At 43.3% G+C, this 143,226-nt stretch overlaps 7 protein-coding genes across 15 annotated transcripts; 1 reads left to right on the top strand and 6 right to left on the bottom strand.

The window, feature by feature from the left end:
- Positions 1-10,415: 10,415 nt before the first annotated feature.
- Positions 10,416-15,193, bottom strand: LOC115159405 (transmembrane protein 119). Its single transcript, XM_029709073.1, has 2 exons — positions 14,995-15,193; positions 10,416-12,782 (listed from the first exon to the last, which is right to left on the bottom strand). Exon 2 carries the CDS (start codon positions 12,768-12,770, stop codon positions 11,859-11,861), a length of 912 nt encoding a protein of 303 aa, XP_029564933.1. The 5' UTR covers positions 12,771-12,782; positions 14,995-15,193; the 3' UTR covers positions 10,416-11,858.
- A 21,906-nt stretch (positions 15,194-37,099) lies between these two features.
- LOC115159391 (coronin-1C-A) lies at positions 37,100-56,252 on the bottom strand. 2 transcript variants are annotated; one of them, XM_029709049.1, is made up of 11 exons: positions 53,181-56,252; positions 46,788-46,987; positions 42,700-42,822; positions 40,273-40,402; positions 39,901-40,082; positions 39,632-39,751; positions 39,395-39,499; positions 39,031-39,176; positions 38,815-38,872; positions 38,386-38,631; positions 37,100-38,187 (listed from the first exon to the last, which is right to left on the bottom strand). In XM_029709049.1, the coding sequence occupies exons 1-11, from the start codon at positions 56,107-56,109 to the stop codon at positions 38,068-38,070; spliced, it is 4,359 nt and encodes a 1,452-aa protein (XP_029564909.1). In that variant the 5' UTR covers positions 56,110-56,252; the 3' UTR covers positions 37,100-38,067. The 2 variants fall into 2 exon arrangements, with proteins under 2 accessions (XP_029564909.1, XP_029564910.1); XM_029709050.1 differs by lacking the exon at positions 53,181-56,252 and adding an exon at positions 51,517-51,680.
- Positions 56,253-62,926: 6,674 nt separating this feature from the next.
- Positions 62,927-86,949, bottom strand: LOC115159395 (protein phosphatase Slingshot homolog 1). 2 transcript variants are annotated; one of them, XM_029709057.1, is made up of 16 exons: positions 86,631-86,949; positions 86,401-86,511; positions 84,742-84,779; positions 78,269-78,369; positions 77,294-77,358; positions 77,080-77,201; positions 76,917-76,985; positions 76,277-76,342; positions 75,604-75,798; positions 75,321-75,414; positions 74,954-75,082; positions 71,961-72,007; positions 71,601-71,747; positions 71,160-71,360; positions 68,320-68,956; positions 62,927-68,053 (listed from the first exon to the last, which is right to left on the bottom strand). In XM_029709057.1, exons 2-16 carry the CDS (start codon positions 86,479-86,481, stop codon positions 66,920-66,922), a joined length of 3,126 nt encoding a protein of 1,041 aa, XP_029564917.1. In that variant the 5' UTR covers positions 86,482-86,511; positions 86,631-86,949; the 3' UTR covers positions 62,927-66,919. The 2 variants fall into 2 exon arrangements, with proteins under 2 accessions (XP_029564917.1, XP_029564918.1); XM_029709058.1 differs by lacking the exons at positions 84,742-84,779; positions 86,401-86,511; positions 86,631-86,949 and adding an exon at positions 80,229-81,039.
- An 8,851-nt stretch (positions 86,950-95,800) lies between these two features.
- On the bottom strand, positions 95,801-106,468 carry LOC115159397 (synaptic vesicle 2-related protein). 2 transcript variants are annotated; one of them, XM_029709062.1, is made up of 16 exons: positions 106,297-106,468; positions 101,936-102,075; positions 101,309-101,394; positions 101,090-101,188; positions 100,764-100,835; positions 99,231-99,355; positions 98,424-98,487; positions 98,167-98,292; positions 97,898-98,026; positions 97,699-97,775; positions 97,486-97,562; positions 97,205-97,312; positions 96,960-97,071; positions 96,702-96,783; positions 96,519-96,608; positions 95,801-96,404 (listed from the first exon to the last, which is right to left on the bottom strand). In XM_029709062.1, exons 1-16 carry the CDS (start codon positions 106,356-106,358, stop codon positions 96,180-96,182), a joined length of 1,674 nt encoding a protein of 557 aa, XP_029564922.1. In that variant the 5' UTR covers positions 106,359-106,468; the 3' UTR covers positions 95,801-96,179. The 2 variants fall into 2 exon arrangements, with proteins under 2 accessions (XP_029564922.1, XP_029564924.1); XM_029709064.1 differs by having other exon boundaries at positions 97,699-97,772.
- Positions 106,469-107,197: 729 nt separating this feature from the next.
- LOC115159398 (forkhead box protein N4) lies at positions 107,198-113,740 on the bottom strand. The gene is made up of 10 exons (XM_029709065.1): positions 113,539-113,740; positions 113,039-113,129; positions 109,922-110,085; positions 109,735-109,847; positions 109,537-109,647; positions 109,242-109,393; positions 109,006-109,102; positions 108,660-108,876; positions 108,194-108,541; positions 107,198-108,044 (listed from the first exon to the last, which is right to left on the bottom strand). Exons 1-10 carry the CDS (start codon positions 113,615-113,617, stop codon positions 107,827-107,829), a joined length of 1,590 nt encoding a protein of 529 aa, XP_029564925.1. The 5' UTR covers positions 113,618-113,740; the 3' UTR covers positions 107,198-107,826.
- A 1,370-nt stretch (positions 113,741-115,110) lies between these two features.
- On the top strand, positions 115,111-133,416 carry myo1hb (myosin IHb). Of its 4 annotated transcripts, none has more exons than XM_029709052.1 (32): positions 115,111-115,219; positions 122,858-123,019; positions 123,319-123,434; positions 123,571-123,769; positions 123,873-123,953; positions 124,046-124,234; positions 127,104-127,202; positions 127,329-127,442; positions 127,626-127,697; positions 127,812-127,931; positions 128,088-128,155; positions 128,281-128,386; positions 128,483-128,563; positions 128,679-128,770; positions 128,938-129,032; positions 129,273-129,319; positions 129,576-129,656; positions 129,785-129,890; positions 130,105-130,222; positions 130,376-130,489; positions 130,583-130,659; positions 130,817-130,885; positions 130,995-131,079; positions 131,192-131,354; positions 131,474-131,557; positions 131,677-131,770; positions 131,888-131,943; positions 132,030-132,165; positions 132,310-132,380; positions 132,517-132,614; positions 132,714-132,813; positions 132,933-133,416. In XM_029709052.1, the coding sequence occupies exons 1-32, from the start codon at positions 115,202-115,204 to the stop codon at positions 132,972-132,974; spliced, it is 3,153 nt and encodes a 1,050-aa protein (XP_029564912.1). In that variant the 5' UTR covers positions 115,111-115,201; the 3' UTR covers positions 132,975-133,416. The 4 variants fall into 4 exon arrangements, with proteins under 4 accessions (XP_029564912.1, XP_029564913.1, XP_029564916.1 ...); XM_029709053.1 differs by having other exon boundaries at positions 115,113-115,219; positions 124,046-124,225; XM_029709056.1 differs by lacking the exon at positions 115,111-115,219 and adding an exon at positions 121,709-121,793.
- On the bottom strand, positions 133,409-142,301 carry LOC115159403 (BTB/POZ domain-containing adapter for CUL3-mediated RhoA degradation protein 3). Of its 3 annotated transcripts, none has more exons than XM_029709071.1 (7): positions 142,221-142,301; positions 140,863-141,076; positions 139,938-140,107; positions 139,538-139,621; positions 139,363-139,415; positions 134,931-135,126; positions 133,409-134,780 (listed from the first exon to the last, which is right to left on the bottom strand). In XM_029709071.1, exons 1-7 carry the CDS (start codon positions 142,221-142,223, stop codon positions 134,562-134,564), a joined length of 939 nt encoding a protein of 312 aa, XP_029564931.1. In that variant the 5' UTR covers positions 142,224-142,301; the 3' UTR covers positions 133,409-134,561. The 3 variants fall into 3 exon arrangements, with proteins under 3 accessions (XP_029564931.1, XP_029564932.1, XP_029564930.1); XM_029709072.1 differs by lacking the exon at positions 142,221-142,301 and adding an exon at positions 141,841-142,171; XM_029709070.1 differs by lacking the exon at positions 142,221-142,301 and having other exon boundaries at positions 140,863-141,829.
- Between the last annotated feature and the right edge of the window lie 925 nt (positions 142,302-143,226).

Genomic DNA, 143,226 nt, shown 5'->3' with positions numbered 1-143,226 from the left:
TTTGTCGTGTCTTTGGGGTACCATTAAACTGAAGACATGTTTATCAATTAACTCCCTGTAATTATTATCACGCGATTAAACTGATTAATTGTAATTAACTAGGAGATCGGGGCACCAAGAAAAATATTCAGATTACAAAGTTATAATTTTCCTAATAACTTAACCTATATAATATAGGCCGATTTATCTTCTGGTTTAAATGGTGTATTTTACCTCGAGTCCAGTCTCATTCCAAACGTCGTAAATTGTTGTATCTGCACGAACCCAGTCTTTACTAAAATCATCCATACATCAATTGTCTTAAAATCATTTATTTACTACACTAAGTAATTAACAGAAAACATACAAACAGTAATTATCGTCACAAAGGATTGGTAGCGTAATGTGCCCTAATGGGCTAACAGGCAGGTCGGCCTGTTGAACAATGGATCATAAAAGTCAGCTGAGGATGCACACCTACAGAGTTCATTAATATTACAATTGACAATTGAACGCTCACTCATTCGGGAACAATTGCAATCAATATATATTTACGCTCAGTGTCGTTGGGATCCTTGTTGAAGAGTTCTGTTCTGATGGAGAGTTCTCTCTGTCTGTCTGTCTGTCTGTTAGGATGGATCTTTCAAAGCGACATTCATTAATGTCGTTATAGAATGGATGTTTCGTTGGTCTTCGCGTTCGATGATATAATTTACTTAGCTGCAGACTAATAATTAATATCAAAGACTTGTTCTTATTCTGTCTATCAATAGTCTAAAAGTTAACCACGTGGTATGGTTCACTTTCAGTAGAGTACTTGGATGGTAAAACCTACTGGCCATGAAGTGCAGGCCTGATCTTAACTTCTTGGGGCTATGTGGGACGTTAGCGTGCCACCCGTGGCGCACCCTATCAACAGCAGGTGCATTTCAAGAGCGGCAAATTTGAAACCAAATAAATGTCAAAATTCAAATTTCTCAAACATACAACTAACTTACAGCCTTTGAAAGATAAACATCTTCTTAATCTAACCACGTTTACCGATTTCAAAAAGGTTTTACGGGGAAAGCATAAAGTTAGGTTATGTTAGGAGAGTACATTTGACAATAGCTGTGTGTAGTGTATTGTCGATTCAAAGACAGGCGTCACCAAAACCATAAAATCAGCTAAAATTATGCACTAACCTTTTACAATCTCCATCAGATGACACTCCTAGGACATTATGTTAGACAATGCATGCATTTTTAGTTCTATCAAGTTCATATTTATATCTAAAAACAGCGTTTTACTATGGCGTTGATGTTCAGGAAATCGTTTCCCTCCAATACCGGCAGTCAAGTCATGACAACAAAATAATTAATTAATATTAGAAAACATTGGTAAAATATTATATTGTCATTCAAAGAATTATAGATTTACATCTCTTGAACGCAATGGACTTGCCAGATTTAAAATTAACCTTACTGGGAAATCACACTTTGCAATAATCTGAGCACTGCGCCAGAAAAATACGCATTGCGATACAGACTAACCGCCATGTTGGAGAGATCTAAAATCGAAAATACTATGTAAATAATCCATTACCTTTGATTCTCTTCATCAGATGTCACTTCCAAAGAATCCCAGGTCCATAACGAATGTAGTTTTGTTCAAAAAAGCTCATCATTTATGTCCAAAAACCTCCGTGTTGTAGCACATGATCTAAGCCAGCCGGACTTGACTTCACTTCAAGAACGGAAAAAATATATTTTCGTTCGTTCAAACATGTCAAACGTTGTATCGCATAAATCATTAGGGCCTTTTTTAACCAGAACATGAATAAAATTCAAGGCGGACCATTGGGTTCTCTTTTAAAACGTTTCGGAATGAGAGTACCCACCATCAAATCGCGCGCCAGGTGTCTAATGGGCCATTGCCGTTCCAACGCTCTTCTTCAGTCAGATCTCACTGCAGAAGACTCAAAACACTTTGTAAAGGCTGGGGACATCTTGTGGAAGCAATAGGAAGTGCCAAAATATTCCTCCTTCCCTTTGTTTTTCAATGGTATAGGCTTAAAGTCAATTCAACACATCAGGTATCCACTTCCTGTCAGAATCTGTCTCAGGGTTTTGCCTGCCAAATGAGTTCTGTTATACTCAGACACCATTCAAACAGTTTTTGAAACTTTAGGGTGTTTTCTATCCAAACCTGAACAATAATATGCATATTCTAGCTTCTGAGTTGGTGTAATAGGCAGTTAAAAATGGGCACATATTTTTTCAAAAATTCTCAATACTGCCCCCTATACCCTAACAGGTTAAGAAAGTAAATCAGGGTGGGGGTTTTTATAGTGACCCTTGAACAGGCTTGTCAAATGACGCCTGGTCCTGTCTGTGTCCCTTGGGGGGCGTGCCGATGGCTGAGTGAAGCTTGGTACAGAAATCCAATTCTATCACATTAACATCAGTACATAGCATCTCAATGTATTACAAATAGCTTTATCCTTATTAATACATGTTATACAACCATTATGATGCAAGTCTCATCGCTGAGGCTATTATATAAACAGTTTTATGGTAATATGGCTATATTGTCTCTTCTGAGTATCACAAAATTGTACCAAGCGGACCAGTTCGTAGCTGGATTCTTCACCAATCTTCCAATCTTCTCCAGAACACACATGTCGCTCGGTTCTCCAATTCTATGAGTTGGAAGAATTTCCTTTGTCTCTCTATGAAACCTGTGGTAGGAGATTCTCCTCTTAGAGTTTTTACGACCCTTTCACACAGGGCCTGGGTTGGGGGGAAGGTATGTTGGGGGATGGTACAAAGGGGAGGGGGTCAACTGATAGCCCTGTACCCAAAGAGGCCAACGTCATGACAATTTGCTCAACATCTTCTTAATATTTGTCATAATTAGTTAAAGCAATGAATTTGTATCTGCTCTCGTTGTACTTTTGCTGCACATTTTCTGCCATTTCTTTAAATCTGAAAACACTGAAGCCACGCCCATTTCCTGAAGAATTGCTTTATAGGCCCTCAAGTACGGAAATAATGTCCTCTGCGTGTGTACTTCATATTTTTGGTGAATTTGGTATGACATCTGGGAACTTTTGGCATACTATGACCAAATAAGCATACTATATACTCAATTCATGTCACAAATAGTACTGTTAGTATGAGTATTCGAACACGGCTCAGGTTGGGGAAAACAGTGTATCGTAACTATATTTTGCATTTGTGAAATGAAAGTAGAGGGCTTTGTTTTTAGAACCGATACTGCAGTAGACAATTTATTCACGTTTTGGCTTTGAGCCAACTCACTCAACTTTTTAAGCAGAACATATAAGGAGTAACGTTAGGCTCCTTTAGTCCAATGTTGGGCTAACAATATCCATGTAGCTACTACACTGAAGAGTGCATAATCCATGAGAATAAAATCTATTTTGTGGAATTGTCCATATTTTTTTTTTTTTTAGACTTGCATTTCATCACTCATTCTGAACATACTGTATAAATAGCTTATAGACAGTGTACTGGAATGTTTACAAAGCCTGTTTTGGCCAAAAGGAACATAAGCTCAGTCATTTCCGGCTGCTCCCACATGTGACGAGATTTGGGCTAGGCCCAATCAAAACCCCTATACATATCTACCTCTCATTCCAGTATCTCTGTACATTGTAAATATGGTACTGGAACTGACTGACCCTGCATATAGTATGCTTGCTTACTTTCTCATGTTCTACCTGATGTTGTTTTTAGTAGAGGTCGACCGATTTTAATTAGGGCCGATTCAAGTTTTCATAACAATCAGTATTTTTGGCCGCCGATTTTATAATTTTTTTGGTATTTTTTTTACACCTTTTATTTAACTAGGCAAGTCAGATTAAGAACACATTCTTATTTTCAATGACGGACTAGGAACGGGGGTTAACGGCCTTATTCGGGGATTCGTTTTTGTAACCTTCCGGTTACTAATCCAATCCAATGCACGAGGAGCCTGCATGGCAGGCTGACTACCTGTTACGTGAGGGCAGCAAGAAGCCAAGGTAAGTTGCTAGCTAGCATTAAACTTATCTTATCTAACAAAACTATCAATCTTAACATAATCACTCGTTAACTACACATGGTTGACGATATTAGTAGTTTATCTAATGTGTCCTGCGTTGCATATAATCGATGCGGTGCCTGTTAATTTCTCATTGAATCATAGCCTATTTCGCCAAACGGGTGTTGATTTAACAAGCGCATTTGCGAAAAAAGCACTGTCGTTGCACCAATGTACCTAACCATAAACATCAATGCCTTTCTTTAAAATCAATAAACAAGTATATATTTTTAAACCTGCATATTTAGTTAATATTGCCAGCTAACATGAAATTGTGTCACATCTCTAGCGTTCATTGCACGCAGAGTCAGGGTATATGTAACAGTTTGGGCCGCCTGGCTTGTTGCGAACTAATTTGCCAGAATTTAAGTAATTATGACGTAACATTGACATAACATAACTCATAAGCATTCATTCAGACAGCACTTTTGTGCGTTTTGCCAGCAGCTCTTCGCTGTGTTTCAAGCTGTTTGACTTCAAACCGGGTGAGTATAATTTGTGCAACGTTCCAACAGGAATCTATTCCAAAAACTTCGTAAATAACAAGGTTGTCAAAAATAACGCATACAAAGTTGTATAGCGGCAGAATAAGATACCGGGTAGTGAGTAGTCTTTCATTGCGTTTTTCACTCATCACGTTTATTCCGAAAAATGTCTGTCCTCACCCTGGTTGCCTATGGACAAACATTAAGAATAAGCTACGTGGTGAGTTGATGCCTATTCGGCAGCTAGTTAGCTAGGTTTGTATGCGTTGTTGGTTGGCAACCTTACTTTACGTTTTTTGGAACAGATTCCTGTTGGAACATTCCACAAATTATACCCACCCCTTCAAGCCTATCAACTCCCGAGATTAGGCGGTGTAACCGATGTGAAATGGCTAGCTAGTTAGCGGGTGCTCGCTAATAGCGTTTCAAACGTCACTCACTCTGAGACTTGGAGTAGTTGTTTCCCTTCCTCTGCATGAGTAACGCTGCTTCGAGGGTGGCTGTTGTCGATGTGTTCCTGGTTCAAGCCCAGGTAGGAGCGAGGAGAGGGACGGAAGCTATACTGTTACACTGGCAATACTAAAGTGCCTATAAGAACATCCAATAGTCAAAGGTATATGAAATACAAATCGTATAGAGAGAAATAGTCCTATAATAACTACAACCTAAAACTTCTTACCTGGGAATATTGAAAACTCATGTTAAAAGGAACCACCAGCTTTCATATGTTCCCATGTTCTGAGCAAGGAACTTAAACCTTAGCTTTTTTACATGGCACATATTGCACTTTTACTTTCTTCTCCAACACTTTGTTTTGCATTATGAGGCTAAATTGATTTTATTGATGTATTATATTAAGTTAAAATAAGTGTTCATTCAGTGTTGTAATTATCATTATTATGAATAAACCCCCCAAATCGGCCGATATAATCGGTGTCGGCTTTCTTTGGTCCTCCAATAATCGGTGTCGGCTTTCTTTGGTCCTCCAATAATCGGTGTCGGCTTTCTTTGGTCCTCCAATAATCGGTGTCGGCTTTCTTTGGTCCTCCAATAATCGGTGTCGGCTTTCATCGGTCCTCCAATAATCGGTGTCGGCTTTCATCGGTCCTCCAATAATCGGTGTCGGCTTTCATCGGTCCTCCAATAATCGGTGTCGGCTTTCATCGGTCCTCCAATAATCGGTGTCGGCTTTCATCGGTCCTCCAATAATCGGTGTCGGCTTTCATCGGTCCTCCAATAATCGGTGTCGGCTTTCATCGGTCCTCCAATAATCGGTGTCGGCTTTCATCGGTCCTCCAATAATCGGTGTCGGCTTTCTTCGGTCCTCCAATAATCGGTATCGGCGTTGGAAAAAATCATAATCGGTCGACCTTTAGTTTTTAGTATTACACTGTTATTGATTACTGCATTGTTGGGTTTAGAGTTTGCAAGAAAGGCATTTCACTGTACTAGTGCACGTGACATTTAACTTAACAGTTGAATAATTAAACTCATCAGTACCAACTGGCCCCTAGCAAACTCACCAGGGCCTCATTTACAACGCAACTGGGTAACTTAAGCGTTACGATGATCATACCAGATAATCATGCATCGTTATTTACCAGCCAACTAAGTGTTTCCCAAATAAGCAAGTAGTGAGAAAGTTCGCTAATTGCGTTTAGACCATGCGTCGATACTGATGGGCTCAAAAGAAAAGGAGTGCTGCTCTCTGATCAGCTTTCTTCATTCAATTCCTACCAGAGTTATTCCACAATACTGACGACAGACTCCTAGAGAAACTCAGCAAAAAAATAAATGTCCTCTCACTGTCAACTACGTTTATTTTCAGCATGACAAGATTCAACAACTGAGAGACAAACTGAACAAGTTCCACAGACATGTGACTAACATAAATAGAATGTGTCCCTGACCAAAGGGGGGGTCAAAATCAAAAGTAACAATCAGTATCTGGTGTGGTCACCAGCTGCATTAAGTACTGCAGTGCATCTCCTCCTCGTGGACTGCACCAGATTTGCCAGTTCTTGCTGTGAGATGTAACCCCACTCTTCCACCAAGGCACCTGCAAGTTCCCGGAAATTTCTGGGAGGAATGGCCCTAGCCCTCACCCTCCGATCCAACAGGTCTCAGACATGCTCAATGGGACTGAGATCCGGGCTCTTCACTGGCCATGGCAGAACACTGAAATCACACACAGAACAAGCAGCATGGCTGGTGACATTGTCATGTCAGGATGAGCCTGCAGGAAGGGTATCACATGAGGGAGGAGGATGTCTTCCCTGTAACGCACAGCGTTGATTGCCTGCAATGACAACAAGCTCAGTCCGACGCTGCTGTGACACACCGCCCCAGACCATGACGGACCCTCCACCTCCAAATCGATCCCGCTCCAGAGTACAGGCCTCGGTGTAATGCTCATTCCTTCGATGATAAACGCAAAACCGCAACTCGTCAGTGAAGAGCACTTTTTGCCAGTCCTGTCTGGTCCAGTGATGGTGGTTTTGTGCCCATAGGTGACGTTGTTGCCGGTGATGTCTGGTGAGGACCTGCCTTAGAACAGGCCTACAAGCCCTCAGTCCAGCCTCTCTCAGCCTATTGCGGACAGTCTGAGCACTGATGGAGGGATTATGCGTTCCTGGTGTAACTTCGGCCGTTGTTGTTGCCATCCTGTACCTGTCCCGCAGGTGTGATGTACCGATCCTGTGCAGGTATTGTTACACGTGGTCTGCCACTGCGAGGACGATCAGCTGTCCTTCCTGTCTCCCTGTAGCGCTGTCTTAGGCGTCTCACAGTACGGACATTGCAATTTATTGCACTGGCTACATCTGCAGTCCTCATGCCTCCTTGCAGCATGCCTAAGGCACGGTCAAGCAGATGAGCAGGGACACTGGGCATCTTTTTTGGTGTTTTTCAGAGTCGGTAGAAAGGCCTCTTTAGTGTCCTAAGATTTCATAACTGTGACCTTAATTGCCTACTGTCTGTAAGCTGTTAGTGTCTAACGACCGTTCCACAGGTGCATGTTCATTAATTGTTTATGGTTCATTGAACAAGCATGGGAAACAGTGTTTAAACCCTTTACAATGAAGATCTGTGAAGTTAGTTATTTGGAGTTTTACAAATTGTCTTTGAAAGACAGGGTCCTGAAAAGGGGACGTTTCTTTTTTGTTTATTACCACCTATGGCTCCAAATTGAGGTGGCTCATTCTAAACATTTACCCTATAATGATCAATTTGCGCACGTGTTGCACATGAAATAAATTGAAGCAAAATTTGACAGCCTAGAATTGGAAAAATATAAATAAATTGAATGAACATAGGCCTGTATTTTTCAAATAAATGTTATGTTTGTCTTTCAGCCATGGTTTATTTGAAGCATCGTCTTATTCTTCGCTTATTTGTTACAATTGCAAAGACACTGGCAACTTTGTATTTGTAGTCAACTTCATTCTGAAGTTATCGGCAGTTCCAGAGTCTTGAGTCTTTGTTTAGCGGAGCTATTCTGTGTATAAAGTGACGGAATGGCAAAAACAAGCATCTAACGACGCACTTAGCTATTCTATGAGTGGTCTGAGGTAAATAAGTGTTTTCAAGTGCAACTTTAACTATGGTTTTGAGAAACCGCTCGGTTTCTAAAGATGCATCAGAACCATCTTATAACAATGATCTTAATGCTACTCAGGCTCTGGGAAACGAGGCCCTGACATTTTAGGATTTTCAGACAGTCCTCATAATGATCTCGTCAAAAGCTTTGTTCCCAGCATTGTTTAATAGTGTAGAGAATGACTCCACATCATGGCTATTACATCTGGGGGGAGGGAGGTTGCAACAGGAATTACTGTCCTAATCTGTTTATTTTAATATGCCTTACGTAACGTCAACTTGTTACATAACGGCAATGCAAGAGGCCTCTCAGCCTTGAGCCTGCTTTTTTGGGAGACGGTTGGAAATGTGATTACGGATGCTGTTATGTGAATGTTTAACTGCAGCAGGGCATGTAATCATAATCGTGAATTAAGTGGAATCAACAATATGTTGACTAACCATGACATTTCCTCTTTTCTTTCTCCAATTTTTAGGTAGTGGACCACTATGAGAACCCAAGGAACGTTGGCTCCCTGGACAAGACCTCCAAGAATGTGGGTACAGGCTTGGTGGGTGCCCCAGCTTGTGGAGATGTGATGAAACTGCAGGTATGTTGGTCTCCTGTCCTGATTTGTGTTTTATCAAGTCCACCTCACAGGAACCTCCGATGGCCTGGGGTTTTGAATGAAGTTACTGTATTCCAAAGAAGTGTCAACACAGGATTTAAGGAGAAGCGCCATGCTCTATTTAGTTACCAAGCATATTTGTTTAGTAACGTGACTACATTGTTTATGAATTCATTTATGTGAACAAAAGTCACCATTGCATAAAGTGACTCCTTTCCTTTCTGCAGATTGAGGTAGACGATCATGGGAAGATTGTGGACGCCAGGTTCAAGACGTTTGGCTGCGGCTCAGCCATCGCCTCCAGCTCCCTGGTAACAGAGTGGGTGAAGGGCAAATCTGTGAGTGAATGTTCTGCACCCGTGACACTTCCTGTTTCACTGTTCTGTCTTAATGTTGCATTTCTCAATTCAAGTCTTTTCCGCCACGCTGCTTGTTTGTTCCTTTTGTTACATATCATGTTTGGATGGAGTTTTTCTTGGTTGATGGAATGTTGCTCTCTTGGCTTTCAGATTGATGAAGCACTGACCATACAGAACACGGATATTGCCAAAGAGCTCTGTCTTCCACCGGTCAAACTTCACTGCTCTAGTAAGCTCATATTTCAGTCTAATATCTAAGACTGTTCTTTCCCAACTGTCTAACAAGTTGGGAAATTCTAAACCATCTATTTTTTTTAACCTAATTTTAAAACCATTTGAAATTCCTGACTGTGCCCTTTTCTCCAGTGCTGGCTGAGGATGCCATCAAAGCTGCCCTCCATGACTACCGTCTCAAACAGGATGGCAAGATTGAGGCGGTCAAAGCCAGCAACTGAGGGCTTTGCCAATGTTATCCTGAACACCAGTGTCCTGCACCCTACTACCAAGGGGACACTCAAAGTATAGTCCTGAATCCCCACTCCACCATCCTTCTATATATGGGGCATCTTAAATTAGTTCATGTTATGTCCACCAATACAACGTACATGGATGGCACAGTGTAAACACCAAGCCCCTGTGGCATCATGTTTTTCTGATCTTTACTCCAGCCTGTCACGTTAACGCACATTTTAAGGGCACTGATCGGGGGATTGGTACAAAGTAAGCCTTATTTTCAGGAGTGAAAAATGTGAAGTGTGTCGAGTGTACGGGAGTTTGCTTGTTTTTTTTTTGCGCTTGAGTATTGTCATGGAATGGGTGTGTTCCATTGGGAACTGATTCTGGATGCAGTGGTGGAAGTATTGAATAAAACCTCTAAGCCTGTCTTAGTATTCCATCAACACTCCTGTGCTTTGAAGGCAATGATGAAGTGCAATGCGGAAGATGTAAAATGGAAGCAAACTATCAAGGTATCTATTTTGATTGTTTAGCGTGACATTTCAGACACAGTTCCTGGTTTTAATGGAAAGTAATAAAGTAATACGTAAGTAGTATGGCATGTCTGTCTTTGTTTTAGTCATTTAAAGTCTAACCAGCTTTTCAGTATTACCTGGTATTTGTCAGATGGTGTGTATACTACCAGATAAATTGAAGTGTTGTATTTCTCCACTAGATGGCAGCACTGGCATACATTATCCAGAGCCATGTTAAATGTTTGACTTCATACATTCAGATAAATGGTTCTGCTTTTATCGTTACCTACCCAAATACTCAACACATTTTAGAATGCTGCTGTTTCTTACTGTCTTCATAAAATCTACTTTATTCAACCAAAGTACAATATGGAAATTAAGAAAGCTGCACACTATTTTTATACAGTTTACTCTCCATTAGTCGGTACCTCTACAAACATTTTGGAGTGTGCATGTTTTCAACCACACTGGAATAACCAGCCTGTATTGTAACAGTACAAGTAGAACAGACATTTGTGTTAGGTGCTTTCCCAAGTTCTGACCCAGGACCTGTGTCTGCAGCTGAGCAACTGGCCCTTTAAGGGCTTCATATTTTTTGGACTGTTAAAATACTTTTGTAGGCATTGATTCTTGAAGAATGTAACTTAAATGCTTCATAAGTTTGTTCTACTTCAATGTTTGTAAATAAAGTTGGTGTAAACAAACACTATAGCTTCAAAACATGGTTCACTATCAGTTTGATCTCATGGATGCTCAGTCCTTGCATCCATAGCTCTATGAATTTGAGAGTTGTTATATTAAGCCCCATCCCTCAGCTGTTTACCGAAACAAGTGGCTGGGTGCCTGCTTTGTTATTGTTGGGACTCGGGATTGACCCTTTAATGGAAATGTTTAAATTGAAGCGATAAACATTTGACGAACCAAACGATAAACAGGTTTTATAATGCAAAAATACCTCCCTTAATGTAGGAAACATACTAAGTTCAAGTTGTTGCAGATGCTGCACCATGATGTGCTCATGGTGAACTTACCTTCTACTTATCCATATTTGTTCTTCAAGGGGCGGCAGGTAGCCTAGTGGTTAGAGCGTTGGGCCAGTAACTGAAAGGTTGGTAGGTCGAATCCCCGAGTTAAGGTAGAAATCTGTTCTCCCCCTGAACAAGGCAGTTAACCCACTGTTCCTAGGCTGTCATTGTAAATAAGAATTTGTTCTTAACTGACTTGCCTAGTTAAATAAAAAGGGAAAGCAATCTCATGTTGCCCTAAAAAAGGACCTCTACCAATGAATGGAAGAGGGAAACAAAAGGCAGTACCATTACTTTGGCCACTAATAGATATAAAAACAACACTAAGACTACAGCATCCACCTGGGTGTATGCTCAGGTTACATAATATACCCTTTAGGGAGTGACATGGAAAGATGGCTACTGGGAAACAAAAGCGTATATGATTACATACAACTGAATAGACATAATTTGGTAAATCCAAAGAGTGGTATATAAAGCTGACCGCTTTGCTTAAAGATGTCACTCATGCAAAAGCGTCCAAACCATTGAGCTCAAACATATTGTCCAATGCAGTGGAGGCTGGTGGGAGGAGCTATAGGAGGACAGGCTCATTGTAACGGCTGGAATGGAATAAATGGAACGAGATCAAACATGGAAACCACATATTTGACTCTGTTCCATTGAGTCCATTCCAGCCATAACAATGAGCCTGTCCTGCTATAGCTTCTCCTTCCACTAGCCTCCACTGGTCCACTGTCCAACAAAGTTAAAATGCTGTTTTCTCCCCAGTGATCAACGGAATAGACTGCGTGACAGTGGAGTTCTCCTGCCTATCCCCCTCCTGCTTGGCCTGTGAGTGCCCTGGGCCAGATGGAAGCTCAGCTCTTGTGAGTGACTCATCCTCTTCTGTTAGGCCTATCTGTCCTGGAAGGATCTCTGGCTGCTTGGGGCAGCTGTGGTGTTGGGCCTCACTGTCTGAGAGCTGGCATACTTCCTCCTCGCTCTGCTCAGGTGCATTTGATGGCTCGTTGTCTTTCTCTATGATTTCTCCCTCAGCCTGAACATTCACATCAGGACTTTTCTCTGCAGCTGCTGCTATCTGTGTGGGGTTGTTTCCCTCTCGCTCGCCCAGGGGAGGTTTGGAGGGAGTGCGGAGGTTCTTGGCTGCCCTCATAATGTCTTGCTGGAGCTGCTTGCTGGAGTCAACTGGTTCAGCCTGCTGCCCGTTGGAGGGTTTCTCTGGCACCTCATTGAAGAGCTTCGTACATCCGGTCTTGTCCCTCTGGTCCACGTACATCTTAGAGGGGAAGGACGAGGGGTAGTAGGCATTGACCTTCCGCTTGCGGCTCATGATGCAAGCACAGCAGAGGATGAGGAAGATGGTGATGAAGAGGATGGAGGCAACAAGGATGAGGAGCATGTTCTCCTGCAGGAAGTGAACGATCTGGCTGAGCAGGAAGTGCTCTATGTGAGTGGAGCCATCTGAGGTGGTTGGGGACTCTGAGGCGGGGTCACTGGTGGTAGGTGAGGAAGGGGTGGGGATGAGGCTGCCCAGCTCCTCCTCCTCTGCACTGCCCTCAAAGGAAATGGTGAAAGGGAGGGGTGTGGCCAGACTGGGACTGCTGGACCACAGCATCACAGAAAGACTAATCAGATGAAGTGCCATGAGGAACGTCATCTCCTGTAGGACCTGCAGAAAACAACAAGAACAGTGTCAGTGCTGCAGTAACTGTTGTCACTTTGCATTTCCACTTATTGAATTGCACAGATTTTGATCAACAGATGTGTTTGCAATTAATGTTGCTGTTCTTGCGTCTAACAGTGACAGCTAACATCTACTGCTTTGTGTGTGTTTCACAAAACATTGTAAAGGCCTCACCCATCTACAATGAATGAAAATATCTTCTGAGTAATTTCTATTCTTGATAGAATGTCTATAGCTGTAGAGCCCTAAATGTAATTTTAAGACCAAGACAGCAGCTGAGAACTGATGAGAGGCAGGCAGGATTTAAAGCCTGGATTCAAATCATAGCATGTCACATGCAGACACACACACAATGACAACGCACACAGACAGATACAGTAGATGCACACACATGCCTAGATTCAATCAGATTGGCCTTAACCCACAATAACTGAAAGCTGCACAGCAGATCATTGTTAAGTCGATGTCGGAGGTGTAAGTTAACTGAGCTGGAACTGTCAAATTGGTGAGCGGCTGCTCTTGTGGTCATTGTCCCGAAGCCACACACGTCCAACCCGCGTTCGAAGTTCAGAATGAAAAAGTGTAGAAATAATGACACATCATTAGACTAAATAATACAAATTCATATTAGCCTAATCGAGTTGTAGATTACAACACACATTCCAATGTTTAAACTTGTAACAAGGCTGCATGGGATTTCTACTAATGAGACTTGGTGGAAATGTCTGCGACGGGTATAACGCCGGGAGTCGCTTGCTGATATGACAGCTCCAATGCAGTTACACCTCCGTGGGTTAAAGTGGAACTGGTTGAATCTAGGCCAAACTCCTGACCAGTCACTGATATTTGGTTACATGACTAAAACGTTAATCCCATTTTGTCAATCTGCTTTTGGTCAATGTGAGAGTCACATCATCTGATGTTAATGTCATTGCTTCCTGTCCCGATCTTTTAATAACTATTTTGGATATTTATTTAAACAGCTCCTTTTCATGCTGCTTCACAGAAATAAATCATGAACCTCTCATTTCCCTGAAATTGAATTTGGCTTAAAACAATTTTCTACAGTAACGTGGGGTAACTAGCTCCCTCGGGTAATTCTCACAAAAACCACTGTCACCTATTTGCCCTGGCTGCCGCTAAAAATGTTACCCCGGTATTTGGGAAAAATGCCCCTTTACAACAACAAAAATGATTAAATAACTAAAAAAGTGTAAACTATAGCCACTTATTTCCCTTCATAGTTTGTTTGCCTAGCATGACCATCATCCACATACCACATTTTTACCAAACTTTGCATTATTGTGTCAGCAGTTGGACATTGTTCTTAGAGGGGGCTGGTTACCCTACGTTACCCTAGCAATAACAAGAACTAACTCTTACTTTCACAATGACTGAGAAAAAACAACTGATCATTGCCGATAGAAATGTAATGAATAGAGTTGTCATGAGTCCTTACTCAACATGTCAGAGGCATGTATTTTCTACACAATATATTTCAATCTGAATGTTCCAAAGTTGTGCTCTGCTGAATGTAGCCCTGGACTAGAATGCTGGCCTGGTCCATATAAACCAACCAACCCCCTCCTTCACCCCCTTTTCCCACTCCATCTGTGTGCAAGCTGGGCCACATGAGGCATTGCACTTATCAGGGAAGGGGGGATGGGAGTGCATCTACAACTTATCGCCCATTCCCCCTCAATGTATACTTTCACACACCTACACATAAAGGACACAGATGTATTAGTCTCTATTGAAGTGTTCAAGATACCATTAGATGGAGACGATCAGACATTTTTCAACAGTCATACATTTAGCACTGCCTTTGTGTGGGAAATAATGACATACGAACATTTTAATACGGTTGAATAATTCAAAAAAAATAAAAGCTCTATTCACCGCACATTTATCTGCACAATGTCTCATGCAAATATGGGAAACCCATTGGTCTCAGAGAACATCCTGTTGGGGAACTCTATTGAACTAGCCTGATTCCCTACTGGCGGGCTGCTTGCCTGGAGACATGTCATGATGCTGTCACTGTAGCTTAACTGCACTGCAATGGTCATGTGAGGTCATACCTGTCCACTAAAGTTAACTCATATTTGATAAGAATGTTATCAGCTAGTATTTCATCTGCTTCCCTATGTGGTAAAATGTACAGTAAAAGTAAATGAATAGAAGTGGCTCTACTCACCTCCTACAGAAGTGGTCACACAGAAAAGGCTCCTCTGGAACGGTGGATGCTTGAGAGAGGAAAATGGACTGAGAGAACAAGAGGGAAACGTGCCTGCCTCACCTCCTCCAGTAACTTCTACAGTTTCAGATTTTAGACTGGAGGTTTCTCTGACCGGCACAGAAGGAAAAAAAGTTTTTTGCCATTAGGACACATCCCTCCTTCCCCCTTTCTTCTCCTTTCCTCCCCTCCTCCCTCTCTTCTCCTTTCCTCCCCTCCTCCCTCTCTTCTCCTTTCCTCCCCTCCTCCCCCTCTGGCTGCCTTGCTTCCCAGAAAATGACTGGGCTCATGGGCTCTACACAGATTGTTCTTGTTAGGCAGTAGTCTAATGTGATGTGGGGGCAGGGGGCTTGGCTCTCCTGTCCCAGATCTAGATGCTCAAGGCCAGAGTCAACAACACTGCAGCAAACTGGCTGGAGCTCAGAGTGAGTGGGGGGAAAAAAGCGTTCAGGGTTTTAACTGGGGAATAGACAGAGACTCAACTAACTGCAGACATTTTATTGGATGAATTGTTTGTCGCTTGGCTTACTCCCTCTGTCTTCTTACATGCACTTAGCAATCTTAAAACATTTTGGGCCTCCTAAACAACAACTATCAAGGCCTTTTGGATTGCTGAATTCCCTTGCACTTACCCTCTCACTTACTTTCCTCACTCTGCCAGATACACACATCTCCCACACTAGCTAGAGTGAAAATCTCAAGAGGTTATAGTTATGGCTAAAGGGTTTTTTGGCCCCACACTGTCCCTCTGACACCCTAGTGACTTACAGCAGACCAGCCACGTTAACAGACATGCAGCTCCACAATTTGATCGTCTCTCACAGGAAAGGGTTCATGTTTCTTGTGTGGACAACCTGGTCTCATAGACTAGACGTAACATAGTATGTAAATCCAGGACACTGAAATTAGTATGATACTTTTGTACATATAATGTATGTGGACACCCCTTCAAATTAGTGGATTCAGCTATTTAAGCTACACCCTTTGCTGACAGGTGTGTAAAATCGAGCACACCGCCATGCAATCTCCATAGACAAACATTCGCAGTAGAATGACCTTACTGAAGAGCTCAGTGACTCAACGTGGCACCGTCATTGGATGCCACCTATCCAACAAGTCAGTTCGTCAGCCCTGATAGAGCTGTCCTGGTCAACTGTAAGTGCTGTTATTGTGAAGTGGAAATGTCTAGGAGCAACAACGGCTCAGCCGCGAAGTGGGAGGTCACACAAGCTCACAGAACGGGACCATAGAGTAATGAAGCGCGTAGCACGTAAAAATGGTAATGTAAAGTTAGATGGAGGAGGACTGTAAAGTTAGGTGGAGGAGGAATAATGGTCTGGGGCTGTTCATGGTTTGGGTGAGGCCCCTTAGTTCCAGTGAAGTGAAATCTAGTGCATGTTACGTTTGGTATGGTTAATTAAGACAGAAGGTTGCTTAACTTTTTGCGGATTAGTGGGACACTACCGTCCCAATTTAAACATTTCCGGTGAAAATGCAGAGCGCCAAATTCAAATTAAATTACTATAAATATTAAACTTTCATGAAATCACAAGTGCAATACATCAAAATAAAGCTTAACTTGTTGTTAATCCAGCCAAGGTGTCAGATTTCAAAAAGGCTTTACGGCGAAAGCAAACCATGCGATTATCTGAGGACAGCGCCCAGCACACAAATGCATAACAAATCATTTTCAACCAGGGAGTTGCGACACAAAAGTCAGAAATAGCGATATAATAACCGCCTTTGAAGATCTTCTTCTGTTGGCACTACAAAAGGTCTCAGTTACATTACAAATGGTCCTTTTGTTCGATAATGTCCTTCTTTATATCCATAAAAACTCAGTTTAGCTGTCGCACTTCAGTCAATAATCCACTCGGTTTCCCTCCTTCAAAATACATACAAAATGAATCCCAAACGTTACCAATAAACTTATCCAAACAAGTCAATCAACATTTATAATCAATCCTTAGGTACCCTAATACGCAAATAAACGATACAATTTAAGACGGAGAATCGTTGTCTTTACCGGAGAAAAATACCAAAGAACGCGCTCTCAGTCACGCGCTTGGCCACACTACAGCCAAAATGGGAGCCACCATTTCAGTTCTGTTATACTCACAGACATTATGTTAACAGTTTTAGAAACTTTAGAGTGTTTGCTATCCAAATCTACCAATTCTATGCATATCCTAGCTTCTGGGCCTGAGTAGCAGGCAGTTTACTTTTGGTACGCTTTTCATCCGCATGTCAAAATACCGCCCCCTATCCCGAAGAAGTTAAGGCAAAAACGAGGGTGGTTGGTCGGGGTGGATGGGTGGGCGTATAACACAAACGTCTTTGCAACTACTTAGCATGTTAGCTAACCCTTCCCTTAACCTTAACCCTTAATCTTAACCCTAACCTTAACCCAGCCACCTAGCTAACATTAGTATTAGCCACAACAAATTGGAATTCGTAACATATTGTAAAAATTTGCAATTTGTATGATTTGCAATTTGTAACATACCATATGAAATGGATGATGGACATCGACAAATTAATACATACCATACTAATTGGAGTGTCCCGGATTTATTTCTTAGTATGTTACGTCTGCCAATGAGTCCAGGTTGGTGTGGATATAAGTAAGGGGTTGGGTCGTGTGCTGAGGGCCTTGCCAGAAACAATGAGCAGGGTGTTCTATGGAGTATAGTTAAAGATGCACAATGTGTAGCCACAATTAAGAGAGAAAATGAACCAGCAAGCCAGAATGTGTGTGTGTGCATGCACAGAGATATGAATGTGTATAGAGTAAACACAGTTATAGGTCAGAATGTGTGTATGTTTAGCCGGCCAGCTGGTTGACTATGTTTGAGATTCATCCAGACTGGCCAACCTTTATTTGGTCATCATGACAGTGAGGTGGTTACAGAGTGCATGCCCTAATAGTGTCTAGTCTATGATTCAATTTGTCTTATAAGCTCTGTCTACATCCCTCAGCGTCAGCTTTCCCTGGCATGGAAATTCAGACTTTGATTCCGGTTTCATAATATAGTGTTGATGCGTATGAAGCATGTGGACTGAGATGTCAATCTCAGTCCACAAGAAAGAACTTTGATATTGATGCCAGAAAGGGGCCTTGAATGCATATGAAAAATAAATGCTTGTTTTACCTATGAGTACGTAGTACAACAAAAGGAAGTATCAGTGCATATTACAAACCACAGGGCATAGTTTTATAGTGACAAGTCTAGAGGGTCCATATTTGGAAAACTGAAGTAACACAGCTTTAATCACCACAGACACAGTCATTAGCCATCTGCCCTTTGTTTAATATCACTTTGTCATTTATTTACAGTTTTGTTATGATTTATTCATCTGTTCCAGTCCTTTGTGATCACTTCCCAGTGGGCACACCACGTCATTTCAACTTGGAAATTTGGGTATTATTTGGTTGAGACGTTGATCAATGAGATTATCCTTTATTCACCCACTCAAAAAGACAGCCAGAAGTTTATTGAATTCCCAATGTGTTATCACTATGCTTTCCACATTCCAATGGAAAAACAATGTCTGATTTTTTTGGTTAGTTAACATCTAAATGTGTTATCACTGCGCTTTCTACCATTTTAAAGCACAACAAAGTTCAAATGGGGATACACTAGTCAGATATTTTGGATTAATACAATAAATAACTTAATGTTATCTAATATCACAACCAATTGACCTGGATTGCAGTTGAGATTACATTAAAAGTACATAGTGCAAGTGATCAATGCTGTTCAAGATTATTACAGGAATTGTTAAGTTCTCCACTGACCTGTGACCTTTGCTATCTTGAACATACATGCTTTCTATGATTACATCAGACGTTTATAGTTACAGTAGGCTAACCTCAAAATGTGGCCAAGGATGTGTTATCATTTTAAGGTTGAACAACTACTAATTACATTAGTTTGTAACTTTAGGCTATTTGTTGTATTACAAAAAGTTTATTGAATTGTGTTTGGTTGACAACGCAACCAAATATTAATATGTAAATAATTTAACGCTTGAATAATTTCATCTGAGCCACTGGCTTAATCCTATTCTTTAACTTTTATTTTTGGAATGGTTAGAGACGTGAATCCAGCATAGATTATTGTTAACTTGTCGACAAGTTAATGGGCTATTACTGTATCGCAAAAGTGATATTGAATTGTGTTTGGGTGTCAAACTGGTTACCATGGTGACATAATCCTGTGGTTGAAATTTCAATCTCAAAACAACAGTTGATTACTTTTTGCAAATCCAATGCATTTTAAAACAGATTCCACATCACAATACGTTGACAAATTACATTGAAACAATGTTGATTGAATCAGTTTGTGCCCGGTGGATTTCCTATACACTGAATTTGACTGGACTCAGAGACAAACAGACATGTGGCGTCTCTAGGAAAGCTGTCCTTTCTTTCACATGGAGGGAAAGGATATTTTTTTAAGCATTTAATAATGGTCAAACATCTGAGGGCTTGAGAGGTTTAAAGGGGGTTAGGTTTAGCAATGAGATCTTTGTATTATGAGTTTTTATGGAAATACAAGGACACAAGAAACATACGCCGAACGTCTGGGACATTCTACACAGACACTATACAGAAGGAAACAGACTTACAGTGCATTCGGAAAGTATTCAGACCCCTTGACTTTTTCCACATTTTCTTACGTTACAGCCTTATTCTAAATTGATTAAATCGTTTTTTCCCCCCTCATCAATCTACACACAATACCACCTAATAACAAAGCAAAAACAGGTTTTATAAATTTGTGCAGATTTACATAAAAACTAAATGAAAATATCACATTTACATAAGTATTCAACCCTTTACTCAGTACTTTGTTGAAGCACCTTTGGCAGCGATTACAGCCTCAAGACTTCTTAGGTATGATGCTACAAGCTTGGCATACCTGTATTTGGGGAGTTTCTCCCATTCTTCTCTGCAGATCCTCTCAAGCTCTGTCAGGTTGGATTGGGAGCGTTGCTGCACAGCTATTTTCAGGTCTCTTCAGGGATGTTCGATCGGTTTCAAGTCCGGGCTCTGGCTGGGCCACTTAAAGACATTCTGAGACATGTCCCGAAGCCACTCCTGCATTGTCTTGGCTGTGTGCTTAGGGTTGTTGTCCTGTTGGAAGGTGAACCTTCACCGGAGTCTGAGGTCCTGAGCACTCTGGAGCAGCTTTTCATCAAAGATCTCTCTGTCCTTTGCTCCGGTCATCTTTCCCTCAATCCTGACTAGTCTCCCAGTCCCTGCCGCTGAAAAACATCCACACAGCATGATGCTGTCACCACCATGCTTCCCCGTAGGGATGGTGCCAGGTTTCCTCCAGGCGTGACACTTGGCATTCAGGATAAAGAGTTCAATCTTGGTTTCATCAGACTATACAATCTTGTTTCTTATGGTCTGAGAGTCCTTTAGGTGCCTTTTGGCAAACTAAGCGGGCTGTCATGTGCCTTTTTCTGAGGAGTGGCTTCCGTCTGGCCACCCTACCATAAAGGCCTGATTGGTGGAGTGCTGCAGAGATGGTTGTCCTTCTCTCCACGGAGAGACTCTAGAGCTCTGTCAAAGTGACTATCGGGTTCTTGGTCAGCTCCCTTACCAAGGCCCTTCTCCTCTAGTTTGGCTGGGCTGCCAGCTCTAGGAAGAGTTTTGGTGGTCCCAAACTTCTTCCATTTAAGAATGATGGAGGCCACTGTGTTCTTGGGGACCTTCAATGCTGCAGAAATGTTTTGGTACCCTTCCCCAGATCTGTACCTCGACACAATCAACACAATTCCTTCGACATGGCTTGGTTTTTGCCCTGACATGCACGGTCAACTGTGGGACCTTATATAGACAGGTGTGTGCCTTTCCAAATCATGTCCAATCAATTTCATTTACCACAGCTGGACTCCAATCATGTTGTAGAAACATCTCATGATCAATGGAAACAGGATGCCCCTGAGCTCAATTTCGAGTCTCATAGTAAAGGGTTTGAATTCTTATGTAATTAAGGTATTACTATTTTTAATTTTTTTATACATTTGCAAAAAATTCTTAAAACCTGTTTTCGCTTTGTCGTGATGGGGTATTTTATTTAATCCATTTTAGAATAAGGCTGTAACGTGCCAAAATTTGGAAAAAGTTAAGGGGTCTGAATCCTTTCCGAATGCATTGTATCTAACACCTTCTAAAGGACATTTCATCACATATATTTCCTTGGATTCTCCTGACACTGACTAAATTTGCTGTAGTCAGATATTCTTCATACAGTTGAGTCACTGTACATCAAGGTAGATTGTTTGTTTAGTTATCAAGACCTCAGAAGATCAAGCTTTTCGGCTGACAACAAATAAATAAATACTATTGAAGGCTGTAACATTCTAACCACATAAACCCAAAACAGCCCAAAACGAACATTCGTCATAAGCCGCCATAATTCAAGTCCAGGTTTTCTTCTAGCTCTGGAAGTGTGTATGTGCGGGAATGATTCTCCTAAAAAATAACTCTAGAAATCCATTGTAGATCTTAAATCTCTCCAGTAAACTGTCCATGTAAAATGAAGAACCCTTGTGAAAACATGCCTCTCTGTCTCCTGTTGTTAAGTGAAATACCATCAGGGCTTGGTTCAGGAAGGTTTCCAAAGACAAGCAAACCCTTTTTACATCACTCATCCTGTTTTATGAGAACTTCACTATCAACTGTCTTACAGATTCATGTTTGTGTACAACGGTGCACTTTTTTGTACGCAATCTCACTCATAACTGCTCAGAGGCTGCATTGGGTTGCATTACGTTTGAGAATGATTGACCACCTGACTTCTCCAAACTTGGTCACTGTTTGTGGTATACATGTCACGATAAAGTAACATATCATTGGTTCTCCATTTGTGGTTTCTGTGTCTCTTCCTCTACTGCAGTGATTCCCAAACTCGGTCCTGGGGACCCCAAGGGTTTCACATTTAGGTTTTTTCCCTAACACTACACAGCTGATTCAAATGACCACAGCTTGATGATTAGTTGATTATTTGAGTCAGCTGTGTAGTGCTAGGGCAAAAAATAAAACGTGCACCCCTTGGGTGCTGAGGACTGAGTCTACTAGCTGTGTGAGACAGATGTGCAGCGAGGCCCAACCAACAACTTTTAAGAGGAAGCTGGAATCTATTCTAAGAGCAACAGTTTACATATTCACAGCAGTCGACCAGTCAGATGTGCAGTTCAAAGTCTAATCAAATGAAAAAAGTCCTCCTCTAACCCAGAGTAAGGAGTAAAACAACAAAGGTTTTATTCACTCCCATAGTCTCTGATTTTAATCCTTTCCCTTAATAAACTTTATGACAGCTGGGATGAACTGAACAAGACCATCAGCCATCAGGCTTGGAGGAGTTGTGTACCTTGTGTAATTGGACCATATAGCACCTCACACAGTGTAGTACAGTCAGACGCCGTCACCGCATTCGACGTGCTGTATAGGGCCATAAGCAAACAAAGAAAATGCTTGTCTTAGGTGGCGCTCCTGGTGGCCGGGGATTTTAATGCAGGAAAACTGAAATCCGTTTAACCTGATTTCTACCAGCATGTCACCTGCGCAACTGGAGGGAAAATAACTCTAGATCACCTTCACTCCACACAAAGACACGCTTACAAAGCTCTCCCTCGCCTGACCACAACCCTATCCTCCTGATTCCTGCTTACAAGCAAAAACTCAAACAGGAAGTACCAGTGACATGCTCAGTATGGAAGTAGTCTGATGAAGCAGATGCTAAGCTACAGGACTCTTTCGCTAGCACAGACTGGAATATGTTACGTGATTCATCTGATGGCATTGAGAAAATTTACCACATTAGTCACCGGCTTCATTAATAAGTGCATCAATGACGTCGTTCCCACAGTGACCGTACGTACATATCCCAGTGACCGTACGTACATATCCCAGTGACCGTACATATATATCCCAACCAGAAGCCATGGATTGCAGGCAACATCCGCACTGAGCTAAAGGCTAGAGCTGCCCCTTTCAAGGAGTGGGACACTAATCTGAACGCTTATAAAAAATCCTGATATCCTTTCCGACGAACCATCAAACAGGCAAAGCGTCTACAGGACTAAGATTGAATCATACTACACCGGCTCTGACACTTATCGGATGTGGCAGTGCTTGCAAACTGTCACTGATTACAATGGGAAACCCAGCCGAGAGCTGCCCACTGACACGAGCTTACCAGACAAGCTAAATGCCTTAGTATGCCTTTGATGCTCTCTTTGTGGCAAGCAACACTGAACCATATGTGAGAGCACCAGCAGTTCTGGATGACTGTATGATCACACTCTCCGTAGCCGATGTGCGTAAGACCTTCGATCAGGTTAACATTCACAGACGGATTACCAGGACGCATACTCAGAGCATTGTGTCTCAGAGCAAGTGTCTTCAATGACATTTTCAACCTCTCCCTGAACCAGTCTGCAATACCTACAAGTTTCAAGCAAACAACCATATTCCCTGTGCCCAAGAACGCCAACAATAACCTGTCTAAATGACTACTGCCCCGTAGTGCTCACATCTGTAGCCTTGAAATGCTTTGAAAGGCTTGTCATGTCTCACATCAACACCATCATCCCAGAAACCCTAGACCCACTCCAATTTGCATACCGCCCCAACAGATCCACAGATTACACAATCTCTATTGCACTCCACACTGCCCTTTCCCACCTGGACAAAAGGAACATCTATGTGAGAATGCTGTTCATTGAATATAGCTTAGCGTTCAACACCATAGTGCCCTCCAAGCTTATCACTAAGCTAAGGTGCCTGGGACTGAACACTTCCCTCTGCAACTGGATCCTGGAATTCCTGATGGGCTGCCCCCAGGTGGTGAGGGTAGGCAACAACACATCCGCCACGCTGACACTCAACGCCGTATTTCTCCTGTCTTATCCGGTGTCCTGTGTGAATTTAAGTATGCTCCCTCTAATTCTCTCTCTCTCTCTTTCTCTCTCTCTCTCTCTCTCTCTCTCTCTCTCAGAGTACCTGAGCCCTAGGACCATACCTCAGCACTACTTGGCCTGATGACTCCTTGCTGTCCCCAGTCCACCTGGTCGTGCCGCTGCTCCAGTTTCAACTGTTCTGCCTGCGGCTATGGAACCCTGACCTGTTCACTGGACGTGCTACCTTGTCCCGGACCTGCTGTTTTCAACTCTCTCTCTCTACTGCACCTGCTGTCTCTAACTCTGAATAATCGGCTATGAAAAGCCAACTGGTATTTACTCCTGAGGTGCTGACCTGTTGCCCCCTCTACAACCACTGTGATTATTATTATTTGACCTTGCTGGTCATCTATGAACGTTTGAACATTTTGGCCATGTTCTGTTATAATCTCTACCCGGCACAACCAGAAGAGGACTGGCCACCCCTCTGAGCCTGGTTCCTCTCTAGGTTTCTTCCTAGGTTCCGGCCTTTCTAGGGAGTTTATCCTAGGCACCGTGCTTCTACATCTGCATTGCTTGCTGTTTGGGGTTTTAGGCTGGGTTTCTGTATAGCACTTTGTGACATCGGCTGATGTAAAAAGGGCTTTATAAATATATTTGATTGATTGATTCAGTAAAGACGTAAAGGTCGAGACCCAGTCTGCGTCTCTCACATGGATAGGAAGACCATTCCATAAAAATGTTGCTCTATAACAGAAAGCCTTGCTTCCAGCTGTTTGCTTAGAAATTCTAGGGACAATAGGAGGCCTGCGTCTTGTGACCGTAGAGTACGTGTAGGTATGTACGACGCGACCAAATCGGAGAGATAGGTAGGAGCAAGTCCATGTAATGCTTTGTAGGTTAGCAGTACAACCTCGAAATCAGCCCTAGCCTTGACAGGAAGCCAGTGTAGAGAGGCTAGCACTGGAGTAATATGATTTTTTTGGTTGGTTCTAGTCAAGATTCTAGCAGCCATATTTAGTACTTTATCCAGGTAGCCAGAGAGTAGAGCATTGCGGTAGTCTAATCTAGAAGTGGCAAAAACATGGATAATCTTTTCTGCAAAGTTTCTGGAAAAAAGGTTTCAGATTTTTTGCAATGTTATCAAGATGGAAAAAAGCTTCCCTTGAAATACTCTTGATATGTTTGTCAAAAGAGAGATCAGTGTCCAGAGTAACGCTGAGATCCTTCACAGTTTTATTTGAGATGACTGTACAACCATCAAGATTAATTGTCAGATCCACCAGCAGATCTCTTTGTTTCTTGGGACCTAGAACAAGCATCTGTTTTTTCTGAGTTTAAAAGTGTCACGAGAATTTTCAATCCCAATGATGATAACTAACAATTATTTAAGCTTTGACCAATCCCCGAGGTTTGTAAGACCCTGGGTTTAATAAGAAGACTCAGTTTATGCAAAAGGTCCGTACAGTTTATTCAGAGAACGTTCTGAAGTCCATAATACAAAAACATGCCATTTTATAACTCACTCCCTCCCTACCTAATACACGCACATACATACACACAAACAGTAGGTGGGATGTATCTTTCCTCATAGTTCTCACCACTCGTTTATCACTTCCAAGCTGGCAGTTCCCTCCTCCCGAGATTAGATGAACCTTGACAGGACTCTAACCAGGTCTAACCAGGTCAGGTCATACACAGTTTAATTGTTCTCTGTATTTTCTTAGTCACACACACACACACACATTTCTACTTGTCTCGACCAAACCATATTGGACTGAAGTTCAAATTATTCATTATATATGTTATAACTAACAATTATGCTTCAGGGTGGAATTCTTTAGTCATTACCTTAAACATATAAATTCCCTTATCAAAAAGTAAAACATTTGTCGCCATCCACTTCCTTATGTCTGAAACACAGGCTTCCAGGGTAAGCCTTTTTGGGGCTTCACCATGTTTCATTGAAATACACCAGCTTCAAATAGCTGAAAATACAATATTTTGGGTTATGGAAAAGATATTGCACAGCGGTTTAAATGGTTCAATGATTCTCTACACAATGACTGCTTGTTTCGTTACATAAACTGAAATTAGGCAAACTATTGGAATTTCAACAACCAAGTAATGGCGCAGCAATTCTGTATTTTGCACCTTTAAGCGTTGTTGTGGACTTAGAACATCCAATTTTGTTGTTTTCATATTTAAAAAGTTTGACTTAGAGAGCGAAAACCTGAAAGAATCTAAAACCTGTGAATTTCTGACTCAGTTGACAGACTCATCTGTTTCAATAGTAGGCCTACTATAGTCCTACTTGTACAGTACAGCTTCGGTTGGCCTGACTGTGGAAGACCAATATGGGATTTATCATTTTAGGTCATTCAGAGTATGCCACTGTTTCTCATAGAAAGGTAAATGGGATTAGAGTATACCCACTTCTCCAGGCACCACTATGCCACCATGGGTAACACAGAAACATAAAATGTTTGAGGAGTAATATTTAGGTGGAATGGTGGTGCCTAAGGTGACCGCATTTAAAATATCCAAATGCGTGACAAAGGGATGATTTTGCGGGACAGTGCATACATTTGTCTGGTTGCAGGACAAAAGGCCAAAATGCGGGACACGTGGTTACCCTCAGATATTTCCCTCTATGGTAGATGCTAGTTGTCTGGGGTCTGATGATGGAGAGTGTCTGGTGCTCAGGAGAGATACAGTATAAACTACAGACCTCCTGTAACCAGGCTCATTGCTGTGTAGTGAGAGAATGGAAATGTGGCAGCAAGTATTGAAACCTGCCTCTTTGGAAACCACCCCTTCCTGTTCTTGTGAGTCATTGATGAACCAGCTCCTCTCAGTGCTCATATGTTGCTCTGGGCACTCTTTCTATCACCCTTCACAGAGGTAGTTGTCTCAGAGCTAATATATTCATCATAACCACTAGTTTTGTTGCAGGCTGACACCTTTTCTTGGCGTAGACTTACTTCATCAAACTACACACAATACATAATGCGTAAAGCGAAACGTTCTTTTCTGCAGGAAGTTTGAGCACTATATTGACTAAATTGGCAGACAGACATAACAAACATGACATTTGACCCATTCAAAACAACAACAAATTATATTTCCCCTAAAGGACCTAAACTGTTAAAAATGTTACTTGGCAAAGACTGCGTGGGAACTTCAAAATACTGACATCAGAATGTTAACACATGAAGTAGCCACACACATAGCTAGAAAAGAGGACATCATTACCACGTACTGACCTTCAAACTGGCTGTTTTCCCAGCAAAGGATTTTAAGAGGTGGGTGGTCAAGAAGCGAGTGCCTCGGATTCAGGATGATGGGGAAGGGAACAAGAATGAGAACAGGAGTGAAATGTCTCCTAGGTAGCCTTTTAGTAATCATCCAATAATTAATCTAAGTGCTATACCAGCAGGACATGAAACTAAAGTAGCTTACAACATGCACTAGATGACCAAAAGTATGATGACCATTAATCATGGGCATTAATATGGAATTGATCCCCCCCTTTGCTGCTATAACAGCCTCGACTCATCTGGGAAGGCTTTCCACTAGATGTTGGGACATTGCTGCCATGACTTGCTTCCATTCAGACACAAGAGCATTAGTGAGGTCGGGCACTGATGTTGGGCGATTAGGCCTGGCTCGCAGTTGGTGTTCCAATTCATCCCAAAGGTGTTCAATGGGGTTGAGGTCAAGGCTTTCTGCAGGACAGTCAAGTTCTTCCACACAATCTCAACAAACCATTTATGTATGGACCTCACATTGTGCATGGGGGCATTGTCATGTTAAAACAGGAAAGGGCTTTCCCCAAACTGTTGCCACAAAGTTGGAAACACAGAATCATCTAGAATGTTATTGTATGCTGTAATGTTAAGATTTCCCTTCCCTGGAACTAAGGGGCCTAGCCCGAACCATGAAAACATCCCCAGACCATTATTCCTCCTCCACCAAACTTTACAGTTGGCACTATTGTGAGTGAACAATTATGCATTTACCTGATTTGTTGAATATTAATAGTTAACAATTATATGCTTAACAATAGTAAGACATTTCTATTCTACTAATGTTGTGTTTCTGTAAAGGGATGGTTCCACTCTAGCTCCCTGCAGCTGCTTTAGACGTATAGTCAAGGACATGGGGCGGCTTGGGGCAGAGATAAACTTGAGGAACAAAATAGACCTACCTGTATTGTTACAAAATCATCTTCGGTCTCAGAGTAACTTGGTCACACGGCACATGAGACAAAGAGCCTCTGAGAGTGACCACAGTTCTTCGGTCCATCCTGTTCTTTTCATAATCTTTCAAGGGCACAGCTGTGGAAATATGAGGTGAACAGAGTCTGGCTTGAGCACTGTTAACAATTCTCTCAGCAGAAAGGAACTAACGTTATCACTTGTTTGTGCGCTATGACCCGATACACACAGCCACAAGAAGAAGACAAGGTAACTTATGATGCCCTGATCTGCCCGGGGAGGAGTGGAACCAGCCATGACTAAGCATTGTTAGTGTCAGCTATATAATACCCATGATTCCTCATTGGGCTCTCAACGAATCACCTACAGGTGGCTCATTGACCAGCTCCATTATTGCAATCCTTAATCGATAATAAAGATTGATCGTTTGAAGAAATTACAAAGTCTCTCTCACTTGATTAGAATTTTCCACGACATTCATGGCGACGAGGATGGGATCCTTGTCTCTGTCTGCTGACCATTCCTGAGGACCAGGGTCAACCATGCATGGGAATCACTCTAGGTTTGATTCAAGCCAACCCGCACTTCACTAAGGGAGCAGAAAGGGACCCTGCCCAGGGTCCTTCAGAGGGGGCTGGCGAATGGATACAGGATCTTTAACAAAGACAAATCGAATAGGGTGAGACTAGCATTTCTTGGAAACAATTCATAAAAAAAACAAGTTTTGAATGTACTGTTGTTTTAGAGATTATGAGATCCTGATGCTATCGTCATAATAAAGACAGAGTCGTGACCGTACTGTCATAGAGTAAAAGACAGTCGTGACCGTACTGCCATAGAGTAAAAGACAGTCGTGACCGTACTGTCATAGAGTAAAAGACAGTCGTGACCGTACTGCCATAGAGTAAAAGACAGTCGTGACTGTACTGCCATAGAGTAAAAGACAGAGTTGTGACCGTACTGCTGTTCTTCAGATTCTAAGATTTTGAAGCAATCGTCATAATAGAAAGAAAGTTCTGATGATACTGTCCTAAGAGGAGAAAACAGAGTCGTGAACGTACTGCCGTTGTAAGGAGAGGTGTGAAATGCATTATAATGCCCTGGGTTAGTATAGCAAGATGCAAATGTACAAATTATGTAATTCCAGGAAGTAGTCCTGAACTAGAAACGCGTAGAAGTAAGAAAATATTCCTGCAGGTTATAAAAATATGGATTAAGTATGTTTGGGAACGGTACTGTGTGAATGTGGTATGAGAGTTGTGTGAGGGTGAAAATAAGTGTTAAGCTGGAGTTTGGGTATTAAGTGATGGAATTTGTGATCATTTAAAATTTGGATAATAAGATATATACATTTGTACAATAAGTTGATTGAAATTTAGATAAGTTTCGATTTATAATGTGATTTTGTGAAGATATGAAAACATGAAAAATTGTATGTGGGTATAACCGATTACTAGAGATTTGATAAAGTAACAATGGGAAAAATTCTAATAATATAGAACTTCACATCCATACTTAGACCTACGTAAGGGATGTGAAAGTATTCTGAAAGGTTTAGTGTGGTCCCTTTATGGATCATTCGATAAAAATAAGGTTTTGTATTGTATGACTGTCTAAACAGGTCTGGGAAATATGCTCAGAAAAAGATTGGAGTATATCCACTTTTGGTAAAGGTACGGGACTAGACTTACCCCTAACCAATAAAATTATAAACGCTTATGGGATTTTGTCTGTCCTGGTAATAAATAAAACAAATAGAAAACTGTCCACGAAGCCTGAAAATTATATTTTGTCCCGCAGCAAGAGAGGAGTTGCTATGTTTATCGAATAAACCCTTTTTCCGTAAAGTTAGAGCCAATTACCATGGAATATAGACGTAAATTGGAACGACGTAAGAAGCCAAATGAGGTTTTCCATCGAAATAATAATAACTGCGGAGCAAATGTGATGTAATAAAGGAATTTCATTATGTCCAAAGAGAAAAGATAATCTGCTTTTATTAAACCCGCCAGATCTGTTCCAAATCAATGAATGCCGATTCAACTCGTTGACTGCTAAATCCCCTTTGAGCATGTGAAATCTTTGCAAAGAGACACTTGGACGAACTTTAAGGCTATTTTCTGGTAATTGTGTCGTTATTATGTGCCAGATGTTAATACGACAAACCATTATAATTGGGTTATTTGTGGGATTTACTTGTCATTTCAATAGCATTGGTTATATGTTACTGACTAAAATCTGGGTTTCTGATTGTAATTCAACTATTGCCATGGTTTTCTTAGCTAGATACAGCAGCCAGTATGTGTTTTAAGATGTAAACTGAATGATTTAGCAGGGTGATTTTGAGGTAATAACTTTTTGTGTTGCCCAATGGTCTGCTGGAGTAACCTACTGTGAATGGGGTGTCACGACTTCCGCCGAAGTCGGTCCCTCTCCTTGTTCGGGTGTCGTTCGGTGGTCGACGTCACCGGTCTTCTAGCCATCGCCGCTCCACCTTTCATTTTCCATTTGTTTTGTCTTGTTTTCCCGCACACCTGGTTCACATTCCCTCATCAGACTAAATGTATATTACCCTCTGTTTCCCCCATGTCTGTGTGTGCAATTGTTCTTTGTGTAGGGTGTTACGCTACAGGCTGGCTTGCGCTAGGTTTGTTTCAAACCTATGTTTGTTTGTTTTGTTTAATCCAGTTCATGTTACCATGGTTGTGCTTTGTGCTGCCTCGCCTGTGCCTTTGGGCCAGGGTGTATATTAAAGTTATCCTGTTATCATCCATCTCTGCTTTCCTGCACCTGACTTCCCGGCAACCAGTCACTCACCCCGTTACATGGGGTCGTAATTTAAATCACTGAATCAAATATTAATCATATGAATATGAACTGAATATATGCTTGTCAACAACAGAAAATGTTTGTATTATGACCTGTAGTCTAATCAGAAGGGACAGTTACTTAAATGTAATGCATTCTAATAATAGCTGATCGGCAATTGCAATAGAGCTGTGACCATGATCATAATTGATAACTAAACATGGGTTTTAATTATGGCATGATTAAACAAGGTTACAACAGCAATGAACTGAAGTTTTGGGAAGTAAGAGGCTCTACTGAGACTGACAAATAGATAAGCCGCAGGTGAAAGCGTATGGTGCACGCTGGGCTAGAGCAGGCTGTAAGAGACGTTTTTTGACAATGTTCAATTATTATTATTTAATTTTATAGTTTGAGGTAAACACTAATGATTAGGAAAAAGTTTATAATTTAGCATTAGTCCTATGTGTGATTCGGACCATCACAAGGACAGCTACCCTTTACTGATGAAGACAGTGATGTTTGACCTGTTCCATACTTAGAAATGCGTTTGTTGTAGACAGAGGTTTGCTTTCACAAGGTCGGCTCAGCGGGAGTGGAATATTGGCTGAACGCCCAGACTTTGTGATTGCCAGGTGTTCTCTCCTAAACTGGGAGCATGCGCTTTGCTGAGAAAGGATCCACTTGGCTATCTTTGACACTGGCAGGTTAGAACTGTATATGGTATGTGTATAAGGTTAAAGGTTTTAAACTCAGTGGCACAACAGAAGCCATTTACAAAGATAATGTACTAGTGTAAGAAAGCACTCTCCCACGTTTCATATTTTACTTGGTTGAAATTCTACATAGATTATGACATAATTGGCTTATATTATGAACTATTGCTTACATGCGCTGCTTTATGCATTAAATATTTGCTTGTTGATGTCTATGAAGAGATAGCATTCAATCGTAGGGACTGTATGCATCCTTAGTTCGTGCAGGTGACTGGTGGTCATGACCTCCTCCTTCTCAGACCAATTGGCAAAACGCCCAGAATATGTTTTGGAGGAGACAGTGCTCAGCTTCTTGGGAGGCTGAGTGTCCGCGATGACGACCAGTCACGTGTAGGAACCGATCCAATGAATTATTGCCTTTATGTTTTATGAAGAATGTAGGAAATATGTGAATTGAGATGTAATGTGTGGGGTCTTTTCATTTGGTTTTAGTGGGGGTTTCACGGGTTAGAGAGGATGTACCTTAAGGGGCACACAAATTACATTTTTGGAAGTTTTTATTTTCTGAGTTTTAATTAAACACGTGAATTATTTTGATAACAAATGTACTGAAAAAAACAAACAATGTAGACCTCGTATACAAAATGTATGAAATGTTTGAACTGTTTTTGAATACTTAGTCTGAGGTACAGGGAAAGGAAAGGGAAACAAATACTCATTTAAAGAGGTTGAATGACCTCTGTCCTGACTTTCTAGTGTGGTTTGATCACCCTCACTGGAAAGACGAGAGACATCGGGTGATGATTTGAAGGTCATATGTAATACTGATTTAAAGGTAATATGTAGAGCGCTGCCCTTGAGTGAGGGAAGGCTGTCTCTGTTCTATTTTACTATTACCTTATGGCATACAATTATTTATTTATGAAGTTATTAAGGGCAGTGCTTCTATTACAATTTGTTATTTTTAGGATTTTTATTTAACCAGCAGTGTTGTTGTTGTTTTTTACACATTTATCACAATGTGAGTCATGTGTCAGAGGCTTTTTGGTTAAATATGCAAATTGATTTGTTCATATGCCTACCTGTAAAAGGAAGCAGTGTATCAAAGGATATATGCAGAAGTTTGTTTGTTTTGTTTGTTCTGCTTTAATATAAATCTCTCCCTAAGAATTAGCCGTCTAACTCGTTGACCCTGTAACTCTGCGGTGAGGTCATCGACATGATGGGGGAGTATAAGCCAATAAATTTTTTTTTTTAATTATTTCAACTATGTGTTGTTATTCTCTTTGACATGTGGAGGGAGCATGGAGACAGACCCGTTCCAAACTTCTCTCATGTTGCTGGTATAATGGTTGGGAAATGGACAAGACATAATGGACTGTAAAGGACAGTGGCGGCTCAGGTGAAAGACATTATCCTCCACTTTGAACATGTGTCATTGGGAAGACAAAATGTAAAGCTATCTGAAGAAGAAAATGAAGGGACGCCAGAAGATTGAGTGCCCGGGGAGGGAGGGGGTTGGTGAACTGTGCCCGTATTGGGGTATCAAGTTGATTGTATAGGTCTACACACTGTGAAATGTATAGTAATTTAGACTAAGAATGCATTGAGATACTGATCTGTAATTACCACCGTTATAAGAAAGTTAATGCTCGAATTATGGATAACTATACTGTAAGCTAAGGTAAAGGTACATTCTGCTAGTGTCGATGTGTGCTAAGTTGAGGGTTTAACTTTGAGTTATACAACCAACGTGATTCACTGAGCAATGTCATTCTAAATTCGGGTTTGATAATTAATTGGGTTTAATTATGATTTGGAAACTAAATGATTTCCCTGACCAATTCCCTATTCCTGACTACATCTCTGATGATGAGGATGCCAATTCTGAGCATAAGGACCCAGATGTAGAGCTCATGTTCCACACTGTGTGTACAAAGTGCCCAAAGAGGGGTCTCTGTCACTGGTGTGGGAAGGGTTCTAAAAGAGATGGACATTTCCACCACACTGAGCCCTACCACTGTGCTCGTTGTCAGTGGGATGATTGTCCCATTTGCTGTAATGAAGCTTGTGTGTGATGTTAATTTTATGGTTTTTATTATTTTACAGATTGACTGTGTTTTGATAAAGAAGGTATTAAACTAAGCAACCCAAAAGAAGATTGTTTACCATGGATGAAATATCAGTCACCAGAAGGATGTATTTTCTTTATTTAAATACATGCTTCACAATAATTATGTAGTGCTTGTACCCTTACATTTTTATAGAAGAAACTGAGTTTCTTGAGAGGGGAATGTGAGAGAAAAATGACGTATTTACCTGATTTGTTGAATATTAACAGTTAACAATTATATGCTTAACAATAGTAAGACATTTCTATTCTACTAATGTTGTGTTTCTGTAAAGGGATGGTTCCACTCTAGCTCCCTGCAGCTGCTTTAGACGTATAGCCAAGGACATGGGGCGGCTGGGGGCAGAGATAAACTTGAGGAACAAAATAGACCTACCTGTATTGTTACAAAATCATCTTCGGTCTCTGAGTAACTTGGTCACACGGCACATGAGACAAAGAGCCTCTGAGAGTGACCACAGTTCTTCAGTCCATCCTGTTCTTTTCATAATCTTTCAAGGGCACAGCTGTGGAAATATGAGGTGAACAGAGTCTGGCTTGAGCACTGTTAACAATTCTCTCAGCAGAAAGGAACTAACGTTATCACTTGTTTGTGCGCTATGACCCGATACACACAGCCACAAGAAGAAGACAAGGTAACTTATGATGCCCTGATCTGCCCGGGGAGGGGTGGAACCAGCCATGACTAAGCATTGTTAGTGTCAGCTATATAATACCCATGATTCCTCATTGGGCTCTCAACGAATCACCTACAGGTGGCTCATTGACCAGCTCCATTATTGCAATCCTTAATCGGTAATAAAGATTGATTGTTTGAAGAAATTACAAAGTCTCTCTCACTTGATTAGAATTTTCTACAACACTATGCATTGGGGCAGGTAGCATTCTCCTGGCATCCAGATGGTGAAGCGTGATTCATCACTCCAGAAAATGTGTTTCCACTGCTTCAGAGTCCAATGGCGAGCTTTACACCACTCCAGCAGACATTTGGCATTATGCATGGTGATCTTAGGCTTGTGTGCAGCTGACTCATTTCATGAAGCTCCCAACGAACAGTTCTTGTGCTGATGTTGCTCCCAGAGGCAGTTTGGAACTCGGTAGTGAGTGTTGCATTCGAGGACAGACGATTTTTACTCGTTACGCACTTCAGCACGTCCCGTTCTGTGAGCTTGTGTGGCCTACCAATTTGCGGCTGAGCCGTTCTTGCTCCTAGATGTTTCCACTTCACAATAACAGCACTTAAAGTTGACTGGAGCAGCTCTAGCAGGGCAGAAACGTTACAAACTGACTTGTTGGAAAGGTGGCATCATATGACAGTGCCACGTTGAAAGTCACTGAGCTCTTGAGTAAGGTCATTCTACTGCCAATGTTTGTCTATGGCAGTGGTGTAAAGTAAGTACTCTAAGTACTTTAATGTACTACATAAGTTGTTTTTTGTGGTATCTGGACTTTACTTTACTATTCATATTTTTGACAACTTTTACTTCTACTTCACTACATTCCTAAAGAAAATAATGTACTTTTTACTCCATACATTTTCCCTGACACCCAAAAGTACTCTTTACATTTTGAATGCTTAAAATGGTCCAATTCACACACTAACAAAAAAACATCATTGGTCATCTCTATTGCCTCTGATCTGCTTCCTTTGTAAATTATGTCTGAGTGTTTGAGTGTGCCCCTGGCTATACATACATTAAACAAGAAAATGGTGCTATCTGGTTTGTTTTATATAAAGAATTTGAAATGATTTATGCTTTTACTTTTACTTTGATACTTAAGTATATTTTAGCAATGTCATTTACTATTAATAATTAAGTACATTTTAAACCAAATACTTTTAGACATTTAGTATTTTACTGGGTGACTTTCACTTTTACTGGAGTCATTTTCTATTAAGGTATCTTTACTTTTACTCAAGTATGACAATTGGGTACTTTTTCCACAACTGGTCAGTGGAGATTGCAAGACCGTGTGCTCAATTTTATACACCTGTCAGCAACAGGTTTGGCTAAAATAGCTGAATCCACTACTTTGAAGGGGCGTCCACATACTTTTGTATATATAGTATACAAAAGTATGTGGTAGGTAACATGTCCCCAAAAAAACAAGTTCCCATCAGACTACCCAAATCCACTTCGTCCTCCTTGAGCTCTCATCCTTCCACTTTTATCCTTTCATCTCACTCCATCTAATCTACAAAGTCCCCTTAGTCCACCTTCATCCCCTCATCCACCCACTGGTTCCCTGTGTCTGTCTGGCCCCCATCCCTTCCCATTCTGTCTGATGAGAACAGTCCCAACCAGAACCACAGGAGATGCAGCCTCTGTCTGGACAGGAAGCCAGGAGCAGAAAATGTCCTTTTTATGGGCCCACCATGGTAATGAAAACCTCTACTCTATGCTTTTGATGTCCCCCCCTCCTAAACAATGATACTGAATGTCTCTGTTGTCGGAACAAAATATCTTATGATTTCACTGAGACTAGTTATTAGTTGTCTTGTTTAATGACAATTTCAGATTCTGTGGTATTATCCAACAAATGTTTGATAATACCATTGTATCATTTTAGTGCCCTCTGTAATTTTGGCTCTGTACTCCAGCACTTTGGATTGAAATGACACAATGAATATGTTAAAGTGCTGACCGTCACCTTTAATTTGAGGGTATTTTCATCCACATTGGGTGAATTGTTTAGAAATTACAGCACTTTTTGTACATGGTCCCCCCCACTTTAGGGGACCAAAAGTATTGAGACAAATTCACTTAAGTGTATCAAAGTAGGCAAACGTTTTGTATTTGGTCCCATATTCCTAACACAATGATTACATCAAGTTTGTGACTTTACACGTTAGATGCATTTGCTGTTTGTTTTGGTTGTTTTAGATCATTCTGTGTCCAATTGAAATGAATGGTAAATAATACATTGTGTGATTTTGAAGTCACTTTTATTGTAAGAATAGAATATGTTTCTCAACACTTCTACATTAATGTAGATGCTACCATGATTACAGATAGCCCTGAAAGAATCGGCTATAAGTGAGAAAGTTAAACGGACAAATATATCTCCCCCCCAAAAATGCTAACCTCCCGTTATTGAAATGGGGAGAGGTTAGCATGTCTTGGAGGTATGATATTAACATAATGGTTTCTAAAATCCCACTTGATCTGTCTTGCATCAGACTCTGCGCTGCTCTGCCTGTTTCAGTGTGTGGATCATTTCATTCAGGCCAGGAAAACAAACCGAGGAGAAAGGACAGAAAGAGAAGTTAGTGCAAAGAAAGAATTTAAGGGATTTATTGTGGAGAAGACATGTGCATGAGTAAAATCTTTATTGCATGCACAGAACTATATGTCAAAGGTTTGAGTGAAACAAGTGCTGAGAGTGGTCCTTTCCAAATGCACCGGAGAGGGGACCTCAGATTGACCCCTAATACCAGCCACAGAGTGACAGAGGCACCACTACACTTACACAACATTTACACCAGCGAGAGCTGCAGTTTACCCCACTGCCTCCAGACACCGCCACAGTTCAAATCTATACCCAGAAGAGCAGAAGCTAAAAGTATGATCAGAAGCACTTCCTTCACATTCAGTGACCTGATGCTTAATACAAGCAGTTGGCTTGCAAAAAAAAAAAAAAGCAGATTTATTTTGTCTTTCTTTTGCAACAGTAACAGCTATAGTTGGTTTGAAAATAATTATTATCTTTGACTAAATTATTCTATGATATTATAGTCTGTAACTGGAATGCACAACAGGAGAGAAGACACAAAAATCTAAAATGTAAAAGTGGTGCATGAACCACACACACCATTTAAATTTGGCAGCACAAAAATCAAGGGAATATGGCAATACTGGTGGTTACATACAACTGTTGAGAGTATGGCAGTAAGTAAAAACTTCACATAAATGTTCTTGACCACAATTTAAAACAATAACAAAAACGGTAAGACTTTCCATTCAACAAAAAAATTGCAGATATTTAAATGCGTTTCAGCCCCAGTAAAAAGTGGACTATGAATTGCAACAGTTTTTTTCTCTAAGTGTTTTAGAGGAAAGTGAGGGTAGGCATGATGAGAAAAAAAAAAAAAGTTCATCTTGGAATGCGTGCTTGGGATCGTCGCTGGGAAGATGCCAAGCGGAATTGATGAAGCCGAATTCTACAATTTTGCCAGTGGCTGGACCCGCACACTTGATTCTCTCCCAACCAATGAATGGTCCTGAGCGGGGGTCGAGTCTTAGATGGCAACCTTGGAGATCTGGTCCTCCAGTTTGGCAATTCGGCGGTCCTGTAGGGTGACAAGGTCTCTGAGCGACTTGACCTCTCGCAGTAGCTCCTCCAGTTTCCCTTCATTTTGCTGTGAATCAGAGAAAGAACTTCAAGTTAAAAACAATGACAAGAGACAGTCACAAACCATCTAAATGGCTAAAATGACAGATCCAAATCTAGTCACTGATTTATTTAGTTTACCTTAATACATCTTGACTGTTGCCAGTGTTACAGTACAGTTTTATTCACTATGTTGTTGCTACGGTAACTGTCCAGTCCTACTCACTGTACAGGGATGTGGAGAGGCCTTGCTCTGGGCAGGTGAGGTGTTCTCTGCTTTCTTGGCTGGCTTGCCCTCCAGGACGTTGGACTTCTTGACCACCTTGAGGTCGCGGTTCTTTCCGGGGACATAGCCGTTTTTCAGGGAGATCAGGATAGGCTCACCGTTCTTCCCATCAAACCAGTCCTCCGCCTCGATGGCACAGTCTGGTCCCGCTGTGTCCGGGTAGAGGTCGTCCTGGAACAGGTCCGACTGTACGTGTGTGTGGGATGGCGAGAGAGACGTAATGGTATCAGGATTGTACTCTAGTCAGTGGTGGACCGTTGTCCATTCTTAATATTGCCCCCATCTGAACGACAAATGCACTCTTTTTTACAGCATCAATATCTTCAATGTTAAAAATAATTAGTCAAAGAGTAAAAGAAAGAGACAAACCTTTCGGGGGACTGTCATGATGATTGGCTCACACTTTCTCTCATGCAGTTTATAAAACCTGCACGGGAAATAGACAACATACAATGAGGATGTACAGCCGTGGGAATCAAAGGCATTGGGACTGTTCTCTCAAATAGCGCAACACGCCCTCCCTCTAGTGGACGAAAGGAGAAGGTCTCAAAGCCGTCAAACCCTTTCTAAGTGTTTGGTTGTTACCTGGCAATCTCGCACTTATTGACGTCCAGTCCACGTTTAGGCATGTACCCCATTCCCCTCTGGGGCTCCTTGCTGGAGAAGGTGTTGAGGTAGTGCACGAACGGAGCCTCGTCTGTGATCTCAAAGTACCGGATGCTACTGTCACCCTGAACAGAGATGAGAGCTTACTGAGAAAACCCGTGCGAGACTCTGCCGCTGCACTTTAACAGTGTCAGGTTAATAGAAAACGTCAAATCCTCCCAGAAAGACGGACGTCACACTAATCCGCCATCCAGATGGGAAACTATTGGTGCTACTGGGTTCGGGGGATAAGACAGGGATTTAGGAAAGACATGACATCTCTAAACAAGCATATCATCCTCACCTTCCCACACAGGTACACCACGTTGGTGTCTGCGTCGTAGAAAGGCAGCAACACTCCATTACTGGTGTCCAGCTCGTGGACTGATATTGGTTCCTCCATGCTTTTCTGTTAACACAATAAATACATTTCATGTGCTAAGATAGATATGTGGCTAGATAAGGATATGTGCATCTATAAGCGCATGAATGTCTATGTGTGTGTGTGCGTGTGCGTGTGTCTGGTTGGGAGGTGACGTACAGGGTTCCAGAGGGCTAGCTGCCGCTCGCTCATGCGGCTGAAGCCGGTGGTGAAGATGTTTCCGTCAGCCAGGAAGATGGCTCTCATAGGCCGTGCTCCATCGTGGGCCTTGTCCTTCTCCTGAAAAGACACAGCACGTCTGTCAGAGAGGATCGTATGTTTGAGCACCAATAACACGTCTCGGTAGGAGGGTGTGTAGGTGTTTGTGAATGAGTATGAAAGAGAAGAGTGCATATCAAGCCAACCCCCAGAGTCCCCAGCCCACACACCGCCACAATCTTCTCCTTGCGGGGATCGATTACGCGGATCTTCTTGTCCTTGCAGGCGGTGCAGATGAGGGCTCCGTTGCGGCTCCAGCAGGCGCTGAAGATGACGTCAGGGTGCATGTCCTCCAGCTGGATCATGCCCTCGCCTGTCCCCACGTTCCAGATGATGATCAGGTTGTCACAGCCTGGAAGGACAGACACAAACAAACTACAGTAAGAATCCACATGCCTCTGTCTCATAGCAGAGTGCAGTCCCGCAGTAGAGTGGAAAATATAGAAGATGCCTTGTATTCTCAGATCTGATGTGACAAATGCACTCCATGCTGAACGTGCCACACTCCTTGTGCGAGAGCAGAGGGTCAAAGCTGTCTCTACCTGCACTCATGAGGACGTTCCGGGCCGTGGGGTGCCAGGTGACGATGCCCACCCTCTTGGAGTGTCCCTCCAACACCACCACAGGCTCAGCCAGCGGGGTGACCAGCCCATTCTCTGGGATCTGCCACACCTGGAGACACAGAGAGATTAAGTTAGTCATGATGCCATTAGCTTCTACTTGTCTTTAGCGATTTTCTCATTTTTAACTATGGAGACAAACAGACTAAAAGGTACACTACACAGCCAAAAGTACGTGGACACCCCTTCAAATTAGTGGATTCGGCTATTTCAGCCACACCCGTTGCTGACCGGTATATAAAATCGAGCACACAGCCATGCAATCAATCTCCATAAACAAACATTGGCAGTAGAATGGCCCGTACTGAAGAGCTCAGTGACTTTCAACGTGGAATCGTCATAGGATGCCACTTTTCCAAAAGGTTAGTTCATCAAATTTCTGCCCTGGCCAACTGTAAGTGCTGTTATTGTGAAGTGGAAACTTCTAGGAGCAACAACGGCTCAGGCGCGATGTGGTAGGCCACACAAGCTCACAGAACGGGACTGGCGAGTGCTGTCTGTCCTCGGTTGCAACACTCACTACAGAATTGCGAACTACTTCTGGAAGCAATGTCAGCACAAGAACTGTTCGTTTGGAGCTTCATGAAATGGGTTTCCATGGCCAAGCAGCCACACACAAGCCTAAGATCACCATGCGCAATGCCAAGCATCAGCCGGAGTGGTGTAAAACTCACCTCCATTGGACTCTGGAGCAGTGGAAACGCGTTCTCTAGAGTGATTAATCATGCTTCACCATCTGGCAGTCCGACGGACAAATCTGGGTTTGGCAGATGCCAGGAGATGCTACCTGCCCGAATGCACTGTGCCAACTGTAAAGTTTGGTGGAGGAGGAAGAATGGCCTGGGGCTGTTCATGGTTTGGGCTAGGCCCCTTAATTCCAATGAAGGGAAATCTTAACTCTACAGCACACAATGACATTTAACATGACAACACCCCGGGGCACAAAGTGAGGTCCATATAGAAATGGTTTGTTGAGATAGGTGTGGATGAATTTGACTGGCCAGCACATAGACCTGACCTCAACCCCATCAAACACCTTTGGAACACCGACTGCGAGCCAGGCCTAATCACCCAACATCAGTGCCCGACCTCACTAATGCTCTTGTGGCTGAATAGAAGCAAGTCCCTGCATCAATGTTCCAATATTTAGTGGAAAGCCTTCCCAGAAGAGTGGAGCCTGTTATGGCAGCAAAGGGGGACCAACTCGCACCCCTCCTTTCAGCCATGACATTGTGATCAGTGATTTTCTTTTTTAACCAACTTTTTTCTCCCCAATTTCGATCTTGTCTCATTGCTGCAACTCCCCAATGAGGCGAAGGTCGAGTCAAGTGTCTTCAACCCACCAAACCGTGCTTCTTAACACCCACTCGCCTAACCCGGGAAGCCAGCCGCACTAACGTGTTGGAGGAAACACCATTCACCTGACGACCGAGGTCAGCCTGCAGGCGCCCGGCCCACCACAAGGAGTTGCTAGAGCGCAAATGAGCCAAGAAAAGGCCCAACCCGCCCAAACCCTCCCCTAACCCGGAAGACGCTGGGCCAATTGTGCGCCGCTCTATGGGACTCCCAATCACGCCCAGTTGGGATCCATCCCGGGATCGAACACGGGTCTGTAGTGACGCCCCTAGCACTGCGATACAGTGCCTCAGAGCACTGCGCCACTCGGGAGGCTCTGATCAGCGATTTCTATTGGAGAAGCAGTTTCTAGGCATCTTCATACAATCTTTGATGTGCTTGTCTAATGTTACCAGGATGCGCTAACAGTGTTTAGTCTAAAGGTGGCAGCAGAGAGCTGATGGGGACAACACACCCTTTGTTCAGAAACAAGGAAGGGAGAGGAATAAGGTCTGCATAACACTTCATGTTTCAAAGAGAAGACCTTCCTACAATGTTTTTGTATTCCATCTTTTAGGTCTATCGCATCATATAAAATACATTAAATTAGATCAAATATTGTATGGACCACTCAGTGGACTTATCAGTCTCTCGCTACAGGCGAGACCAAATAAGGACGCGAGACATACTGACAGGATGACCTCACCGCCCCACCATTTCCATATGGCTGGGGTTCTGATTACGCTATGACACATGCTTTGTGTATAGAGCACACCACGGAGGTTAATGTTGCAGCACTGACAGACAGGGTTATTGATCACATGTGAATCTCAGGTCTTTCTCAGAGATGTCACCGAGTTCACTGCAAAATAATCTATAGGGGTTGACAAGCTTGACTTCACAAGATGCACACAAGGCGCCCAAGCGTGTAGCAGGTAGGTAGGACAGCATATTGAACAGTGTCACCGCGACACCATTTTGACCATGTAAGCAGTGAGAACTAGACGTACGTACCATGACCGTGCAGTCCTCGGAGCCGCTGGCGATGACATGGTCATTGTGAGGGCACCAGTCGATGTCCAGGACAGGTCCCGTATGACCACATACTGTTGGGTAGGCCTTGTCTATGCGACCCGTCTGGAGAGAGAAAAGAGGTTTGGTATGATCGCTGGAGATCAGTAACAAAGGACGGGAGAAACTGAACTGTGAGCCCCCAATCCTACTGGCAAAGACCAAGGGTTGAGTTGTGAAGGAGAAAAGAATAAAATAAAGCGTTACGGTAAAGGACATACTACTCTCCCTGTGACACAGACACTTTATTGTTGTTACTGTATGTCTGGCATTTCTAAACTATTACTTTCTTTCAGCGCCATTCATCATCTTTACTATCATCAAATCCCCAAGGCATGATGAGACGTGGTCGTTTAAACTCCGCAGGCTAACGTTCCTAAAAAAAATACCATTAATCCAATCAGAGGGCCTCTAGATGACATGAGCAACCTGGGGGTCGGCGTGTGACCTCTGCCGTCAACTGGATCAATGAGTGATGAGGAGAGGAGGACCCACTTATTTCGCTCAGCTCCTCTGTCTTTGGGTTAATCCAGGTTGACACTGACTCTGTGCCTGGCAGGACTGAGGCCTCAGTGACGTCACGAAAGGGCTGTGTGAGAAACCGGTTCTCCTTTTACAACTAGCTTAGTCCCCGACTACGGCTGTTACTGACCTCAGCATTTTTTTAATACCACACTGATAAAGAAATGTGTCCCCGCCAAGAGTAATCGCGATGGCAAGGTATAGGGCTAGAGAGGTATGCATTCTCGTTAATGTTTCATTAAGTCTGCAGCTATGTTGATATTTTTTTCAGTGTTTCTCTCAATCAGCCATTAATACTAAATAGAAATATCAGGCTCTCAAAACTCCTAATTATGAGATGCTGGAATTGAGAAGCAATCTAATCACCGGTCTGACCCCCTGGGGCGTAACCGGCACTCCCTGTCTGCCATTACTGCTGTTGTCACGGTAACAACTTGCCAGGAGGAGCGGGAACAGCAGCCAGTAAGTTCATATTCACAACATGGCCTATCATACAGATCAAGGAGGGAGGGATAGTTTGGGTTTGTTGACTGAGTATCTTCACTAATTAGACTCCCCATACACAGGCCTCCCTCTCAGGGGGAATGCAGATCTGTTCTAGAACAAGACATTGGTAACAGTCACGTTTCCAGTCGGGCTGGGAATTTCCAGGGGCATCACGATACGATATGTATTGCGATTCTATATGTATTTTAATTCAATACGGCAATTTTATTGCAATTTGACGCTCCAAAGATATTGCTCACCACACGGACATAAAATGGCTGAAAACATGTTGGCTCACCACTTAAAAAGAAGTATAACAAACTAGAGAAGTAATACCAGAGTTTTGGCGCAGGAACAGCCGACTAGGGCTAGCTAACCTTAGCGTTTTTTGTTCGAGAATTGATACTACCGAAGCCATTGAATCGATATATCGTTGCTATACTTTACTGTGTACGTTTTTCCCCAATCACTAATTTCCAGTGTAGGTTGACATCTGACCATTATATAGGCTACTGCTACGAGTGGACAGACAGACTGGAGGTAAGTGACTTCAACAGATGTTACAGCAGATGTTGGAGAACACACTCACGCAAAAAGGGAGATATATTTTCATTTACAAGACACAGCCAGGAAGTTACACATTCACTCAAACAATCATCTCTGTTCCATGGATAATACAGTCTAATTGTTGTGAATAATGGTGTTTGGAGACGTGTTGCTGAACTCGTGAATCTGACTTTGGGTACGTCGAAAAACGGCTTAAATGCCAGAATCTCGTAGTGCCCCTTTAAGCAATGTAGCAGTTACCAGTCTCTTTAAGGGGGATGAAGGAAATATGATCATGTAAACTAATTAACCAAGTGGACTAGAATAATTGCATCCCATCCAGTACCCTAGGGTCAGTGAGGCAAGTGTAACAAGAGGGCGTGAATGCATGTAATACAAATGCCTTTACAACAACCATACTGATTAAAATAGATATGTGATTGATTGCTTGTCTATGGTGTTTGTTACTATAAGTGGCTGGCACGGTTTCCAAATGCTAACGTTTTAGCATTTGTGGCACAAATCCCATTCAAGTCATGGGACCGATATTAGCATTTTTAGCCAATCATGTTTAAATCATCCATAAGGCTGCATTACACAGGCAGCCGAATTCTGGTCTTTTGATCAATCAGATCAGCTCTGAGGTGATCGGTCAAAAGACTAATTAGTGGGGGAAAATATCCAAATTGGGCTGCTTGTGTATATGCAGCGCAAGTGAGACTTTGGTGAGCTTCACAATCAATGAGATACTTTTGGATTTTTTGGACATGATGCGTGAAAAATGTGAATATCGGTCCCATGACTTGAATGGGATTTGTGCCACAAATGCTAAAACCAGGGGTAAAAAAAAATCCCATGACTGAAACTTAAGTCAATCTCAGATCAATTGTCTGGGGCCAAGTTAACTTTCTTACATTAAAGGGGAGGTTATGACCATCATGCATTTTGGGGAAGAGGATCATTTTGTACTTGTATTAAACTGGGAGTTGACCAATTCCAGTATCCTTGCTCAGGGGGTCCGGGGTGCTCCCGGGGATCATATTTATGTAGAAGGACTGAGTTCTGGTGAAGGTCAGTTCTGGTGACTTTTTAAAAAGGACATTCTACTCCAAAATGTAGGAAAATAAAATGATGCCAGACATCATCTAAAATATAATTTCCACCTCCAGAAATGAGCCCAATAACATCTCGGTAAAAATTGTGTTTGAATGATTTAAACATATTACCAGATGTCGCATAGAACACAAAACAACAAGTCGACTAGGTAAACAATTCTATGAGGTCGTCTGATTTAGTTTTAATAACATTACATGGCAAAAATAGAAGCACTGGAAAGTTACATCCTGAGTGATTAAGTATAGGCTTTGAATTACACACCGCTGTTTGAGTTGTGCGCTGCGGTAGTGCGCATGTTAAACTATTTCATTCCCTTTATCTGAACATCGGAATGTCATCAACAATCGTGCAGTTCAGTTCAGTGCACCCCCCCCCCCCCCCCCCCCCCCGAGACGTTTTATTGCTGTCATACCTTGTCTATAGACCGGCTTACACAGGGTAAGGAAACTAATGTCACTTTGTAATTTGGGTGAACTATCCCTTTAAACTCAAACGTTTCCTGAACAAATAATGCAAATTGATATTTGATTACAACATCAATATGACACTCATCAATATAAGTGATTCTGCTTAATATATTTGAATGTAGAGTTCACCACAACATTTTTAACACCCATGTCCCAGAATCCACTAGCCAACACACATTTCCATCAGCCAATCGGGAGACAGACAGGAAATGGTCCTGTAGGCAGCCTGACATGCAAAGTGCTGGACTGCCATATATGGTCAAATCTGCTGACAGCAGCAGCAAGCTCTTGGTTACTGAATAGAGGAGGGGAGAGAGGAGACACAGACAATTGCTGTTGGCTGTTCACATAACTCCCCTACACATATGCACACACACTGGTTCGCTAGTCACGCTGATCAATCCCGGGCATAGGAAGCTTCTTTCAAATTAAATTTTCTTTCACCAAATTTAAACCACCTAGACATTTGACCTAAAATCCATTCAGCGTGTAGCACTACTGTCCAGAAGTTGTTGGTCTTCCATAAGGTCAGAAAACCTGAAAGAGGTGGGCAAGCCCTTTGCAGTAAGATACGACAGCGCACCCTCACGTTCTGCATACATTGTTGGGCCAACAAAATTCGATTGGCATATACCCGGCAGAGTAAAATATCATTGTAATCTAATTTAGTTGAAGTCATAGGAATGAGCCATTTCAAGAAAGACCTCTGCAAATACTCTCAGTAACCAAATCCTTAGGAAATAACAAATAATCAAAATCATACTGGAACAGAATGGAGCGATTGAATGTAACTAATACTGAGATCTAGGTCAACAGTGAGAGGAAGTGTTCCAAGATTGATGAGACAGGGAGGAGCCACGATGCTGCCTGGTTGGCCGACAGCGACACACTCACCTTAAGCAGAGGGAGGACGAGGAAGGCTCCGCCCCCACTGGCCTCGATGATGATGGCAACAAATTTGGGGTTGACGGCACAGAAGGAGCTGTCCCATGTGACCCGAGAGACGCGGATGTCGTCATAGCACTGGTCGTTCTTCACCGCCTGGCCAAAGACATGACGGAACTTACTCGCTCGCACCACTCGCCTGAACATATCTGTCATCAGGAGGAGAGACAGGGAGAGAGAGAGAGATGTCAGACAGATGCTATAACAGGGTTACTAATCTCTTATGGACAGACGCACGTTACATAAATGGTATCATAGCGTCTGTCAGACTGTGGGATGCCATGACTAACAATGAACTTTGGGCCGGATGGGAAATTTGGCCCATAGACATGATTGAAATTTGGCTTCAGATTTAGGGGGGGGGGGGGGGGGGGGGGGTGGAGACTTTGCTAGTCTCGTTAGTATCTTTCCTCATACATCTCCCCCCAGAACTTAATCAAGATACTTTTGTATATATAGTGAAAGTGCTGAAGCGCATAGCACGTAAAAAATCATCTGTTCTCGGTTGCAACACTCACTACTGAGTTCCAAACTGCCTCTGGAAGCAACGTTGGCACATGAACTGTTTGTCGGGAGCTTCATGAAATGGGGTTCCATGTACGAGCAGCCGCACACATGCCGCACACAATGCCAAGCTTCGGCTGGAGTGGTGTAAAGCTCGCCGCCATCGGACTCTGGAGCAGTGGAAACGCGTTCTCTGGAGTGATGAATCACGCTTCACCATCTGGCAGTCCAATGAATGAATCTGAGTTTGGCGGATGCCAGGAGAACGCTACCTTTCCGAAATACATAGTGCCAACTTTAAAGTTTGGTGAAAGAGGAATAATGGTCTGGGGCTGTTTTTCATGGTTTGGGCTAAACCCCTTAGTTCCAGTGAAGGGAAATCTTAACACTACAGCATACAATGACATTCTAGACGATTCTGTGCTTCCAACTTTGCGGTAACAGTTTGGGGAAGGCCCTTCCTGTTTCAGCATGACAATGCCCCCATGCACAAAGCGAGGTCCATACAGAAATGGTTTGTCGAGATCGGTGTGGAAGAACTTGACTAGCTTGCACAGAGCCCTGACCTCAACCCCATCGAACACCTTTGAGATGAATTGGAACGCTGACTGCGAGCCAGGCCTAATCGCCCAGCATCAGTGCCCAACCTCACTAATGCTTTTGTTGCTGAATGGAAGCAAGTCCCCGCATCAATGTTCCAATATCTAGTGGAAAGCCTTCCCAGAAGAGTGGAGGCTGTTATAGTAGCAAAGGGGGGACCAACTCCATATTAATGACCATGATTTTGGAATGTGATGTTCGACGAGCAGGTGTCCACATACTTTTGGTCATGTAGTGTATATACAAATATCAAACTTCACATTCTCTTTAGACATGTTCTACACTGAAAACAAATACTGGTGTGGCCACTGCCCAAACTAAGGCTCAGTTGATATGAAGCCACTCACATTGAAAACTTTATAGGATAGGGTCAAGTTAGTTATCCCCATCTCTGCCTGAAATGGTAGATCACAGCTTATCTAAACTGGATCAAGCCTAACAGCAGAGCTGGCTCCAAATCAGAATAGAGGCAGACTTTTAGATGTCTACTTTTCTGTGCATCTGATCAAATGAGGTGATGGCTGAGTTTGTGTGTATGAACTATGAACCCAGAAAGCATTAGCCTAATATGTATTTTGAGAAAACTTTGCATCTCATCCACTGCCCTTCTTATTAGCCTACTTAGGCAGCCTTTATTCACATTGCCCAATGTTCACTTTGGCAAGCTGCATGTTGGTGTAAGCTGGCCACAAACAAAGTCCCACGAGAGCTCTGTCTAGCTAGCGTATAGCTCTGTTTCCATAACAACAATGATAGATTCCCATCACGCCTCACAGGGAGCAGGCTCCCATCAGAAGAGCTGACCCTGCTGCAGGAAGAGCTTAATCAATTACGGGTTAGCATCAAAGGCTTCCTTGTGTCTCCCATAGCCACCAACAGAATGCGGTGCATACCCACAGTACAGTACTGTGAAATCAGCCAGGGCTGAGCCAGGACAGGCAGTAATAGAACTGATGCTTATGGGCTATGTTCCACTCAGGCCCGTTAGCTCAGACTCCCTGAGACCTTTCACTTAATCAAGAATCACAAGCATAGTGCACTAAAACTTTGTACTTGACACCCCCTTGACCTGGTGGATAATCTTGAGGAGATACTGTGTGCAGTTGTCATTTTGCCAACATGCCACCCATGCCGAAACTCACTATTGCTGGCAATTGGCATTCAATGAATTTTGATCCTCCCACCATCCTTCATATGGGATGTTGTTTTTGATGACAGATGGTTTCCTTCACAGGAAGTGGATGCAGAAGTTGTATCTTTCCTTTAGCCCATATAGTGGTCACAATGTGCATGGCAGACAGTGATAATAGACCAGGCTATAAGAATAGGCATGCCAGTCAGTCATTCTATGTACTTGTACCATTAACCCACATTCTGCTACCTTCGACGTCTATTCAGAATGTTCACCGATGACCTCGCAATCTCGCAAGGACTGCCAGAATGTAGTAAATAGCCTATCAATTGACCTGACGTAAGCACCGGGCATAATCTCATAGATTGTTGTTAGGAGCTCTGAGCTCGTGTTTTGAATGGTAGGATAGACAGAAACAACAGTCCTGATCTGAATAACACAGAAGCTGTCCCTGTGGTGAAAGACGGCCTTTCAGTCAAGGTCATTTTCATTATACAAGGAGCTGGTACATGTGTCGCTGGGCCGTCCGCTCTCTCACACACACACGTGTGAATGACAGCTAGAGCTACGGCGTTTACATTCTTCTTCTGACTGAGATCAACCAAGCCCGTCTCAGGTCAATGGGTTTGCATCTTTTTGATGAAATGGGGCCAGTGACAGAAACATCAGCATATATAGCAACACCATATTTCCTATAAATCATATTAGCGTACACATAGGCTATCCTTAATTTGTCCAGAATGGACTCTCCTAGTCACACATCGATCTCTTTTGAAGCGGGAACAGGCATTAGCACAGCAAGGCCATCTCTCCTGGGTCAAATACTCTCCTGGGTCGAAGCCTTGGGTACAGGACATAGGCTATGATGCTGTGGTTATATGACCACAGCCTGCATAACTACAACCGCACGATGCAGCCAGAGAAGGACCTGCAGGGTTTGACAAACAGAACATTTCGTTCCATTACTAGTTTCAGCCCTAATGATTCATTCTGGATAGGCTCTCCTCTCACACACATGAACCATTCACCAAGATGTGCTCCATGCCTCGCACGCCTAATTTCTCTCAACACGATGACCTACTTTACAGAGAGCAGCATGGCACAAAAAGGACCGAGTCTGGGGTAGCACCACTGCAACTTAAAGATCACACCCATATGAACCTTGGGTCTACGTTCTCCTTTTACTGAGTGTATGGCATCTTTCACTGTAGTTCAATTAGAGATATGGAATCACCCTTCTATTCTTCTTACAGAGTTAGTTGCAGCTGTAACTGGAATGGACATACCCAAATCCTTACTATACACAACATACAGCATTGACAGTTATGTCAGCAACTTTGAGACTAACATACTCTGCTGCTAAACAGAAGTCAATCATGTATATCGGTCCTGTGTGGCTCAGTTGGTAGAGCATGGTTGCCATGGATCACCCTTACAAAAAAAATGCATGCATGACTAAATCGCTTTTTATAAAAGCATCTGATACGTGGCATATACTATGTAATATCTTCTCACCCCTGATAGATGAATGTCCAACTTCACCATAACTTCTCCTCCACTACAGCAAGCAAAAGTACATGACCAATAATGCAAACCATTTGCTATAGTAGGTGCTAGGTATTGTGAGGTCGACTTAAGGACACATTGTAACCAAATTATTGCATTTGTGTTCAAAATGATTAAAATGTTGGTCAGACTAAGGTAGGCCATATGCCTACTTTCCTGGTAAGAACAGTATGGGTGCAGTAGACAGACTGATAACTATAGTCTTGGATTGAACTGTGACAACCCCACCAGTGGCATCTATAATACGTTTATGGCCTAGCTAGCTATCAGACTGGGCATCATTGATGCATATCATTGGACACATCATTGTCTGCCACAGAGCATGTAGCTAGGTAGCTAAGCAATGTAGCTAGCTATTAGCTAGATGGCTGGGTCCTGTAGGCTGCCGTCATCTCCATGCATGTTTCTGATTCATACAGGTTATTGATGATTGATCAGACATGTAAGTACAGTGTATTAATAAACCAACACATTTGACCATAGTCAGAACATAGCAGGCTACTCTTCATTCCACAATCTAAAGGTGGACAATCGCCATGCATTGTGTGGCAAGCAAAAATGCTAGCTACTTCCTTATGTGCAATTCATTAGCAAAAATTTCCAAAGGCAGCTCCCCACCCAGGAGGAAAAATGTGCGGTTAATAATGACTTGCTACAGCGGTGTCTAATAAATGGATGACAAAGATGTTTAGGAATTTACATGAAGATGCTACCGTCTAGAATTCGGAGCATAGACCACCGTCAGTGAGCTATTATGACGCAAGTGCAGATTTTATTCATGGATCTGGCTGTTCCCATTCAAAACGGTGCACAGCCGGGTAGGATAGCTAGCAGCAAGATGTTTACTGCAAATACAGGACAGTCCATTTTCCTTACCTCCTAAATCTATGCGAAATTTTCCGTGAACACGAGGTAATCAATCTGAAAACATGAATATGGTAGTTTAGCCCTCGTCCGTTAAGATTTTCCCTTGTCACACTCGTTCAGCCGTTCGAGTATTCTTTCCCTCCAGACTGCAATTCTATGAACCGGAAGCAACGCCCTGTTTCATCCCCGCCTCTTCCATATGAGGCATTATAGGAATCCCATATCGGAGAGATACCAATTGTCTCATTTATATGATAAAGATACTCTTTTAATAAAAAATGTTTTTTTTTCTCCACTGAAAATTATTAATGGGTCTATGAAAGCATCACCAACACTGTTACAAGTAGGCCTATAATAAAAAGACAACTAGGCCTAGATCATGGTCGTTTTGGAGGAACAATGCCAATGGTCTCAGAAATGATTGAGTATTTGCTGTAGACAACCTGTACATGCAACCAGCATGAAATGTCACACACTCAGCCTAATTTACTTTTTAATTGACACACCCATGCAACTGCATAGCCCTGCTAGATTGGACATAGCCTACAGTTAAACTTCAAGGCACATTCAAAACCAACAGCAAAAGAATGTGTACAATAATGTGCCAATACTCAGCTTTCTTATGTTTAGTGCGCCTGCATGTGGTGATTCTGAGAACTGCAGGGCAGGCAGTTCCAAATGTCTCCATTCACGCTATCCTGCTTACCACATTTCTCAGATGTTTGCTCCAAGTCAACCTGTACCTTATTTATTTTCATTGTAAGAGTCAGCAATTTATCAGGCACTATTGCCAACCCTCAAACTTCCCACATACATGTGGTTCTATGTACAGTACGGCTGAACCCAACGACTAACACATTCTAACATGTACATAACATAGTTTCAAAGGGCTAGTGTGTGTCATTGACTCAAAGGCAGACTGCAATCTGACAAAAATGACTTCTTTACAACTCAGGTTCCTCACGTGTGCGTGTGTGTGGCTGTGTGTGTGTGTGGGTGAGAGAGAGAGAGACACACACCAACTAGAGTGAGCGAGCAAGAGGGAGGGAGGGAGGGAGAGAGAGTACATCACTGGGGCCGAGCTCCCTGCCATCCAGGACTTCTATACCAGGACGTGTCAGAGGAAGGCCCTAAAAATGGTCAAAGACTCCAGCCATCCAAGTCATAGAAGCAGTACCGATGCATCAAGTCTGGATCCAACAGGACCCTGAACAGCTTTTACCCCCAAGTATTAAATAGCTAACCAATAGCTATAGCATTGTCCCTTTTGACTCATCACATACACTAACACTGCTACTACTGTTTATCTATCCTGTTTCCTAGTCACTTTATCCCTACCTACTGTGTACGTACATACATCTTAGTACTTCCGGCGCCGACAGTTCCTAGGAAACTATGCATACTGAATCTACCTCGATTACCTGGAACCCTTGCACATCGACTCGGTACTGGGACCCCGTGCATATAGCCAAGTTATCATTACTCATTGTGTATTTATTCCTTGTGTTTTTCTATTTATTCTCTTTTTTTCTCTCTGCATTTTTGGGAAGGGTCCGCAATTAAGAGTTTCACTGTTAGTCTATACCTGTTGTTTACAAAGCATGTTACAAATTACATTTGATATGAGGGAGACATATAGACAGAGAGAACATTGATCCAAAGCACCTTCTTACCTTTTTTGGGTTCAGGCTCTGGTGGTTTTTCAGCAGGCTTCTTAGTGACATCAAAGGCCTTCTTCATCTGTGATACTTTCAGGCTCTGGCCCTGGTCCACAGCCCTGGCAATGGACATGGCCGTGAGCGGTTTTGCCCGGTCTGCATGTCTGATCATGGACTTGGCCGCAAGGGGTTTTGTCCAGTCTGCATGCCTGATTCTCTGGTGCATCCGGTTAGTCTCCTTTATAAGCTCAGCCACAGGCCTGTATGTCTCAGTTTCATGCTCAGCCACAGGCCTGTATGTCTCAGTTTCATGCTCAGACACAGTATCACGATAACGCTGCTCAACAAGACCACTATGGATTCCACGGTCACTGTGGTCAAAGTTCTTCCAACGGACATCTGTGCTGACAGTGTCAGCATGGGGTTCAGGGTCATCATCATCATCACATTCCATTCTCTCACACAATGCCTGCTCTAGTTCTCGTATCTCCTCGTCATATGAAGGACAAGTTATGTCTTCTGAGATTGCAACCGTTTCTAATAGAACAAATGGCTTTTGGGGCTTTTTTGGTACAGGAGGCGGTGGACCTTTGCATTTAGCCTGCTTTTCCAAAACAGGTTGTCCGTGCAACATGTCAAGTTGTTTTGGTTCTTCCTCTTCTGCAGCACGTTTGACCATTTGTGCCCAAGCATCAAAATCTATGATATTTCTATACTTTTCCTCTCTAGTTGGTGTCCTTTGTCGTTGTGAAAAATCAAAATTATCTGGCGTGTACATGTTGGATGGTACAGTGTAAGCAGCACCTGTGTTGTCCCATAACACACACATGTCCTGAGGAGCTGTGTCACAAGCATTTTCTTTGTTGACTTGATGTGAATGTCTCCTCCTCTTCTTCTTCTTCTCCTCCTCCTTGTGGTAATAATCATCACATATCTTCTGCTCATCCAAGCAGCATGTTTTTGCAGCTGGAATCTTAACGAAGGGATTTGGGGGCTTTTTTGGGACAGGTGGAGGAGGCCCCTTTGGTTTAAGCCTCTTCCCTGCAACATAAGGATCTATAGAGGCACCTGAGGTCGCTTTGTCCTCTGTCTGGGTGAAATCCATACTGTTGTTTTGTTGTGTTGGCAATGTGCTCTCCATTTTCCTCTCAGGCAGACTATGAATGAGGGGTGGTGGGGTGATGACAGCAATGTAACAGACAGGCTGGCTCTCCATCTGCATGCTAACAACCTGCCTCTGCCCATCACTGTCCTCTAAAGTTGGCACAGACAGAGGAGGTAAGGGAATCACATTGCATTGTTCTAATGAGCATGAGGACGAGGCAGTTATGAGTTGTGGCATCTTGGGGACAGAGCAGGAGAGGACATTAACTTTGACCTGTTTTTTTGACATAGAGGCAGCTGATTGGATGTTTGTTTTTCTACCAGCCGTTAAATTAACATTCTCATCAGAAAAGGATGTTTTGGCATTCTCAGTAACACTCAGAATCTGAATTGGTGAGGGAGATATGACTGCATTCTGAAGTACTCTACCTTTCTCTACCTTCACAGAAGAACAACTACCAGCAAGTTCTTCCTTAGCATCATGTAAAACAGCCTCAATCTTACTCTGAGACTGTTCAGCAGCTAAATGTTGATATTTGGTGATGGAGGTGCATGTATCAGTGGACGGGGATACTTCTTTTGCTTTTCCAGTAGAAGTTTCAGTTTGCTGTTGTAAGGAGACACTACCACAATGGCTCTCTACATTATCAAACTGTTGAATGGATTTCCCAGTTTTGTCTGTACCTTTGGCCTTTGGTGGAGGCTGAGGAGGATTTGGTGTGTCAAGATGTCCTGGGACACATGCGGAAGATGCCCTGGGTACTTCAGGTTCGCACCGATTTGACTGACAAGCCTCAATCCTGTGGTCTGTGACACAGTCTCTCTTTACCTTCCTCCTCGGCACGTCTTTCACCTGTGGATGCTCATCTGTGGCTGTGGCCTTCCGCTCTTTTTCAGTTTGTGAACCACTCTTAACAAGATCTGTCGTCTCCGAGCGTTTGTCCGGCTTCGTTTTTGTGTTGAGCGTGGTTAATGCTTCTGTTTTCTCATCAAGTTCTTCCTCTATATTCAATAGGACCAAATCCTCATGGGTGCAGTCTTTATCTTCAGGGGATTTATTATATATATAATTTGGCTTGGAATTGGCATGGGTTGATTCAATACTCAAGAGGGCTGGTTCTTTGCCTTGAATGCCCGTTTTGAGCTCACAAGTCGCAGTCTTTCCCGCCTCATTCTCCTTCATAGCTTTGACAGCTTCAGTTCGTTCAGCCTTCTTCGGGCGACACACGATGCCTTCAGGTTCAGCCAAATGTGGATCCGCTCTTTCCGAACATTCTGTGTGTGAACACTGGGTATGTGCATCGCAACCGCTGCTACCATTACCGGAAAGAACACAAGAAGTGTTTACAGTGCTGCTCGTATCCTCATCCCGTATTACTTGTTGCAAACTCTGGGTTTTGCTTGTTTCATCACCCAAAAGTGAGGCTTTTTGTGAGGTCTTCTTACTGGATTCCTGGTGTTTTTTTCCTGAAGAGCTCTGAAGTCTGTCCTCACTGAGCCTCTGAACATTCACAGCAGAAGAAACGTTCCTCTTTGGATCAGTAGGCGACGTTGTATGGTCTTGAGGTTTATCCACAACAGCGGCAGAAGTCCTATCCTCCTTCACTATTCTATTTACAGAGAGCGGTTTAATTTCCTTCTCTTTGTCCCTGATATTAGCGATCGCGCTCCTCACATTAGATGATAACCCCGATTCATCCTTCTCCAGAAGTACGAAGTCCTCCTCGGTAGGCTCTGTAGTCACCAAGTCCTCTGTGTTAGACATATCTGTCGTATCCTCTGTATCTGAGTTGCTGTGCCAACTTCCAGCCAGGGATTTACTCCTCACTTGTCCTTCCATTGTATTTGCCCTTTTCTTACTACCCACAGCTTTATTCTGTGTTTTGGGCTCTGAGTGCTGTGTGCTCCTCTCAGAGTTCAGGACACTTTCTGGCTTCTCTATATCATATGTGACAGCCCTGCCTTCTCTGTCCCCTCCCTCGTTCCCTCCCCCCGCAGTCAAGGGGCTCTGTTCCTCACATAGAGAGGTGCTCATTGGCCCCTCACTGAGGGTGTCTGTCAAGGCCGGGGTGGCAGTGAGCTCATCGCCTCCCTGCTCACTGGCCAGGCTGCTGCTGACACTCAGGCCCTCTGTTTTCCCATAGCTCCCAGTCCCACCGCTACTGCTACCACTGCCCTGTTCACCGGGCTCCGACTGCTCTCCTCCATTGGAGGCATTTGTTGAAACTCCTTCCTTTTCCGACACTTTGTTCAGTTTCTGACCCATTGGTTGTTTTAGTTGTTTTCTCTCTAAAAGGAAGAGAGATACATGTCAAGACACAGCAGTGGTCAAGGAATGACTCAGTGTACAGTAGCATTCTGCTTGCCCATCTCTTAATTTGACATAAGGCCTAGGGCCAAGCCTCTCGCTCTCTTACTCGCTCACAATCTCACCCCCTACCTCTACCTTTCTAGATTTCTATATATAGAATAGGAAATAGAAAATAACTATATTACTCTCTCTTTCCTTTTGAAAACCCACCACTCTCTCCAGTGGACTCTCTCTCTCTTCATTCTGTCCTGCTGGAATGTTGTGGCGCTATAATTAAAGTGGCTCTCACTGCCGCCAGTGAGTCACAGGGCCAAAAGGGAAACAGGACAACTGGGATAATAGAATCAGTCAGCAGCCAGGTGCCAAGGTCAAAGACTGAGGGCTGTTTGGAACGTGAACTGAACAAAACCAATGTCCATTTCCCATTGAAAATACATCTATTAAGCATATTGACATATATCTACAGTAAGGGCATGATCTAAGCACAATCTTAGAATAGTACAGTAAGGCACACGATAGAATTAAACCAATCCGATCATGTCCCATCAGTAGCATCATGCAGTCTGAGTTCAGCTCCGTTTCCATTGGCACTTTGAAGTCAACCCAGGTTGGGCTGGCCTTGGTGGGCTAGCTCAAATTGCGTTTCCACTGCCTCCAGAAATTTGAAATGATGTCATATTGCTAGGTAGCCAATATGTAACTGCAGCTGGCTTCGCTAATGTTGCTAGCTAGCTAGCTAACAAGATGAAGAATTTAATTCACCCTCACCATGCTATAACTAACGGTACCCCATACTACTGCCAGTGCCAACCAGACTCAGAGCCGTGTAGCTAGCTTTCAATACGACCTGGCCAGCTAAAATTCCTGCTAGCTCACGTTAGCTAGCTAGCTAGTTTCAACTCTGATTTGCTTGCTAACATTAGGTAGCTAGCATTCAAGGGCTGACTGTTCTCATAAAAGTTTATTGTGTAGTGCAAAAATGAGTGAAGGATCCAGCTATGGCGGTAATTTGTGTCATGTCTGACTACTGCAGTACTGCTTGTCCATGTGCTAGCTAACAGCAACAAGCCCAGACAAGCTACCTAAACGTTGTATCAGCATCCAGCAGGGATCAGCTTGGTGGTTGCATAGTAAGGGCGCCACCAGCCAAAATCTTATTGAGCTGGCACAAGTTGTGAAACTGGGCTGCGCTGGCCCGGGTTTCCCTCGACCCAACTCGAATTTGAAAACTACATTCGACCCAACTCGAATTTGTCCCTAATTTTAAGTGCCGGTGGAAACAGAGATTTATAGCTCTGCAACAACAGAGTGCTCTCCTGTGTCCTCCTTCAAACCCATTCATTGTTTATGATTGTTATGACAACGAGGACCATGGAAAGATCGGATGGAATAACATAAGAGCCACAAGGGCTTTGACTTTTGAACTGGGTTGTCTGTCTGGGAACTGGTCAGGACAGAGTTTTACGACTGACGTAATGGACGGCCGAGGAGAGATTATTCAAGAGGAACAAAGCTCAACAGGCATAAAAATAGCATTATGTTTCTTAGTAGTTCAAGGTTGCAAACAAAGGTACAAAGTATTAGGACCTCAACTGACCATCACACCAAGGTCAGTTTATTATCTGAAGTAAAAACTTAATTTATATTGCCAAAACCTTCTGAAATGCACATAGGCCTATTGGACGTAAATGCTCACTGTCTGCGTGTCATCACAGTAACTGGCGCTATGACACAGAAATGTGATACCATGTCCTTAATAACAGCACATGGCTTCAGAAAATATTCACACCCCTTGACTTTTTCCACATTTTATTGTGTTACAGCCTGAATTTAACATTTGTTAAATTCAGTTCTGTCACTGGCCTACACACAATACCCCAGAATGTGAAAGTGGAATTATGTTTGTTAAATTATTATTATTATTTTTTTTAATGAAAAGCTGAAATGTCTTGAGTCAATAAGTATTCAACCCCTTTGTTATCACAAGCCTAAATAAATTCAGGAGTAAACATTTGCTTAACAAGTCACATAATAAAATGCATGGACAATAATAGTGTTTAACATTACTTTTGAATGACTGACTGTCTCATCTCTGTACCCAACACATACTCTGGCTGTAATCTGTAAGGTCCCTCAGTCGAGCAGTACATTTCAAACACAGATTCAGCCACAAAGACCATGAAGGTTTTCCAATGCCTTGCAAAGAAGGGCACCTATTGGTAGATGGGTAAAAAAAAAATTCAAGCAGACATTGAATATTCCTTTGAGCATCAATACACCCAGTCACTACAAAGATACACACGTCCTTCCTATCTCAGTTGCCGGAGTGGAAGGAAACTGCTCAGGGATTTCACCAAGAGTCCAATGGTGACTTTAAAACAGTTACAGAATTGAATGGCTCTGATAGGAGAAAACTGAGGATGGATCAACAACATTGTAGTTACTCCACAATACTAATCTAATTGACAGAGTGAAAAGAACACTGTGCAGAATAAAAATATTTCAAAGCATCCATCCTGTTTGCAACAAGGCACTTAAGTAAGCAACAAATTTGGCAAAGTCATTCACTTTTTGTCCTGAATACAAAGTGTTATGTTTGGGCCAAATCCAATATAACACATTACTGAGTACCACTCTCCATGTTTTCAAACATAGTGGTGGGTACATCATGTTATGCGTATAATTGTAATCGTTAAGGACTGGTGAGTTTTTCAGGATAAAAAAGAAACAGAATGGAGCTAAGCATTCTGCTTTCCACCAAACACTGGGAGATTAATTCATCTTTCTGCAGGACAAAAACCTAAAACACAAGGACAAATCTACATTAGAGTTGCTTACCAAGAAGACAGTGAATGTTCCTCTGGCCAAGTTACAGTTTTGACTTAAAACTGCTTGAAAATCTATGGCAAGACCTGAAAATGGTTGTCTAGCAATGATCAACAACCCATTTGACAGAGCTTGAAGACTTCTGAAAATAATAATGGGCAACTGCTGCACAATCCAGGTGTGGAAAGCTCTTAGAGACTTACCAATAAAAGACTCACAGCTGTAATCGCTGCCAAAGGTGATTCTAACACGTATTAGCTCAAGGTATTGAATACTTATCTAATCAAGGTATTTTGTATTTTTCATGATTTTGTTTTACAAATGTTAGAATTTGTCATTCACTTTGACAGAGTATTTTGTGTAGATTGGTGATAAAAAAAATACAAATAAATAATTTTCAATTCAACTTTGTAAGACAACAAAATGTGAAGTAAAAAAGTAAAGGGGTGTGAAAACTTCCTGAAGACACTGTAGCAATACATGTTCAATGTTCATAGGGTGTTGATTTAGTAGACTACAAAATGGAGTGACTAAACATATCCTATGGATGAAAACCAAATGAAGACATCTTGTAGCCTTTAATTTCATGTCCATGTTCCTGTATCCGTTTGATTCCGCAGGGTGACGTGATTGAGGACAAACAGGTGACAACCTCTTGACCCTGCATCACTAATCCTGCCTGCTGCCTCTCTAGCTATTTCAGGCTTAAGTGGTGCTGAGAGCCACTCACTGATTTTTTTAGGCTTATCCATGTAGGCCTAGAGAGCGCCCTTGTCCAGGGCTACTCGTATATGAAACATTATTTTCAGTAAGCTCCCCAGACAATTATACTGCATTAAACCCAGCCCCGCAGTGATCAATGTTTTAATAATCGTTGAGTTTGAATATGATAACTTTTTTTTTACATTAAATTCTGACAGGTCAATACAGTAGGGAAGAGTGGGTAAGTTGAGCCAAAGGGGTAAGCAGAGCCACCCTTGTTTATAGGAAACCATACACAAAATTCATAATTTGACCAAATATTTAGGAAGAGGTCATCATTTCATGGAGTCTGAAGGAAGAAATCACATGGAAAAAGTGGTAAGCAAGTCAGGTCCAAAAAACAGATTCACCAAGTCAAATTTGTTTGAGTTTTCATGATGCTTGTATCTAAACCAAAGTAGATCATTTTAAGATTGTTCTATACATCAGTTGGAGTCTCTGTAAGCGTCAATATGAGATCCTAAACCAAGCATTAAAGTGCATCCTTGTAGCTGTGTGGGCTAATATAGTCAAAATGTTTGCCTTGGGGTAAGCCAATGGTTGATCCAATGTCAGGTTGAGCAAATAGAAGTGTTTTCTTCCCAGGTGTAACGCAAGGCATTATCACTGGGATATGAGGTAACAGGGCCTGGCCTATGTTAAAAGTGTTTAAAAAGTACAAAGTGTTTGTTAGGTGCTAAGCCTGTGTTAAAAAAATTATTGAAATACAAAAAGCGATTGTGTTAGGGTAAATAAAGACATGGTTTTAAAAAGGTAGTGGTAATATTTCATTCAGTACAGACATTTGTAGGAGGCTCAACTTACCCTGTCCCGTAATTCAACTTACCCAATAAGTAAGTTGTGGGATAAGTTGTCCCAAGAGACTACCTTTTTTTGGACAAGCTCTATTTTCAAAACTGTAATATTGACATGAATTCTGACTATTTCCAGGGATACACAACATCCTGAAACATATGCAGATATCTTTGTTAGAAGGAATAGTATACTTCCCTTGACGGAATGATGCTGAATGAAAAAAAATAAATGGCTCAACTTATCCCACTCTCCCGTACAGCCTTAATTTTGTGGCCCAGTTGTTGAATCGAATAAAATATATAAACAGGTCTGACGACTTTGTAACCGTCACCTGACGAGAAACTAGCCATGATCATATCATATACACATACACTTAAGAGTGGTCCAATTAATTTATTCTATTCTCACAATGTTGATATGTTGTAGCAACAAAATAAAATGCCAGTGGTATGCGCATTGCAGAGTTCCTTCCGTCTTGTATCTAAGGGGTTATTTTGAGATGGATGTGTACAGAGTCTTATAATGGCAGCAGCTGGCAGCTGTGGGAGGCATCTGTGACAACGACCTCACCCAAATATCCCCTCCCTCCCGCTCTTTCCATGTCTCTCCTATCATGCGAGGACACTGAGCATCGAGAGACATGTGACTCAGATTGAACAAACTCTTAGCAACTCTCGAAAGTCCCAACATAGGCTGTTTTGAAACAAAAAGTGAAAAGAAGTGCCACATAGGACACACATTCAAACAACTAATAGAAGAGTCAAATAGGTAACAGCTATGCAGAGCCTAGTGTGACAATAAGCCTGCTATGTCATTATTTGGTAGGCCATAAACGGATAACTACACAAATACCTCTGCTTACTTTTTTGGCCAACTTCAGAACAGCCTATTGAGAGGTACAAACATGGAGTTGGTTCTGAATCATGGCCATGGATGGAGTGGGATGGTCGAGTGTCGATTCCTTTACCCGGGAGTTATATCATGACATAAACACCTGAGGCACATGCACCATGTTGTCTGACACGTGAATGCAAAAATATGTCACTCAGAATAACATCAAATAATATGCTGCTCTAGTTGATTCCCCAGAGAATTAGGAATATAACATTGCACTAACCCACACGTCAACAAATATAACTCAATCGGAATTGATGTAACCTATCCATAAAGTTGTCATGGTAAGAGCATTTTCTTAATGTCATCTGAGGCTAGAGATGCAGAACAGAGGTAGGGAGGCACTCACCCCAGTCCGAGTTGTGGAATCCGCGGGCCTGCCTGTCTGTCTGTGTCTGTCTAGCCTGTTTCCGTGAAGGACTAAAGTAGTTTTGTTGGAGGTACTCCTTCCACTGTCAGTCTCCTTTGCTTACTTGCACATCCCTGCCCATCCCGTGATGTCAGAATGACTTAATTTGACTAACTCAATAAGAATTCTCTGCCTTGTGGATTTAACCAAGCCCATGCAAAAGCACTAACGCAAACATATACTGCTGTTCACAAGAGACAAAACCCTCCTTGCACATCCCTGCAATTTGACGCATAGCAGTAGACTATCAGTCCTTTCTTCTAGTTAATATAAAGCTGAAACTCTGCAAGGTCTATAAGAGGTCAACACAAATCAGTCATTATATGGGTACCATAACAAAGATTCCAGTGAACCGTATTTAAAACTATAAATAAATGGCTTGTATTTTAGAAAATGTTTGCTTCACGCAGTGTGGAGGAGGAAACATGGAACTTCAAACTGGCTGCTTAATATAGCCTAGTAGAGTGGCTGTCCTTTGAGGCATAATTTTGCTTGATGCAGGAAAGTCAGATTAAAGTTAGCCTTAGAATTTTGTTTCTTATGTGGTGTGATTCAGAAAAGATTGGTTACCAATGGTCTATGTGCATGTAGTTGCAATGCAAGTGTCAGAAGAGGGACTGTCTCCTCTCCATTAAGTATGATCCACTACAGGCCAGCAGATAGGTTATGCAGAGGAAATGGTTTATTTCCATCATTCACATCCACTGGACATCCTTTTAACAAAATGTAAAATAACATTTTAAAAAGTGCATTACACATTAACATAGTGCAAAGAATAAGTTACAGCTTAAAATGTAAAAAATATATAACAAAAACAATCAATCAATGTAACAAAACTTACTCTCAATATGATGATGTATGTTTTAGGAGTTTTCATTCATTTATGCCTTATATGCAAAAACATCTCTAACACTTGTTGATGGTAAGGAATGAATATCAGGGAAAGATGGCAACTTGTACTCTTGACATGAACTACAATAAGTTCCCCCTCTCCCTATGTCTCAGTGTCTCTATACCCAGCTTTCTGTCTCACTCTCAAAGCATTGACCAGTTTAAGGATTGTCAGTAAGGGCAGGTGAACCCTAAGATGCCTGGGAATGTATATATAAAACTTTGTTCTGTACCCATTTGCACAAATAAACCCCTCAGACTTTGGTCTCAATAATAGAAAACAAAATAATAGCAATTGATGGGCCTGTCAAGCAAATACACGTGGGAGTGAGAGCTTGTGTACTCCGTGTGTGTCAAGATGTCGCTTTCGAGGGGCATCAGGGTAATTATTTTGGGGGCAGAGGGCAAGTGGCGTTTCCATGGATACACTCATTCACAATGACTCTGCAAAGCCTGTGACGAGGTTAGGACAGACAGAGCTAAGGCCAGGGTTAAGGCACTTATGTAGAAATCATTAAAAAAACAAAAACATAAATAATAACAGTGCAGTAGCTTTAAGCATCAGTTGTGACGGACTAGTTCAAGACACTCCTTTTGACAGCACTTAAACCCTCCATCATATGGCCTACTGTTGACTGCTATGAGCATGACGTAACACTGAGCACCACTGGCCAACCAAACAGATTCTACAATAATGTCTTCACCACACCAGTGTCATCAAATAAATAGTTGAACTTTCGGGATCTAATTCCACTCTTTCTAATATTATAGGGTATTCTGTAAACCTTTAATAACCTGCTATGTCAGAAGTTACATCATGCTTATAACAGCTACATGAAGGCATTATAACAGTGGGTAGGAATAAAGCGCAAACCCAAATGATATATGGTGACCTCAAGTGCTAGACATCTGATTGGCTGAACTAGATTCAATAAAAATTAAAAAAGGGACAGGGGGCAGTTTTGTAGACAAATCCCAATTTAAAACCCTACTAATTCCTATTCCATTCTAATAACTGTATTTCCTGTGAGGCAACCTCTTTAAAATTGAATACCCACCAGTGAACACAGGCAAATTTATCCAGTGCCTTAAGTGCAGTAACTCAAACGCCACAAAGTGTTCACTGACCACAGAACCCAACCCATTAATGTGGCTTGTACCCAAATTAAATGCAAATTTGCTTTGACCAGTACCTCTGAGTAACAAACACTGACAATAGTTACTAATATAACAAATGCAGAGCCACTCATATGATTAAAGGGATAGCGCACCAAAATTACACATTGGTTTCCTTACCCTGTAAGCAGTCTATGCACAAGGTATGACAGCAATCCATTCTTTGGTTTAGTTACTCTGGCACCATTTCTACATGCTAACATTTTAGCATTTGTGGCACAAATCCCATTCAAGTCACGGGCCCGATATTAGCTTTTTCAGCGTATCATGTCCAAATCATCCGAAAGTATCCAAAATTGATTGAGAAACTCAAAGTCACTTATAGATGTTTTGAACATGATGCACAAAAAAAATCTAATAAAATGGGGCCCATGACTTGGAAACAGTGCTAGGGAAACTACACCACAGCATGGATTTCTGTCATACTTTGTCCATAGACTGCTTTTGTTATCACAAAACAAAAGCAATCTTGTCTACATATAGTATAGGCCATTGCGTCAGTGGCAATGACATACGTACAGTTCAATTGAAAAAAAGTTGATTGATCCCCCTACTTTAAAAGGGTAACAGTTGTTTTGCACTCATACACAGACAGCTTTTCCATCTTCACATAGCACTACTGTCACAACCATGGTAATAAACTCCTGATATATGCATGCGCCTGCACACACACACACTGCCACCATCACACATATTATCCTTGCACACTCAACATGCCAAATGCATTAGTTTATAAACAGCCAAACAACTTTCAAAAGCATAATAACACCCTTGGGGCAAAGTAAGTTTAGGCTGGCCACAAAGAAGTCAACTACCTGTATATTATGTGCCAGTTTATCAAATTAGAACATATACTAAATAAATACTCTAACTGATAGGGGTTAAGTTAAGATTGGTCAAACAGCATGCGGGATGGCAGAGCCTCCAGTCAGACTTGGCCTGTCATACTGTACTGCTGCTCTACACACAGCTTCGGAAGTGTCTCATGTCTGCTGTAAATAAACTAAAACTTCTAGTAGCTAGCTACTGATATTCTACAGACTGCAACAGAAAGCAGAATTGTAACCCCTTTCTGAGAAACTATGACGGTGGATAATCGTCCATTCCTTCCAATGCCTCAACTTCCTTGTTTGGCTGTTAGTGTTGCCATGCTAATGCAAAAGGCTGAGAGAAGCTGGCTCTTTCCCAAACAGATCCAGCTAAAGCCCATTACGCTGTGCTGCTAACATCACAGACACATTTGGAACTCCCAGGTCTGTCAAAGCAAAAACAAGCTGTTCAAACAAATATGACTTATACAGTAGTTCTGCTTCAATGTATGGCAACGATTCCGTTTTTTTTTTTTTACAGTACAAGTAAAGGTAGTTCAATGTTGCTCTGGCACAAAGACAGTTGAATAAAGCCGGTTTCACAAAGCTCCTACATCTACTGTGCAATACCACAAATGTGTGTCAATAGGGAGGAGAATAAATAGAAGAGGAATGCCATCAGAAAAACTTGAACCTAACGCATTTGATTGCCTTTTGAGAGTGATGCAGAGATGATGGAAGATAGATATGGTGTCAGACACAGTATGTCTGACTCCAGCTGGTCTGGAGAAGAGGGGACAGAGCACTAATCAGTGGTAAAGTAGAGTAATACAGCGTTGTGAAATCCAATCCCGAAATGATTTGAACTCTTTCAGTTGCCCACAAATCCTCTCAAACCATACAAGGATGATGAGTTCTCAATCAGATCATTGAACTACTGTACCTATTGCCATTGCACAGTAGTGGTGAAATGCCAGCTGTGGCAAAAACGAAACAAATCCAACGTTTATATGCTCCCTCTAAACTGCTTCAAAGAAACAAACGAATCCAGGAGAGAATGAAAAATGGGATTTAGTCAATATTTTATCTCTTTCTGCGTTTCTTCCCATCATCCATAGCATTGCTCAAGAAGAGGCTGTAGCCGTGGCGATGAGGACACGTTGTGTAACACTATACGGTCATGAATGGAATATTGACCACTTTTCAAGACATTACTTCATGAAGTACCTCAAAATGGAGGAGGGCTGGCTGAGCCAGTCATTGAGAAGAGAGGCAAGTCAACAAAAACAGTCATGGACTAAAATATTCTTGAGATGCTTGTGTTCCGACTGAGGTACACTGCTTCGCTTGAAGAGGCAAGAAGATGCTCATATGATGAAGTCGTTATTCGGTGACACAAAAAAACGCACAAGGAAAATACAGTGAGTGAGGATTCAATATTCAACAGTCAGTCTGTTCAGGGGCACATGAGGAGATGTTGAACGAATCAAAGCAGAGGCTCAGTTGCACACATTCATTGAGCTCCATTGAGAGTGCCTTCTCCAACAGTATCTCTTATTTGGATTGATAAAACAGACAGTACATGTATGTATAATAGGAATTGTGTTGTTCTTTTTCTTTCTTCCAGCCAACATGCTGTTAATATGTCTCAAGAGACAGAGGAATCTCCAGGCATGTCTCCAGGACACCTCTAGCAAACCTGGCAAACTTCCTCCATCAAACCTGCTCCCTAAGTTCTGACTGCGGAACCTGTCTGGAGGAGACACACTGGAAACAGTCAGCTCCTGGGGGTGGATGGGGGCTCAGAGGGTTCCTCTCCCCCTGGTGTGGAGGGGCAGGCTGGTGGCTCGGTGAAGAACAGCTGGGCCTGATCGTCAGCTAGGTCTGAGAGGTCCTCGGTGGAGAAGGTGAGGCCTCCCAGCTTGGCCAGGGAGCTGGAGCGTTTGAGCAGGGAGGGGACGGTCAGGCCGGCCAGCCTCATGCGGGTTTCTATCTCCTGGGTGCGCTGCCGGACCAGGCCTTGGTGTCCTCCGCGGTTGCTGTGGAGGCTGTCGCTGCTGGAGCTCCGGGTGAGGGTGGAGCCGTGGGGGGAGGACACGGGGGTCCAGGTCTGGGTGGACCCCTGGGGGTACGACACCGGGGTGGTGTTCATCTGGGGGTCTGCGGCTGTGACCGTGCAGCTGGTAGATGGAATGGGGGTTTCAGAATGCATCCTAACATCCCCCTCCACCTCCATTTCCTCCACCGCCAAGTGCAGGTCCATCTGCTCAGCAAGCTCAGCCCCTGAGAGTGGACCCTCCATGGCCAAGCCTGAAAGCCTCTCCAGCTGTTCTGCCCTCTGCCTCACCAGCCCCATCCCCAGCTCAAGCCCTGTCCTCTGTAGCTCCACTCCACCAGCAGCAGGCTGCAACTCCACCCCAGCAGGCTGCAACTCCACCCCCCCACTAGGAGACTGACCTGCTGGCCTCTCCCCGTCCAGGCTGAGCTTCATAAACGTGAGCTCCGTGATGGCTCCGGTCCCAGCCTCCCTGCCAGGCCTTGGCTCATGCTCTTCCTCCTCCTCATCCTCCTGCAGCTCGTCCATGTCCTCCGTCTCCAGGGAGCAGTGTCTGTCTCGGGGCAGCTCCTCGCAGCTCATGGGCGACACCAGCCGCTGGCGGTAGGCCTCCAGGCGGGCAATGGTGGCAGGGAGGGTGCAGGGGGAGTGGGGGGCGGGGGTGTTGGTGAAGTGGGTGCCAGGGGGGTCTATGGAGATGGTGGGGACCACCCCGCAGTGGCGTGTGGGGTTAAGGCGGTGGGTGCGGCCTCCTGCCGGGCGCTCACAGCGCCGCCCTGGTGGCAGACGCTGGCAGTCTTTACAGGACTGGTAGGAGGGCTTCACTTTGTAAGGGTTTCCAGTGCTAGCACTGTCCTAAACAGAAGAAACAGAGAGAGGGAGGGAATGCATGGTCAGACAAAGGTCTCGAAGCTAATAAAACACAGATATTATGACACCAATAAGATGCTGGTCCCTGAAATGAATGGGATCGAATAATGACAGAAGCATTGGGCATTACAATTACCCTCATGTAAGCTTAATATTTTAACCTTAACCCCAAGCCAGTTCAAGTCAAAATAAACCCAACTTTTACACCCCCATTTTTATAGATACAGGTAGCTATTGACTGCCCCACTCACGTCGAAGGTAGCGGGGCAGCTGCGCTTGGCAGCCAGGCGGTTACTGTTGTTGGCGTTCTCGTTGTTAAAGCGGTTCATGTTGACCTGCTCCTTCCTCTCTTCGTCCTCTCTCGCTCCCTCTCCTCCTGCAGGAGTCCAAGCCAGGGCGGCCATCTCCGCCTCCTCCTTCTGCGCCTCCTCCTCGTCCTCCTCCTCCACCGTGCTGAACTCCAGCCTTAGCCTCATGTCCTCCAGGGGCTCCAGGCGGCCCCCACAGGTCTGGGCGGCGGTGCCCTCCCCGGGCAGAGCCAGCTGGGCCATGGGGAATCCCTCGTCCTCCAGAAGGGCGTCCCTCTCCACATCCTCGATCTCAATAAACACCCTCTCCATGCCCAGCAGGGGAGGGCCGCGCACTGGGGTGGAGGGCTCGCTGTCCAGGGCCGTGTCCGACAGCCGTCTGAAGTAGTAGTTGTAGTTGAGGGGGTCCAAGGGCTCCACCTCCAGGCCCAAGCCCCGACAGGGGGAGGCTCCGCAGCCCTCTCCCCCCCAGGCCTCACCCTCCACGGGAGTCTCCTCTCCACCACAGCACTGGCCAGACGCCTCATCTGGGTTGTCCTCCCCTCCCTCGGGCCTCCACAGCTTGTTGTGGCGCTGCTTACTGGGGGACAGGGGGGGACGGAGTTAGAATGACCATGTGTACAGAGCATATGCATTGTATACAGACAGACATCATAGACATAATGAGATGCTTAGCCACTAATAAACATTCAGTCATTATCTGCAGTCTCTCTACCAAGCTAATAATACACGAATAACCTTACAGATAGCTTAACTCAGCTGACCCCGTCTAAACAGCTACTGTGGTAATTTAACGGTCACATTTGATCTGATCTCTATGCAGCGAGTTAGGTAGAATACCTCATGACTGCAGTGGAGTGAGAATGTAAATTAATGGTAGAGACTCCTCGTAAGGCCCAGCTGGTTACACACTGCCTTCAGAAAGTATTCATACCCCTTGACTTTTTCCACATTTTGTTGTGTTACAGCCTGAATTCAAAATGGATTTGTTTTCCCCCCCTCACCCATTTACGCAAAATTCCTCATAATGACAGTGAAAACATGTTTAGACATTTTTTCAAATGTATTGAAAATGAAATACAGAAAACATAGGTATTCACACCCCTGAGTCAATACATGTTAGAATCACCTTTGGCAGTGATTAAAGCTGTGAGTCTTTCTGGGTAAGTCTCGATGAGCTTTGCACACCTGGATTGTACAACATTAACACATTATTTGAAAAATTCTCCAAGCTCTGTCAATTTGGTTGTCATCGCTAGACAGCCATTTTCAAATCTTGCCATAGATTTACAAGCCGATTTAAGTCAAAATTGTAACTCGGCCACTCAGGAACATTCAATGTAGCCTTGGTAAGCAACTCCAGCGTAGAGTTGGCCTTGTGTTATAGGTTATTGTCCTACTGAAAGGCGAATAAAATAACATGACGCAGCCACCATTATGACTGAACGCAGCCACCATTATGACTGAACGCAGCCACCATTATGACTGACGCATTATGACTGACTGACGCAGCCACCATTATGACTGAAAATATGGAGTGGTACTCAGTAATGTGTTGTATTGGATTTACCCCAAACATAACACTTTGTATTCAAGACAAAAAGTTAGTTGCAGTATTACTTTAGTGCCTTGTTGCAAACAGGATGGATTCTGTACAGGCTTCCTTCATTTAACTCTGTCATTTAGGTTAGTATTGTGGAGTAACTACAATGTTGTGGATCCATCCTCAGTTTTTTCCTTTCACAACCATTAAACTATGTAATGGTTTTAAAGTCAACATTGGCCACATTATGAAATCCCTGAGAGGTTTCCTTCCCCTCCGGCAACTGAGTTAGGAAGGATGCCTGTATCTTTGTAGTGACTGGGTGTATTGATACACCATCCAAAGTGTAATTAATAACGCCACCATGCTCAAAGGGATATTCAATGTCTGTTTTTTTTTACCCATCTACCAATAGGTGCCCTTCTTTGCGAGGCATTGGAAAACCTCACTTTGTGGTTGAATCTGTGTTTGAAATTCACTGCTCGACTGACGGACCTTACAGATAATTGTATATGTGTGGTGTACAGAGATGAGGTATTCATTCAAAAATCATGTTAAACACTTACTGCGCAGAGTCCATGCAACTTATTTTGTGACTTGTTAAGCACACAATCTCAATTAAATACATTTTAATTTCAGCCTGTGACACAACAAAATGTGGAAAAAGTCAAGGGGGTACTTTCTGAAGGCACTGTATACCTGAACAGACCTACATACCATAAAACTTAAATTAAAACGCTGAGTCACAAATAGCCGTCTATCCCTTTTAATAGCCGGGCCACTGCACACATTTCAGCAAATAAACAGCTATTTCAAATAAACGCTGGGTCTAAGTGAATTGTTTACTATTGAACTTCCATACCGTAAAGATTGCGCAAAAGACGATAAAGGAGACAGCGGTGTGATTTGACATGGTCGGCTCAGCGAGTGAGAATGGTGCTAAAGTACAAAATTGGGTTGATGATATGCAGCCTAGTCTTCGCAAGTCGGATCGCCGATGGATTTGTTATTATAAAAGGTTTATACTGGTCATATTTGGTCACAAACAAATGTGGTAGTCTTTCCAACATTTTATTGAGCAAAAATTGTGTGCATTAAGGAAATACAAGCCTGGCTCAAATAGAAGCCTGTCTCTAATAAGCACCGGTTGTGTGTGATTGAAGCAAATAAACACCTGGGCTATTAATTTAAGTTTTACGGTATACCTGTATGGTACCCCAGTCTACCCTGACTGACTCACCTAGCGTCCAGGATGCCCTCGTACTCGGCCAGCTGCCTCATGAAACCAGCGTTGGGCCGAGCTATGCTCCTCTTCTGCTTCACAAAGTTGTAGGCCTTCTCCAGAGTCCAGCCATACTCCTTCATGGCATACGCTATGACCGTGGAGGCTGACCGGCTCACACCCATCTTACAGTGGACCAGACACTTAGACTGGTTCTTCCTGTGGGGCAATAATACGTTTTACATTGAAACCCTGCTCATTTAGAAGATGTCTTATCCATAGTTACTAGGCTGTCTACATAGTTTATAGGATAACTTTGGCCAAGACAGAGGCACTAGCCACTATTTCATAGCCTACATTGCCTTTATTGATGTTCTGTGGTGAATACTTCACATGCTCCCATACATGTTAGCCGTTCAAGGAGTAGGGTTCAGTTTGTTTTGAGAAGTAGGCACTCACTTGGCTCGGACAATGAAGTTGTAGGTCTCGTTCCAGTGAGCCAGCAGGTCTGTGGCCTCCTCGTCGTACACCCGGATGTTGTGGTAGGTGAACGTGCCCGGGAAGAAGTTGTCTATCTCCCTGGTCACGTTGAGGATGTGGCCCACACTGCATCAAGAAGAAAGAAAAAAACATGTCAGTCTTTAGTTCAGTGGTGCTAGCGATGTTCTAACAACAGACCTTTTTGTATTGGTAGGTCTTTTGAAGGAGAGATTCAACAATGACTTGACAGAATAATACAACGCTATGTTTGTGAGCCAGGGCTGGTGGTTAGGGAGCAGTTCTAGACATAGCTTTAGTGTTTGTGAGACGCCCACTCACCCACAGTCCCGTAGTTCCTCTAGATTGGAGGCATTCCACTCAGAGCCCTAGAGAAGAAACAAACAAAGGAATGCACATCAAGACAACTTAGTCAGGTTACAGGGGTGAAATGAACTGTAACACCAGGGTTACAGTGAGAGGTGTGGCAGGAGTTCAGAGGTTAGCGAGGAGGACTGTACTTACATTTAAGTCATTTAGCAGATGCTCTTATCCAGAGTGACTTACAGGAGCAATTAGGGTTTAGTGTCTTGCTCAAGGGCACATAGGCAGATTTTTCACAGTCTGCTCGGGATTCGAACCAGCTATCTTTCGGTTACTGGCCCAGCGCTCTTAACCGCTAGGCTACCTGCCGCCCTGTGTTATCTAAGGGCCTCTCTTTTGTACCTACATGTACAGATAAACCATTCGATATGAAAGTAGATCTGTTTAAATTCTTTCGGAAGATTGAACTTAAGCATGTGTTTTCGCAAAACACTGTTTCGGGCCTAGAAACGCATCAAAGTACTGGTACCCATTTTCAGCCCAAAAGCAAATTCTGTCCCATGGTTAACAACTCCTCGATTAATACCTATTGTAGGTTAGTCGAACAAGAAGCCATGTCAGTATATACACACGAGACAAACAAACCACATTCAGAAGAATCTCACTAGAACAGAAGAACAGGCACTTAATGAATTAATGAAAGATTCCTCTTTGGTTATTAAACCTGCGGATAAGGGGGGTGCTGTGGTTGTTTTAGACTATGAAAAATATAAAGAAGAAATTCAGAGACAATTGAGCAATGAACGTTTGTATAGAAAACTGAGTGTTGATCCCACAAAGGTGTTCCAAAGGGAAATATGCTCTAATCTGGAGCCCTATTAAACCACCTTCTCAAAACCTGAATATATTTGCTGCAAATGTGCCATACGTCCATGCCTGTACATTTTACCGAAATTACACAAACCTAAAACACAACTAGGCAATTATCCAGGCAGACCAGTGGTTGCAGGAATAGGCTCAATGCTAGAGCCCTTGTTGATCTTTGTAGACTCTTTCATTAAAACTCATGTGCAAGCATTGCCATCTTATGTAAAAGACTCTATAGACTTCATAAACAAGATCTCACCAATAACGGGTTTAACAAAAGACTGTATTTTGGTCACATTAGATGTGGAGAGTCTATATACGAGCATTCCCCATGTGGGGGGCTGGCAGCCCTAGCTCACTATTTGGGAGACAGAGACACTAACAAATATCCACCAACAAACTTTATTCTAGAGCTGGCTGAATATGTTTTGACGTGTAACTATTTCAGGTTTGATGATGAATACTACCTCCAAACGAATGGAACATTGATGGGCTCCACATTCGCTCAGAGCTATGCTAACCTCTATGTGGGTCTTCTTGAAGAACGTTTTGTTAATAATGAAAACGAAAATCAATTTTTGAATAAAATCCTGAAGTGGTATCGATATACTGACGACATTTTTTGCATATGGGAAGGAACTGAACAAGAGCGGTCAGATTTTATGGCACCACTCAATGACATTGACCCCAATCTCAAATTCACTATTGAATGTGACACTCAACGTGTTCATTACCTCGATATGTGGATTGAGAAATCAAATGGAACCCTGTTTACAACTCCGTATAGAAAAGAAACGGACAGAAATACTCTATTACAGGGGGACAGCTTCCATCCTGAGTCATTACAAAGAGGACTTCCTAGAAGCCAGTTTTTCAGACTGCGCCGTATATGCCACTCCACAGAGGATTATCTAGAACAAGCAGCGGAGATGCGCATTAGGTTTCTAAGAAGAGGCTATTCTCCAAAATGTATGGATGAAGCTCTTCATTTGGCATTGGGAAAAACACGAGATGAACTGCTACAAAAAAGACCCTGTAAAGCTAAAGAACACTCTGAAATGTTCACAAGCACAAATACTTTGTACTCGCGAAAAGTGGGAGATGCGGTCAAGAAACACTGGCATATTTTATCATCGGACCCAGCTTTGCCGGCTGAATTTAAAAATCCACCACTTATTGTCTATAGGTGAGGTCGCAATTTACGCAATAAATTGGTTCATGCCAACTGCCAGCCACAAAAGAAAATCAGCCAGGCTCTTTTACGCCCTCTTCCAAATGGTAGTTATAAATGCAGAGGATGCGCACAGTGCAACAATATGATGAAGTGTGAATATTTCTGCCACCCACATACAGGAAAACGGTTTCAAATAAATGACATTATTACGTGTTCCATCACCCATGTTATTTACATTATTAAATGTCCATGTGGGCTCTACTATGTAGGTAAAACCTCTCGTTCTCTCAAACAGAGAATCACTGAACATAATAAAAGTTCAGTCAGGAGAAAGGACAGGGATTATCCAGTCGCAGTACATTTTAATGACCTAAAACATGACATTTCTACCTTTCGATTTTGTGGAATAGAGAAAGTCAAGATATCAGACAGGGGAGGTGATATTAATAATACTCTGAGTAAAAGAGAATGTTTTGGGATTTTCACCCTCCAGACATTAGTTCCTAAAGGACTTAATAATAAAATGCCTATGTATGTTATGTTGTGAATTTGAACATGAATTATCCTTATTTAAGATTACTCTGATGTTTTTCGTACAATGTACCCAATGACTGATGAAAACCTGCTCGGTAGGTCGATGTCCTCATTGTGGTTTTACAGACGTGTTTAATATGTCTTATTTACACACTTTATTTGAATATTTATGAAATGTATATTGTTATATTTAGTAGCACTTATTTGTTTTTTCCTTCGCCTCCAACCCCTTTCGATGCGTGGAACGGATGTGGGTGGGGCTAGGTCTACATAAGGGTGCTAATTTTTTTTAAACTCACAAAAGCTCTGACGAAGGCCGTGAGGCCGATACGTAAAGCTTATTAAAGATCAGTGATACTATCAAGGGCAGTGTGCAGGTTTCCTTTTTCCTTCATGGATACAAAGAGACCATTAGGATGTCAAGAAAGGTTATTACCAAGTAGAGGTGGTCGAAGATGAGTGTGGCTTTGTCCATCTGACCCAGGATCAGCAGCATCTCGTTGTCGATGAACTCTTTGTACTCCTTCAGGTTACAGCTCATATGCTGCTCCAGCTCCACACGGATCTGGGGGCACATATCAGGTATTAGGTTGCACCATGGTACTATACCATACATATAAGTGAAGTTGGGAGGACTAAGTACAAAAAGTGCTAGAATTTCTTAACAGTTCAACTGACATGGATGAAATTACCCTCAAATTAAAGACGACAGTCTGCACTTTAACCTCAGTCATTGTATCATTTCAGAGCCAAAACAACAACAAAATGTGTCACTGCCCCAATACTTTTGGAGGTGACAATACCTCCTTGGAAGTGACATTCTCCAGGTCCCGGAACATCATAATGCTGCGCAGTTTGGCTTTGATTGCACACTCTGTTCTCTCGCTCTCCGTTGGCCTGTTCAACATACGTCAATACATTAATACAATTATGAATGTAACCAGCACATTTCATTTCAACAGAAAAGGCCTGGTTAACACAATAATGGACATACAGTACCTTCTGAGATTGGTAATGTAACTGAAAATGAATCATACTAAAATCAACTGAAGTGAATTTGACTAAATCGGATGAGTGAGGTCTTACCGGTCGACGAACATGGCAGGTGAGTCGGGCCGCGTGGTCTCCAGGTCGGTCATAGCATTCCACTCGTTGATGCAGCTCTGCTCGGAGGTGATACAGCTCTCATAGAAGCCCATCCAGGTGAGGGCCATGCCCCCGGGGAAGTAGTTGTGCCTGCGAGACACCTCGCATGCCTTGTGGAGGATCTGCAGGGCAGACCTGAAGACACGCCGGTAGCAGAAGCTCTCAGTCATAATACAGGTTCACAACAGCAACTGTTCAGTAGCTATTCTACTGATCTAATCACATGGAGAGTCAGTCTTTGGATCATTGATTTTTAATGACGGCAGGAAATTCAGAGCACATTATTAAGGCGGCTTGTCAAATCCAGAGCAAAATATGAGTCTGCTCAGAATGAAAACAAATTGTAACGTCTATTGACCAGTAGATGGTGCATGGACACTGCCAGCGTTTCTCAGCATCACAGTGTTACCAGCCTGAATAATTCCACTAGTAGTTTAGGATTTTCATTCCATTGATTGTTGATATTAAGATGAAACCAACACCACAAGCTCAAGGTGCTACAGTACTGTCCATAGACAGTCACTATGGTTTCAGGGAATGTAAGGTCACCAGAAAATGATATTCTGAAGTACCCAAACGCAGTATGAATTAAAAACACAAAACAGACACTTACCACATGGCCTGTACAGAAACAGGCTTGAAGACATGTGTTCGTCCTCCTGTGGTCACACTAAATCCTCTGAGGAGAGAGAAGATGGGAGGATGAAGGATTAGGTTGGGTTCATGGACAGATAGAGGGAGAGATCGAGAGAGAGTGGTTTGAGAACACAAACGGGGCTGAGCTATAGTGGCTCGGGATGCTATTCAGGAAACAAACCAATGGAACATTCCTCCAGCATAGAGAGAGGGATGACTTTAACAGCTCAGCAAGAGCTCATCTGCCACATGGAGGGATGAAAACGGCTGTAGTTCACTGTACTGCCCACTGGAGGGCAAAGTAACTCATTCTGCGTCCCTTACAGGGCTGAGCCGTTTGAACGGGCTTAACGATCAGAGATACTTCATGGTTGACTGTGTGAATCCAGCTTGATTGTCTGTGGGATGTACTGCGTGTGACACATACCGTATCTTTGTAGGAAGTTCCATGTATACGTATGTGGGGGGTAACTACTGACAGCCATGTTATTGAGGAAAAATGTACTTTCTATGCCTGTGACGTGGTTGTCCCACCTAGCTATCTTAAGATGTAAGTCCCTCTGGATAAGAGCGGCTGCTAAATGACTAAAATGTAAATGTAGAAGAGCAGCACTTACCCATCTCCATCTAAATGGATCTTCGCATCACTCCATAGCGGTAGCACCATCCCGATAGAGCAGCTTTTACTGGGAATAATACAACGGAATCAATCATTTCTCTAAGACAACAACAAACCGCATTGTAGTCCATCACTGCTGGCTGAGGAGGAAAGACGGGTACCTGTCCTTATCGGTGAAGTCCATCCCCAGCAGGATATTCTCCTCTGTGTCCTGGCGACCACTGGTGTAGACCACAACCATGTACCGCACGCGGTCAGACCAACCGCTCTCTAACCGTACAGCCTGGGGTACAGCAGGAGGAATAGGTTACACTGTGTAGCATCTGTGCGTCAATCAATATGGATGGTAAGTACATTTGTTGGGATTTGACTCACCAGTTTAATGCGGTCCTCAGAGCGGAGGGTGTTAATCATGACCTGCAGGTGTTGAGGTAAGTCACCTGGGAGAGAAGAGGACCACATACCATAATCCAGCTGCTTCAGGTGGTGTGTCCCGATCAATCAAACCAATCTACCCATCAGCCATATCTTGTAGAACTATTTCCGGCTCAGCTATCCAGGTTCCTATTTAGGTACCTCCTGCAGGTTGATCCAATTCCAACCACAGCAACACACATCTGTACAGAAGTTACACACGGCAGGGCAAAACCTGAACAGCTCATGACGGGACATGAAAATAAATCGGGAATGGTGTACCAGAACATCTAATCTCAAGTACAACCCTCGGCTAAACTGATGCAAACATGCAGAAACAGTCAATCATATGTGTTAACACACAGACAAACGGCAGGTTTATCAGAGCTCAGCATTGACTTGAACGCCTGGTGATGTAATCAAAGGAATCCGGAATGCTCCTCACATTGATCTTGTGTTTAACCTGCGTATCATAGGGGAGGAGAGGGGAGGGGTGTGTTTGGACACCAAAATGAAGGGATAGCACTCGCCAATCGAACAAATGTCAACAACAACCCTGCTATGAGACATGCTGTATCAGACACACATATGCCTACGGGTACATACACACCACCGAGGTAACATCAGCTGCACTGCGGGTTGGTTAGTCCAGCTTGGCGAGTTTATGTAACATCTTGATGGGAAAATCAAACAAGCAGGATGTGGAAAACCGGATCTACAAAGCCCCTTTACTGCTAAAAGCAATACCTGCCTTGAGGGCACTCAATCAAAGGCCAGGTAATCATTCAGTGAACATGGGATAAACACAGGCTCAACCACAAAAGCCAAGCCAACCTCAGCAAATATGACCTTTTCTTTGCATAGAGCTTTAGCAGTGGCATTGTCACAGTTCACTGAACAACGGGCTCAGTGTGTGCCAAGAGTGTTTGTAGTTACCTGCGAGTTTGTGGTGTGTGGGTGTCTTGGGTCCCTGTGCATTGGTGCCCTGCTGCAGGAAAAGGGCAGCTCCTTTGACCATGAAGAAGCTCTCGCTGAGGCTGTAACACAGACAGACAGACAGGCAGACAGACAGGGAAACACACACAGGCAGACAGGGAAACACACACAGACAGACAGGCAGACAGACAGGCAGACAAGCAGACAGGAAAACAGGGTTTACAGACGTCTCAGACTGCATCAGTATCCAGTGGTTTGATGATGTAACAGAGAATGGGGAAGCATTCGTTTGAGAAGTGAAAGAGCACATACTGTACTGTAAGTAGGCAACAGATCATCAGAAAGCCTAAATAGCGTGTTGGGCAAATCATTATACTGCTTGGACAGCTTAAGCAGTGTCTGTGGCAGACCGTACTTCTACTGCGTTCTACTCAGAGGACATTAGAAACATTCACTCCATTCTACACCTGTCCGTTCTCCCTTCCCCGTTTTGTTGTGCTCCATTTACGTAGGTCTACAGATGAACAGAATGTCTGTTGTCGCAAAACTACTCAGCCACAGCCTACTTTTACTTCCCATGTCTTTGACAGACACCAGTGAGTTCACTTCATTGGAGTAAAACAGCCATCGAAAGTTAATGTGGAAGCTCTACTGCAGAATATCACAAGGTTGATGTGGTTCAATGAACTGTCCAGTATTCTTCTCACTTATCAATAAGTGAGACTGTTTTTCTCTAGAGCCAGGAATGGAGACAATGACCTGGAAATGTCAAAATGTACCGAGGGCAGAATCAGGGAGCAGAGCTACAGTGAGAGAAAGAGACAGGGTGGGATGGCTGTTAATTGCTTTTCAAAGGTTCAGTGACCAGCAGAAAAGGACATTCCGAGCTCATCAGTAAGTGAATGTCAGCAGACTTTAGAGACCTTTCCTTGATGAAATATTCCCCTGACAGAACATGATTAGGTCCCCTGACCTTTCGGGGCGGGAGAGGGGGGCAGATAATTGTGCCCACCACTGTAATATGTCCCCTATCTAGCCAGCACCATCCCTCCCTTGTCTGGCCAGGGATGGGCTCTCCTGACTGCCCTGTGCTGGAGGCACTGACCACCCCCGGATAAAAGCTAGGTTTTCCTTGGACTCCACAATGTCCAGGAGAAACAGAGCTAAGTGGTCACTGGCCATAACATTGACCAAAAGGAACAGAGCTGGGCTTTGTTAACAGGCAAGCTGCCCTCTCGCTCTGCCACCACACAAAGACTGGTGTGACAGAGTGGGTCCGTCACAAGAGCTTTTGTTTCTGTTCAGCTGTTACATCGTATTGTTTCTTTTCAGAATGTCCTGAAAAGACGATGATGACGAGGGTGGCCTCGGTCAAGAGGTCAGAGAGTGGGGTACCATAGGAAATCAGTTGGGTACAGAATATGTAGCTCATCTTTCAAAATGTCCAAAGTCCTCTAAATGGGATGTACTGCAACAATAATCACAATCCAGAAACAAGAGTGACAGGTGGATGTATAGACCTAAAGGTTAATCAAATATGCTCCAGCTACTGTTGATCTGTCCATTACACTATTATTGAGAACAAATCAGAGCTAATACCCATGTCCCTAAGACAGCTGGGAACAGTAGACGTCTAAAAAGGAACACTCAAGAATCTAGACAGCAATTAAAACAATACCCGTAAGCAATTCCAACAGCACGATCAAATGCATAATTAAAGTACACTTTGTATTTATGTCTAAGAAAAATAAGTTGTCAATAAAAAGGCACAGAGCTATAAAAATGGATGTTACACTTTGTTTTACCAATGACTAATAACAGAAAATGCAGGTCACACAATATATGCACTTCCAAGTTACAACCGTTCAAACCATCTTTGCTACCACTTATCAAGGTAATAATGCCAGTGACAGAAACACTTAGGATTGCCTCTCCTGGAGTGAGTGTGCTGAGGACTTACATTCGGTAGATCTCGCTCTGAGTCAGGACTGCGTTCTCCACAAAGTGAGGCAGCATGGTAAGCATGGCTTCCTGCGAGGGCTCCACCACAAGATGCATCCTGATGCTGGTTACTGGATCTCTCCCTTAGTAGCGTTCTGGTCTACTGGCTTCCTCACAAATTATAGCTTCATAGCACATCCATGTGCAAAAATTACATTCACAACCATTTTATGCCTCAAAAACTACATTTGGCTTCTGAAGCACAATAGCCAAGATTGCCTTGGGTTTCTTTTTTTTTTTCTTCATGTAAAAAGGTGTAGATTGGGTTGAACTAGTCTGATCATGTATCCTGTCTTGGTCTGGTGTGTCTGTCTCTCCCTCCTGTCCGTCTGGGTTGTGAGGATTAGTCTTCAGACTTCTGCTGCGTCTGCTCAGCTCTGTTGCTTATCTCTTCCTCACAGCGCGCTTGAGCAATCAGCACTCCCTCCGCAACACTCCTCCACAAAAGCTCTATTCAAGCATATTTCGCGTTGGCTGGGTTGGGTGGCAGGGAATCTAGCTCGGCTCAGCTTCAGTCTACAAAGCACGCGTCTGTAGAGCGGAGGCTGTTTGACATGAAGGATCCCAGAGGATCTCTGATGAGACACTGAGCCAAAGGAAACATACTACTCATTGAGTGGCATATTCAACTCTGTATGAACCACAACTCGTTCACAGAACACATCCAAGTCCATAATAGTCCAAACATAGAGGCTGAAGCAATTTAAGAAAGCTACTAGTTAGACAACACACATACCAAGGAGATCTCCCCTTTCTAAGTCCCTGCATGTAACACAGACACACACACACACGAGGTGAGCGCTCTCCTTAGCTGTTGCATAACCCTGTCTGGTACTTTGGGTTTCTGGCTGAGGCAAGCAGGGTGCTGTGAGTACCTTCAGGCTGCTAGAGGGTTGAACGTGGATCAGTTTTCTGCCTGACTGATACAGTATGGCCTTCAGAGAAGGCAGGTTGAAGTTTATTGTCATGAGTCTTGTCCTGGAGGCAGAACTGAGCCATTTCCCCTTAGATATGCCAGCTGCAAAGTCAAAATTGGCTATATTGTAAAATTTCTTTAAAACAAAAATGTGCTTTTTGGTATTCATTCAAGGTTAGACATTAGGGATAGCAATGTGGTTAAGGTTAGGTTTATAGTCAGATGTATGACTTTGTGGCTGTGCTAGCTAGTAACAACTGCAGAGCAGCCTAAAGAACAAGATTCATGATGAAAAACGCTAACCTGCTCAGAGAGGCAGACTCGCTGACATCACCGGGTCCACAGGACTGAGAGAGGACGAGATGAGCAGGTCTAACGTGGATTGGGCTGGGCCGCTTCCAAAACAGACTCTTCAATAAGCAATGGTGTGACTATTCCGCCCTACAGCGAGTCTCTGGGTTGGTGACTCCATCATTATCAACTCAAAAGTCTTTGTTTTAGCCCAGGGGTCCACAAACGTTTTGGGGCCGGGGACTCCTTTTGTGATAGCAAATTCATCAGGGATCCCCTCATAATCAGAACACAACTTGAGTTAGATAAAAGGTTTTACTATGACTTCAGCAGCGCATGACCGGACGAACCAAGTCTCGGGCCCTGGGAAGGAACATTTTAAAGGCCCGCCTCTTGGCATCGGAGAGAGAATGTTGCAGTTTTCAAACAAATAAATGTCCTGCAATTCTACACGTCATCATGGGGCAGAGAGATTTTTTAGTTGTTGCAGCTTTAAAGCTAATATCCTGCAATCCTACACCCTCTAAAAACGTATTCCAGACCCCTTGGACAAAATTGGTTTAAACTGTTAGTAATATAAAAACAATATTAAATATAAAATTATTATTATTTTTGATCTGGCCGCAGATCCCCTGCAGCACCTCCACTTTGAGAACCCCTGGTTTAGCCTTTTAACTAAAAAAGAACATGCAATGATGCTTGATTCAAAACCCCTCATATCAATCATTTGGTTTAGTTTGTGTGTTTTTTATAATTCCCTCATCCTCCCTGCTTCTTCTGCCAAGAGAGCAGGCAGAAGCAGCTCTGCACGAAAGATTTTACATCATCAAAATGTCTCTCCATCCCACCTTTCAAACATTCCTCTATCTGCCTGGTGCCACCAAGAATGTAGTCTACCTTGTCAATGTTAGAATCTCAACACACCCTGTATGTATCATGTCTACCAGATGGGGGAATATGTTGTGTAAGGCTCAAACCTCCCTTGCCCAGTCAGGTTGGACTAGAGAACAGAGTGTGCAGCCAACACTGGGCCTACTACAATGGCCAAATAGGTCTTATCACCTCTCTTACCAAGAAACTCTGACAGTCTAATCTAGAACAAAACAAGACCATTACATCACATCACATCCTGCTGTAGCCGAGCAGAGGATTCCATCTGTGCTACTCACCCCCAGCTCTGCAATACAGCTGGATAGTGTTTCTGGTTTGATGGAATGTATGATAGCGGTTGATGGGAATGTTAACTCTGGCTTGAACCATTAACACTGTTATTACAGTGGATACAACTAGGCCTACATCTAGGTGTAGAAGGGTCCTCTGATAGGGACATTTCATGTACTACTGTAATGGGCTGCAATGGCGTGTGATGTTCCATCCCTTTTGCAAGCGATCAAGGCTGAGGGCCAATTTATTGGATAATAGTTATACTAAACTCAGCAAAAAAAGAAACGTCCTCTCACTGTCAACTGCATTTATTGTCAGCAAACTTAACATGTGTAAATATTTGTATGAACATAACAAGATTCAACAACTGAGACATAAACTGAGCAAGTTCCACATATTCCACATGTGACTAGCAGAAATGGAATAACGTGTCCCTGAACAAAGGGGGGGGGTCAAAATCAAAAGTAACAGTCAGTATCTGGTGTGGCCACCAGCTGCATTAAGTACTGAAGTGCATCTTCTCCTCATGGACTGCACCAGATTTTCCAGTTCCTGCTGTGAGATGTAACCCCACTCTTCCACCAAGGCACCAGCAAGTTCCCGGAAATTTCTGGGGGGAATGGCCCTAGCCCTCACCCTCCGATCCAACAGGTCCCAGACATGCTCAATGGGATTGAGATCCGGGCTCTTCGCTGGCCATGGCAGAACACTGACATTCCTGTCTTGCAGGAAATCACACACAGAACGAGCAGTATGGCTGGTGGCATTGGCATGCTTGAGGGTCATGTCAGGATGAGCCTGCAGGAAGGGTACCACACGAGGGAGGAGGATGTCTTTCTTGTAACGCACAGCGTTGAGATTGCCTGCAATGACAACAAGCTCAGACCGATGTTGCTGTGACACACCATCCCAGACCATGACGGACCCTCCACCTCCAAATCGATCCCGCTCCAGAGTACAGGCCTCGGTGTAACGCTCATTCCTTAGACGATAAATGCGAATCCAGCCATCACCCCTGGTGAAACAAAACTGTGACTCGTCAGTGTAGAGCACTTTTTGCCAGTCCTGTCTGGTCCAGCGACGGTGGGTTTGTGTGCATAGCCAACGTTGTTGCCGGTGATGTCTGGTGAGGACCTGCCTTACAACAGTCCTACAAACCCTCAGTCCAGTCTCTCTCAGCCTATTGCAGACAGTCTGAGCACTGATCGAGGGATTGTGCGTTCCAGGTGTAACTCGGGCAGTTGTTGTTGTCATCCTGTACCTGTCCCGCAGGTATGATGTTCGGATGTACCGATCCTGTGCAGGTGTTGTTACACGTGGTCTGCCACGGCGAGGACAATCAGCTGTCCATCCTGTCTCCCTGTAGCGCTGTCTTAGGCGTCTCACAGTACGGACATTGCAATTTATTGCCCTGGCCACATCTGCAGTCCTCATGCCTCCTTGCAGCATGCCTAAGGCATGTTCACCCAGATGAGCAGGGACCCTGGGCATCTTTCTTTGGGTGTTTTTCAGAGTCAGTAGAAAGGCCTCTTTAGTGTCCTAAGATTTCATAACTGTGACCTTAATTGCCTACCGTCTGTAAGCTGTTAGTGTCTTAATGACCGTTCCATGTTCATTAATTGTTTATGGTTCATTGAACAAGCATGGGAAACACTGTTTAAACCCTTTACAATTAAGATGTGCGAAGTTATTTGGATTTTTACGATTTATCTTTGAAAGACAGGGTCCTGAAAATGGGATGTTTCTTTTTTTGCTGAGTTTATGTTTTTTAATGGATATAACATTAACGCAAGAATAATACATTCTTCATCCAGACCAACATAGACCTACAATATGTGTAATTCAGCACCAAGCGTCCATGTTATTTCACCAGGACATTTCTGTGTGCCTCCTGCTGTAACCTAACCCTGGAATTCCCACTGACACCAGGGTCAGGGGTCAATATCCATAGGCTTTGGGAAACATACTCACCGATCTCCTGGCCAATGTATACCACCCCTCCCCCTACTGGAGCACAACAGATCCTTCCAAAACATTACTGCATCCTTAATGTCTGGGCATGCACAGCTTCTCAGGGAAATATGGGGGGGGGGGGGCTTACCTCTGATTTGCTCTCCGGTCATCATCACTCCCAAAATCCTGCAAGACAAATACAAAGAGAAATGTTACATATGCTGTAGGCCCACTAGAAACACAAACCAGTAATCCTTCCATCATGGCTGTGCAGACAGTACAGCAGCATGGATTGCGCAACAGCAGCACATGACCATATTATGACCTGCTATGTCCTATGCTCCCTTCATTGACCTTGCTATAATACCTCATCACAATGTCACAGTACAATGTCTCAGAGGATTCCCATCGACTGGTGGGGACATCAGAGAGAATCCTTCCCTTTAAAGATTCGGGTATATAGGTCATTACTATGGTGTTTTTGATTGATGTGAACAAGTAACTAAATAAAGACCTAAGGCCTACTGTAAAGTAACAGTTAGAGCAATGCTGTAACTCCAGAGGACAGAGGGCAGAGTAATTGTGGTTGTTTGTTGCATCAAGTAAGATCTGCGCATAAAACTCTGTCGGTGTTCCATGAAAGGTTACAGAAGTTATGGTGGCCAAAAGAGCACTGACATAGGCCTAAACTCTGTGCTTGACCCGTGGTGATGTCGAAGAGGTTATTTAATCCGACAGCTCAAACTAATCCAATCCCTCGTAGCAACATACTCTAGATACTTTCAGGTATACAAGAGAGGAATACACAGGATTATACTGTAGGTCACCGACTCAGTATGAAATCCTTTCTGCAGCAGTATCTTTAATGATGTAATTAGTATGACATCATTTCTGCAGCAGTCAGCCATGTGTGTGTTTGTGTGCGCGACTGACTGCTACGATGGGAATTCAAGCCATAATGGTTCATTGGCCTTTGAAAGTCATGGTATATATATATATAAAAAAAAATGCATCATATGCTTTATTAGGGAGATCAGAAGCCGGAGAGATGTACTACAGTGTATGTTTTAACTGAACTTAGGTTTTAAAAACGTTCAATACACTTGCATTGAATACAGTGTATCAGCGCTCTCTACTGGCCATACCAGGTCACTATCTATGATCTCATATGTTTTGAAATATTAGCTCACACCTGCCACCGTAGTATTTTGACAGTGAGTTGAACCATTAAAACGAGCGGGTACCAACCGCAGCATCCCTGGCTCACTAGTGATGTAACCGTGCATATTAATAGGCAAGTAGCTAGTTGTACTATTCTGATCAATCTCACTCTATTCCATATGCCAGCCAAAGCAAATTCATTTAAACAAATTACTTTCAAAATGTGCAAAAGCCTGAGTTCATACTTTAATTAAAGTACCTACTGTATAAACGCATATTTGTCTTTTAAACCACACAAGCTGAAGGCACAAATAAAATGTTGCCACACGCAATGAATGCATTGTTCTAGTAACTAATCCCCAGCTCAGATTTTGTTTACAAGCTAACGTCGCGGGGCTGGACTAGTTAACCATTCTAAACGCCACGGATTCCAGGAAGTCAACTATTAAACAATGTCCATACAAAACTGTTTTGCCGTGTTAAATAAAAAGTCACAACATTTGTAAAATTCTATTGACAGCTGAAAGCGTTCTCTGCTCTGCTGGGCCTAGTGGGTGAGGGACGTGGGAATCGGGCGCATCCCCGGCGTTTCCTCCACGGCGCTGCCTATAGCGAACAACCCCCGCGCTAGACAGTTTCCACTTACCTCCCCCGCGTTGGTGGTGGCGGTACTGGCGGTGGATGCTGCGCTGGGGGTGGGAGAGCGCTGCAGGGTTACCAGGGCCATGGTGGGCTGCTGTTACGGAGGAGGGGAGTCCTTTGAATGGGAGAAAGAAAGGCGCGTTGCTCTGGGACAAGATGCGCCGAAATTGTCCCTGTCCAGCACAGGAGAAAAAGCTCAGGATCGCATTAAATATTCTTTGCCTCTGATTTTACCATGATACACCCATCACAGGCTTCCGCCTCGCTCATCCTCCACAGTTCGCTTTAGAATAGTCATCTGTAAATAGTTGTAAAGGCAAGTATAACATTCCGTCCATCTGTGTTATATGCCATTTTATCACGCAGACAAACAAAACATCGTAGATATCATGAGGAGCAGAAATTACATGCGCTTCTGTTTTACTGCCGGATACTACGATTGGCCGCTTCAATTTGCGTGCGCGCTGTCATTGGGCAAATGTCGTCAAGGTGATTCTGGCCAGACTATATTTTTGAGACTATAGACCACAGACTATTCTCTGCGGAGTCCCCAACAGGCGGATGTTCCGGTGTTGTGCCGAAAAGCCCCCCCCCTGCCAGAATTCTCCCCCCCTTCGCGTGAATGCGCACGCACTCAATTCTTCACAGCTGCGACTTGCTTGAAAGTTGAGATTTCTGATCACGTTAGGCTGCGTTTCATTATTTTTTTTTATGTCGGTTTGATCGCGGGGAGGCACTAATAATGTCTACAGTTCTCGGTTTGGTTATTTGTTTCAAGTGTATTAGTCTATAAATACATCTCTTTGCCAAAATTCGTCTTATTCGACTAGTAGTTGTTCTGAAATTTGTATTGATTGCCTACATTTTACTCCCTCCTCTGTTTGTTTAATATAACACACATACATTAATTATTAATTTCGGTTGACTCTAGCCACAAAATTAAGGAAATTAGAAGGGGGGGCGATTTTGGCAAGGCTATTTTCTTGCCTGACGAAATTCTCCCCTCTTCTATCTTGGGACTGCAAGGCCTGGCACACTTCTGAATAATTTTGGTAACTCATGTTGACCAGTAGTGTGTGCCACAGAAAGTATTTGACTCTAGTGTGACGACCCTCCCGCTCTGTCTGCTGTATTTTCTCTCTTTGCTCTTGTTCCTTATTAGGATGCCAGTGGGCGGAGCTGGAAGGGTCGTCAGCTTGATGGGAAACACCTGGGCTCGGGTGTGTCCCAGGATAAAGACACCTCTTCCACAGTCATTGGGGAGACTCTCTCCATGCAGACACCTTGTTTTTGGTTGTGATAGTTATGGTATCTAATAAATATATATTTTTGATACTCCTTGTCTCCACGTTGTCTCCCTTTTGTTGCGAACTCTGAGCCGGTTCGTAACACTAGCCACAAAATTAAGGAAATTAGAAGGTGAGGGGGGGGGGGGGGGGGGTAGATTTCGGCAAGGCTATTTTCTTGCCTGCCGAAATCCCCCCCCTTCTATTTTGGGACTGCAAGACTTGCCAATGCAATATAAAGTCAAAAGAAAAAGCCTGGAAGGAAGAGATGACTAGAAACGATTCGGTTGACTGTTTTATGTGTGTATTAATTGTCGGAGTAGAGGACCTTGTGCATTTCAGGTAAAATAACTCAATGTTTATATCCCAGGACAAATTAGCTAGCAAGTGCAAGCTAACTAGCTAAATTGCCATGCATGTTTAATGCTTTTTGACCTGTCCCCAAATTAATGTCATTGGTTCAGAGTTTGTTTTGACATTTAACCTGCGTGTCGTGATCGCGTTTGGTGTAGGGGGACAAAATAAATTTATGCACGATGGTGCACGCACGCAGCCGGTTTGGGTTCCGTGTTAGCCTCCTTAGTTCCAGTGAAGGGAAATCTTAATGCTACAGCGTACAATGACATTCTAGATGATTATTTTCTTCCAACATTGTGGCAACAGTTTGGGGAATGCCCTTTCCTGTTTCAGCATGACAATGCCCCCATGCACAAAGCGAGGTCCATACAGAAATGGTTTGTTGAGATCGGTGTGGAAGAACTTGACTGGCCTGCACAGAGTCCTGACCTCAACCCTATCGAACACTTTTAGGATGATTTGGAACACCGACTGCGAACCAGGCCTAATCGCCCAACCTCACTAATGCTCTTGTGGCTGAATGGAAGCAAGTCCCCGCAGCAATGTTCCAACATCTAGTGGAAAGCCTTCCCAGAAGAGTGGAGGTTTTTATAGCAGCAAAGGGGGGGACTAACTCCATATTAATGCCCATTAATGCCCAAGTAGTTTTTTTTAATGTGTACCTTACTTTACAATTTATATTTTTGGCTACTTTTACTTTTCTACATTCCTTTGGAAAATAATGTACTTTTTACTCCATACATTTTCCCTGACACCCAAAAGTACTCATTACATTTTGAATGCTTAGCAGGGCAGAAAAATGGTTAGAACATCCCTGGTCATCCCTACTGCCTCTTATCTAGGGTGCTCACTAACACACATGCTTAGTTTGTAAATTATGTCCGAGGTCTGGAGTGTGCCACTGGCTATCTGTAAATTTGGTTTGCTTAATATAAAGAATTTGAAATGATTTATACTTTTACTTTTGATACTTAAGTATATTTTAGCAATTACATTTACTTTTGATACTTAAGTATATTAAAAACCAAATACTATGACTTTTACTCAAGTTGTATTTTACTGGGTGGCTTTTACTTGAGTCATTTTCTATTAAGCCATCTTTACTTTCACTCAAGTATGACCATTTTGCACTTTTTCACCACTGATAGCTACTGTAACTATTTAGCTTTTTGTACCTGTTGTTGGCGCTTGTTGACCCGCAGTGTTGTGCCAGTCCCGCTTGATCTGGTGCGATTCAGAATGGCCATCGACGATCTGTTTGCATTGCAAGACTCAACCCATTGTCCAATGTGGTTTTCCATAAAGGGTCCAGCAGGCCCAATCGGGGTCGATCCCCTATCACACAGATGGCTAAGGGGGCTGCTGTATGTGTTTCCACCAATTCCCTTTCCCCTTCAGGTAGGGAGGAAGATCAGTCTCGAGAGCGCATCTTTTCTACTTGTTGCTCCACATTGGCCACAGCAACCATGGGAACTCCCTCTCCGAGCAGACCTCCTTTCACAAGCGAAAGACAAGCTTTGGCACCTCAAACCCAGCATACTGAAGTTGTTGGTGTGGTCCCTGAACATGACCTCCTTGTAGCTGCAGTGTTATCCTTCTTGGTAATTGATCAAATTCAGGCAACCAGGGAATCCTCTATCTGAACTCTGTATTAAGTGGAATGTGCTCAGAAAAAGGTGTTTCGACCAAGCAGAATCGCCTTCTTCCTGTCCAATTTCTGTCATTTTGACTTTCCTCCAGGAGCTTCTGGCTGCAGGGAAGTCCCCATCTAAACTCAACTAAAAAATAAACGTCCCTTTTTCAGGACCCTGTCTTTCAAAGATAATTTGTATAACTCCAAATAACTTCACAGATCTACATTGTAAAGGGTTTAAACACTGTTTCCCATGCTTGTTCAATGAACCATAAAGAATTAATCAACATGCACCTGTGGAACGGTCGTTAAGACACTAACAGCTTACAGACGGTAGGCAATTAAGGTCACAGTTATGAAAACTTAGGACACTAAAGAGGTCTTTCTACTGACTCTGAAAAATACCAAAAGGAAGATGCCCAGGGTCCCTGCTCATCTGCATGAACGTGCCTTAGGCATGCTGCAAGGAGGCAAGAGGACTGCAGATGTGGCCAGGGCAATAAATTGCAATGTCCGTACTGTGAGAAGCCTAAGACAGCGCTACAGGGAGACAGGATGGACAGCTGATCATCTTCGCAGTGGCAGACCACGTGTAACAACACCTGCACAGGATCGGTACATCCGAACATCATACCTGCGGGACAGGTACAGGATGTCAACAACAACTGCCCGAGGTACACCAAGAATGCACAATCCCTCCATCAGTGCTCAGACTGTCCGCAATAGGCTGAGAGAGGCTGGACTGAGGGCTTGTAGGCCTCTTGTAAGGCAGGTCATCACCAGACATCACCGGCAACAACGTTGCCTATGGGCACAAACCCACCGTCGCTGGATCAGACAGGACTGACAAAAAGTGCTCTTCACTGACGAGTCGCGGTTTTGTCTCACCAGGGGTGATGGTCAGGTTCACGTTTATCGTCTAAGGAATGAGCGTTACACCGAGGCCTGTACTCTGGAGCGGGATTGATTTGGAGGTGGAGGGTCCGTCATGGTCTGGGGCGGTGTGTCACAGCATCATCGGACTGAGCTTGTTGTCATTGCAGGCAATCTCAAAGCTGTGCGTTACAGGGAAGACATTCTCCCTCATGTGGTACCCTTCCTGCAGGCTCATCCTGATATACCCCTTCAGCATGACAATGCCACCAGCCATACTGCTCATTCTGTGTGTGATTTCCTGCAAGACAGGAATGTCAGTGTTCTGCCATGGCCAGCGAAGAGCCCGGATCTCAATCCCATTGAGCACGTCTGGGACGTGTTGGATTGGAGGGTGAGGGCTAGGGCCATTCCCCCCAGAAATGTCTGGGAACTTGCAGGTGCCTTGGTGGAAGAGTGGGGTTACATCTCACAGCAAGAACTGGTAAATCTGGTGCAGTCCATGAGGAGGATATGCACTGCAGTACTTAAGGCAGCTGGTGGCCACACCAGATACTGACTGTTACTTTTGATTTTGACCCCCCTTTGTTCAGGGACACATTATTCAATTTCTGTTAGTCATATGTCTGTGGAACTTGTTCAGTTTGTCTCAATTGTTCAATCTTGTTATGTTCATACAAATATTTACACATGTTAAGTTTATTTTCAGCAAACACAGTTGACAGTGAGAGGACATTGAAAGTGTATATGGCAGCCACCTCTATAGCTCATAACCAGGGACGCAGCCTTTAGTATCGAAATTCATGAAAGGTGCCCGCAGGCTACGGTCACCCAAGGCCCCTTCAGTACCCTCATTGGAGTTAGATTGTTGTGCTACGATCACTTATAAGTCCACCATTTGAGCCCGTCTTCACCTGAGCTATGTGAGCTGTCTGTCAGACTGCCTTCCGGCGCCGACAGGGATGGCCGCCTCGCTTCGCGTTCCTAGGAAACTATACAGTATTTTGTTTTTTATGTGTTATTTCTTACATTGTTACCCCAGGTAATCTTAGGTTTTACTACATACAGTTGGGAGGAACTATTGGATATAAGAGCAACGTCAACTCACCAACATTACGACCAGGAATACGACTTTCCCGTAGCGGATCCTCTGTTTGGACCACCACCCAGGACAATGGATCGGATCCCAGCCGGCGACCCAAAATAACGACGCCGTTGAAGGGGCAGACGGAGTGGTCTTCTGGTCAGGCTCCGTAGACGGGCACATCGCACACCGCTCCCGAGCATACTACTCACCAATGTCCAGTCTCTTGACAACAAGGTAGACGAAATCCGTGCAAAGGGTAGCCTTCCAGAGAGACATCAGAGACTGTAACGTTCTTTGTTTCACGGAAACATAGCTCACTCGAGACACGCTATTGGAGTCGGTACAGCCAGCTGGTTTCTTCGCGCATCGCGCCGACAGAAACAAGCATCTTTCTGGTAAGAGGAAGGGCGGGGGTGTATGCCTTATGATTAACGAGAGGTGGTGTGATCATAACAACATACAGGAACTCAAGTCCTTCTGTTCACTTGACTTAGAATTCCTCACAATCAAATGCCGACCGCATTATCTGCCTAGAGAATTCTCTTCGATTATAATCACAGCCGCATATATCCCGCCCAAGCAGACACATCGATGGCCCTGAATGAACTTCATTTGACTCTATGTAAACTGGAAACCACATATCCCGAGCCTGCATTTATTGTAGCTGGGGATTTTAACAAGGCTAATCTGAAAACAAGGCTCCCTAAATTCTATCAGCATATCGATTGCGCTAACAGGCCTGGCAAAACCCTAGATCATTGCTATTCTAACTTCCGCGACGCATATAAGGCCCTCCCCCGCCCTCCTTTCGGAAAAGCTGACCCCGACTCCATTTTGTTGCTTCCAGCCTATAGACAGAAACTAAAACAGGAAGCTCCCACGCTCAGGTCTGTTCAACGCTGGTCCGACCAATCGGATTCCACGCTTCAGGATTGCTTCAATCACGTGGACTGGGATATGTTCCGAACAACAACATTGACGAATACGCTGAGTTGGTGAGCGGGTTTGTTAGCAAGTGCATCAGCGATGTCGTACCCACAGCGTCTATTAAAACATTCCCAAACCAGAAACCGTGGATTGATGGCAGCATTCGTGCAAAACTGAAAGCGTGAACCACTGCTTTTAATCAGGGCAAGGTGACCGGAACACATGACCGAATACAAACAGTGTAGCTATTCCCACCGCAAGGCAATCAAACAAGCTAAGCGTCAGTATAGAGACAAAGTAGAGTCGCAATTCAACGGCTCAGACACGAGAGGTATGTGGCAGGGCCTACAGTCAATCACGGACTATAAAAGGAAAACCAGCCCCGTCGCGGACCAGAATGTCTTGCTCCCAGACAGACTAAACAACTTCTTTGCTCGCTTTGAGGACAATACAGTGCCACTGACACGGCCCGCTACCAAAACCTGCGGGCTCTCCTTCACTGCAGCCAACGTGAGCAAAACATTTAAACGTGTCAACCCTCGCAAGGCTGCAGGCCCAGACGGCATCCCCAGCCACGTCCTCAGAGCATGCGCAGACCAGCTGGCTGGTGTGTTTACGGACATATTCAATCAATCCTTATCCCAGTCTGCTGTCCCCACATGCTTCAAGAGGGCCACCATTGTTCCTGTTCCCAAGAAAGTTAAGGTAACTGAGCTAAATGACTACCGCCCCGTAGCACTCACTTCCGTCATCATGAAGTGCTTTGAGAGACTAGTCAAGGACCATATCACCTCCACCCTACCTGACACCCTAGACCCACTCCAATTTGCTTACCGCCCCAATAGGTCCACAGACGACGCAATCGCAATCACACTGCACACTGCCCTAACCAATCTGGACAAGAGGAATACCTATGTAAGAAGGCTGTTCATCGACTACAGCTTAGCATTTAACACCATAGTACCCTCCAAACTCGTCATCAAGCTCGAGACCCTGGGTCTCGACCCCGCCCTGTGCAACTGGGTCCTGGACTTCCTGACGGGCCGCCCCCAGGTGGTGAGGGTAGGTAACATCTCCACCCCGCTGATCCTCAACACTGGGGCCCCACAAGGGTGCGTTCTCAGCCCTCTCCTGTACTCCCTGTTCACCCACGACTGTGTGGCCATGCACGCCTCCAACTCAATCATCAAGTTTGCAGACGACACTACAGTGGTAGGCTTGATTACCAAGAACGATGAGACGGCCTACAGGGAGGAGGTGAGGGCCCTCGGAGTGTGGTGTCAGGAAAATAACCTCACACTCAATGTCAACAAAACAAAGGAGATGATCGTGGACTTCAGGAAACAGCAGAGGGAGCACCCCCCTATCCACATCAATGGGACAGTAGTGGAGAGGGTAGAAAGTTCATCACATCACGGACAAACTGAAATGGTCCAACCACACAGACAGCGTGGTGAAGAAGGCGAAGCAGCGCCTCTTCAACCTCAGGAGGCTGAAGAAATTTGGCTTGTCACCAAAAACACTCACAAACATTTACAGATGCACAATCGAGAGCATCCTGTCGGGCTGTATCACCGCCTGGTACGGAAACTGCTCCACCCATGACCGTAAGTCTCTCCAGAGGGTAGTGAGGTCTGCACAACCAACCTCCAGGACACCTACACCACCCGATGTCACAGGAAGGCCAAAAAGATCATCAAGGACAACAACCACCCGAGCCACTGCCTGTTCACCCTGCTATCATCCAGAAGCCGAGGTCAGTACAGGTGCATCAAAGCAGGGACAGAGAGACTGAAAAACAGCTTCTATCTCAAGGCCATCAGACTGTTAAACAGCCATCACTAACATTGAGTGGCTGCTGCCAACATTTACATTTTAGTCATTTAGCAGACGCTCTTATCCAGAGCGACATACAGTAGTGAATGCATACATTTCATAAAATCTTTTTTTTCCCCGTACTGGTCCCCCATGGGAATCGAACCCACAACCCTGGCGTTGCAAACACCATGCTCTACCAACTGAGCCACAACATACTGACTCAACTCCAGCCACTTTAACAATGGAAAAATTGATGTAATCACTAGCCACTTGGCTAGTGGCTAGTGATGTATCACTAGCCACTTTAAACAATGCCACTTCATATAATGTTTACATACCCTACATTACTCATCTCATATGTATATACTGTACTCTATACCATCCACTGCATCTTGCCTATGCCGTTCTATACCATCACTCATTCATATATATTTTTTTATGTACATGTTCTTATTCATTCCTTTACACGTGTGTGTATAAGGTAATTGTTGTGAAATTGTTAGGTTAGATTACTCGTTGGATATTACTGCATTGTCGGAACTAGAAGCACAAGCATTTTGCTACACTCACATTAGCATCTGCTAACCATGTGTATGTGACAAATAAAATTTGATTTGGCTATTGTTTCAGCCAAGAGTGTTGGAGAATTGCATGCGCTTCCTACCTATCCGTCATGCCTCACTTTAGCAGTGCTTTGGTCAAATCCAGCATTCTTACATAAGTGCTTTCATCGTCACATGCTAACCAGACCTTAATCATATTGGGGGAAGCGGCATTTCACCCGGTTCCCCACTCCTTACAGGAGAGTCATGAGTTGCATACACTTTGCCCGGTTAAGGCATTGAGTGCATATCGTGCTGCAACAAGAACTGTTCATCAAATAGAACAGATATGTGTGTGTTATAGGAAGAACACCAAACTGTCTCAAAACAGAGACTGGCACACCAATGCAGTGTCAACATCATACGCTGCAGCAAGTAGACCAACTCCAGACAGCGTGGTAGCGCACTTCACCAGGGGTGTGGCCACTTCATGGACCCTGTTCAGAGGGGCCTCCCTGGACACTAACTGTCCTGCTGCAAGTTAGGGCAACACCCATGACTTTCATGAGGTACTACGGATTCAATGTTATGCCCACCGAAATATGACCCGCCTTACTGCGCTCCTTAACACCCGCAAGTCGCATCAATGTGTCAGAGGAAACACCGTTCAACTGGTGACCGGAGTCAGCTTGCAGACACCCAGCCCGCCACAAGCAGTCGCTAGAGCGTGATGAGCCAAGTAAAGCCCCACCATCCAAACCCGGGTCTGTAGTAACGCCTCTAGCACTGCGATGTAGTGCCTTATACCCGTGCGCCACTCGGAAGGTTTCCATATTTGCATTTTAAGTGGGAAATTCAAGCATGGAACAATAGTACACACATTTCAGAACTCATGCACAGATATGCACCCATGTATTGCAATAATGAAAATTAACACTCTTAAATGATCAAAATAGTTATAGCAAAATTCATAGAAAAATTATCTGAGCCTCTCAGGCTACACAATATCTATAAATACTCAGTCATCAAAGTCCCGTTAAAAATGCTGGTGTGCAAACTTAAGTGTAGTCTTGCTAATGTGCTGTAACTTGAGTTCTCTTCCCATCCAATAAGGTCTGCGTGGGGTTCCAGCTTGTAAACTGTCCCATCTTTAATATCCTTTTGTGTGGCATCCGTGACAAATGACTTGATAAGACTGAAGTGGGAATAATCAAGTGCCCTTTATTTCTCTCAACACCTTACTCCACCCTAGTGTCCTCATCAGCTGTTATAGGATGATCCATAGCTGGTCTGCGTTGGTGAAGCCTCAGAGCCATTTGACATCTGGCCTGTTTTCATCTCCTCCTGACCGGCTGTGATTCGACTAGACTCCTGCAGGCCCAGGCCTGTGGTCTCGATGGGCAATAGCATGGATGCTCCTGTGGCCAGCAGGCAAAAGATGCAGTACACAGACAGTGTGAGGTACACAGACTTCTTGAGCAGCACCTGTATGGGCCAGAATAGCTGGAGGTTAGTAGTGGTGTGGAGCCAGAGGGCAGGAGTCCTCTGAGGGAGCAGGGTGTCTTAGATTCAAATGAAGTAAAACAAGGTCATGATTACCTGTGACACAAAGGGAGTTAGAAGGGCACCCCCCCTGGCCATCCCACTGCAGGTCCCAATGCCCAGAGCTCTGGTGGCTGTGGGATATACCTACAGAAAAAATGATTTATACAAAACGTCCTCAACAGCAGAAGCTGAGGTTTTGGATGTCAAGTACCTACTGATGGAGAAAAAAATGCTTACCTCGGGTGTGTAGACATAAGCAACTTGGAATCCCCCAGTGATGAACGCTCTGGCGATGAAGATGAAGACTGTCAGAGCTACCCTGTAGACCAAGTGTATGAGACATCAGCAGAGCATGAACACAGTTGTCACCCCCACACAGCGTTAAGAGAATGGGTGAAGCCAAATCAGTGACTAAATGGGCCAGTTCAGATTGAAGGCCCTTGATTACCAAGGTTCTCCAATCTTGGACCTGGTCAAGGTGAAGAGTGCACTTACCTTCCAACACAAGCGTACAGGGGCAGAATGCACACAGAGAACATCAGGAAACACATTGCCATGCTTTTCTTCCTGCCAATCCGATCGATCACAAACAATGTCACAAAAAGACCTGCAGAGACAGGATAAAAAAAACTGAAATACAGAATGTCCCACTCAGCACATCAACAAAACACAAGACTCAGTTTCATTAAATTACTGCTGAACAGTATCTATGGTACATAAATGCCTTAAATGTCATTCACCTGGAAATTCAGCTAAGGTGGTCCAGAGTAGGTCTTTGTAGTCATCTAACGTCAAGTATTTGCATTCCAGGTTGCACTTTGGCTCAGTCTTTGCACCTTGGGTGATGACTGGAGGTACATATTTTTTAAGTCAAAGGTTCTAAAAGAGCAACTAGAAGGGCAGGCTCGCAGGACTGTTTACCATGTTTGATCGTTAGGGCGGTGCAGGAGTTTCTCCTTAAGACTATCAAAAAGGGAAGTTTCAACCTTTCAGAGCAACATGCAGACCAGCTGTCACTCACCACCACACGCGTCTCCTGCCTGGAATAGCTCAGTGGTCAGGAGGACCAGGCCATAGTAGGAGAAGGCATTGGCAAACCTGCAACAGAAACCATACAAACACAGATCACACAAAGGGCCCAACTCGGGGTTTCTGAGGTTCTCCGAACTGGGAGGACAGGGTGCACTGGTTGAGCTTATGAGATGCCTGTATAATGAGAGCAAAATCGACTTACCATATAAACCACAGGAGAAGAGTGGTTCTGCGATATTGAGGAGTTAAGAGATCTCGGATCCTACCACGCTCCTCCTGCTTTACAAATACATAAAAAGCACACCCAAGCAATTGTTGTGAATACACAAAAAGTTGTCAGCTGAGATGGTCTCAGATAAACATATACCACATGAATGCACACACCAATTATACGGTTTCACCTGTTTATTGGCAATAAGCTTCCCAAGAGGCATGGTCTTCCCATTGTCAGCAGCGATGAGTCTTAACGTTTTCATAGCATTTTCCCTGTTTCCCGAAAGCACATCAAAGCGGGGACTCTCAGGTAACCACTGTATCAGACACAGACACATGCATATGACACACTTCATCCACTACCTATGTGTTCAGTATCACCCACCTTTGGGATGCGTGTCAACCATTGTCTCAGAACCATAGATACTGCAGGTCTCAGTTCATTCGTAATACTTACAAAACAGAAGGTAACAAAGACCACCAGGGGTGCAGTAGACAGGCCAAGCAGCCAGCGCCAGCCCATGGTAGGCATGAGCCAGATGGCCAGAAGGACCTCAAACACAGCGCCAAAGGCCCAGAATATCTGATGGCCGCCAAGACAAGAGGATTAAGCACTGTAGGATGGAACACTACTCCAGAAATGGTTTATTTTCTTATGAGATAAAACTAATGCATTAGTACAAATATGATTAAAGGCCAGTGGACAGAAAGTACCTCAATCAGCATAATGCAGGTGGCCCTTGACTTCCTTGGGAGGAACTCAGAGTACAACGTCACCCTGACAGAAAATGTCCATTAATGAATCTAAAAATGACTTTTATACCTGATGCAGAGCACAACTATAGGGAATTCAAATAAGCACGGCATACAACATTAACTTCTACAGGTAATAGGGTAGCCCGGTATTGGTCAGAAAATTAAACCGTTACCTTGGCTATAAAATAAAAGGTTCTACAGCATCAGTTACATTCAGTACAAAATAAACTACTAACAGTCAGCATTTTATTAACAAAAGCATAACAAAAGGCAGTATTTTCTGGTCCTGAATCATTGAGTCTGGAACCAGTTCTATCAATCAGACTCAGGGCTAAAAATACACTTGTTTTGTTCCTGGTTGGAGCGTTATTGTTGCTCTGCCATCTTCACAGGTCTAACTGTCCCAAGAGAGAATGTCAGTGTGCTACAATAACAGTGTTCTGTTAATTCAGCCTGATCAGCTCCACTGCAGATAAACCACATTTAGGAAAGGTTCAACTCGGATTGAGAGACTAACGCAGTCATTTCAAAGACATCAGTCATTTCAACAGTACTTTACAATGCATCTCCATGATACTGTTAAAGTAGCATTTAGGGTGAATTTATGATGATCATCTTTCATGTACGACATCTTGGAAATCTGGACAGTGACGTTGTTGTACAACAAAGTCTGATGTGTTCTATTCCACTGCATTGCAACAGAGTGCGGCACTGAGGAAGCCAGGTCAGGTGTGCTGTATGTGCCTTATGTAGTACATCACTCACGACTGTGGGGCTCCTCCGATGCCAAAGCCCACCAGGCCGCGCAGCACCATGACCCAGCCATACGTCGGGGAAAAGGCACTGAGGAAGCCGTAGTATAGGACCCACATCATACACATCGTCAGGCCCTGTTCACCACACAAATACACAGTGTACAAAACATTAGGAACACCTTCCTAATACTGACCTTTTGCCCTCAGAACAGCCTCAATTCCTAGGGGCATGGACTCTAGAAGGTGTTCGAAAGCGTTCCACAGGGATGCTGGCCCATGACTCCAATGCTTCCCACAGTTGTGTCAAGTTGGCTGGATGTCCTTTGGGTGGTGGACCATTCTTGATACCCATGTGAAACTGTTGAGCGTGAAAAACCCAGCAGTGTTGCAGTCCTGCTCGCCTCCCTACCTCTGACGAAGCACAGTTCCCGCTCAGCCCAGTCAAAACTGTTCGCTGCTCTGGCACCCCAATGGTGGAACAAGCTCCCTCACGACGCCAGGACAGCGGAGTCAATCACCACCTTCCGGAGACACCTGAAACCCCACCTCTTTAAGGAATACCTGGGATAGGATAAAGTAATCCTTCTACCCCCCCCCCCCCCCTAAAAGATTTAGATGCACTATTGTAAAGTGGTTGTTCCACTGGATATCATAAGGTGAATGCACCAATTTGTAAGTCGCTCTGGATAAGAGCGTCTGCTAAATGACTTAAATGTAATGTCATGTAAATGTCCTTGGCCCAAACTTGTGCGCCAGGCACCTACTACCATACCCTGTTCAAAGGCACTTAAAATCTTTTGTCTTGCCCATTCACCCTCTGAATGGCACACCTATGCAATCCATATCTTCTTCTTCTTCAGAGTTTAATGACGGTTGGCATCCAATATGTTGCATTACTGCCCCCAACTGGACCATAAAATAAATCCATTATACTTCGTAATACAAAATAAAATAACATCCTTCAAACTAACCCCACACTCACAGGTCATGTCTCAATTGTTTCAAGACTTAAAAATCCTTATTTAACCTGACTCCTCCCCTCCATCTATACTTACAGTCCAGTTGGGGGCAGTAATGCAACATATTGGATACCTGCCGCCACAGGGTATGGTAGTAGGTGCCTTGCGCACCAGTTTGGGTCAAGGACTGCAACACTGCTGGGTTTTTCACACTCAACAGGGGCAATAGGTAGCCTAGTGGTTAGAGTGTTGGACTAGTAACTGAAAGGTTGCACAGATCGAATCCCATGAGCTGACAAGGTAAAAATCTGTTGTTCTGCCCTTGAACAAGGCAGTTAACCCACTGTTCCCTGGTAGGCTGTCATTGTAAATAAGAATTTGATGTTAACTGACTTGCCTAGTTAAATAAAGGTAAAATTGAAGTGTATTTAACAGGTGACATCAATACGGGATCATAGCTTTCACCTGGTCAGTCTATGTCATGGAAAGAGCAGGTGTTCCTAATGTTTTGTACACTCAGTATATTTCACCATCACATGACCAAATCATAGCCAATGATTAAACAATTGCAGACTGAAACTTACTACTTTTCTGCCGTACTTGTCAGATATATTTCCCCATAGAGTCGAGCTGAACATCATCCCAATGAACACCACCTGAGAGAGAAGAAGTGACCTGATGACATCACTGTAACATTGACACCCAATGAATGATTACTACAAATACTATCCTATTAAAATGTTGGCTGTATGCCTTCAGCATTTCCTCTCTAGCTGGTGGCTACCCTCACAAGCCTTAATGAAGCCTATATGATTAGGTCTAATGTGATGATGACTACATGGCGTAATCAAACCAATGCGATAAAGCTTATGAGAGAATAACCCCAGTCTAGATACAGAATGAGACTGACCGATGTTAGCATAGCCACCTTCCAGCTGGGCAGCATCCACTCACAGTGCAACTGAGGGGATATGATGCTCAGGATCATCATCTCCATGGCGTCCGCCATCTACAGTAAACACAACATGAGAGTCAGTGAGAGCAGCTCGTGATTAGAAAGGGTTGTTGTTCCACAAATTGAAAAGATTTAAGGTCATGTCGGTCATAGGAATCAATCCCACTCTCTCACCCATGACAGTCCAGTAAGGATAGAAAGCTTCCACTGAAACTTTCCAAAGCCAATGGCCTCCACTGCATCCTCCACCGTAAAGGTATCTGACAGGGCAGAGAGAAAGATGTGGTCAAGTTATAATAAATCCCCAAAACAACATCTTACATGTTCTATCGTTCACAAACTTTCCCATACATGCTGCTTTTTCTACATCAGACCAGGAATAACTTCATTAATATTATGAAACATGATCAGAAATGGTTACTAAGTCAATGTAACAATTGGACAAGCGCTAATATGATATTAGGCGCTGAATGATGATGTCAGAAGAGTATTCTAGACGTTTGTGTACAATTCGTGTTAATTGGATGAAAAGTTGGGTAACATTCAAGATAACAATGCCACATATTTAAAAATGTATAGGTGTTCTCGTATCAATAAGTAATGGTAAACTGAGAAATAGTGTTGATTAATTGAGTGGACAGTGGTCAAGCTCAAGCTTTGGGAGACTTTGTATGGTTCAGTATTTAGTTTGAATAGCATATTTTCATAAATCCATGAGTTCAAGAGCATCAGGTAATTCTAAACAACAAATGAGCAGTCAATAGATGTGGACAAAACAAAATATAAATTAGTATGTGAAACCTTCAGTGGGGTCCTGTCCTGTCCTGCGCTCCCCAAGGTCCACAGTGTGCATCCCCGTGGTGTAGACCTCATAGTCTCCACACTGATCCTCCTCATCGTGACGCAGACTGTCTCCCGCTGTACCTCGAAACGTCACCACACTGAAACCAAACAACACACATCTTAAACAATACAGAGAAAGAAATAGATCTGGAGAATGACAACATCCTGATGTGACTTCCTGAACGCCATTGGTTTATTTCATACTGAATCTACTGTATTGTCCATGATGACTATTCAATAGGCTACGCAAACTATTGCAAATTGAGAAAAGATGTGACTAAACCGAATAAAAAGAAGAAACTCTACTATGAAACAAATACAGACTGAAAGTAAAACGATTTGGTACACCTTAAATGAAATGTTGGGCAAAAAGGTCAACTCAGCTCCATCATTCATTGAATTAGATGGCTCATTCATCACAAATCCCACTGATATGGGCAATTACTTTGATTCCTTTCATTGGCAAGATTAGCAAACATAGGCATGACGTGCCAGCAACTAACGCTGACACTACACATCCAAGTATAACTGATCAAATTATGAAAGATAAGCATTGTAATTTTGAATTCTGTAAAGTGAGTGTGGAAGAAGTGAAAAAAAGATTGTTGTCTATCAACAATGACAAGCCACCGAGGTCTGACAACTTCGATGGAAAATTACTGAGGATAATAGCGGACGACATTGCCACTCCTATTTGCCATGTCTTCAATCTAAGCCTACTAGAACGTTTGTGCCCTCAGGCCTGGAGGGAAGCGAAAGTAATTCCGCTACCCAAGATTAGTATAGCCAACTTTACTGGCTCTAATAGCTGATCAATCAGCCTGTTACCAACCCTTAGTAAACTTTTGGAAAGAATTGTGTTTGACCAGATACAATGCTATTTTACTGTAAACAAATTGACAACATACTCTCAAGATGCTTATAGGGAAAGACATTCAACAAGCACGGCACTTACACAAATGACCAGTGGTGGAAAAAGTACCCAATTTTCATACTTTAGTAAAAGTAAAGATTCCTTTTAAAAAATGACTCAAGTAAAAGTGAAAGTCACCCAGTAAAATACTACTTGAGTAAAAGTCTACAAGTATTGGGTTTTAAATGTACTTAAGTATCAAAGTAAAAGTATAAATCATTTAAAATGTCTTACCAGGCAACATGATTTTCTTGTTTTTTTAATTTACGGATAGCCACCAACGCTCAAAACGCAGACATAATTTACAAACGAAGCATTTGTGTTTAGTGAGTCGACCAGATGTTCTCTTGATAAGTGTGTGAATTAGACACATTTCTGTCCTGTTAAGCATTCAAAATGTAACGAGTGCTTTTAGGTGTCATCGAAAATGTAAGGAGTACATGATATTCTTTTTGGAATGTAGTGGAGTAAAAGTTGTCAACAATATAAATAGTAAAGTAAAGTACAGATACCACAAAAAACGACTTAAAAGTACTCAAAAGTATTTTTACACCACTGTAAATGACTGATCATTAGCTGAGAGAAATTGATGATAAAAAGATTGTGGGAGCTGTTTTGTTAGACTTCAGTGCAGCTTTTGACATTATTGAGAGCTGCAGTTAGTTTCAGAATGGGTGGCAAGGAATAAGTTAGTCCTAAATATTTAAAAAACTAAAAGCATTGTATTTGGGACAAATCATTCACTAAACCCTAAACCTCAAGTAAATCTTGTAATAAATAATGTGAAAATTGAGCAAGCTGAGGTGACTAAACTGCTTGGAGAAACTCTGGAGTGTAAACTGTCATGGTCAAAACATATTGATACAACAGTAGCTAAGATGGGGAGAAGTCTGTCCATAATAAAGCGGTGCTCTGCCTTCTTAACAACACTATCAACAAGGCAGGTCCTACAGGTTCTAGTTCTGTCGCACCAGTCGTGTGGTCAGGTACCACAGAGGGACCTCTGAAAATTACAATTGGCTCAGAACAGGGCAGCACGGCTGGCACTTAAATGTACACGGAGAGCTAACATTAATAATATGCATGTAATTCTCTCATGGCTCAAAGTGGAGGAGAGATTGACTTCATCACTACTTGTTTTTGTAAGAAGTGTTGGCATGCTGAATGCACCGAGGTGTCTGTTTAAATTACTAACACACAGCTCGGAGACCCATGCATACCCCACAAGACATGCCACCAGAGGTCTCTTCACAATCCCCAAGTCAAGAACAGACTATGGGAGGCGCACAGTACTCCGTAAAACCATGGCTACATGGAAATATATTCCACATCAGGTAACTGCAGAAGAATCAGAAGCAGCTAATGGGGATCCTTAATAAATACAAAAATAAATGAGAACAGCAACAGGAATCAATCTACTGACAACATGGCACGCCCAGAGTACCTGGGTCATTCCAGCAATTGGGTGCCTTTTGAGTAGTGTAACTTGGTAAAAAACAACATTTGATTTCACCTCATTTTAACATTCTGTCATAAAGAGCACATGTTCAACTAAATAGAAAAACATGTTTTCCCATCTCAAGAGGCATGTGCCTATTAAGTGCCAAATAAAGTAACAGGGTTGACTGTAACATGTTGAAGATTTCATCTTATAAATCCCCATGTGACAAGGGGAATGGATGTTTATTGTGTGCAACACGGAGGCGCAATTGCAAGTAAGCTTCACAATTAAAAAGAAAAACATTTCAACATTTCTAGCCTATCTATGGGTAACACGGTTGACATGTTATCTTCGACCCAGTCACTTTTCCACCACAAAATACCAGAACATGGCCAAAAACAGTAGAACCAGCTCACCTGCTTTTACACTATGGTTTGATTAAAATAGATATTCAAATGTATTCTTTTTTTTGATATATTTTTTTAAAGGACTAGTTTCATAAAACAAGACTTCAAGTAACAGGGTTGACCTTAAAATGTGGGACAGATGTACATGAATCACTAATGAGTCATACATTAAATAAATAATAATTATTTAGAAATTACTTTGTCAAAGCAACTTAATAAATAGGGCTTTACATTTACATTACATTTTAGTCATTTAGCAGACGCTCTTATCCAGAGCGACTTACAGTAGTGAATGCATACATTTTTTTTTTTCTGTGCTGGCCCCCCGTGGGAATCGAACCCACAACCCTGGCGTTGCAAACACCATGCTTTACCAACTGAGCTACAGGGAATGGTGGTGAAAGCTTGGGAGACATTTTGGGTTTAAGTGGGTTAAATCTTAACGCAGAATTTGGGGAAGTTAGCTGTCACGACCTGATCTGCTTCACCTGTACTTGTCCTTGTCTCCACCCCTCTCCAGGTGTCGCACATCTTCACCACTTATCCCTGGGTATTTATACCTGTGTTTTCTGTCTGTCTGTGCCAGTTTGTCTTTTTTGTTCAGGCCAGTCTCGCTTTTCTCACCCTCCTGGTTTTGACCCCCGCCTCCAAATACAGATATGCATCTGTTGGTTACAGATACCTTTTTAAAAAATGGGCCTCAGGAACTCGTCGCAGTATGTTTGTGCATTCCAATTGCCAATCGATAAAATGCAATTGTGTTTGTCTGTAGTTTATGCCTGCCCATACCATAACCCACTGCCACCATTGGGCACTCTGTTCACAATGTTGACATCAGCAAACCACTTGTCCACACAACGCCATACACATGGTCTGCGGTTGTGAGGCTGGTTGGACGTACTGCCAAATTCTCTAAAATGACGTTGGTAAATGGTAAAGAAATGAACAATTCTCTGGCAACAGCTCTGGTGGACATTCCTGCAGTCAGCATGCCAATTGCACACTCCCTCAAAACTTGAGACACCTGTGGCATTGTGTTGTGACAAAAGTGCACATTTTAGAGTGGCCCTTTATTGTCCTCAGCACAAGGTGCACCTTTGTAATGATCATGCTCTTTAATACACTTCTTGATATGGCTGTCAGGTGGATTGATTATCTTGGCAAATTATAAATGCTCACTAACAGGGATGGTAACAAATTTGTGCACAACATTTTAGAGAAATAAGCCTTTTGTTTATATGGAACATTTCTGGGATCTTTTATTTCAGCTCATGAAACACTTTACATGCTGCGTTTACGTTTTATTTCAGTGTATAACAGGCTTTTAAAATTCAATATTGGTGCACAATTTTTACATGAAATATAAAAGGGCACTCATTTCATGGAACAACCCAGCTATGCAAAGAATCCAGTTTTCTTCCCCCTATGATTCCCCTACAGGTATATCTAACGGAAAACTAGGTCATTCACCTTGCACTTCAACTTATCGTTAAGTGTGATTCCATCAATATAAAACTCCAGTAAGCTAGAATTTATGAGACTTAGATGTTTACTGTACCTGATTTCAGGATCCCTCCATTGCTGGTAACTTATGTTGGATGTTTTCCCCCAGTTGCTCATGTTGATAAGGCTGAAGGACAGGGACTGAGAGCACCTGGTTTCAGGTGTTGAGTTGGTTAAACCTGCTGGGGCATCTTCTATCTCAAATTACAGTCAGTCATCCAATCGGAATTAGGCCCTCATGGAAGGGAGAGGGAGGAGTTAAATCTACTGTAAACAACCTTTTGGGAGAGGTAGGAAGAAGGATGTAAAAGACAATGAACTTTAAACCATTGGCCTCATACTGCCTAATTTTACCATTGTTACTACTATGTATTACGTATACATAAGGGTTATATAACCACTTTTACAAAAATGGTACTTGGGATATATACACAGTATGGATATGAAAATAAGCACTTTGTCGCAATACTCTAGACTGACAGTAGACGGTGCTCTTGCATCACGCTAGTGCCTACCAAAGTGCACTATTGACATTCAAGTGAACCAGTTGAAAAACCTCAAGGTCAAAGGTCAATTAGGGGGCGCTTATATTTGTCCAGTTTCACACAAGTGTGAGGTGTGAAATAGAAATGTTTTTTTTTTTTTGCATATCCCATTTCCCCTGAGACACCATCGGAGCAGAGTCACGGCCATCAGAGGGGTATAGCAGTCTGTCAGATTCATCTCAAGATTAAAGTCTTTAGTAACAATAGCAAATGGCATGTGTAAATATTTACGGTTAGACAAACCCATAGTAGGCACAGGAGTCTATTGTCAGGTTAAAACAGGTGAATCTGCTAAGGCTTTAATACCTTTACATTAACAATCTTTAGTTAAATGTTTTTAGTATTTCTGAAATAACATGTAAAAGTCCTCTATATTACAATATAAAATAATTGTACGGCGTGGCATCAAGAGTCATTTTGGAGCATTTACTCAGAGCATAGTAAATAAATACAAATGAACCAAAATAAATACACAGAAAATGCAGAGATAATGCCTACCTAGCAGTACTATAGTACTACAAAACATAGCCTATCAAGCTACAGTACCACAGTCAAATCCCGTAAAATAAAAAGTATTGTTTGCACAAGCTAGTAAATCAGTAAGACTTTTCCTCCACAAGGAATAGCCTGGATAACAGATCAGTTTCCATGACAACATCTACATATCTTCACAGAAACAAACATTGACTCCGGCTCTTGTAGAAATAAAGTGGCATTGCATTTTACCGCCGAAGATCCACACACAAAAACGCTTCATCCTCATCACTCTAAAAAGCTGACAGACGCAATCAAACATGCCCATGCTTGTTGATTTTGGCTGCTTCTTACGTGCTTTGGTGTTGAAACAGGAATCAGGGAAAAAAATAAAATAAATAAACAGACATAAAATGGGTGAGACATCCTGTCAGGTGTGGTAAAGTTCAGGATTCTCATACAGTTGGTGCGGGGACTTTCAGGTTCAACAGTAATGATCTTCCCATAGTCTGTCCTGGTGTATTTCAGTGTTTAATACACTGTATATCAGTGTTTCACAGTCAAAGTCAGAGCTGGGCGATGGCCTGGCCCCTGGCCTCTGTGGTTGTGATGTACTGCGAGGGGACAGCTGGTGCTGTGTCCAGGGTGGTGTATAGCCCGGCCACCTGTCGGTCCACCAGGGGCTGTCCAGTGCTGGGGCCAGTCAGCTCACAGTCAGACTGGTTAAAGGTACCCAGAGACTCCAGGCTGAAGCCCTCCTCCCTCATCTCCTCCCATAGGCTCCCTGAAAGACAGAAACAAACACATTAATCACCATAGTTTAAAACAGACAGTTATGGTGAAGACTATCTGTTTTGATAAATGTGATCAACAAAAATGGCATTTTGATTTTAAACATATGGTGACATCCCTCCTATCCTCATCAGAACCCACCGGCAAACTCCATGATACTGGAGTCCAGAGCGTCCACCTCGGCTGTGACGTCTGGGTGGAGGCTGTACAAGCTGTGGCTATAGGGATGTCTGTAGGGCTGCGGCTGGGGGAAGGGGCTGTGGGAGTAGTCTGGAACAGCATGGAGGGGAGGGGTCCGGGCGGGTACAGGGGAGATGGGTTCTCCTTTGAGGGTGTGATTCTGGGCCTGGAGGTGGAAAGGGAGGGAGGACTGCAGATGTCCAGACAGCGGGGGACCACAGGGCCTGGACGGGACACATGTCCTCCTGGGATCACAGGGCTTTCTCCGGCAGCCGTCCGGTCGGTCTGTGATCAACCTATCCAGCTCATCTGAGAGCCAATACAAGAGCATTAGCTATAAACACGCATCAAGCAATATTATATAATGAATCAGAATGTTGCAATTATTGTCATGTTTCCACTCCCATCCTTCCCTGCCAGGTCTCACCTGGGTTGGCCATGCTGTGGCGGATGGCAGTCAGGTCCTTGCGTTTCCACTTCTGCATCTCCTCCTCCATCTTGTTGATCTTGGCTGGGTTGAGGGCCCACAGACAGCCCTTACGAGAGGTAGAGGAGGAGCCTCCCTGCTTGTTCTCCTCCTTCTCAAAGCACTTGTTCAGAGACAGGTTGTGTCTCACAGAGTTCTTCCAGCCGTCAGGCGCCGTCTGTAGGGTGGAGAACCATACATCAGTAGAAAACATTACACTGATCATATATAATGTTGCTGATGTTCCCAAACTTCCACGAGCCCTGACAATCTCAGGTGTGTAAAGCAGTATCTCCCTGATCCTCACCTTGAAGTAAGGGAAGTGCTCCTTCATGAAGCCGTAGATCTCACTGACAGGAAGGCTGCCTGTCCGGCTGTTCTTCAAGGCCATAGCAATCAGGCAGCTGGCAAAAACCGTCAAATATCATGCATTTTCATTTTTGCTCAGTTCCAATTGTTCTGACCACTAGTCTGCTTTACACACTGTGTTAAAACGGCACCGATTAAATGTCAATGGAAAAAGGAGAGGTCAGTGTGTCCTACCTGTAGGAGTAGATAGGTTTAGGGAAGGCCTTGGGTTGTTGTAGCAGATCCTGGTTGCTGTGGGGGTTGGTGATGCTCATGACTGCTGCTTGCTGATCATACAGGTTTTGCTTATGGTAGGAGGTGCTGTTGTACAGGCTGCTGGGGGAATGCTGGGAAAAAGCAAAACAAGAGACATATTAGGCCGTCTTTGAATCAATTACAAGTGCTAGAAATACTCTGCATATTTCTGACATACAGTCTTACGTTCATAAGAGTTCAGAAACATTTCTGAAACAGTCAGTGGATGTGTTACCTGTTGCACAGCCTGAGCTTGGCTGTAGGCCTGCTGGGGGGAGTGGAAGTAGTGGGCAGGGGAGGACTGGTATTCTGAGGCAGGCACAGCACTTCCTGGCAATCCTGCCATCTGAAAGACAAAGACACACAGTAGGAGGGGAAGAACAGTGTTGATTTAAAAAATAACTACAATAATAAGACCCCAAAAAATACTTACATTTCCATTTTGATTGTTGAGGTAGTTCATTCCAATATAAGTGTTTTGCATGTTGCTATGTGGAGGGGCCATGGTATTATGTCCTAGTGCTGTACTCATGTTGCTTTGCTGGTCTGAAAAAAAGAGTTTGTTTCAGGCCAGGTGTGTATATGTGCTTTTTGGCTTGTGTGTGTGTATTGTGTCTCACCTGTGTGTAGTTCCAGTATGCTGCTCTGGGGTCCTGCGTTGTTGAAGGCCAGTCTGCCTGTGGCCATCTGCTGCAGCCTGGGTACATCCACGGTGGTTAGCCAGGACAGAGACTGTAGGTCCCCCAGCTCCTCACTCTGCTGGGGCGGCTCAGTGGTCAGTAGCCTGACAGACACACACACAATGAGCTGGTTACATCTACTGTAAGGGAGCTATGGGATAAACATATTCCTTATAATGTATATTGCCACTGCCCTCAGCTTATCAAGACAAGAGGTCACTGAAACTTTTGCTAACGTGCTATTCTTCTTTTTTCGCTTGTATTGAGTTGAAATGTAAAATACACTGAAAAAAAATATAAACGAAACATGCAACAATTTGAACATGTTTTATGAGTTACAGTTCATTTAAGGAAATCAGTCATTTAAAATAAATAAATTAGGCCCTAATCTATTGATTTCACATGACTGGGAATGCAGATATGGATCTGTTGGTCACAGATACCTTAAAAAAAAAAGTAGGGGCGTGGATCAGAAAACCAGTCAGTATCTGATGTGACCACCATTTTCCTCATGCAGCGCAACACATCTCCTTCGCATAGAGTTGATCAGGCTGTTGACTGTGGCCTTTGGAATGTTGTCCCACTCCCCTTCAATGGCTGTGCGAAGTTGCTGGACATTGGCTGGAACTGGACACGCTGCCGTAACCCGTTGATCCAGAGCATCCCAAACATGCTCAATGGGTGACATGCCTGGTGAGTACGCAGGCCATGGAAAAACTGGGACATTTTTCAAGCTTCCAGGAATTGTTTAAAGATCATGGCGCCATGCATATGAGGTGATGGCGGCGGATGAATGGCACGACAATGGGCCTCAGAATCTCGTTACGGTATCTCTTCATTATGCCTGCCCATAAAATAACCCCACCGCCACCATGGGGGCACTCTGTTCACAACGTTGACACCAGTAAACCGCTCGCCCACACAATACAATACACGTGGTCTGCGATTGTGAGGCTGGCTGGACGTACTGCCAAATTCTCTAAAATGACGTTGGAGGCGAATTATGGTAGAGAAATGAACATTCAATTCTCTGACAACAGCTCTGGTGGACATTCCTGCAGTCAGCATGCCAATTGCACACTCCTTAAAAAGTTGAGACATCTGCGTCATATGACAAAACTGCACATTTTAGAGTGGCCTTTTATTGCCCCCAGCAGGTGCACCTGTGTAATGATCATGCTGTTTAATCAGCTTCTTGATATGCTACATCTGTCAGGTGGATGGATTATCTTGGCAAAGGAGAAATGCTCACTAACAGGAATAAGGTTTTTGTGCATATGGAACATTTCTGGGATATTTTATTTCACCTTGTGAAACATGGGACCAACACTTCACATGTTGCGTTTATATTTTTGTTTGCATAAAGCACATTTTCTTCATTTTAATGAGCATGTTACTTTCCAGTTCCAGACACTGAAAAACAAGGTGATGTAACATCTGGTGACCACTGATCCTAATGCTCCATTGGCTGAATCACAATACACAGACGCACACCCACGGTACTGAATATGTGGAGTAGGGTCGGGTACACAGTGTGCACATTGTCTGCAACAGTTGGTCTGGCCATTGAATAATGATTAGTTATTGTGTCCCAAACGACAGTCCCCAGCCCAGTGGCACGTGGCTCTATTGTTTCCAGAGGGCTGTTCCCGGATTGTCCCAACCCACTCCACCCCCATCCCCATGATGACCAAAGCCTGCATTCATCTGGTTGAGTGACAGCTAATTGACAAGCGAGTTAAAAGAGAGCCATCTGCCTCTCTGTCACCACCAGACCCTCTGCACTACAACCAACCACTCTGTACTGAAGCGGACTCCCCGAGGGGAGCCATAGCCTAGAAGGCAGGCTTAATGCTGTTGACTCTTCTAAACAGACGTTACAATAACATGCATGTTGCATACAAAATGACATCAGTCTGGCCTTACAGCTTCACCCACACACTGCTATCAGTAGGTAGACTTATTTTCAGTCACATGATAAAAACAACGTGCTGCTTGGAGACCCTGTGTGGGCCGTTTCATACCAACAAGCTAAAAATGGGAATGGTTAATAACTATAAGTAATATAATGTGAAAACCCGGTCTACAAACAGGCCATTGAAGTTTGATTGTGGTTCATTTGACAGTCAGGGTTTGGTCAATGTGTTGAATTAACTCCATTGAAAGTAGGCTAATGATAAAAGAGCTGATCTGGGTTTCAATCAATGGGCCATTGGCTATGAGTTAAGAAACGAGTTAATTAAGCATAAGAAATTAGACTACAGTGAGAACATTACAATAAAGTTACATTAATGTGGGAACAGAATATTCAGCATGATAAAAGTGACTGTAGTTCATTCAATGACAATTTGACTGCGAACAATCTCCAAACTTGATTGCTTGAAAAGTCACTAAACATAAAAATCTGAAAAAACACCAACCTTTTGAGGGAAACATCCATATGCCACAAATAATACCGCTCAATTTAGCTTAGCACAAAATAATGATTCCTTCTGAGGTGAAAGTCCCTTTACTCAACAACAATGTCGCTAGGTGAACTCCAAACAAACACAATGTGAAAGCTAGAGACAAGCAGGTCCAGTGCACTGAACAATAACCTAGTAGAAGTGAGCTCTGATTGCCCAGGAAAAAAAGCTGTTCTTTACTCGAACTTGTAAAGGAGTGTTCGATGTGTCCACCCCCTTCGATTACCAGTACAAATTAGAAAGGCAGTGAAGCAAGTCCTCCCCCCAGGAGTAACTACAAGCAGTGTCCCCTTGTTTTCTATTTTTGAGGCCAGCCCCCCAAAGTCCCCACCACCAGACACCCAGGGATACATCTCCCCCTCTCCTCCATTGCCCCAAACAGCAGGACTAAAACAGTGCTGATGTATTCATTGTAATGTTTGTGTGCATATTTTCACACACACGGGGGGTGATAGAGTGAAAGAAAGAGAGAGAGGGGGGGCTCTAAGCAAACCATAACGTTAACCTAAACCATACGGTTTGCCTGCCAAGCTTTTCAGAGTAAGCTAGTTCAGACAAGTGACAGCCTGGTGATGTGATTAGCTGTCTGTACCTGAAATCATGTGATGAGGTGTGATGATTAACGTTAACGTTACTTCCAGAATTTCTGAGAATCGCCGTCATTCTGGGGGTGGTATCATCTCCTGAAAGATAAATAGCCACAGTTACTGTAGCTAGCTAGCTAACATTAGTTCAAAGATGTTCATTGTTCTATTTGTGGTTAGTTGATAAACCTGGCATACTTACAGCTAGCTAGCTAACCACAGAGACACAGCTAGCTTTACATTTAGCTATCCCGCGTAGTTACCTGACCCATACCTGACTGTCTAGTTAGCTAGATAAGTTAACGTTGCAAGCTAGCTCCCAATGCTACAACAATACTAGTATGGGACATGTATTTAACGTTACGCCACTGTGCTAGCTAGATATTAGAGATATAGCTAGCTACGCTACATGAAATGTAAACAACTGTGTAAACAACACCTTGCTAACCTGTTCTGAACGAATCCAAAAGTGTTATTTTCAACTTTAAGTTTGAGTCCATTCATTCACCTTTCAAGCCGTTTTTAAAACTCCCTCTTCTGTCACCGACTGTCCAGTGTGGACTCCTCTCTGTCGAGGCGCTGTTCATCAGCACCACTGGTCTGGTTCGAATTCCGACCCCGCTCGCTTGGGCGCGCAGTGTGGGCTGCGGCGGGAAGGTGGTCGATGAGGCGCGGAGAGGAGGGGCAGCAGCGTCTGTTTTCAGGCTCAATAATAGCAGTGAAATAAACACCAGTGAAAGCAGCAAACAACATTGACAGGTTGGGATGATGCTATTTGAAAGGGGAGGGAATTCAAAAGTTTGCATATATTGATATTGCTTGTATGGTTAGCGTATATTTTGCTCAAATAGGACTAATGACCCTGCTAAACAATGATTTAGATAGCCTAGGCCAACCTCCCAAGTGATTGTATACTTTTTGAATACTTTTTAGCCGTCCCAATGGAGTGGGCAAGTTTATCGTCCAAGTTGCTCTTGAAATCTATTTTCCCCGCAATCATCAGAACTGTTGCACATAGCCTCGTTCCCATAAATTAATAGTCCGAACACACTCTGCCTATAGAGTTGGTGTAATTTGCCCCAGGTATGGTACGTTATCAACAGCAGCAAGCAGGAAATTATTACTATATATTGTTTGGATCGTAATCAGTATGTCGTAGGCTATACTAGTTTATATCTAGCTGACTAAACTTAACGCCGTGGTGAAGGAAGTTTCTGAGTTGAGTTCATTTTAAACAGTCGGAATGAGAGGGCAATGTTACGCTTCCCGCAAATCTGTCACAATCCAACACATCATTTAGTACTGAGCCGCAAGAAATAGAGAAGGTGGGACAAACATCTCTACTTTGTTTTTTCTTAAATAATCATTCTGGATAGCAATGTTGATCAATGACACATTTATGGTTAGGTAAATCATGTATGATTGTTCTAATTTTCATTCAAACATAACTTTAAATATATATTTTTAGATGACATAAGAGCCACTAGAATACATAATATGAGTCTCTCTGACACAAGGTTAAGCAGGAAAGCCATCATAGTATGGTATGTCCCTCTTACTGCAGCACAGGCTGGTGTTGACAGCAGCTGTAAGATGCACTGAAAGGACAATAGTTTCATCCCAACAGACCCGATACTGTAGCTTCACCATGGCAGTGATGAGTGGTTTGTAATTAGTCAGAATTGTTGCATTGACTTCAGTCAGCTAGTTGCTATCAAGAGTTCCAGACAGAAAAGTGTTGACATTACACTGATATGTGCCATTTTAAGACACAGAGTATGATTCTCTGTATATTGCAATAATATTTTCTCACATTGGGGATTTGGTCTAGTGGCATTGTGTCTAGTGATCTCTGTTGAACTGAACAGGGAATGAGGCCAACCTAAAAAAAACAGAAGAAGGAAATTAGGACACCATGACAGCAAGTTTGCAGGGGCTGTTGCATTATGGGTTGTCCATAAATCCAGGTGCTATAGATAATGTTTATAGAGCTGCTCTTACCCTTGTATCAACGTCCCACTTCTCAGCAAGCATCCCTCAACACACAGATGAGCTGGCCTCCTCCTTCTCTGTCCTATCCAGATCAGATTCAGCGTCTATCGACCTGGACTGGACTTGTCAGAACGACCTGACCAGAAGAATCCTCCTTTTTATGCACATTATATAACACCATGTACATGTTCTCAAAGGTAAGATTTTTGTCATTTGATTGCTCATTAGATTTTCAGTAGTGCATGCTACACTATTTTTGCATATCTACAACAATAACCTCCACTATCTCTACATTTATGTGTTACCAGCTCTATCAGCATTACCATATTGTAGCTCAGTCAAATTTCTGTTAACCTAAAGGATTGCATTTTAGAATACTTTTATTTTATTGCTATCGCATGCATTTGGTCATGGTGTCCTAGCAGAACCTCTCTCGCTCAAAGAACATGGCAGAGATACAGAAGGCTACTATAGCAACCTGGCTAGTGTTGACCTTCAGTGTCCAGCTCCGTCCTCGGTTATCTATTTGCTCCTATAAATAAAGCATTAGTTGAATGTTGAGTTGTGTAAGACAAATTGAGCCTGTGCGTATTTATTTGTCTACCCTGTGATGCCCTCTGGAGGCAGAGTTGTGCTGTAATTGGTCAGATTGTTTACCCATGATGTTCTGAGAGGTTAAGGGGTCACTGTTTTCCCCTAGGCACATGTTACCTAATAGGCTGGTCTAGCTGGTTTTGTGTGTTTGTATTGTTTGGAGAAAGTTAGTGGTTAAGTGCCTTGCTCAAGGGAACAATGCCATACAGCCCTGGTAATTAAACCGGCAACCCTTTGGTTATAGGCCAGCTTCTCTAACCTTGAGACTACTGCCACCACTGTTGATGGTGTTAAGGTAGAACAGTGAAATTGCTGTGTATGGGATCGGATATCCCATTTCATTGAATGATAGAATGAGAGTAAGGTCAGAGAGGTTGGATGAGGATGATGACCTTACCGCATGACTGGAGTGGACTTTGATGACAAAGGGATACCTCTTGTTCCTCGCATTACAGAGACATAAAGTGTCAGGGGGAATAGAAAAGGAGTGTTTATGTGTGAGAGAGGGACAGAGGGTCTGATGTGTTGGGTTTAAAAATCGTAGTCCTCAAACTCAGCATGAAATCTGTAATGGGAAAATCAACCCGCTGACTCTGGTGTAATTGGATTTTACAGGGACTCGTGCTAATTCAGAGAGCTGTGGGCAGGTAGCACAAAGCTTGTTAAGGCTAGACAAGCCATACCACAGGCTAAAGGGGCAGGATGTGTAGGGATAGGACTTGTGGTGTAATTGTAAGTATATGGGTGGGTGTGTTTGGTAGGGGGATGCAACAAAGAGAAAATAAACTGTTCAAAATGGTTCAGTGTTGCCCAATTCTTTTAAAAGTTACAGTAGTTCCTGGGAATGTAAGCCTCTCTGTAACATTGACGGGAAAGGTAATAATCCCTTCTGTTCTGATTTGTAGCAGTGGTTACTTTTAAAAAGTTATGTGGCTTTAAAATCTAACTTCTTTGTTGTGAATGTCTCCTCTCTGTTTAATCAGTGTGGCTGTAATGCAAGATGCCTTCGTTAATGTTTACAGGATGCTCGACTTTAAATTTTAAACAGTCGGAATGAGAGGGCAATGTTACGCTTCCCGCAAATCTGTCACAATCCAGCACATCATTTAGTACTGAGCCGCAAGAAATAGAGAAGGTGGGACAAACATCTCTACTTTGTTTTTTCTTAAATAATCATTCTGGATAGCAATGTTGATCAACGACACATTTATGGTTAGGTAAATCATGTATGATTGTTCTCATTTTCATTCAAACATAAATTTAAATATATATTTTTAGATGACATAAGAGCCACTAGAATACATAATATGAGTCTCTCTGACACATGAAGGTTAAGCAGGAAAGCCATCATAGTATGGTATGTCCCTCTTACTGCAGCACAGGCTGGTGTTGACAGCAGCTGTAAGATGCACTGAAAGGACAATAGTTTCATCCCAACAGGCCCGATACTGTAGCTTCACTATGGCAGTGATGAGTGGTTTGTAATTAGTCAGAATTGTATCTGCCTAATCAAAGATCAGTAACACAATACCTGTGCTGTAATTTTGTGCGAGGAGGAGGATGAGGAGCTTGAAGCAGATAGTTTCCGCATCATTGTGTTACGCGCACACACACACACACACACACACACACACACTGGGTCTTTGGACACTCAGGTGAAGTGCTGAATGAGACCTCCCTAGGCTTAATGAATGATTAACTATCTTAGAGCTCTCAGAGCCAACTAGATCATTATGGACCGGACAGGAATGACGCTTTAGCAGAAAGTACTAGTCCACATAGAGGCACTCCCAACTGAACCCCTCCCTTGGTCCCCAGAACCTGGCCAGTTCTGTCAGAGGGACAGAGGAAAAGCGGAGGTAGAGCAGTGTGACAGTGAAGTGATACGGTCAAAGGGACATACCTGCATCTGAGTCGTCAGAGGCTAAAAGTGGCTCTAGAATGTGAGTGCTTCTCGGTTGCTAACCCCAGCACGAGAGTCCACCTCTACTGCGTACTCGGGGACGATAGTTGAAAGTTGTTTGGATTCTATCTGATCCATTACAAGACCGATTCAACCATGGCTCACATGGCTTTGGAGATGAGTGAGGTAATACTGTGGTGTGTTTTTTTTGTGTGTCTGTGGAGCCCTGTTTATACCTGGTTCTAACTTGCGTCCTTTGTCCTGATCTTGTCCACATTCTGATTGTGCCCACATTTGTTTGGCAGGTGTAGACAATCTAAAGACACATTGTGATCAGATCATCCTGCCCACCTCCGGAGGTAGTCAGACACACATTGTGTCTGGATATCTTATAAGTGTAGACAGATCTGGACAGAGAAACCATTTAAATCATAATTATTCCACCTTCTAAAATCATTGACAATAAATAAGTATTATTTTGAAAGAGTAGCTATGAAATAATTTGCATAAAGGGACCAGGAATTCTGGTATCAATGCAGACATAGTGTAGACACATTTCTGGAAATTTGGCGCAGTCAGAATATAGACAAGATCAGGAAAAAGGACCCATGTTAGCACAAGGTATAAATGAGGCTTTTGTTTATCCTCTGTTTAGAATAACATATTGATAAGGTCTTATATGCTAAATAGATTTTTCCCCAATGCTATGAAGACCACCAGCTAAAGCTTCAACCTTTGCCAAACTTTGGAAAAAAATCTATAATAGCAATACATATACGGTACTCATAATGTTTTATCCAATATCTATAATTGAAGCTATATAAAGGCAGCATTGTATGAAGAGATACAGAACCGTGACACTCAGGTTTCTCTAGACACCTGGAGCACCCTAAACGTGTGTTTGTTTCCCTGAGTGATGTGATGTGATGTGATGTGTGGTGTCAGTCAGTGGTCCACGCACGAGGAGTGCTATCTGTTTCAGGAGCCTAACGGCCACTTTGTGACAGAGTAACAGGATCCTGTGCCATAGTGGAGAGCCTGGGACAATGGGCCGGCCTCTCGGGTGATGGCCGCTGGGTCAGATAAGCTTTCCTGTTCCGTTTTAGCCTGCCATCAAATTTAGGTGTCTTGTTGCTCATTTTCCGCTTTTGCAAGTGTCATCCTTTTCTCTCCACATCCTTTTACATTCTTTGTGTGTGTTGTCACCTGTTTGTCTCCTTTCTACTCCCATCAACCTCTCCTTTAAAAAAAGAGTCCTATGTACCATTACCATTAGATGACACTGTTTCCTAGATTACAGTAGAACTGTGTTGTGCAAGTCTATCTGTCTGTGTGTATTCTTATGTATGAGTTTACATGGATTGTGTCCTTGGACCATGCTGGTTGACCATCTTATGACGACGTGAGTGTTATTTTCTCATCTGCCGAGTGTTCTCCGTTTTTCAGCTCAGATTCCCCCTGAATGGCTGTAATCTCTGCCTTGCTCTCTGAGGCGTGCCACCGGCCTGCCCAGCCTGATGCCAACAGAGCACCAACAATGGGCAGAGTGCCAGAGTCAGGCCTGGCATGCAACCTAACCACTCTGAGCCATTGTCTCTGTTCAGTATTTTAGGCCTGATACAGGGTTGTCAGGTGTAGCAGGCAGTGTGCGACCTTGATATCACTTTGGAAGGAACCTTGGCAATAGAGGAAATAATATGAAATAATGAAATTAATGTTTATAATTTGATGGTTTTTCTGTTGTCAGCGATTTAGAGTGTGTCAAACACGCGTACGCACAGAATGGAATGTCAAGACATTTTCCCTTTCAGTGTGGATAAGAAGGCTCCAGTTCCCATGTTGGTGCTAAGGAGGGGAGAAAGGGAGGGTTGATCCTCATCGCCCACTTCTGTATTGTCAGATTGATTCTGACATCTCAAATGGGGCGCCTTCAATGATATTGTTCACTTGTCTCATTGGTTTAACTTGATGATGGGCTGGGAGAAGATTGGAGGGAGGGATGGTGGAGTGGAAGAGGGTGCAAAATGAAGAGTGTCTTGGAGGTGGGAGTAATCAGGCTCCCACCCCATCCACATCCATTACCCAGTTACCCTCTTTCCTTGAGGATTGGAATAACAATTCAATAGTAATAAAATCAGACTTCAAATTAGTTTCCATGTTTTTTCCCCTCATGATAACTATAGGTGTGATACCCCAACACAAGTCTGAGACCATTACTTCCCCTAGAAGTCTGTTCCTTGTCTTATGAAGGACTTGCTTTTGGGGTTCACAGATTAGACAAATACACCTCCCCCTCCACCAACCCTCACCCATGTCCCGTTGTTCTCTCTATTGCTCCATTGTTGCCCCCAGCATTGCCCCCCTTGCATTAAATAGGCCAAATCTCTTTTGTGTTTTGACTGCCGAGTGTGAAATTGACTATGACGGTGAATGTGTCCTAATGAATAATTACTGAATAGATATACTGGCTGAATGTGTGTAATGGATTATAGACTGCTCTTTAAAACGTTTTCCACCATCTTTTTATTCACACGACCAAAAATGCTTTTCACATGCAAGAGAGAGGAGGGGCATTGTGTGATAATTTTATACAAATGATTATCTTTTTATGGATGTTTTCTCAACTTCACAGAAAATTGAAAAAGCCTTTTTTTGCAGTTCAGGGAAAAAAGTACTATAGAATTGTATAAAAGAGGTTTTCAGTGTCGCAGAGCTGGCAACCATGTAAGCTGTGCCGGGTTGCTGTGCCAGGTTTGGGACAGGGTGGGAGAATGGGGGTTGGAAGAGGAGGGTTGGGTTGAAGATGTTTTTAGCGCTCCTGTGCCCCCCTGTGTTTTAAGAAGGGCTAGTTTTAGGCAGCTTTAGCGATATCCCACTGGACAAAAACTGGTTGACTCAACGTTGTTTCCACGTCACTTCAACAAAATAAATCAATGTGATGATGTTGAATCAATGTGGAAAACTGACTGGATTTTCAAGAAGTAATCAGTGTAAGGGAATTTGGTCTTTTCTTCACCCACCTTTTAACCTAAATCCAATGGCATGGCGACATTTTTGGTTGATTTCACGTTGAATTCGCGTTCGTGGTTGTCAACCAAATGTAAATCAAAACTAGACGGTGGGATATGTCTTCAGGTAGCATGGTGGGGGCCTGGGTGTGAGCCTCTGGATCTGAAATTCACGTTTAACTCATGCCCGGACATTTACCAAACAGCTCCTAGTAAATGATTCACTGTAGCTCACGGAAGCTTAGAAGATAGGCATGAAGTACAGTCACCTCCGAAATGATTGGCACTCTTGATAAAGATGAGCAAAACAAAACTGTAGAAAAGAAATCATACAAATACTGAGCTATGTTGTATGCAAAAAAATAAATAATTATATTACTTTACACTAATACAATTGCTCAGAGAAAGCGATTTTGTTTAACAAGTAATATTTGTTTCTCTCAAAAAGATAGGGGTCAAAATTATTGGCGCCTGTGTTTTCAATACTCCTGCACCTTCCCCTTGTGAGTATAACGGCACTGAGCCTTTTTCTAAAATGTTTTATGAGATTGGAGAACACATTGGGAGGGATCTTAGACCATTCCTCCATATCAGATCCTTGATATCCTTCGTCTGTGCTTATGGACTGCCCTTTTCAATTCAAACCACAGGTTTTCAACAGGGTTCCATTCCGTAGAATGAGAAGGCCTGCCCTAGGGAAATGGCATCAGGAAACCACAATGAAAACAATTAAAAAAGTGATGAATCGCCTTATGTGTTGGTGCCCTTGGCCCATCTTCCACCTTGTAACTGGGATTGGTAGTGTTGATTTCCTGGAAGATGGGCTGAAAATAGCCCTGTTTCCCCTATAAATAAGAGTCCAGAGGGAGATTGCTATCCAGTGCTTTGCTGAGCAGGACAAGGGGGTCATTTGGTAGAAAGGGATTTGGAGAGAGAGAGTAGCTTTAGAACAGTTCAGTCATCCCTGTGCATATAGCTGTCTTTCTCACCTTTATGTCATAAATAAGTAAGCTAACAGTTTTATTCAAGACTTAGTAAGTAATAAACGCATACATGTGACTACACACACACACACACACACTATCACTTCTGCTTCCTTTCTCGCTCACTTTTGACATTATTGATGGCTTCCTATTGGTGGAAATGGAGGGGGCAATATGTCAATGTTTCCTGCCATACTGTTCTTTCCCTAAATAAACCCAGATGTTCAGTATAAAAAGGGATTGAAGCTCACAGCAGTCTGATACAGACTTTCTTTCACTCAAGGTAGGGACTTAATTACTTTGAAAATCTTTGTAAAAAAATATATATATTAAGCTACATTTTGTATATGGCAGTGTTTAAGTTGTACATTTCAAAATTGCCGTCACCATGAGGGTGGATTGTTGTGGGTATCAATTACGATACCATGGGACCAGGTTAACTTGGCACTGTTGTGTGCCAAACCGGTGGAGCGTTGAAATATTCTGGACGGTACTTTCATAGCACTGTAATTAAGGAGCACAGATCTGACTGATAATGTTACCTGATGCATATTGTGGCCCTAGAGCTCATTTGTTTTTCGATACAAAACTTCAGGAACAATTGCATTCCATGCCGGTAAACCTTTGCCTTCTGTTCAGTATATGCATTATGGAAGCACAATAGCATTGTACATGACGCACTCATGTTCTAAGCTGTCATTGGGATAGCATTATTTGCATTTCTAGGAGTTGATTACAGTGCAACATCTTTGGAGTTGGTCTGTGTTTTGACCCTTCTGTTGGGGTAAATTACAGGGCGGAGTCTGCCCTATAGTTGTGTGGGGAGGGGGACGTGTGTATCCTCTTAAACAGTGACAAGAGACTGATTGCTCCTTGAGGAACATGGAAGTAGATTAGATAGGGATCCCTAAACTGACCTGCTATCTGTGCTGAGAGGATGTGGTCAAGGCCACCACACACTGATTGGAAGTGGATGGAGGGCCAGAGATGAGGACAGATTGACAGTAAATGAACTGGTTTAGGGCGAGATTGTCTGTGTGTGACAGTGAGCACTGCATGGCACGGCGTCATACCTGACAGATGCAGATAACTACAAGGAAAACAGGACACAGTGGAACAGGACATATGAAAAACCCGTAAACATGTGGTGTATATCTGAAAAGAATACAGCAGATACGTTGTGTTGAAAGATGTGGAACATCTCAACTGGTTCGTCGTAAATAAACGTTTACAGCTGTCATGTCTTGATGAGATTTGTGACAGTGTTTTTGTGTTGTGCTTCCGGGGCATTTGCACAGCTATAAGATATCAATGTAACCACCCTGGACCCTTTCTCTGATTGGTCAGAGCCTGGAGGAGCGCTGTAACCGGATCCTCCGGGATATGGAGGGCTCCCTTACGGCCCGGGATCGGGTGGGCATCCAGGATTTCGTTTTGCTGGACGCCTACACAAGTGAGAGTGCCGTCCTGGACAACTTGAGGAAACGCTTCAACGAGAACCTCATTTACGTGAGTCTATCCCCTACACAGTCCGGAGGTATCACATAGCCTTCCTTTCAGCCAGAAAGCCACCCAACCTCAAGACGCCAGGGAGAACACAGTGTTCATCCCCTAATTGAACTGGCACTTTGCTCTGCTGAAACAGCAGCTACTGTGCTATAACTACAGCCACAGGGTGAGCTAACTTACTTTCTGGAAGGTCAGGTCTGATAATTACTCATACTGTGGATAACAAGCACAGCACATTCTCGTTTCAACCATGCAGTGAGGCATCCATCTCTCATTCAATTCTAATACATTTCCCACAGACCTACATTGGTACGCTCTTAGTGTCAGTGAACCCCTACAAAGAGCTGGGAATCTACACCAAGAAGCAGATGGATATTTACATGGGCGTCAACTTTTTTGAGCTTCCACCCCACATGTAAGTTGCATTTGTGTACGTGTGTAACGTGGGTGTGCTTTGTATGTTGTGAACCACAAGATAGGAAATAGAGTGCTGCCCATCTATATCCATCAGCAGTATTACTGAACCTCTACTTCGTTGCCCTCCCTTTCAGCTACGCCCTGGCAGACAATGTCTACCGCACCATGTTAACAGAGACCAACAACCACTTCATCTTGATCTCAGGGGAGAGTGGAGCAGGAAAGACGGAGGCCTCCAAGAAGATCCTGCAGTTCTACGCTGTCAGCTGCCCCAGTACCAAACTGCTGGACAACGTCCGAGACCGACTGCTGCTGTCCAACCCTGTGCTCGAGGTGAATACCATAGTGAAGCAAATATGACATGACAAATTAACATTGTTTGCACACTGCCATTTACAAATACAATGACTGATAATACAGTCTATACCTCTCTAAGGCTTTCGGAAATGCCAAAACCCTGAAGAATGACAACTCAAGCCGCTTTGGGAAGTACATGGATATTCAGTTTGATCACATGGTAAGGGTCAAGACATTGAGCCCAGCATTCCCATATTAAAACATCAGAGAAACATCAGCACGTCAATCACTGTTACATCTTTAATAATCTAGGGGGGAGCTGTTGGTGGCCACATCCTCAGTTATCTACTGGAGAAGTCCCGGGTGGTGCATCAGAACCATGGAGAGAGAAGCTTCCACATCTTCTACCAGCTAGTGGAGGGAGGAGAGGAGGACCTGCTACGCTGGCTGGGTCTGGAGAGGAACTGTCAGCGCTACAGTTACCTGGTACAGGTGGGAGAGGTAACCTATCAACACTACAGTTACCTGGTACAGGTAGGAGAGGTAACCTATCAACACTACAGTTACCAGGTACAGGTAGGAGAGGTAACCTATCAACACTACAGTTACCTTGTACAGGTAGGAGAGGTAACCTATCAACACTACAGTAACCTGGTACAGGTAGGAGAGGTAACCTATCAACACTACAGTTATCTGGTACAGGTAGGAGAGGTAACCTATCAACACTACAGTTATCTGGTACAGGTAGGAGAGGTAACCTATCAACACTACAGTTATCTGGTACAGGTAGGAGAGGTAACCTATCAACACTACAGTTACCTGGTACAGGTAGGAGAGGTAACCTATCAACACTACAGTTATCTGGTACAGGTGGGAGAGGTAACCTATCAACACTACAGTTACCTGGTACAGGTAGGAGTGGTAACCTATCAACACTACAGTAACCTGGTACAGGTGGGAGAGGTAACCTATCAACACTACAGTTACCTGGTACAGATAGGAGAGGTAACCTATCAACACTACAGTTACCTGGTACAGGTAGGAGAGGTAACCTATCAACACTACAGTTATCTTGTACAGGTAGGAGAGGTAACCTATCAACACTACAGTTATCTGGTACAGGTAGGAGAGGTAACCTATCAACACTACAGTTACCTGGTACAGGTAGGAGAGGTAACCTATCAACACTACAGTTATCTGGTACAGGTAGGAAAGGTAACCTATCAACACTACAGTTACCTGGTACAGGTGGGAGAGGTAACCTATCAACACTACAGTTATCTGGTACAGGTAGGAGAGGTAACCTATCAACACTACAGTAACCTGGTACAGGTGGGAGAGGTAACCTATCAACACTACAGTTACCTGGTACAGGTAGGAGGGGTAACCTATCAACACTACAGTTATCTGGTACAGGTAGGAGAGGAAACCTATCAACACTACAGTAACCTGGTACAGGTAGGAGAGGTAACCTATCAACAGTACAGTAACCTGGTACAGGTAGGAGAGGTAACCTATCAACACTACAGTAACCTAGTACAGGTAGGAGAGGTAACCTATCAACACTACAGTTACCTGGTACAGGTAGGATAGGTAACCTCTCAACACTACAGTTATCTGGTACAGGTAGGAGAGGTAACCTATCAACACTACAGTAACCTTGTACAGGTAGGAGAGGTAACCTATCAACACTACAGTTATCTGGTACAGGTAGGAGAGGTAACCTATCAACACTACAGTTACCTGGTACAGGTAGGAGAGGTAACCTATCAACACTACAGTTATCTGGTACAGGTAGGAGAGGTAACCTATCAACACTACAGTAACCTGGTACAGGTAGGAGAGGTAACCTATCAACACTACAGTTACCTGGTACAGGTAGGAGAGGTAACCTATCAACACTACAGTTACCTGGTACAGGTAGGAGTGGTAACCTATCAACACTACAGTTATCTGGTACAGGTAGGAGAGGTAGCCTATCAACACTACAGTAACCTGGTACAGGTAGGAGAGGTAACCTATCAACACTACAGTTACCTGGTACAGGTAGGAGAGATAACCTATCAACACTACAGTTATCTGGTACAGGTAGGAGAGGTAACCTATCAACACTACAGTTATCTGGTACAGGTAGGAGAGGTAACCTATCAACACTACAGTTACCTGGTACAGGTAGGAGAGGTAAACTATCAACACTACAGTTATCTGGTACAGGTAGGAAAGGTAACCTATCAACACTACAGTTATCTGGTACAGGTAGGAGAGGTAACCTATCAACACTACAGTTATCTGGTACAGGTAGGAGAGGTAACCTATCAGCACTACAGTTACCTGGTACAGGTAGGAGAGGTAACCTATCAACACTACAGTTACCTGGTACAGGTAGGAGAGGTAACCTATCAACACTACAGTAACCTGGTACAGGTAGGAGAGGTAACCTATCAACACTACAGTTAGCTGGTACAGGTGGGAGAGGTAACCTATCAACACTACAGTTATCTGGTACAGGTAGGAGAGGTAACCTATCAACACTACAGTTATCTGGTACAGGTAGGAGAGGTAACCTATCAACACTACAGTAACCTGGTACAGGTGGGAGAGGTAACCTATCAGCACTACAGTTACCTGGTACAGGTAGGAGAGGTAACCTATCAACACTACAGTTATCTGGTACAGGTAGGAGAGGTAACCTATCAACACTACAGTAACCTGGTACAGGTAGGAGAGGTAACCTATCAACACTACAGTTATCTGGTACAGGTAGGAGAGGTAACCTATCAACACTACAGTTATCTGGTACAGGTAGGAGAGGTAACCTATCAACACTACAGTAACCTGGTACAGGTAGGAGAGGTAACCTATCAACACTACAGTTATCTGGTACAGGTAGGAGAGGTAACCTATCAACACTACAGTTATCTGGTACAGGTAGGAGAGGTAACCTATCAACACTACAGTTACCTGGTACAGGTAGGAGAGGTAACCTATCAACACTACAGTTATCTGGTACAGGTAGGAGAGGTAACCTATCAACACTACAGTAACCTGGTACAGGTAGGAGAGGTAACCTATCAACACTACAGTAACCTGGTACAGGTAGGAGAGGTAACCTATCAACACTACAGTAACCTGGTACAGGTAGGAGAGGTAACCTATCAACACTACAGTTACCTGGTACAGGTAGAGGAGGTAATTCATCAATGCTACAGTTACCTGGTACAGGTGGGAGAGGTAATTCATCAACGCTACAGTTACCTGGTACAGGTAGAGGAGGTAATTCATCAACGCTACAGGTATTAAAGAGACAAAGAATCAGTGATTCCATGGAGTGGTCTATCATCATCTGGATATTATCTCCTATCTCACCCAGGGGGAATGTGCCAAAGTCAGCTCAGTCAACGACAAGAGTGACTGGAAGACGGTACGGAAAGCCCTCAGTGTCATAGAGTTCAGTGAGAGCAATATAGAGGTGAGTCCTAATCTCTCTACACTACCAAAACACTACCATCAGAGACTGAAAGGTGAACTGATCATATCAATTGTCATAGAAAAATGTATCACTTATGACCGGTGTCTTCTCTTGCCCATGATGTAGAGCTTGTTTGCAATCATTGCTAGCGTCCTTCACCTGGGAAATGCTACATTTGTGGCTGACTCACAGGGATACGCCACTCTCAACAACAGTCCGGAGATACATTGGCTGTCCAAGGTGAGACACTGACGGCAAACTACAAACTAATGGACAGTCACTCTATTTAGCAGTACTCATACCACAGAAAACTATCGAAGTACTCTCCCTTTTCAGACATTATGGCAACTTTTCAGATGAAGTGAAATCCCTTTTCAATTAGAGTATTTGGTGATGTGTGATTGGTTGTTTTCTGCTGTGTAGTTGCTGGGCATTCCTGCACAGGTGATACAGGTGGGTTTGACACACAGGAAGATTGAGGCAAGGTCAGAAGAGGTGAGGAAGATGCTACTGTTTTGGGCTCATTCATGGAACTTCATGCCATCACAGTAAATGTGCAACCTGTCTCTTGAAAATCAATCTCTGTGGTTTGTCTGTTGTGCTGGTCAGGTGCTCAGTCCCTTCACCGTTGACCAGGCAGTATATGCCAAGGACGCTCTAGCCAAAGCCATCTATGGCCGCACCTTCACCTGGCTGGTCAACGAGCTCAATGAGTCTTTAGCAAACAAGGTGAGTGGCCTTTTTCAGTGGTCCACCAATAAGAGTGATCTCGTCCCAGTCCAAAGCGACATCTAACCAATCATGACACTGCTAACAAGTATAGGATATACAGTAAGTAGTAAGACAGTAATATAGGAGGCTGACTGGTATTGTGCATCCATGTAGGATTCTTCCAGGAAGACAGTGATTGGTCTGCTTGACATCTATGGGTTTGAGGTGTTCAGTGTGAACAGGTAAGGGAAGACACAGTCAGTCAGCACCTGTTGTATTCGGCGCATGTGACAAATACAATTTGAGTTGACAGTGAATTTTAGAGTGTGAAATGATGAGCCTAATGACTTGTCTCTATACGTTTAAGCTTTGAGCAGTTCTGCATCAACTACTGTAATGAGAAACTGCAGCAGCTCTTCATCCAGCTGACCCTGAAGTCAGAGCAGGAGGAGTACGAGATGGAGGGGATTGAAGTAAACGCTCCTCCTCTACTCAAATCTGTTTGGACTGGGCTACACAACTGATGTAATGGGCTACACAGCTTCATTTTTTGTATTGTTGTTTTTCAGTGGGAGTCAGTGCCATACTTCAACAACAAGATCATCTGTGACCTGGTGGAGGAGAAATTCAAAGGCATCATTTCAGTGCTAGTATGTAGATACTGTAGACTTGACTGGCCGACTCGCAGTCAGATTGAAATGTCGTCAGACAGACACGATAGCTTTGGATTGGTTTTACGCTCATGTTCTGTCTCCTTCCCACTAGGACGAGGAGTGTCTACGTCCGGGAGAGGCCACAGACATGACCTTCCTGGAGAAACTGGAGGAGAAGATGGGAGGTCACCCCCATTTCGTCACGTGAGTGAGGCAGCGTTGCGATACTGCAGCACAGTAATACATTTCTAACAAGAAATAGCCGATAAAGCTGAGCTCCCCCAACTGACAGCTGAGGATGGAGGGGTCAGGGTCTGCCTCTGTAACACCTGACTAGAACATCCTCTTCTTTCTCTGTCCACATCCTGCAGACACAAGCTGGCTGACCAGAAGACCCGGAAGACTCTGGAACGAGGAGACTTCCGCCTCTTACACTACGCAGGGGAAGTCACATACTGTGTGGTCGGTGAGAGATGAGTTCCACAACGTAATACACCCAAGTACTCTGCCCTTCCTCTCACTGTTTCTGTACACCGCTCTCCATATTTGTTTCACTAATGGGTCTCTTTGATATTGTTTCAGCAAGCCGAATATGTCCCAAGAGTCGCCCCCTCCCCCAGTTCTCCTCACTTTCTGTCTCACTGACAGAAAGTGTTACCAGTCTTTATCTGTTATTTACTCTCAACTATACCTCTCTGTTTTCCAGGATTCCTGGACAAAAATAATGATCTCCTGTACAGGAACATTAAAGAGGTAAGTGTGCCCAGGGTTCTCGCTGGCACTGTTGTGGCCCGGAATCTACATCCTGCCAACTGCTGTATTATTCATTGTTAAGCACACCTGTGAATTATAGAGGAGATGATTGTTAAGCATTGCTTTGGGATAGACTGACAGGACTGTTAAGAGGGAGGACTGGGAGTGTTTGTTTGACTGCCTCTTGGTTTTGAAAAGAAGCCGGTTCTTTATCTTTCATCCTGAGAGATTTAACTGAGAGATTTTCCACCTTCAGGTTATGCGCCAGTCTAAGAATGCCATTGTTAAACACTGCTTTCCCAGCACTGAGCCGGACAGCAAGAAGAGACCTGAAACAGTAAAGAGACTTTCTGTTGACACATGATCCACCAAAGTGAATTAGAAACATACTCATCCTTTACTGTTATGTGTGTATGGTGATCTGACCTTGCCATAAGCTTGCATGTTAATCCCCTGTCTACTCAGGTGGCCACTCAGTTTAAGAGCAGTCTGGTAGGCCTGACTGAGATCCTCATGTCTAAAGAGCCCTGGTACGTCCGCTGTATGAAGCCTAATGAAGGCAAGCAGCCAGGTGAGGCCTCATCTATAAACCGTAACTTACATCTACGGTAGTCTATTTGACTAAGCACCACACACCTACACACTCAGTACAGCCATTACACCAAAAGGAACCTTCCATAATGGACTTGACCTATGCATGCCCTACAAAGTATTACTTGGCGCATTCATTCACAGTGCATGACCTGATGCCTGTAGCCTTGTGACCTCTCTCTTGCCTCGCGCAGGGCTCTTTGACGACGTGTTGGTGAGACACCAGGTGAAGTACCTGGGGCTGATGGAGCACCTGAGGGTCAGACGGGCCGGCTTCGCTTACCGCCGGAGATATGAGATCTTCCTGCAGAGGTAAATACAACCTGCACTTCAAAGTTTTGTAGATAGTGTGCAATTGCTCTGTCCAGCACACCCTGCTCTGATACATGGCTGCATTACAGTATGTTGATCTGATGCTCTCTAAACAATATATTTAACATTGGTGTTTCCTGTTGTCCCTGTCAGGTACAAGCCTCTGTGTCCAGACACCTGGCCTAACTGGAAAGGTACAGCCGCGGAGGGGGTGGAGTGCCTGATCAAGCACCTGGGCTACAAGCCTGATGAGTACAAGATGGGAAGGTGAGGTGCTCTCCAGGATTATATGTTTGGGTTCACCTGGTGACACACAGTCTGGCTGTTTCTCACTGGCTTGTCTTTCATGATACAAAAAAGGACCAAGATCTTCATCCGCCATCCCAGGACTCTGTTTGCCACCGAAGACGCCTTTGAGGTCTGCAAGCATGAGCTGGGTGGGTCCTGGCTCTAGCTTAGGTTTTTCAACCAACGGATCACAGAGCACTACAAAAATTCAGGAATTGGATTGTTATATGGTGTTGGATTATTTCAAAGAAAATGAACCTATTTGCCTATGAAGTTAGGTTTTATGTATGTCTCTTTATGTTACAGCTACAAGGATCCAAGCAAAGTACAAAGGCTACAGAGTGAAGGGAGACTACATGAGACAGAGACAAGCAGGTAACTGCTGAACGAGACGCAACAGGCCTCTACTTTGACTTCCTTGGAACTAGTATAACAAATATGATGTATAAGCCGATAAATTTATCAGCTTGTGTTGTCTTGTTAGCTACAAAGATTGAGACATGCTGGAGAGGCATGAAGGCCAGGAGAGAGAGGGAGAAGAGAGCCTGGGCTGTCAAGGTCATTAAGAGGTAAGAGACAAACATCTGAAGATATCTCCAAAGACAAAGGTCCAACATCTACCACACACAATGAAATGACATAAAGCTCACCAATCAAATCTCTTGTACTTATATTTTGTAGGTTCATCAAGGGCTTCATGACTAGAAATCAGCCAGCCTGTGTTGACAACACAGAGTACCTGGCATTTGTCAGGCAAAACTACCTCACACGGCTCAAGGAGAATCTACCCAAAACAGTTCTGGACAAGAACACCTGGCTAACCCCACCTCCCATTATGCAGGAGGTGAGTCGCAGTAGGGAATTGACTGTACTTGAATACTTGCGCTAAACTCGTTCTGCACGCCTGTGTGTCATGGTATAATGAGTATACTGTACACTTATTACATACACTTGTACTTGTAGGCCTCACAGATGTTGAGGAAACTTTACACCCGGCACATGGTACGGAGGTATGTACAAGGAATCATGACAGAGCGGAAAGCACAGGTAGGCCTACCCTACAAGCCAGGGTGCTTTAATGCATATTTTGTACTGCATTTGACTATAGGGATAGCCTCACTGATCACTTAATATATCTCTTCTGCGTTTGCTTACCCCATTTACAGTTGCAAATCAAAGGATTGACCAGTTCCATATTCAAAGGAACAAAAGAGAACTACCCTCACAGCGTGGGCATACCATTCATGGACACCAGGATAAGTAAGGCATAGACCTTGTGCTGATGAATTATGTGCCCAATTGTGCGCCTCTTACAAAGCAACAGTGATAATGAAAATGATTCATGTCATTTGACCAGTTGCATTGTTATTTGGTCAGGTGAGGAAGACATCCACATTAAAGTCTACCAGATGATTAGGCAAGAACGCATCAAGGTAAACACACGGCGCTAAATAAGCTATGTCAGAGTTCAAATCAACTTTAATGTTCAAATTAAAGTAAGCCCCATACCTTCCCACAGTACAGTGTTCCTGTGGTGAAGTACGACAGGAATGGCTTCAGGCCACGTTTCAGACAGCTGATCTACACTGGAAGTGCAGCCTACCTGGTGGAGGAGGCCAAGATCAAACAGCGGGTGGAGTTCAACAACCTCAAAGGTTAGCACCACTGACTGGAATAAAGCTGACTAGATGTGTGTGCAAGTGTCAAGTTTTTTCTCTCTCAGTGGAATAGTCTGTGTGTGTATACTGTGTTAATTCAACCACTGTTCTAAAGTATCTGGGTGGTGTGTGTTCTTCCAGGTGTGTCAGTCAGCACCCTGAGTGACAACTTCCTGATCCTCCATGTCCAATGTGAGGATATCAAGCAAAAGGTTGGCTGCCCCAAAAATCTTTTCATTGATGTGCACAAATGTATTCTTTTTTTATTATGCTTTGCACCAGTTATTTTCTGAATGGAATAGAACTAGAAAATGTGCATTTCCATTGTTGCATTTTCTATTTGCTCAGGGGGACCTGGTGCTGCAGTGTGACTACCTGTTTGAGGCCTTGACCAAGTTGTGTCTGGTGGCCAACAAGCACAATTTTATCAAAGTAGTCCAGGGCAGGTAAGACCTGTGTTCAACTCGTAACTTGTCTTAAAAAAAAACAACTGTCGCCAAAAGTATTAACGTAATGTTATATATTATGTCTGTGGTCATTTGCAGTGTAAAGTTTGACATCCAGCCTGGCAGAGAGGGGTTTGTTGACTTCAAGAGTGGCCAGGAGACCATGATTTACAGAGCAAAGAATGGCCATCTGATGGTGGTGAGTATGAAACTAAAGACTGTGTGGCCATTAAATTCTCAAAATGAACAAATACATTTTCTAAACTATTGATAAACAGTAGGCTAGGACATATAAACACTTCTCTTATATTTACCCAGGAATCAACTCGAACAAAGTCCCGGGCAATGATACAAAATTGAACTGGATCCAATAATCAGATTCTACAAGGTTTTAGGCATCTTGGGACTTAAATCACGAATGAGAACCTGCATCCTCTCAATAAGGGTTGGACATAATGAAATGAACTGAAATCTCAAATGGTTCATACTGTGGAGGAAACTCCAAAGAATGACTACTGATGTTCTACTCTGATGAAAACTTCACCGGTTATTAAGCTATACATCCATCACATGCATGGGCCCAGTTGTGACTTATCAAGCAAAGCTGTCATTATAATAGGGCTCATATGTAAAATATGGTTTTGCTTTAGGTATATTTTCACTAGATGTCCCATTTTATAGAGATATAAGCAACATGGTTAAATCATTCAAACATTTTGTGATTTTTGAAGCCATACTTTTTATACTTTCTCACAAAGATGCTGTACCATATTTACATTAAAACCAACTAAGTATTCATAAACAATCTTTATTGTAAGAAAAATGTGTTAAATACAGTGCAAAAGACACTTGTACATGTGAAATGATTGCAAAGAATGTCACAATTTTACGCAATGTCTGGAGGTGCTTTGTCTCGTCAGCTGTGATCGATCTTACAAACAAGTTTCGTCTTGTAACCACATCACCCTCCAATAATTTTTGTAACAGGCAGCAATGACATCCATTTTATCACACAGAAGAAAACCAGATTTCATACATGATGCCAAAAGATCATTAATCCTTGACTACGGTAGAAAAGGTGGCTTTATTCATACCACTTACAATTCAGAGGTGGGTTGTAACTTATCGCTTCAGGCTTAAGTTCCCGTAGGCAAAGATCTAGGATCAGCTTCCCCTCCAAAAATCATTAGTGGGGGAACTACAAAACTGACCGAAGATCACCATCTAGGAGGTAACGTCAACCTAATTTCACACACCTTTCAGTGTCTTCGTACATAACACCCTCTGCTGGACGAAATGAGTACATACAGAAAATAGAAGCACCCAATTTCTAAACACAAGATAAAATGCTGTTATACAGTTTACATATCACTTATTCAAACTAATGAATATGTATTTTTATTTAAAAAAAATGTCTAAAACTGCTGTGGTAGGAAAAGGTATTGTTCCACATTGTACATAATGTATAGAATCCTTTAAATGCAATTGACCTGAACTAGCTATACTGTGACACATACCTGAACTTCAAAGCAATGTTGTAGTGACGTGATAAAGTTAATCATGATAAAGATTGTAAGCAGCATGTACACCCACAGACTTAAGGCACAATATCTCTACTGAGCACAAGTAACATGTCTACATACATACAAAGACAAAACATATGGAAATAAAGGCGGTAAAATACATTTTGACCACTGATAAAAGGATGACGGTTTAGAACACTGATATGGCCATTTGGGACAGAACATCAAAATCATGTTCTACTTATAATGATATCAGACTAGCAACAGTTCATAACTGGCTGTGGTGCAGAAGCACAGAAGTCGCTTGTGGTCAATGTCAAGGATGTGAGATTACCTGTGGGTATACCGGTAGTGTGATCTCAGTGATGGGTAATGGTCACTGGTGAGGTCTGCGGATCCTGGTAATGTTGGTTGGCTGGTATAGTTACTGGTGGTGGTGGGTGCGGTCATCGGGGCGTTTGATGTGGATGCGGCGCACCCTCTCAATGCGTTCCCGTTCCTCGTCCTCGTCCAGATGATGGGATCGGCCTGCAGCGCCTCCTGTAGCCTCCAGTAGAGCGTTGTCTGGACCACGCCCATCCTGAGACTCATAAAGCAGGATGTTAAGGGTCTCCTCATAGATACGAGCCTCTGGGAACTCCACCTGAGGAAAGAGAATACTGCTACTTAGACCACTGCCCCTAGGTACAAAGACAAGACTATTCACTGACAACCAGGCTAGTCTATGATTTGGTCAAAGCAAGAAACATTCATATCTTCCTTTTCTGTGGTCGTGCTGTGGGAAACGGCATACCTTGGTTTGTTTCTTCTCTGTAGCGTAGACTATGGAGGTGCAGCACACCTCCGCGATCTTACGGCCCTGCCCATAGAACGACCAGCAGCAGATCTCATCCCCGATCACGTCCTTGATGAAGAGCACACGGCCGTTGAAGCGCAGAGAGAGCTTGTCAAACAGCTCAATGTTCTTCAGCATGTTGTCATCGGAGTTGCTGTGAAAAGGTAATGACACCAGATGTTAATGTCTAGTTGTCAATCTGTTCAAATCGCTATACACATGTACATCAGTCTACCCATGATTAGGGCTGTTGCGGTGACCGTATTACCGCCACACCGGAGGTCATGAAGGCAGTCAAATTCCACGTGACCATTTAGTCACGGTAATTAGGCTTCTCCAAGCTCTGATGCTGCTGATGGTCATTAGTAGCCTACCAAACTTGATAACTGCCTGGTACTCAGCACTCTATTGTCCCTCTAATCACCTTGACATCAATGCAAATGTATCAAAAATCTAATCAAACACTGCATGAGAGCCCATGAGCTCATGTTGCGCAACATTTCTATAGGCTATGCAATTGCGCGAGAAAACAGAGTGATGGCCTCTACTACAAAGAGGAGGATCAGCTTTCTATAGGCTAGGCCTACTATATTTATTTCTCAACTTTCCTAATATTAAGCACATTGCTTATATTTACAACAGGAGTATAGCCTACCTGGCTGGCATGAAAATAAACCAGTTTCAATACAGGTGCATGATAATGGTCCATTCTAAATCAAAACAAATTTCATACATATATTATTTAGTATATGTAAAGACAAGATTAAATCAAGAATAGTCTAATGGGTGACAATATTTGCCTTTCACTTGTGAATGATGCCCAGCATAAGAAACAATGCCTTTTTTGTGTGCAACTTTTTAGAATCATAGTCCCACACCTCATGTAGCCTAGACCATAGACCTACATGTTTTCTGCAAATGTAACATTTGCACTTATAGCCTACTACCATGTGCGCATTGATGCGCTTACAATGTGAAGAAATAGCCTAATAGTTTATCAACATTTTAAGCTAAACGTTCTGATCTGTTGCGTCAGCCACATTGCATAAAAACGCTTTTTTGATGATAGTGGTTGTATTACTGAGATCTATCGCATCCCACAACTGTCCCAGACTATGGTTGGAATACTTATTTCTCGCACAGAATAGAATAGGTTGATCTTTGTACTATGGGGGATAGTAGATTGACATAGGCTAGTGCTTTTGCTGTTTGTTAGGCCAACTCATCTTGTTGGCTGACGAAAAGTAAATGTGGACAGTTCTTCAATATGCCCCTCAAAATTGGATAAGGACGTGCGCAGTTGCATCCCCGATATGTCTGTCTTCACTTGTAGCCTGTGAGAAAGACCTGATCATGTGATGGAGCGCGCCGCACTCTGGTAGTGTTTTGCTAGCACAGACTGGAATCTGTTCCGGGATTCCTCCGATGGCATTGAGGAGTACACCACATCAGTCATTGGCTTCATCAATAAGTGCATCGATGACGTCGTCCCCACAGTGACTGTACGTAATACCCCAACCAGAAGCCATGTATTACAGGCAACATCCGCACAGAGCTAAAGGCTAGAGCTGCTGCTTTCAAGAAGCACTACTCTAACCCGGAAGCTCATAAGAAATCCTGCTATGCCCTCCGACGAACCATCAAACAGGCAAAGCGTCAATACAGGACTAAGATCGAATCGTACTACACCGGCTCTGACGCTCGTCGCATGTGGTAGGGCTTGCAAACCATTACAGACTACAAAGGGAAGCACAGCCAAGAGCTGCCCAGTGACATGAGCTTACCAGACCAGCTAAACTACTTCTATGCTCGCTTCGAGGCAAATGGCACTGAAACATGCATGGATATCATAAGGTGAATGCACCAATTTGTAAGTCGCTCTGGATAAGAGCGTCTGCTAAATTACTTAAATGTAAAATGAGAGCGATCATGCTCTCCTCTGCCGATGTGAGTAAAACCTTTAAAACAGGTCAACATTCACAAGGCCGCAGGGCCAGACGGATTACCAGGATGTGTACTCCGAGCATGCACTGACCAACTGGCAAGTGTATTCACTGACATTTTCAACTTCTCCCTGTCCGAGTCTGTAATACCAACATGTTTCAAGCAGACCGCCATAGTGCCTGTGCCCAAGAACACTAAGGTAACCTGCCTAAATGACTACCGACCCTTAGCACTCACGTCTGTAGCCATAAAGTGCTTTGAAAGGCTGGTCATGGCTCACATCAACACCATTATCCCAGAAACCCTAGACTGACTCCAATTTGCATACCGCCCCAACAGATCATGCAATCTCTATTGCACTCCACACTGCCCTTTCCCACCTGGACAAAAGGAACACCTATGTGAGAATGCTATTCATTGACTAAAGCTCAGCCTTCAACACCATAGTGCCCTCAAAGCTCATCAGTAAGCTAAGGAACCCTGGGAGTAAACACCACCCTCTGCAACTGGATCCTGGACTTCCTGACAGGCCGCCCCCAGGTGGTAAGGGTAGGTAACAACACATCCGTCACGCTGATCTTCAACACAGGGGCCCCTCGGGTGCGTGCTCAGTCCCCTCCTGTACTCCCTGTTCACTCATGACAGCACGGCTAGGCACGACTCCAACACCATCATTAAGTTTGCCGATGACACAACAGTGGTAGGCCTGATCAATGACAACAGCGAGACAGCCTATAGGGAGGAGGTCAGAGACCTGGCTGTGTGGTGCAAGGACAACAACCTCACCTTGAACGTGATCAAGACAAAGGAGATGGCTGTGGACTACAAGAAAAACAGGACCGAGCACGCCCCTATTCTCCTCGACGGGGCTACAGTGGAGTAGGTTGAGAGCTTCAAGTTCCTTGGTGTCCACATCACCAACAAACTAACATGGTCCAAGCACACCAAGACAGTCGTGAAGAGGGCACGACAAAACCTATTCCACCCCAGGAGACCGAAAAGATTTGGCATGGGTCCTCAGATCCTCAAAAGGTTCTACAGCTGCACCATCGAGAGCATCCTGACTAGTTGCGTCACTGCCTGGTATGGCAACTGCTCTGCCTCCGACCACAAGGCACTACAGAGGGTAGTGCGAATGGCCCAGTACATCACTGGAGCCAAGCTCTCTGCCATCCAGGACCTCTATACCAGGCAGTGTCAAATGGCTACCCAGACTATTTGCATTTCCTGACCCCCCCCCCCTTTTACACCGCTGCTACTCTCTGTCGTTATCATCTACGCACAGTCACTTTAATAACTCTACCCACATGTACATATTACCTCAACTAACCGGTGCCCCTGCACATTGACTCTGTACCAGTACCCCCCTGTATATAGTCTCGCTATTGTTATTTTACTGCTGCTCTTTAATTATTTGTTACTTTTATTTCTTATTCTTATCCATATTTTTTTATGTTTAAACTGCATTGTTGTTTAGGGGCTCGTAAGTAAGCATTTCACTGTAAGGTCTACACCAGTTGTATTTGGCGCATGTGACTAATACAATTTGATTTGAGAAGGGCACACCGGCCACAGGACACAAACGGCATGGATTTTTTAAGGGTGCATTACGGCCACACAAAGGGGATGCCGCTGTGAAATTCTAAGCATTATCAAGTAGTTGTCAAATTGTGAATGAGTGACTGATGTAGTGTGTACTTTCAAGCTACTTTTTTCAAATCATCATTAGAGTCACATCATGCAGCATTACAATCTATTAAAAATCAAAACATATAGCCCAACGTTTGTAGAACAACTAAAGTTACATTAATAACTCTAAATTAAGCATATAGGAATACCTATTTCTTTGTTAACCGCTCAACCCAGAATAGCTGCATGTGCGCACTACCTCAAATCGTTTGGAGAAAATACCCTTTCTATTTTATTCAGCTTTGTTCAATTGTATTCTTCATACTATAAAAAAAAAGCCACGGAATTCTAAGCAAATCTTGTCTGCTAAATTAACTAGTGTAGCCTACAGCTATATGGCATAGCCAGATCAGGACCTAACATAAGGACAACTCAGAGTATTCTATTCTGTTCTTCTGAAATAGACTACATATCATGCTTCTTATACCTGTCTAAAATAAATAACGGATTAATTGTGAAGATGTAGGCTATATTACATGGATTTACTAGACTTTTTAAAATGTAGAGGTTCCAAAGGTCTGCACCAGTGCCTTCTAGGCTATGTGTGGGAGCCAGGAGATGCTAAATGTGTTTATGTTAATTAACGGTCAATTACCGTGAGACCGGCAGTTACTTGCTTGACAATCACTGGCTGACGAAATTTCGTGACCGCCACAGCCTTATCCATGATACAATCCACTTCACACGTACATGTAAGAAATACAGTATAAGCTCATTATAAGTATTTTACCACAATCATATGTAATGTTTAGCCTACCTGGTGTAAGAGTACTTGTTGTTACTCCTGTTGTATAACAGCTTGACTGTGGGCTGTAATCCAAAATGAAAAGGAACATAGGTAGTCAGTGTTGAGAAACAAATAGAATACAATACAACTCCATGCTATGTCTGTCTAATCATACATGTCAATTGTGAAGTATGATTTGTTTTACCTTGGAGGTAGAGATGAGTCTCTGTTCTTCCTTTGAGGATGTGACCAAAGGCACTTTACAGAAAGGCTCATACATATCTTTGTTCTGAAAGCATGGAGGAAACAGGACCCAAATAATTCAATGGGGACAGTGGCTACACCAGCATGCAGAGAAAGAGATACCAAGATAGAGATTGATTACAGGTAAGTGTTTACAGTGTGTTAAGGTAATACACAACAGATTGGAGACTGGTGGGAGGAGCTATAGGACAGGCTCATTGTAATGGATGGAATGGAATAAATGGAACGGAGTCAAACATGCGGTTTCCATTTGTTTGATACCGTCCATTTATTCCATTCCAGCCATTGCAATGAGGCTGTCCTCCTATAGCTCTTCCCACCAACCTCCACTGACACAATACCTCCAAGGCAGCGTGGCACTCGTCAGCTAGCCCCTGCACCAGGTAGTACTTGGCCTCTGCCAGGAGCTCTTCGACCTCTCTCCGGATCTCAGGCAGAGGTACAGCACCATCACGCAGGTAGTTCAGAATGGTCCCAAAGTGCTTCCCACACCTGTCAATAAGGATCCAGCCTGCAGGAGGACAGGACTCATTAGATTGAGAAGTGGCAGAGACAACATAGTGGAGATAGTTGACTGGGTGTGTATATCTTCATTTAGAGCCATATCAGATGGAAGGCATGCAAAGGGAGCTAGTCTGTAAAACTGATAGAATCATATCCTATGCAGCATCAAGGAGCATGGACTTTGCAGGACTCAAGACTTTGCAGTGGACATAAGGTTTGGGAAACCCTGGCTGCAGTCAACCCATGTCATCATCAATGCCTTCTCCACAGATAGAACAAGGAGCTGTATAAATATGAAGCATCCAGTTGGAATTTCCACTACCCATCAAATATGGCGAGGAGGAAGCCCAGTGGCCAGCAGTGGGAGAGTATGGAGCGAGATGGAACTGGGCCGACATTCTGCTTATTTTCTCATCTAAAAAAAGCCCGATCTCAATACAGTTTTCAGTTCCCAAAACTAGAATCTGTTACGAACAGAGTGCACTAAGTGTTTTAGAAGTGACCCTTTGCCAATGCTTACATTTTCAAATTGCGTTGTTTACAAGAAGTGCAAGGACGAATAGAGTTACTGCACATGCACACTTTAGAGAAGCTATTCCCTAATGGAAATATGCAAATACATGCTAGAATGTGCCACTATGACCTCACTAACTCGTGCTTGGCTGTGCCCATCTCCTTGCTTGTTTAGCCCATTATGCTTAATTTGCTCCCATTGAAAAGGACACAGGTGAACTATCTTGGTTTAGTTATAAATATCTTTGCCTTCACTGTCTGTGAGGACCTCCATCCTGCCACTGAACATGGCCTTGAGCATGGTGTCCTGCTTGGTAAGGGTCTGCATGGTGGTGTAGTAGAGCACCCCGCCCACATTCAGCTTCACATACTTCGAGCTGGGGCAGGAGCCCTTGAAGGAGGTAGTACGGGTTGTAGCCGCTGGCAACGCCGAGCTCACCGCACTTATTCCTGACATCTCTTCCTGTGGGTCCAAACAGTCCATATGGAAGTCGTGACAATGCAATGGTGTTCACAGCTGATATCAATCAGGCACCCCAAATAAATAGCATAACTATCGAGCTAGTTTGTTGTTTATATCATTGTTTATAGCTAGCAGAAAAGCACATAGAACAGAACCTGTTCTTAAACTACGCTAAATAGTTCGCTATTCTGGGTTCTCAGAATGGGGCCAATGTGACAAGTCTGTACTAGCTAACGTTAGTCATCAACATTTCATTAGCTAGCTAATCACAGAAAGCAATACTTATAGTAGCAGGCTAAGGGTCTTAACTCCAGGCTCAACATAGACTCAGTGTACAAAACATTAGGAGAACCTTCCTAATATTGAATTGCACCCCCCTTTGCCCTCAGAACAGCCTCAATTCTTCGGGGGCATAGACTCTGCAAGGTGTCGAATCGTTCCACAGGGATGAATGACAGTGTAGAATTTTAGCAACCAGGAAATGCCAGAGAGATTTCCACTAGACAACACCGCCACAAAGTCAGAAAATGTTTCCTATTTTGGACATCAGATGCCGCTACGTCGGGAGAAATCAATCGTCGAATATCACAGTAGCTAGTATACCACAACTTTGGTAATACTGTGAAACACTATCATTCCACTATTAGTGCCAGATATATTGTGGACATTTTCTGAAACAATGCAAAAAGATTGTATGCGTACCACCTTAAAATATGTCGAACCTGGAATTAAATCATTTCTTAGCTAGAATAATGGTAACTTACGTATTCTATTTAGCTGTAGCAGCTACTTAATAGCCATCTAACGTTACCGTAGTTATGTAACTTTCTAACGCTGATCTGGCTAGCTAACAGGCTTCATATGAATGATACTGTAGCCACAAACGCTAACTTGCTAAGGAACCTCAGCTACCGTTAGCAAAGCCATTGTTTAAGCAAGATACTAGCTAGCTAGCTACGTCGTTATTGTGCCACTATAAGAACCGTAGTTACAGGTTGGCATGCATTCCGCTAGCTGGCTACATCCTGTCGATATAACGTTACATATCTAGTAGTATGTGTACTATAACATTAGCTACATTGTCGACTGGATTAGTTCCTAGCTAGATAACATTATATATAAATATATATATATTTATTTTTACCATAGAACCCTTGTTCAGTCAGCCTTGAAGAACAAAGTTAGCACCAACATAGAGAATGATAGAGGCCTCTAGTGGCCAAAAGGGTGAATTAGTATGGCCAGCGCAATTGACGGCTTCGACCATTTGGTGGACTTCCAACTTAATTGGCTGATCTCTCCTGGTGACCCTGTTAGAGTCATGTCATCGGGAGAGATCAGCCAATCGTGAAGAACATGGTCTACTTCAAAATGGAGATAGCTCAATGGCGCTGCCCATGCTGTCACAGAAGTGGAAATGGCACAGATAAACAGACGAGTCTTCTATCTATCTCTATGGCACCAAACCACTAGCTAGATTTTGTTACGCACAAAGACTTCCGGTTTAGCAGATGACGTCCATGGAAAAGAATGAGGTACGCGCTACCTCAGTGGGTACAAGTCACATACACATAGCACATGCTATGATGAATTATACTATTAAAAACTATAACAATTATGATAAATTAAGATTACATCATTCATTATAGATTGAATCAGCATTCCTTAACTTGAGCAGGAATGAAATGGAATGCTCTTTTTTAATTTCAAAAAAATAAAACATGAATGTGGATGTGACTGAAGATTATTCTAAATTCGGACTCCGTGCCATTTTTACTAGTGCCACCCTGATGGTCCAAGGGGAATAATGTATTTATTTTTAAGTCCAAGGGTGTGAATACTTATTTGTAGGATAATAATTTCTGATTTATTGAGGAACATTTTACTTTTAACCCTAACCCGTTTTACTTAGATTTTATTTGAAAATGTGAAATACATAAACATGTTACATCTGGCAACATATACTGTACATATACTTTCAATTACTATGTATTACTTTTAAACAGAAATAGATTATTTGAAAGGCACACTGTAAGGCTTGGAGCAAATGAGGCCAAAAATATCCACAACAAACAAATTAACATGAACCTGCTGCTGTCTTTTCCTCAGACAATGGAATTTGATAAATAAACTCTCCTCTTTGGTGCACT

The sequence above is a fragment of the Salmo trutta genome, chromosome 23 (genome assembly GCF_901001165.1).
Source record: "Salmo trutta chromosome 23, fSalTru1.1, whole genome shotgun sequence".
Lineage (NCBI taxonomy): Eukaryota > Metazoa > Chordata > Actinopteri > Salmoniformes > Salmonidae > Salmo > Salmo trutta.
This window is presented reverse-complemented; position numbering and strand designations above follow the sequence as displayed.

What these genes read in the sequence shown, in the direction of transcription:
- LOC115159405 (XM_029709073.1), bottom strand. Translation starts at nt 12,770, where the DNA reads ATGACGTTCCTCATGGCACTTCATCTGATTAGTCTTTCTGTGATGCTG.
- LOC115159391 (XM_029709049.1), bottom strand. Translation starts at nt 56,109, where the DNA reads ATGGAAGGACAAGTGAGGAGTAAATCCCTGGCTGGAAGTTGGCACAGC. An exon ending in AATAAGTGCGAGATTGCCAG is followed by an intron (nt 38,873 to 39,030) that starts GTAACAACCAAA and finishes TTTCCCGTGCAG; the next exon opens with GTTTTATAAACTGCATGAGA. An exon ending in TCATGACAGTCCCCCGAAAG is followed by an intron (nt 38,632 to 38,814) that starts GTTTGTCTCTTT and finishes ACACACGTACAG; the next exon opens with TCGGACCTGTTCCAGGACGA.
- LOC115159395 (XM_029709057.1), bottom strand. Translation starts at nt 86,481, where the DNA reads ATGGCCCTGGTAACCCTGCAGCGCTCTCCCACCCCCAGCGCAGCATCC. An exon ending in AACTTCATTGTCCGAGCCAA is followed by an intron (nt 71,361 to 71,600) that starts GTGAGTGCCTAC and finishes ATTGCCCCACAG; the next exon opens with GAAGAACCAGTCTAAGTGTC. An exon ending in GCTGCCCCGCTACCTTCGAC is followed by an intron (nt 68,054 to 68,319) that starts GTGAGTGGGGCA and finishes TCTTCTGTTTAG; the next exon opens with GACAGTGCTAGCACTGGAAA.
- LOC115159397 (XM_029709062.1), bottom strand. Translation starts at nt 106,358, where the DNA reads ATGAGCAACTGGGGGAAAACATCCAACATAAGTTACCAGCAATGGAGG. An exon ending in AGGTGGCTATGCTAACATCG is followed by an intron (nt 100,836 to 101,089) that starts GTCAGTCTCATT and finishes CTTCTCTCTCAG; the next exon opens with GTGGTGTTCATTGGGATGAT. An exon ending in AGCTTATTGCCAATAAACAG is followed by an intron (nt 97,776 to 97,897) that starts GTGAAACCGTAT and finishes GTATTTGTAAAG; the next exon opens with CAGGAGGAGCGTGGTAGGAT.
- LOC115159398 (XM_029709065.1), bottom strand. Translation starts at nt 113,617, where the DNA reads ATGAACAGCGCCTCGACAGAGAGGAGTCCACACTGGACAGTCGGTGAC. An exon ending in AAACCTATCTACTCCTACAG is followed by an intron (nt 109,103 to 109,241) that starts GTAGGACACACT and finishes GGTTTTTGCCAG; the next exon opens with CTGCCTGATTGCTATGGCCT. An exon ending in CAGTATCATGGAGTTTGCCG is followed by an intron (nt 108,045 to 108,193) that starts GTGGGTTCTGAT and finishes TCTGTCTTTCAG; the next exon opens with GGAGCCTATGGGAGGAGATG.
- myo1hb (XM_029709052.1), top strand. An exon ending in TAATGAAGGCAAGCAGCCAG is followed by an intron (nt 129,891 to 130,104) that starts GTGAGGCCTCAT and finishes TGCCTCGCGCAG; the next exon opens with GGCTCTTTGACGACGTGTTG. An exon ending in GGTCTGCAAGCATGAGCTGG is followed by an intron (nt 130,660 to 130,816) that starts GTGGGTCCTGGC and finishes TTTATGTTACAG; the next exon opens with CTACAAGGATCCAAGCAAAG.
- LOC115159403 (XM_029709070.1), bottom strand. Translation starts at nt 141,097, where the DNA reads ATGGACTGTTTGGACCCACAGGAAGAGATGTCAGGAATAAGTGCGGTG. An exon ending in AGTGCCACGCTGCCTTGGAG is followed by an intron (nt 139,622 to 139,937) that starts GTATTGTGTCAG and finishes CCATGCTTTCAG; the next exon opens with AACAAAGATATGTATGAGCC. An exon ending in CAGAGAAGAAACAAACCAAG is followed by an intron (nt 134,781 to 134,930) that starts GTATGCCGTTTC and finishes CTCTTTCCTCAG; the next exon opens with GTGGAGTTCCCAGAGGCTCG.